General features: G+C 39.7%; 1 protein-coding gene and 1 non-coding gene across 2 annotated transcripts; both read right to left on the bottom strand.

Annotated features, from left to right (window-relative positions):
• Positions 1-40114: 40114 nt before the first annotated feature.
• Positions 40115-107756, bottom strand: Nceh1 (neutral cholesterol ester hydrolase 1). The gene is made up of 5 exons (XM_076867335.2): positions 107470-107756; positions 60939-61167; positions 57777-57846; positions 46077-46248; positions 40115-43934 (listed from the first exon to the last, which is right to left on the bottom strand). The coding sequence occupies exons 1-5, from the start codon at positions 107605-107607 to the stop codon at positions 43317-43319; spliced, it is 1227 nt and encodes a 408-aa protein (XP_076723450.1). The 5' UTR covers positions 107608-107756; the 3' UTR covers positions 40115-43316.
• Positions 91992-92101, bottom strand: LOC143409021 (U6 spliceosomal RNA). Its single transcript, XR_013092540.2, has one exon. It is a non-coding gene; the product is annotated as a U6 spliceosomal RNA (small nuclear RNA).
• Positions 107757-113443: the final 5687 nt, after the last annotated feature.

Below are 113443 nucleotides of genomic sequence, written 5' to 3'. Positions count from 1 at the left end.
CCAACATTATGTATAATTACAATGCACCAATAAAAATTTGGAAAAGAAGACCAAATTTTAAAGCAAAGTTTGCCTTTCCCCCCGCCATATATGGACCAAATTGCTTCCAGTTACACCAATTTAAATTTCGATACCAATACTTCCTACTAGATTAAGTTTCTTTGATATAAATACAAGCAATTGCTTTATTCTTTGCCTTCTGCAAGCTAGGTTTACTCTTAAGACAGAGCTACTTCAGGTTGACATGTTTCAAATTTCCATCTACAGAGATCAAACATTCTGGATATTGAGTTCATTATTTCCAGACTGGGTCTTCATTAAGGGGATTTTAGCCACATGCCTAAGGACTCAATCTTATTATGAGCCAACCTGATGAATAGTATCCTGATAGTTTTGAAGATAGAGAATTAAGAGGCTCAGGAAGATTCAGTGGAGGGAGGTTGTAGGGGATTGAAGGGCAGAGGAGGAGAGACACTTAGTGATCAGATTTATGCCCTGATTAAGGGAGTGTAGGGTGGGGAGAGACCAGGGTAAGTCTTTGGTTCATTTTCCAGAGATATTTTACAGTGGAGGCTATCTGTTAAGTTTTTTTTTTTTCAACGTTCACAATGAAGTCTTGAATATTTGGTAGTAAGCCTCATCTCCCCCAACTATACCAACTGCATGCACACACATAAATCTCTCTCTCTCTCTCTCTCTCTCTCTCTCTCTCTCACACACACACACACACACACGCAAACACACACATACACACATATTTAAGAGAAAAATTTTTGATGGTTTTCTTTAGATGTTTCAAGATCAAAGGAAATTATAACTTGAGTTTATGATTTTTGTATTCCACATTTTTAAATATTTCACAAATTAGTGGCCATAATAGTTCGGCACAAATGAGCTAAGTGGGGTTCCCTGTTAAGTTTTCCCAATATTAAGCTGAGGGAGTACCTTCTGAGCTCAAGATAAATGCTTAGTTTTGAACAATCAAATGGCAGGAGGAATGCTCCTTTGATTGGAACGATCTTGCTGATTAGGTCTTTGCATTATATGTCCTTGCCAACACCCTATAGGGACACAAAGGCAGACATATATGCCACTGCCCCAGAGGATCCCTGGGAGAGAAAAATCCCTTGAATCCAGATGTGACTCTTTTTAAGGAGACAGACTAGGGATGGGATGAGGGTTAGGACCCTTACCAGGGACCAATGGCCTACGCCTGAGTATGGAAGGAGGAAAGTATGATACGCGAATTTTTATGGGTCTTTTGGACACAGGAACTCAGGTCATAATTATCATTCTTGCCCTCTTCTGTGGGCCCAAGATGTCAAGGGACCATGAAAGATTCAGAACCAACCTGATCACACATGGAAGGAAAGTCACGATGCACTGGAGTTTCCTTGGCACAATCAGCATATCAGTGACTGTGGTTGCCACTGCCACTGCTAAGTGCCTGTACACAAGGCACACATCACTGATTTGGGGATAGGTTCCACCAAATGGTTTCCCTGGGGTGATCATCAAGGAATATGTTATCTCTCAAAAACCACGTGAATTGCCCCTGCCGCAGAAAGTGATCCAGATCGACAATGTCACATCTCACATGCAGGAAAGGATAAAACTATTTTGATCTGAGTTAGTGGTGGCTGAGGTCTTTCGTGGCCCACAATTTCCTAACTTTCCTAACTGCAAGCCCTAGTTGGGCCTACAAGGAAAGTGTCCAAGACACAAAAGTTTTGTAACAAACTATTGCCAACTCAGCTGTCTGTGTCACCACTTACTCCAACCTTAATGGCATTATTTCAGAGAGTGCTTGTTCAAATATAGTAGTACTCTGCTGTTGACCTAACCAATGTTTTCTTCTCATTTCCTTGAGGAAGATTGGCCAAGACCATTTCACCTTAATGTGGCTGGGGATGCTGCACATATTTACTGTCTTCCCCCAGAGCTTTCCCGCCATCTGTCACCAGTGAGCATGATTGGACTTACATAAGGCTGAAATCCAGCCAAGGTCCTTTGTCTAAATTACATTTATGATGCTATTTTGGTTGGTTCAGATGAAAACATCTGAGGAAACCCAGGCAATGTGATACCGGAAATGACCTTAAATGTTTTGGTTATGTATTTTGATAAGATCCAGGGATCAGACCAACAAGGAAGGACCAGACCAACAAATCACCTCGTTTCAGACATGATTTGAGCCAGAGTCTTTGGAAATTCCAACCAAGGTTAAGAATAAACTCCTGACAAGAGTGTTCCCAATCTCTAAATAGAAAGCACAATATCTGGTGAGGCTATCTGAATATCGGGGACAATATGATCCATACCTGGGCATTTTCCTTTCTCCCTGTGTCATGGACAGTGCCCTGGCCATAGGGTCAGGAAAATGGAAAACAAAAAAGCAAAAACCAAACTAAACAAAAGACTTGATGTGGGGGACAAGATTTATGGCAAAAAAAAAAAAATTGGTCCAGTGAGGTGGCAAAATATGTGTCACCCAAGTGGATAGACATAATAAAGGCCTTTATCAAACCAAGAACAACTAAAACAAGCAGATTAATGCAGGCTGCTCCAGGCTGTCAGCCACTGTAACTTGTTGGGTTCACCAATGAACAGAGCGTGAAACTGCAGCCCACATGCAGGATTGGACACACACCTGAGGGCTTTCATTTGTGAAAACAAAAGTTACAGTGGTCACAGGGAACTCCTTCCAAGGGAAACAAAGAACCCATAAAAGCACATTGGGACACATCTTACCTGGCCTAGCTCTCACCCAAGTTTGACAAATGAACCACATTAGGCTCATTTCACTCCCATCCCCAGTTGGAAATTAAATGATGTCTTACTGTGGTGAACAGCTATTCCAAATTTGAAAGGTGGTTTGCCCTGTGGATATGGGAACTACCATCTGAGCCATTGTGAAATACCTGTGCCAAGTACTGGAATACCCCATAGCATATAAATGGACCAGGAAATGTTCTTCATAGTAGAGGTACTCAACAATGGACATAAGCCCATGGTATCTGATAGATGATGATACAAGCCCCACATCATCCTCAAGCCAGTGTCATGACAGATGTCCCAAACAGGAGGCTGAAGCAACTAGGGATTACACAGGGTATCCCTGATGGCTTGACAACAAGATTGAAGAAAGTTGTCTGGACCCTAAATACAAGCATGCAGCAGAAGGAAACCACAATTTGAAATTACTTGTTTGAAAATAATAAAAATGGAAGATAAAAGCACCTTGTATACATGTGGATCTTATTGTTGATATTCTATATGTGTCTTCATCACTCTTTTCTCTTTCTTCCAATTGGAATGGAAATCTGAAAAGTAGCAAGTGGTCTGAATGGCTACCCTACATGATGACCAGGCTCCCACCTGGAAGTCATGTTACCCAGTAGAACCTCCCTGACTTGGACCTCTCACTTCTTAAGGAATTCTCCTCCTTCTCCTCCTCCTTCTCCTCCTCCTTCTCCTCCTCCTTCTCCTCCTCCTTCTCCTCCTCCTTCTCCTCCTCCTTCTCCTCCTCCTTCTCCTCCTCTCCCTCCTCCTCTCCCTCCTCCTCTCCCTCCTCCTCTCCCTCCTCCTCTCCCTCCTCTCCCTCCTCCTCTCCTTCCTCTCTTTCCTCCTCCTCCTCCTCCCCCTTCTTTTTTGGTGGTGCTAGGGATTGAACCCAGAGCCTTGTGCATGCCAGGCAAGCACTCTACCAACTGAGCTATATCCCCGGTGACCTCTCATTTCTTAGAAGGGACTTTCAAGGGGTTGTGAAGAGGAGGTTACCTATCACTTATGCAGCCAAAGTGACAGTTGAAGTCATGGGGCATGATGAGGTAGTTACCAATGTCACCTATCTAGTTGGCTTCGGTGACCACACATGACTGGGAAGTAAAAATTGGCAGAATCATAACTCCTGGGTAAGGCCAGACAGATAATATTTGTATTCTTGAGCAGAGAACATCTGAAACCCCAGGAGATCTGTGGGTGAGAGGGGATGAAAGCATTATCTTTTCTTTTTCTCATCCCTACAGAAGCCTCTGATGTGCCTTGCATAATAACACTCTGATAAGAATCAGCCCAGCTCTGACAAGATGAGACAAATTCAGACCTCTCTGAATTTGGGGATTTCAGACTGATGTCCCTTTTATCCAACACACCCATTGTAGTGGCTTGGGCAGTGAAAATAACTTGGAATTTCCTCAACACCAATGAGATGCCCCACACTCACCAGCCAATGTGGTGATGGAAGACCAAATAGCCCTTAATTGGCAGAACAGCGTGACATTTTGTGCTATAGCCAACACCTCTTGTGCATATGTCAGTAATTTAGAGAAGATAAGATTGACTGGAAAAGATGCATGCTCAGATGGAATAGTGATGAGCTGTGTATTCACAGTCCCCCTTTGACTCATTTTTGGGGCCTCTTCATCTGGCTAAAGTCCTCGGCAAGTATCCAGGTACTTGGGGTTTCTGGCTGAAGACCATTCTTCAGGATTGGCCATCCTCCTGGGTCTGCTTTTCCTAGTAACTCTAATGAAATGCTGTCTCAATTGACAGGGAGGCTCTGGGACAAACCAGATCCATACAGGTTACTCATGGATCCCATGGAGCCCAACTCTGCCTCCAAGTTCAGAGCTGGTTGATGATCCTACCACATTTGATATACTTTATCTGCTCTTTCTTCATCTGAGCAAGGGTCAAACTTGGACTGCTGGCAAAAGCAGCTTTGTGCGTGCCATCTTTCAATTTCATTCAGTCACATAATAATGAGCCTTGGGTCTGAAAGTCTTCATCAACAGGAGATAAGGAGCCCACACAACCTCTGCAGGACTTATTGCCAGGTGTGGAAATACCATTCCTTGTTTCAGACTCAATGTGCACTTTGTTGTTCTGTGTCAATGGCCTTTACAGAATTTCAGCCAATAGTTGCTCTTTGCTCTTATGTATATACAGAAGGCCTTAAGATGTACCTTTGCTTGGCCCCCAGATCATTTCCACACTGGATTTTACAACTTGTTATACAGAGGATGCTTGGGTAAGAGCAAAATATGAATGAATAAATGATGTTTGTATAGACTTTCAGTTTTAAGAGATACTTTCCACTATTCCCAATCAGCAATCAGAGCACAGATCCCAATGATTGAAAAACAGTGTTCTTTCTTCCCACTTAGGATCCTGAAGCCCCTAAGTAAACTGCCCCAAGAATACCTATACAGCTCCCTACCAAGTGTCTGAAGGTGGGGAACTAGAACTGAAATTGACTAAAATTAGGTACAATTTACCACCCAAACCTTCTTTTAGAAGTTGAAAACTATCTGTCAGCTTTTCATCAACATGATTGAAATACCTGACATCAATACTTAGAAGAGGAAAGACATTTTGGGTCACGGTTTGAGAGTTTTCAGTCTATGGTGGGATGGCTCTGTTGCTTCGGGCCAAAGAGGAGACAGAACATGGCAGAGGGACATGACAGAGGAAAGCTTCTCGGCTCATGGGAGAGAGAGAGAAAGATAAAAATAAAGAGAGAGTGTAAGAGGCCAGGGACAAGATTTACCCTTCTACCACATGCCCCCTGTGACCTGCTGGCTGCTAGCAGGCCCCATTTCTGATAGTTTCCACTGCCTCTCCATAATGCCACCAAATTACTAGTCCAGCAGAGGATTCGTTCACAGACAAGGTCAGAGTCCTCATGATGCAGTCACTTCCCCAAAGTCCCACCTCCAAACATTGTTGCATTGGGGACTCAGACTTCTACACATAAGCCTTTAGGTACACTTCGTATCTAAACCATACAACCATAACAGAAACTTCCAATCCACTTCAGAGTTTGAAAAAAGTTATGTATGATTCTGGCAATTCAATTGATTCCTATTCCATCATCTTCTCAGAATCTTCTCATAGTTCTGTTTTATTGCATACAAGTAAAAATTACATAATAGCTACACACGATTCTTATTTGAAGAATATTTTAAGAACACATTTGATATAGAAATATAATAACAACTTCTTCCTGTTTGAGTGTCTTCGTATAGTGAAACCACAGAGAAACAAAAGATACCCCTTAACAAAAAAAAAAAAAAAAAAAAAAAAAGTTGAAAAAGAAACTTAGCTTCTGTTTGTTCCTGGAATAGAATTTGAGTTAAATAATTTAGTAAGGAAGTCCGCTTCCTCTTAGAAAGCAATGAAATCAAAACAAGTCTGATGTACAAAAGTCAGATAAATAATTTTGGTTTACAAAGAACCCAATGGAGATGATAGTCATGTAATTAGTTTTACTTGCTATTAAAATTATACTTTTTCTTCTCATAGGAGTCTCAAAGACTTTTAAAGTTAAGGGCTTATATAACTCATTGGCTCAAACACTCAAAGTGTTGCAAGATTGACAATATTAATGAGTTTTACATTCTACAGGAGTAAATCTTTAATTTGTCAACTGTGGTATGGAATGTGAAGCCATCAAATACCATATGTGTCATATCAACTTCTTTTCAAAACTTCCTTATGAATTACCACATGGAATAGATTTTTCCAGAGTCCTTGAGGAACATAAATGAACCTAAAAATGTCTCTCACTTTACAATAGTGGCCAGACTTTTCTGTCTATGAAACACCTTTACCTACATGGAGCAGGTTAAGTCATGGTGGGGTAGGCAATTCAGATTAGACAAAGTTGAAGATGTTCATAAACACACCTGACCACCCTACCTGAAGCTCACTCTAGCTATATAAATCAGATTCCTTAAACTACCTTCTTTACTATTTCAGCATCATCCCAAACAAAAAAGAAATTTGATACACTAGTTGATTTGAGTATACATGCAAATTTACAAGGAATTACATATTGGGCAAGTCTATAATGATATGTATTCACCATTGTTACATCATAAAGAATGTTACTGCCTTAAATATTCACTGTGCTCTGCCTGTTTGTGCCTTTCTCCTCCCAATATCTTCCATTTAACTAAATAAATATTTGCTTACTACCCAATCATCTTATAGAACACCCATGACTTGCAAATGAACTTTGGGAAACAATGGTTGTGATTACCATGGACAAATGGCTAGAGTCATTCTAAAGAGAAAGAAGCAATTTGAATTTTGCTGAGAAAGAATCATTCTTTCTTCTAAGGATGGCCTCACTGGTGGAATGTGATTCTAGAGATGCTGATATTCATGTGATCACTCCATGCAGAGCTAGCCCTCATGAGAATGAGGTCAACACAGATGGGGGAGGGTATAGATGAAGAGAGAGAAAGAGAAAGTGAGGATAAGAATGTGGAGCAAGAGGTGGGGACAGGGAGAAAGAGAGCAGTGGAGAGATGTCTGACTGTATCTTTTGTTTTGGGATTTAGTTAAGCCAGAACCCAGACTTGTCCATAGACTTTTCAGTTACATAAGCCAATATATGTTTGACTAAGCCCCCAGTTGGATTTCTGAATATCTCAAAAGGCCATAGTTAGTCTATGAAAATGAGGATTTATATGAGCCAGACCCTAAATGATGGCTATCCTGGATGAGGAGGAAAGATTCCTGGAAGGTGATAGCAAAGTAACCAACTATTACCTGCTGGGTTTTTTTTTTTTTTTTTTTTTTTTTTTTTTTTGCTGGACTTTACTTTCTAGAGAAATTTTAGGTTCACAATAAAGTTGAGCAGAAAGTAGAGAGAGTTCTCGTGTATTTTCTGCCCCCAATGTTTGTATAACATTTCCCATTGTTATGGTTTGGATATGAGGTGTCCCCCCAAAGCTCCTGTGTTAATGCAGGCATAATCAGAAGTGAAATGATCAGATTATAAAAGCTGTAATCAGTCCATCATAGTTTGAATGGATAAACTGGTTGGTGACTGTAGTCAAGTGGGATGTGGCTAGAGGAGATAGGTCACTGGGGGTATGCCCTGGAAGGGTACATCTTCCCTGGGGCCCCTTCCTTACTCTCTCTGCTTCCTGGCTGCTATGAGCTGAGCATTTCCCTTCACTGTGCCCTTCTGCCATGTTCTGCCTCACCTTGGGCTCAGAGCAATGGAGTTCACTGACCATGGACTAAATCCATGAACCAAAATAAACTTTCCCTCCTCTAACCTGTTCTTGTCAGGTATTCTGATCACAGTGATGCAAAGCCAACACATCTACTATAAACATCCTACACTAGAGTGGCATATTTTTTATAACTGATGAACCTATATTGACATATCATTATCACTCAAAGTCTTTAGTTTTCATTAGGGCTCACTAATTAGGGGCTATCCATTTCTATGGATTTTGACAGGTATGATGACATGGATCAACCATTATAGTATCATACAGAATAGTTTCACTGCCCTAAATGTCATCTGTGCTCTGCCTATTTATCCCTCTCCTTCCATTAATATCTGGTAATCACTGATCTTTTTTACTGTCTCCATAGTTATGCCTTTCCAGAATGTTAGATAATTGAAATCAATAGTATGTAAGCTTTTTCAGATTGTCTTCTTTTACTTGGTAACATGCATTTAAATTTCCTCCATGTCTTTTCACGGATTGATAGCTTATTTCTTTTTAGCACTGAATAATATCCCATTGTCTGCATGTACCACAGTTCATTTATCCACGTACCTACTGAAGTATATCTTGGTTGCCTTTTGGTAAATATGAATTAGGCTGCTCTAAACATCTGTGTTCAGGTTTTTGTATGGGCATAAATTTTCAACTCCTTGGGTTATACCAAGCTTGTGAATACTTAATAAGATGGTAAAAGCATGTTTCATTTTGTAAGAAACAGATGACTATCTTTCTTAGACTTTTTTTACCGCTAAAGCAAAAGACCATAAACTGGGTAGCGTGCACACAACAGAAATTTGTTTCTCACAGTTCTGGAAGCTAGAAAGTCTGACATCAAGGCTCTGGATGATTTTGTATCTGGTAGTCTATGGTCTAGTTCATAGATAGGAGATGCTAACTATGTCCTCACATGGCAGCATGGACTAGTTATCTCTTTCAGGTCTTTTTTTTTTTATATAAGAGCAATAATTCCATTTATGAGTGATCTACGCTCATGAATTTTGGGGAGACATAAACAGTCAGTCCATTGTACTGTCTTCTAAACTGGCTGTACCATTTTGCAATCCCATCAACAATGAATAAAATTTCCTGTTGTTCCACATTAGGGTTCCATGTTAATGCAGTAGTGTTCAGAGGTGAAATGATTAGATTATGAGAGCTGTAACCTAATGGGTGGATTAATCCATTTGATGGGTTAATAATTTGAAAAGACTAGTGGGTGTAAATACAAGAAGGTGGGTCAAGACTAGAGGAGCTGGGTCACTGGGGGTACACCTTGGAGATTATATCTCCTGTCCCCTTGGGTCCTTCCTCTTTCTTTCTGCTTCTGGGTACCATGTGGTGAGTAGCTTTTCTTCATCATGCTGCCTCACCTTAAACCCAGAGAGTAAGTCAGCTGGCCATGGACTGAGACCCTGAAATCATGAACCAATAGAAACTTGAGATCTAGAAAAGTTTGGTTCTTTAGTCCCCAATACATCCTTGTTTCCTGGTACATCCTCTCTTCCTTAGAGTTCTGTCAATTCCTTTGAAGTAGCCATCTCTGATTCATTTTACCACACTCTTAATTTTCAGGGGAAGTCTGGAAATAGAATTCTCCTTTCCCCAGTGTGTATGATTCACGTAGAGTGAGCATTTACAGCTGTTGTCTGCATCAGCAGGTAGGTCCATGCTCTGCCAGTTGTTAGATATTTTGAACATCATGTCTAATTGGGAGGAGGATATTTGTCTAGGTTGTTCTTTGAATATATTTTTTTGGGGTTCTTGGACAATCATCTTAATATATAACTGTATGGCTTCAAGGGTAGTTATACATCTAAACTTTAATCAAATATTGGGAAAATATGGCATTTTATCTAATGTTTAAGCCAGAATAAAGTCATAAATAAACAAACTCTGTGTGGAGCTCAGGAAGGCTTGATTGAGCCACTAGTCCTCATTTTCTGCTTATATAAAATGAGAGGGTTAGAATCTTTAGAGCTCTAAATTTCTATGATCTGTTTGGAATAAGGAAAAGTGAAAGTGAAAGAACTGGTAAAAAGTGATATACTTCTTTAAAGCATGGCCGATTCCTGTAAATCTCAGAAAATAGGCACACCCTTGAAACTTGGCAAGGAAGACAGTTAAGTAAATAACTATTCACCTGCACACACACTCACACACACACGCACTGGTGAAAAGCCCTTTGTTTTCATATGAAGTAGGTCTGATGAACTCAGCGTGAGACAGTGTTATTGGCATCTTCCCTGGAAAATGAACCTTTAGTAACTGAATCTTTTCAGACCAGGCTGACAATATTTAAGGCAGGTTTTGCCTGCCTATCTAGGCATGCCCAAGCTTATGTGTTTATGTATTTGCTTAATCTAGTATACACATATTCTGGAAATTCTTACCAGTGTGGTTAACATGTATCCATGTTATTTCTTCTTCTTTTTTTTTCCCCTTTCTGACTATTTTTAGAGACAGATGAAAATTAAAGAAAGTAGAAAAGAAAAGAGTAGATAAATAAAGAAATAAAAAGACAATATTCAAGGTAAGGATTTAGTTCTGTGTCTAAGAAAAACACCTCTTTAATGTATTTGCTAGGAAATACAAAACATGGCAAGAATATAGTAAATTTTCTTCAGAAAAAAGCAGACATTTCTTCTACTTTTCTTCTTGACATAGAAAAAATATTTACTTATTTATTTTCCCCCAGTACACTTTTTTTCTTTGAAATAATAATTTCTCAGAGAGACCTTTGGGTGTTAAAAATATTAGAACTGAATCCTTTTAATTGTGACATTTTTGTTTTCACAAAGAAGAAGGTGCTAAGTCTTGACAGGAAAGGCAAAGCATTAAAAGAATATAATTTTAGTTTCTATTTGCTTGGGCAGAAACAGAAAACAGTTAATCAATATTTCTACTTTTTCCTACGTGTAGCTACCACTGTCTTGCTCAGCCCTGGAGAAGAAGCAGGGCTTTCTGGCACTCAGAGCTCCTGCTACAGGAAGGCAGAGTAGCCTTAACTAACCCATTTTGTCCCATTGTCACAGATGTGGAATACCTGCAAAAATTTAAATACAGTATATAACATATAATATGTAATACATAATGTAATTATATATAACATGCCATTGTGTAATAGTAAGAAGATAATCATAATAGAGTGATTATACTATAATAATATTAATTAGTGTTAATAAATATAATAATATAGATAAACTTTAAATTGTGGTTTCCAATTTATTTGACTGCACTTGTGACAATTCCATTAGAATATCTGCAGAACTGAAAACTTCGGATTTAAGCAGCAGCAGCTACCTAGGGTATTCTGTCCTGAGGATCTAAAACTGAAATAGAAAGGAAATGTCAAGTTCTGTCTGAACAGTGGTCTACTTTATGCTTTGAATTTTTAGGCCTTGCTGCTCTGCCGCTGCAACTTATTTTTTTTTTGGACATGTTTCTTTTCTCTTCCTGTCTCTCTGCTCCTCCCTGATCTTTCCCCCTCCCTAATCTCAGGGGAAACAGAATTACCTTTCTTCCCCATCCTAGGCAGATTTATCTGTCCTTGAGTACACACTCAAGGAACTAAATAATCCAGACTTTGGGGATGGCACCAGAAAATCTCAGAAATGACTGTCCCCCAAATTCACAAGTGGATTACAACCCCAGACAGAGAACATGTGGAATGTAGTCTTTGAGTTACCTCTTAAGCTCCCTGTTCCTGCTGATGGGCAGAATCACAGCTGTTGGGACAGGAGTTCCCTGTGTTTCTCCTTTGCTAATAAAGCAATAAACCTTCTTTTCCCTTTTCTCAAAACCGTATCCTCATTATTGGATTGGCATTGGGGACAAGGACCGAGCTTTGGCAACATGTCCACTAAATATCCCAGGGGATTTCCTTAAACACTGGAGCCTGAGATGGAGACTCTTCCTAAAGCCCTTACCTTTCCGAGCTTGGAGTGCTCAGCAGAAAGATATACAGGGGTTCAGAAGCCAGAGACTGGTTGCTCCTCTTCCTTTTCCTGCCCAACAAAAGTGAGCATCTGGGTCCATGTGTCTGAGCCACAGAAATGTATATGGTGGTGTGTGCTGTGGAAGGAGCATTCTGGAGCTGGAGCGGAGAAACTATCTAACATATCCCTGGGAATGTGAGGATGGTGCTGGCTTTGCTCTGAGCACAGCAAAGACCAAGCGAAAATTGACCTTAAACTTCTAGAAACTGCAGAATTCCACCCAAGCAAAACACTCTATGTGACTTAAGGTAGCAAAGGTTGTTTACAGTTGCAATTTGTGGTGTTTTTTTATCAGTTTCAAAGTCTAACAGAGGTAGGATTTCCTGTTCAAACTGTTTCAATTCATCAAGAGACTTTAAATGAACTTTTCCCCCATTAGTTTCTTCCTCTTCCTTTTCCAATTTTCCACACCCTCCCAAAGACAATGCAGATAGAAAACACTCTGGGTTCTCCAGATATTTTAGTCCGCTTTTTCACTGCTGTGATTGAAAGACCTGACAAAAATTAATAGAGCAGGAAAAGTTTATTTCGGGCCTCATGGTTTCAGAGATTTTAGTCCATAGTCAGCCGGCTCCATTCCTGGGGGTTCCAAGTAAGGCAGAAGATCATAGCAGAAGAGTGTGTCAGAGGAAAGTGGTTCAAGACATCACACTAAAAAGCAGAAATTGAGCTCTGCTCAACAAAGACAAAATATATACCCCAAAGGCATACCCCACTCCTCCACCACACCCTACATGCCTACAGTTAATCCATTTAAGGGGACTAATTCACTGATAGGATTAAGGCTCTTATAACCTGATCATTTCACTCTAAATCTTCTTGCATTGTCTCACACATGAGCTTTTGGGGGACATATATCTAAACCATAACACTAGAAGAAAGAAATCTTACTTTATCAACTAGACAGCAAAATAAATACCGAGATAACCAGGTACAGTGACCCATGCCTGTAATCCCAGTGACTTGCGAGCCTGAGGCAGGAGGAGTTTGAGGCCAGCCTCATAAATTTAGGGAGATCCTGTCTCAAACTCAAAACATAAAAAGGACTGTGGACAATACTCAGTGGTAAAGTGTCCCTGGGCTCAATTCCTAGTACCAAAAAAAAAAAAAAAAAAAAAAAGATAAACATAAAATGGGCATGTCCTAATTTCAATATTTGGTTTGTTATTGTTTTGCAGTGCTGGAGATGAACCCAGGGTGCTTTGCCGCTGAACTATATCCCAAGCCCTTTTTACTTAGAGATAGGTTCTTGGTAAATTGCCAAGGCCAAGGCTGACCTCAAAATTTATGCTCTTCCTTCCTCATTCTCTGGAGTAGCTGGGATTATAGGCATGTGCTACTGTGCCTAGGACATATTCTTATTTTATTTATTTATTTATTTTTTTAAAATTTAAACCAGAGTGCTTAACCGCTGAGCCACATCCTCACTCGTTTTTAATTTTTTTTAATTTTGAGATAGGGTCTCACTAAGTTACTTAGAGCTTCATTAAATTGGTGAGACTGGCTTTGAACTTGTGATCCTCTAACCTCTGCCTCCCAACGCTCTGGAATTACAGGCATGCACCACCGCACCTGGCCCAGCACAGAGTCTTAAAATACAGAAGTGTTTTTGCTATCTTGCAAAAACATGGCTCTTAAGTAAGAGCCATGTACTCCTTGTCCTCTTCCTTCCTCAGGTGAAGAGACAGTGTGCCAATCCAGGGGGCAGTGAAGCCATTTGAGTTCACCTGTGCAGGTTTGTTAGAAACTGCTCGCTTGAGCGGCCAACAGTGATGAGTGGAAAGTGAAACTGGCAGAAAATTAGTTTGGAATTTCCCAGAAACTGAGTGGAATACATTACAGATGAATTTTGAACTGAGTCCAAGATGACAGGCTAGCTTATTATCATATGCAACTAATTAACTGAACAAAAGCTATTGAAGCCTACAAAGACAAAAAAAAAAAATCTTTACATGCATGGAAAGGATATCTTAATGGATTCATTTGTTAATAGATGAGGGGAAAGAACACAAAAATAAAACAGCCAGCTTGAGATAGAGCTCTAAGTTCAGAATTTCTAGCCAGGGGTTTGAGTACTTTGTTTTTATTTATGGTTACTGCTTTTCCTTATTAGTTGCACAGAAGTAAAGGATTTTGTTGTTTGTTTGTTTGTTTTTCCTTGCCCTGTGATTACTGGGTCCAAATTTTAATCCTGTTGTTTGGGGTTATTATCCGTCCTGTCAGGTGGAGGAGGACACGTGTGCTGGTGAGCTAAGAGGGGCAACGTGAGCAGGAATGAGGTAAATCCAATCATTTTAGGCCTTGTTAGAATAAATCATATAGGTCTGAAGATCCCATGGTTCTGTGAGAACGGTAAAAGGTTTCGGCTGAGTGGTTGCCATGGTCTTAGCCCTCCCGGACACAGAAGGACAATAAAGACTTAATTCCAAGAAATAGAAAGTCAAACTAGCAAAGTCACTCAGGCTAATTTTCACAGAATCTGTTAGTTAACTGCCTTTTATGGCTCTTCCAAATATCACACTCTATGGGACAGAGGATCCTGAGGCATTTTTTTTGTTCCCAATAGAGTTCATACATCAGAAACCTCTCCATAGTGAATACAAGCGTGATCACAAAGCTCTCTCTTGCTGGTGTGGTGAGCGTGACTTTTAGAAGGGAGACACCAAAATACTTCACCTGGAAAATGTCATAATATGAGGACTTATATTCAGACCTTAACTTTGCTAATAAATTTCTTTTCTGATTTCTCCTGCCCTCTTTTCAACCTCAAAAGTCATAAAGGCATAGACCAAAAATCACTGCACCATAATCTAAAGGAGGTAGCCCTAGGCACAGCACTGCTGCTTCTAAACTCTGGGTCCTTGGATAAGCCATTTCTGCTCTCAGAGCTTCAGACCGCTAATTGTTTTCCTGCTACTTCAAACAGTGGTAGTGACAGCCAAATTTGATGTATGTGAAGATGTTTCGCCACCTATGTATGCCCTATGTGGACACAAAGCATGATTATTAATATAGCACTTGCCAACTAAAAGGGCCCAGACATCATTTTCTAATTCAAAGGACTGAGAAGTACAGAGTAAAAGAAATCACAGTGCATTTCTGAATGCAGTTTTGAAGTTGTGGGAGGCAAACTGAACTAAAAAGAATAGACTCTGGGAACAGCCAGACATGAATCCAAACACTACCACTTTGCAGATCTTGTATCTGCTCTGTGCTCTATGATGTTATCTGTAAAGGGAAGAATCTCTTTGCAAAATGCCTGATGAAGAGTGTGGACACAATACATAACTTACACCTCTAAAGTTCTTCACAAAAAAACAGAGCTTGAAGACACTCCTTAGCCATAAGGGCCAAAGTTGTAATAGGAGCACATTTCAAGGTAAACACTGAATATAATTATTTTAAAATTAACAAAATCTTTATAATTAACTTCAACTATGCACTAATTCTTAGTCCAAAGAATGTTGAGGAATTGATTTGTCATGGAGAGGAGATACTTTCTTGAATAAAACTGTAGGACGGCAAATTGCAATATCATTTTAAATCATGTTACCCTTGTGTAACACTATCAACCATGGATTGTATTAACCAAAACATTTTTTTAAATACTCTTTTTTTGTTTAAAGATGTTTATGGACTTTTATTTTATTCATCTATTTATGTGTGGTGCTGAGAATTGAACCCAGTGCCTTGCACATGCTAGGCATGTGGCTCTGCCACTGAGCCCCAGCCCCAGCCCTTTACCAAAACATTTTAAAAAATTAAAATCAATGTTTTAAATTAGTTTCCTCTGCTATTTAACCAGCCTGTTTTGGAAGCATTTGTGTGTCATGATCCTAACCCATTATTCTGTTTAATGATTATTTTTTCTGATTCCTTATCTATTTATTTTTCTTCAATTTTTACTCAGTCTCTTGATACAGGTCAGGAAATTGAAGCAGTTCCACAAGATAAATTTTATTCAATTTCATGAAATTCTGCATATTTTGCAAGAATCCAACTCTGCTATCTATAAGATTGGTGTTTAAAATATCCTGCAGCTTGTAAAAGACAGATTGGAAAAATTTTGACTTGGGCAGAGATGATCATTCAAGCTAAACAGGAAGGTTGTTTCAGAGAGGAAAAATTGTGTGAGTATTTGGTTCATTGATAAATAGTTTCAAGTAATGACAAACTTTTCCTCTCTGTATAACCATGGAATATATTTCTTCATGTTTAATCATGGCATAAAGGAATTTGGGTGATAAAAACTGGATAAGAAGGAAATCTGATAATTCTACTTTTTCTTTTCAAATACTTTTTAGTTGTTGATGGACGTTTATTTTATTTATTTGTATATGGTGCTGAGAATCAAACCCAGTGCCTCATGCATGCTTGGCAAGCATGTTACCACTGAGCCACAACCCCAGTCCCTAATTCTACTTTTTCTAACAAAGAATTTGTTTCTGAATTTCTTGGCCCAGTTGTAGTGGATTTAGTCTGAATCTCATTTACTCTCACCTAAATGAGGAGCACTTGCTTGTAATTCCCCAGTCCGAGTAAAGGGATGTTTACTTTGCCTCTTAAGACCAGTTTCACTAATATGTTCCTCTGTCAAACACCATTCTGTGCTGTTCTTCTTATAAATATGCTGTAAATATATGGAAAATGTGATATTTTTAGTAGTTTAATATTAGACAAAATTGAAAAGTGATGTTTCATTAAATCCATTATTGTATGGGTAAAGAGAATAGTTTATTTCTTGTCATGGTACTTAAATCAAAAGGTAAGACTGAAAACCTGGGTGTCATGGATTGGATGTGGTTTGTCCCCCAAGGGCTCATGTGTTGGAGGCTTGGTCCCCAAGGTGGTGGTGTTGAGGGGTGCTGCAGACCTTAAGAGGTGTTGCCTAATGGGAGATCCATAGGCCATTAAGGGTGCAGCCCTCAGGAAGGTATTACAGTATTTCTCCCGAGACACCTGGCTTAGTTCTTGAGAGAGGGTTGTTATAAAAGGAGCAAGCCTGGAATCTTCTTTTCCCTCTGGCTTCCTGTTTTGTGATACGAACTTTTGCTCACTGTACCCCTGTCATGATGCCATCTGCCATTAGACCCTCACCAGAGGCCAAACCAAAGAGGCCACCTTGTGTTGGACTTTCAGCCTTCAAAACTGTGAGCTGAATAAAACCTTTCTCTTCTCTTTCCATCCCCCACCCTCTCTCTATACTAGGGATTCCACCCAGGGCCTCGTGCATGTCTTGCAAGTGTTTGTTCTATCACTGAGCTACACCCCCAGCTTCTTATGTATGTATGTATGTATGTATTGAGACAGGGCCTCACTAAATTGTTCAGACTGGCCTGGAAATTGCAATCCTCCTGCCTTAGTCTCCTGAGTAGTTGGGATCATAGGCATGCACCCCCACACAAGGCTAAATCTCTTTTTTAAAATAAAGTTAGCCTGCCTCAGGTATGTTATTATAGTAATGCAAAAGGACTAATGCACTGGGGAAAGATATTTGCAATAGATATATCCATTAAAAAACTTGTATCCAGATTTCAATTCAATTTTTTAAAAATGAGCAAGACTTTAACAGGCACTTCGCTAAAGAGGGTATCCAAATGACCATTAGACAAATGGAAAGGTGCTTGACATCATTAATCATCAAGGAAATGCAAATTCAAACTTCAATGAGTTACTGTCATACCTGTGCCAGATGGCTAAAATCAAAAGGACTGAGGATAGCATGTGTTGGTGTATGTATGGTACAACTGGAAGTCTCAGAAATTGCTTATAAGACTATAAATTATAAAACCATTTGGGAAAGCTGTTTGATAGTATCTAAAGATAAATATATGGATATTCAATTACCCAGTAATTCTTTTTTTCCACATTTTAATTGGTGCATTATAGTTGTACATGACAGGATTTGTTGTTACATATTTGTACAGGTACAAATACAACAACATAATTTGGCCAATGTCGTGCCCCAGCACATCCCTGCTCCCTCCCCACCTTCTACCCGCTGGTCTACTGATGTCCCTTTGAATTTTATGAGATCCTCGCCTCTCTACTTTCTTTTCCTTTTACCTCCTTAGCTTCCACATATGAGAGGAAAACAGTCAACCCTTGACTTTCTAAGTTTGATTAATTTTGCTTAACATAATGGTTTCTAGTTCTGTTGGTTTTCCTACACATGACATAATTTCATTTTTCTTTATGGTTAAATAAAACTCAATTGTGTATATCTACCACATTTTCTTTACCCATTCATCCATTGATGAATGACTGGTTTCATAGTTTGGCTGTTTTGAATTATGTTGCTATGAATATGTATTACCTAGGAATTCTACTCCTAAATATATACCTAACAGAAATATAGTTATTCTCCCTTATCTGCAGTTTTGTTTTCCATCATTTCAATCACCCACAGCCAATTGTGGTCTGAAAATATTACTACAGTGTAATGAAGAATTAAGGTATTTTGAGAGACAGGAAGCACATATCCACCTAACTTTATTCCAGGGAATTGTAATAAATATTTTATTATTATTATTATTATTATTATTATTATTATTATTATTAATCTCTTATTGTGACTAATTTATAAATTAAATTTTTATCACAGATATATATATATATATATATATATATATATATATATGAAAACAGTATGTATATAAACATATATAGTATGCATATATGTATACATATACTATAAGGTTATGAATCTGTAACATACTCTAGGTTTCCGTATATACACATACATTGTAGGGTTCAGTACTGTTGGTGGTTTCAGGCAGCCAGTGGGGAAGGGGTGTCTCAGATCATATCCCCTGTGGAAAATGAGGGGACTACTCTAAGGGCCTGTGTCCACCAAAAAAATATAGGTATGAGAATGCCTGGTACTTTATTAATAATAGCTCAAATCTTGAAACAATTCAGTTAATAGAATGGATGGATAGACTTCATGATATTCATATAATTGAATACTACATAGAAGTGAAAATGAACTACTGAGATATCTACCAAAGAAACCAGACATCAAAATATATAATGCATGACCTGTGGGATGTTCAAAAGCAGACAAAACTTCATCAACAGTGGTAGAGAGGAGACCACAGTTTTCCTAGGTGGGAGAGATCTTGACTGGGAGGTCACACATGTGGGCTTTCTGCAGTGTTGAAGATATTCCACGGCTGTACACTCAAGTCCTGTGTACTTTGTATGCAAATTATATATCAATTATATGTTACACAAATATATAATAAAGTGGAAAAAGCTAGCAGTAAGTGAAAATTCTGTTGCGGAAGAACCTTTAACTTTGAATGTAAATGTTTTTTGTTCTTAATAATGTAGCACATTTAACTAGCTTAAAAATACTATGCTTTAATAAAAAAATAACTGGAAAAACATTTAATAAATTGTTAATAGTGGAATTGTGGGATGCTTTTATTGCTATCTTTATGCTATTCAATATTTTTTTCAATTTTCTATGAAATTCATAATCAGAAAAACATGTAAATAATGTTTTAAGATATTTACTAAGAATAACATCTCACTTCAATGTTTTATTAAGCAGTATTGATATTAAACATTTTTCCTTCTTGCACACTTTTTTAATAAAAGAGAATTGCTAGGTGTAGTGGAACATGCTTGTGTTCCCAGAGACTCAGAAGGCTGAGACAAGATCCCCTTGGCAACTTAGTGGGACCATAATCAACTTAGTAGGACCTTGTTTCAAAATTTTTTAAAAATTTGAAAAATGGCTGGGAATATAGTGGTGAAGTGCCTCTGGGTTCATTCCCCAGTACAAAAAGGGGGTTGGGGGAGAGAAATAAATAAAAGTATGTTTCTTTGGGCTAATTCTATTTTGAATAATATACACTGAAAAGCATGTCTCTATATTTCTCGTATTAAAACCATTTGCAAGATTGTATTGTTTTTGCTTTATTGGAAAGCACTTTACCTTGTGTTAAGCATTGAGTGCAAGTCTCACTTCTCGAGTTCCCAACCCAGCTCCACCACTTTCTAATCCGCAATTTCAGGCAACTGCCTTACCCTCTGTAATTCTCAAGTTTTCTTTAAATTAGGGAAAATAATAGTATCTACGTGAAAAGCTCATAAGATATACAGCAATTTTTATCACCATTAACTTGTTTTTGTTAAATCTCTCTATGGGTCTTGCAAAATTGTTTAATGAGAATTTTGACTTTTTTTGAGAGAGAGAGAGAATTTTTTAATATTTATTTTTTAGTTTTTGGTGGACATAACATCTTTATTTTATTTTTATGTGGTGCTGAGGATCGAACCCAGTGCCCCACACATGCCAGGCAAGCGCGCTACCGCTTGAGCCACATCCCCAGCCCAAGAATTTTAATATTTTACATAAAAAAAAAATGTTCTGAATTCTCAAAAGTTGAAGAGCATACCTGTAACCAACTCACCTGCCAAACTAGGTGGGAAATCAGTAATAATCTATACTATCTAATCACCATAACCACTCCCTGAAGGAAGTAGAATAGTACTTCTACTTTACGTACAGGGACACTGAGGCCCAGGGAGGTGAACTGAGCCCCACAAGATGCAGAGAAGGCCAGAGCAGAGCAGAGCCGAGGGCTTGGGCTGATGGACTCCTCAGCACCTGCTCCAGCACATCGCACTGACCAAAGATGCACCAACAATGTCTTTCTTTATTCTATGTGGCCTCTCTGGCCTCTGCTCTGATCTGTGTGAGTCCATCATCCCACTCAGTCTCTGCAGGTCCTTCCATGGACCAAACTTTGCTGTTCCATGACCTTTCCTTTGACAGGCCTGTGCTCATATTGGCCCTTTGACAGAAGGGCAAAAGCATCTTCTTCATCCTTCCTGAAGAATTTCCTCACTTACTCCATGTGGTGCTCTGTTTCACTTTAGCCTCTTTGAATCCTGATAACCTTGTATTTTTCCTCTGAGCACTATAAGGCTCAGTTTTGCTTTTCAGGTTTTTGGATATTGACCCTTCCTCCCCGCACTACAATTACTTGTCTTAAAAATTCTTAAATTACCCAGTCTAAAAAGTGGGAGATACCTAATGGATATGCATTAAATGAATGAGTGAGTTAATGATGTAGCAGGCAAATAAGCATACGTCTTCAAATATTTTAAAACAACCTTGGAAGCTTGTGACAATGTGCAGAAATATTTGCCTTTGCCTGGATATTGTAGCAAATGACTTGCAGATTTTATTTGCATTTCACCAGTGATTTAAAAAAAAAGATTTCTAAAAGCAGGATTCTTATTCCATTGTCTTTGGGTCTGATCTCATTAATGGATCATTCATTACTAGAAATGAATTTGCTCTCCCTTACAGGCACATGCCCTCCTGTAGACCACAGGAATCAGGTGCTCATAGGAAATTTCCTGAATGTCACACAGGTTGAGAGGAAGGTCTGGCATCCACTGGTGTGAGAGATGCAGCCGCCCTCCCATGTGGTTCAGGGTGCTCCTGCCCAGGGCTGCATCATATTCAGATGACTTGTTTCATACTCCTCCATATGATTAAAAGAGATGGGTCAAAAAAGGATATGGCATAGCAGATAACATAAAATATGATTCCAGAACTTGCACAAAGTATGCATTTCAATTTTTTAATGTTCTTACTTAAAAGATGTTTCATATGATTTGAGAAACCTAATGAAGTAGATTTTACCTGTTAAGAAGTCTTGAACAAGCTAAAAATGTAAAATTAAATTTGGATTTTGAATTAAAGAAAACTGTTTTTACAAAATAATTAAAAAATGGGGGTGCAAGAAGTGGGGAGATATACCCAGCAAAGGGTATACAAGTTATTTAGCATGAATAAATCTAGAGATCTCATATTTAACAGGAAGATCATAGGTTAAGAATATTGGGTTGCATATTGATAATTTGCCAAGAGAGTAGATTTTAGGTGCTCTTACAACAACAACAACAAAAACAAAGTACCTATGGAAAAAGATGAATATGTTAAATTTGCTCACTGTAGTAACCATTTCACTATGTAGATGTCTATTAAAATATTTTACACCTAAAATATATGCAATAAAATTAAAGAAATAAATAATTTGAAAAATTATTTATTTTTTATTATTATTAAATTGTTATTAATTTAAAAATTATTATTTTTTATGCTTAAAATGTTTTTTTTTTTTTTTTTTTTTTTTTTTGTCAGTACTGGGGATCGAACTCAGGGCCTGGCACATGTTAAACAAGCACTCTACCGTCGCACTACATTTGCCAGCTCTTTTATCTTATTTTGAGACAGGGTCTCATTAAGTTACTCAGGCTGGCCTCCAGCTTATAATACTCCTGCCTCAGCCTCCCTAATAGCTGGAATTAAAGGTATGTGCCACTGTACCAAGCTATGTTTAAATTTGTTTTTAATTTAAAAAGAAGGTTTTGGGGTTTTTTTTGCATAATGAGCTACCATTTATTTCCTGAAATTCTTAGTAACACCATGGGAAAATGAGTATGAAATGTGCCAACAGGGAAATATAATGGGAATTTCCAGACTATTATCAAAGAGGAGTGTGTCAGAGGCTTGGATTTGGACCAGATGTTACTGAAATAATAACCGATGAATCTGAGATACGTGGTGAGAAGGATTGTTCATCAGGACCTCCCCAGTGCCCAGAGCTCAGTGGAGCTTGACATCAGAAAACCCACCTTCTTTCGGGAAGAACAATGTGATGTGATAAAGACAGGACTTTGGAGTTAAATTTACCTGTGTTCAAAGTCCCCGTCTCAGTCACGTTCTCTAGATATGCTGTGATGGTTAATTTTATGTGTCCAGCTGACTAGGCTATGGGGTGCCTATCTATTTGCTTAAACAAAAATAATTTGTTTATTGTGGGTGGGTAGTGAGGATGTTTTTAGATGGGAGTAACATTTGAGTCTGTAAACTGAGCAAAGCAGTCTGCTCTCCCCAATGTGAGCCAGCCTCAATCTGCTGAAATCCACCACAGAACAAAGTGCTGAGTCAGGGGAAACTCTCTGCATGACCATCTTTGAGCTGGGATGTCAATCTTCTCTGGCCTGCAGACTCAGAGACTCAGACTCACACTGAAACTTACATCATCAGCTCTCTTAGGTCTCCAGCTTTGCCAACTGCAGACCTGGGGATTTCTTACCTCCATAATTACATGAGCCAATTCCTTATCATAAATATTTTTTTAATGAATATTTCTCTTTTCCCCGAGGAACCAAGGCTAAAAACATATGTCATCTTGGATAAGTGAATTAACCTTTCATTTCCTGATTCACAAAGCATGAAATATTGCAGACGGTTAGGGAAGACATTTGTGATGTGCTTGTCACACCCACAAACAGTTGATACATCGTATCTATTATTGTTAGTGTTCCCTTCAGGATTTATGTGGGATTTTCCAAAAAATAATTATTTTCTACTCAGTGTTTCAGGTAACACAGAAATGAGTTCATAAATGGAAAATGAGTCAAAAGAACTTAAATGTAATATTTCTTAAAGGTGTGTTTCGTCTTCTTTTAAAATCACTAAAATGTATCTAAGCCTTTAAATAAAAGTTAAAATGCACTAGGATGTTCGTGCTTTATGTTTGCTGTATTCCTCTATTAGGTGCTTTAATCTTGAGGCATCCTGAATCTTCCTGGGGTTTCTGGTGTATCAAACTTTGCCAGCCCAGCCAAGGAGGAAGTAGGGCATGCCTCTCCACTGATGGACGACAAAGTGTTCCCTCTTGTTTACAGCACTCTATTAGGTCATGCCAATTTAAGGACTAAAAAAAAACCCCATGGTGTGGGGACTAGAGGGCATTTTAATTTGGCTACACAGAACTTCATGTGCTGTTTGGGGCACAAATTTATTACAGCCCCAGTGAAAAGAACAAATGCTAACCATGAGGGCAGATAGAACACTGTTTATTATATTATCCTGTTATTCCGCTCCCTCTCTGTAAAGCTGGAACAAATAAACCAAGCTGGATCATAAATGACCTGGCTATTGATTCAACCCTGGAAACAAATCTTGAGGCTATCAGTCACAGAACCCCTGTAGGAAATGGGGCCAGACCCGAGTCAAGTCGCGGAGCCATGAATGTTGACCTTCATTTCCTATTTTTATACTATTTTCCTCCTTTCCGGGAAAACTTTTATTATATACCTGTTTGTTTTTTCTGTGTTCTCTGAACATGTTCTTTCCCTATCAGGGTTAAAAATGATTTATATTCACAAATTAATAACTTACTATTTTACCCTTCCAGGTATATGTGGTTTTTAAATAAAGATGGCAGTTATAGAGCATTGCCTTGTATAGGAATATATAGCCTATGTGTTGTTTCAATTCCATCTCTACCAATTGTTTCAGTACTTAACTTTTTAAAATTTTTTATTTGTTCTTTTAGAAATACATGACAGTAGAGTGTATTTTGACATGTTATATGTACTCAGAGTATGAATTATTCTGATTACAATCCCATTCTTGTGGTTGTATGTGATGTGGAGTCTCACTAGTGATGTTATTACATATGAACATGGGAAAGTTACGTCCGATTTATTCTACCGTCTTTCCTATTCTCATAGTACTTAAACTTTCTGAGTCTCAGCTATTTATCTGTAAAATCAAGACAACAAAAATTACTTCCTAAATTCACTGCCATAATAACATCTGTAAGAAACGCTCTGGTGGGACTTCCAGTTTCTGGTCTGGTGTGTACCAAGCGATCGCTCCGGTCACTCCATTCTAACAACAAGTAAACAGCTGAACAAAGCTGAAAATCAACAACTCCTCTTAGATCCATAAAAGAAGTAAGGTTACAGGGTAAATTGCTGTCCCCTCCAAACTGAAGAAACCAATGAGCAAATACAGAGAATCACAATTTGCCAGGTTGGCACTCATCAACCTCCATAAGAACTATAACCAGGGTAGGGAAATTGCTGGAGGCTCAGTGTGGACAACTCTGAGAATTAAAATATTGAGGGAGGCCCAGTTATGATGGCCCTTTCACTATGGCTATCAATATAAGAAGGAAATTTAAATGTTATTACTAAGTCAAAGAAGCCAGACTAAAAAGCCTCCAACTATATAATGTTCTGGAAAAAGATGGTGATGTTATGGTAAAAAGATCAGTGATTGCCAAGATTTAGTGGTAAAGGAGGAAAGAATGGGCAAAGAAGGTGCTTTAGGGTAATGAAACTGCTCTGTATAATGCTATAATGGTGGATACCTGGCATTACCCATTTGTGGAAATCCATAGAACATACAACACCAAAGTAAACCCTTGTGTAAACTGTAGATTTGGGATATTAATAAGGTGTTGACATAGGCTCATGAGCTGTAGCAAATGTATCACCCTAGGGTGGGATAACCATATTGGGAGAAGCTGTGTGTTATATTTGGAACTAAAAATGTCCCCCCAAAAGCTCATGTGCTAGTCAACATGGGTGGCAATGTACAGAAGTGAAAAGATTGGATTATGGAAGCTGTAACCTCATCAGTGGATTAATCCATTTGGTGGATTAATCTGTTTGATGAATGAACTACTGGGTGGTAACTAGGCAGGTGAGACATGGCTGAGGTGGATGGGCAACTGGGTGTGTCCTTGAGGATTATATCTTGTCTCTGGCTCCTTGAGCTCTCTCTCTCTCTCTCTCTCTCTCTCTCTCTGTTTTCCCAATTGCCATGAGCTGAGTACCTTTACTCCACCATGACTTTCTGCCATGGTATCCTGCCTCACTTCTGGCCCAGAGCAAAGAAATCTGCTGAGACCACAAGTCCAAAAGAGTAGTTCTTTTCAGGTATTTTGGTCACATTGATGAAAAAGTGACTAACATATTGTGCATATGTAAAATTTTGGAATATCTGTACCTTCTGCTCAAATTTTCTGTAAACCTAAATAAAACTGCTCTAAAGTAAAAAGACTATGTTTTTAAAATACTCCAGTGAACCTTGGATTGTTATAAACACTTTTCACAATTTTTTCATAATTAGATCATTGTCATTAAGTTTTCTGTTTTCCATAGTCCTCGGAGGATTATAATCTCCTTGAGAGCATGGATGTGCCTTGCTTAGCACTGGTTCCTCCAGACACTGGCCCTGGGTCAGGCATTTAGTAGGGACACAACAACACTTATTAAGTGAACAAATGTCTGAATGACAGACCATGGGGGCAATGGGTATTCTGAGAGTCAATACTTTACCCATTGTATCATCCTTGTCTCTCTTCTCTGCCTGGACATATAAGAGAAGTACAATTATCTTCCTTGATTGACCAATAATAGACTCTTAGTTTATGTGAAGTTTTCATCTGTATAAATGTTACAACTATAATTTATGAAGTCCTTTATTGCTCTCCCAAAGTCAAAATTGGTGCTCAGAACTAGGCAGGAAAGATTATTTGAACCTAAAACTCCTACTTAAAGGGGCAAGCTAGCCAGATACAGCGGCCTATGCCTGTGATTCTAGCTATTCAGAAGACTGAGGCAGGAGGATCACGAGTTCAGAAACTTAGCAAGAACCAGTCTCGAAATGAAAAAATACAAAGGGTAAAGAGTGCCCCTGAGTTCCATCCCCTGTACAGAGAAAGAGAGAGAGAGAGAGAGAGAGAGAGAGAGAGAGAGAGAGAGAGAGAGAGAGAAGCTAGTAGTGTATTTTTAGTTACTATGGTTATGAATTTGAACCAGGACAACCACTGGACATAGATGTTATAATAGAACTACACTGATTATTCCTGCTTGGTATCATTTTAAATTAAACATCACTTCTATTATTATTGTGTTTTTTAATGTAAGTACGTCAGAGAGCAGGAAGAGCTACAATTTACCTGTATGAAATGGAAATGAACACCACCTGCCTCCCGTCATTATATGTACTGCTATATCCCAGCCTGCAAAAGCTCTAGGTGTGGGACTCAGTCACCAGACCCTGAGTTCCGGTGTCTTTCTTTTGCCCTCTAGGTACATTTTCCACCCTCTCTACCCTGCTGTGGGCCCAGGGTCTGACCTTACATCCGGCTCAGAAGGATTCTCTCACTTCCAGTTCAGAAGGTGGGAGGCGCAGGCAGGAGAACGAAGGACAGCAGAGAATGGAGTTTGGGGAAATTCTTCCCCTGGCTCCTTCTCTGCTGAACCACCAGAGGATGAAGCTGATGCCAGGCTTGCTTCACAAGGCTCCCTTCTCCTAGTGTGGGAAGCTCCTCTCCTGTCTTAGGAGGCCTAGATGAGCTAACAGCTCCCTGTGGCTACTCTCAGACCCAGGCATTGTTCAGTCTCTTGCTGATTTCTGCAAACCCTGCCCACATGTTTGCATAGAGTTTCTTTGTTAAATGCTCCTCAGACAAACCCCTTTCTCTCCTGTCAGGACCTGACCGACATACTACATGTGCAGAGAGTCCATGTCTAGTACTTTTGCAATCTGGCCTTTGTGTGGTAGATCCTTAAAAATTAGCAAAGGCCAGAATGGAACCCACCTTCTATCCACTTCTCTGAGTAATTCCCCCCATTGCTATGTGGCATTTTTATAGCCCTAAATTATTCCCTGAATATTTACATCCGTTCAAGCCTCTCTGTGAGGTAGGTGATCATCAGTAATAGTGTCACATCAATATAGTGTCACATAACAATTCGCTCAGGAGCAGCAGCAGCACCACCACTTGGGACCCTGTTAAAGTGTGAAGGACTGCTGAACGCACCTCAGATGCAATGATTCTGCAGCTTCAGGAGTAGGCTGACAATCTGTATTTCAAGGAAATTCTAGTACACATTAAAGTCTGACTTTCTTTCAGTGGTTCTTTTTTTTTCAGTTTTCAGTGGACACAACATCTTTATTTTTATATGGTGCTGAGGATCAAACCCAGCGCCCTGTGCATGCCAGGCGAGCATGTTACCGCTTGAGCCACAACCCCAGCCCCTGCCCAGTGGTTCTTAAACAGGAGTGCATCATTGCCCCTGAATGACCAGGGGCCTGTGCAAATTCCCAGTGCCCAGGTCCCACAGTGGACCCTGAATCAGAATCTCTGGGGCAGCATCTAAAAATTGAAAACCTTTGATTACTGCATCAGCTCGAGATAGTGAGAAGTTACACCTGGATAGGAATCTAGGAATCTGGAGGTAGACTGTGCACCTCCTGGAGGAAGCGGGTCTGAGGGAAGCAGGGCTGCCTTTGGACTTGACATTGGAAGGTTGCGTATTTGGAACAGGGAGAGAGAGGTTTCTTCTGTATATAGCTGGATCATGTTTGTGGCAAATTTGGATGCAGATAAGGATAGATGTTTGAACTGTATTTTGAGGTGCTTTCCCACCCGAATGTGCCTCACTTTCTCTCTCATCCCATCCCCCAACCCCATACTGGGGATTGAATCAGGGGCACTTTATCTCTAAGCTGTATCCACAGACCTTTTATTTATTTATTTGATGTAAGAGAGGGACTTGATGAGTTGCCTTGGACTTGCCTCAGCCTCCTGAGTCACTGGGATGACAGGAGGGTGCCGCCACCCCCGCGACATCCGTGGTCATATTTGATCCCACAGTCTTGGTATTCGGCTGAAGTCAGCTATCAGCTGACAGAATTTGGATATTTGGGAAGATAAAAAGAAAGAAGCAGAAAGAATATAAACAGAGAGGAAGTATATTGGGTTCTTGAATTTTCTGAATTAAGCTCTCTGAGGGCAGACTGTCTTTTTTTTTTTTTTGATGTTGGGTATCCAGGAGATTCCTGATTGTACCCTGACAGTTAAACTCCCTCTTTACTAAACAAGTCTGTTTTCGGCAAGAGCTAACCTACAAAGAGACAAACTACATCATGACTAAAATAACAGTGAAAGGATAGTACTTACGGGCTTTTCTTTCCCATTTTAAAAGTATTAAATAATAATACATTGCCATTATCAAAAATTTAAATATTTCAGAGGGGAGCAAAGGTAGGGAAAAAGATTTTCTTTCCCAGGGCTCTGTTCCCTTTCCCCACAGATAACTAGATAACAGTTTCTTAAATAACCTTTAGTAATTTTCCTGTGTACTTAAAGTGTCTGTTAGTACCAATAAAAGAACAGAAAGCAGATCTTGTTATCATGCACCTGGAGGGATTCATTTGATAGCACTTGTAATACTGCCCTTCTCTGTCTTTGTTTTTAATGATCTTTCAGGCAGGCAGATGAGCGCTATTATTTCCATTTGATTTAATGTATGATACATGGAGGTTTAAGGTCAGGTCTTAGTTCTCATTGAAGTTCATCAAATAAGTCGTTATGGGAAAATTCCTGCTGCATTTGCTTTAACATAATTGAAGACGTTATTTATTAAGTGACATGTAGGAATTTTCTTTTAGAATTCAGTGCTAAAGGAAGACCGTCACTCCTGAGAAACTGGAAGATGTCTTCTGAAATACAGGATAGATCAGTGGTGATATTTTTGCTTCTTTTTTTAATATTTTTTTTTTGTAGTTGTAGTTGGACACAATACCTTTACTTTATTTATTTTTATGTGGGGCTGAGGATCGAACCCAGGGCCTCATACTTTCGAGGCAGGCACTCTACCGCTGAGCCATAACCTCAGCCCCGTATCTTTGCTTCTTTTTAATTGAACCCAGTGACACTTTAACACTGAGCTACATCTCCAGCTCTTTGAATCTTCTTTTTTTGAGACAGGGTGTTGTTAAAATGCTTAGGTCCCCACTAAGTTGCTGAGGCTGGCCTCAAACTTGCAATCCTCCTGACTCAGCCTCCCTAGTTGCTGGGATTACAGGCATGCACCACAGTGTCCAGCTTATTTGTTTGCTTTTACTTTATTCCTTGACTGGCAAGTGCTTAGATCCAAACCAGAAGTCTCTCCATAGAAGCTGATTTCTTCAGTTGACAGTTTTTTGTTCTTTCTCTTGGCTACAAGCTTCTGTTTTTATGTCACACCTTCATTGTATATTTTAATTATAAGCTGTTTTAAACATTTCTGTGGTGTAAGGAAGAGATTTTGATAAATGTAACTTTAAAAATAGGGAAAGCAAGGCACTGATGAAGACTTACCTCAATGTACTGAGATATTTGCTGGCAAAGCTGGAATTGGGATTAGTTTGCCAAATTTTAGTTCATGCAGTTGCCTGTATTCCATGTGAGCCAAGTGCCATGAGTTTCTCTCTCAGTCATGGACCATATTGTATCTATTGTTTAAAGCATGGCAGTCTCACAAACGGCCCTGCTGAATATTGTTTAAATTGGACATGTGCTTTGGCTCTTAAAGGCCTTCTAGCCCTACGTTACTCATTGTTTCCAAAGGCAGTTTCTTCATATCTAGCATTGTGCACTGCTGGGTGCATGGGGTTTGCCTGCACACACAATAAAAAGATGAAGGTCCTATATTTCCTGCTGCACTAAATGGTCCTTTAAAATGCGGAACACTGTTTTTCTGTCAGTCTTTCTCCAAATAGGTAACAAATATCTATCTTGAATAAAAACATGTTAAAAAAAAAAAAAAGACAAAACACTAGTGAGCAGCTAGTGATGAGTAATGTTTTAATAAAGATGAGTCATGTTTTAACAAAGGGTCAACAGGAGTTCTGTTTTGTTTGAGAATTCACTTTTCTTTCAGGTCCTCATGAGGATTTTAAATTTTAAATTTTCTCTACTTAAAAAACCAACAAATTTAATTTATTCTGCGTTGAAACAGCACATTCACTTTTTATAGTAAGTATCAGAAAGCTATTGAGAAATCTCTTTTTTTTTAATTGGTTGTTCAAAACATTACAAAGCTCATGTCATATCATCTTTCATAGATTTGACTCAAGTGGGTTATGAATTCCCATTTTTACCCCAAATACAAATTGCAGAATCACATCGGTTACACATTCACATTTTTCCATAATGGCATATTAGTGACTGTTGTATTCTGCTACCTTTCCTATCCCCTACTATCCCCCCTCCCCTCCCCTCCCATCTTCCATCTCTACCTCATCTGTGAGGGGAAAGGGCGGGGTGTGGGGGGGAAACAAGGGAGAGAATTGAACAACAGCAGCTGAGAAATCTTTTCTTTCCTTTTTTTTTTTTTTTTAATTCCAGAGAAAACAGCAGTGTAGGATGTGACTAATGGCATCGACTCTTAAGAGCGCCCTCTAGAGGCAAAAGCTTTGAATTTCAAAACTTTTCTTCTTTCCTTCCTTCCTTCCTTCCTCCCTCCTCCTTTTCTTTTCTTTCCTTTCCTTTCCTTGTGATGGGGATTGAACCCAGGGCTTTGTGCATGTGAGGCAAGCACTCTACCAACTGAGCTAAATCCCCAGCCTGGGATTTCATTCTTTGACCAAATGAGATTTTTCAATGCATTAGTAGAAAGAAAGTATTTGTGAGAAAATTTCCAGAGATTATATCTTAATGAAATAAAAAAATCAAATATATTATAAATATGATATAGCATCAGGTGTAATTTTTTTATTTCATAACTTTTTTATTTGTGGCAACCAAAGAACAAGACAACTAGTTTTTTGCCAAAGACTACAGAGTAAGCTTATTTGGTAAGAGGCACCACATCAGGCACAGGGATCACCTCTGTGATACTGACATAATACCTCATTCAAGGATCCTGTTTTTCCTGGTGCAGTGATGTACACCTGTAATCTCAGTGACTCAGGAGGCTGAGTCGGGAGATTCCAAGTTTGAGGCTAGCCTCAGCAACTTGTAATAAAAACTACAAAGGGATGCAGGTGTAGAAGAACAGTGGAAGAATGCTTCTGAGTTCAATCCCTAGTTAAAAAAAAAAATCCCAGTTTTATGAGGAGTCAGATCCATCAACAGATATATCATACTATGTGTTGAGTGCAATGTGAAACCTAAATCATCCTGAAGAGTTACAAATGGCTCCAGAAAGAAGAGAAAACAAGGGCTGGGGTTGTAGCTCAGCGGTAGAGTCCTCTCCTAGCACATGTGAGGTGCTGGCTTCAATGATCCCCAGCACCACATAAAAATAAATAAAAGCAAGGTATCTAAAAAATTATGAGGAGGAGGAAGGGGGGGGGGAGAAAACATGGTGCATGTGCAGGATGTGTGCAGAACCATGGTAATAAGCTCAGCATTGGCAGGCTAGAGCAGAGCACAATATGCAGGGGTGGCCAAGAGAGGGCGCTGCGGAGTAGCAGCTCTCTACCATTTTAGTATTGGACTTCATAATTGTGAAAATTATTGAGGAGGCTGGAGATGTGGCTCAAGTCGATCCTCAGCACCACAAACAAAGATGTTGTGTCCTCTGAAAACTAAAAACTAAATATTAAAAAAAATTCTCTCTCTCTCTCTCTTAAAAAAATTATTGAGGACTCCTTCTCAAGAGTTTTTGATTATATAAACCTCATTTATTTATGTTTTCATGTTAGAAATAAAAACTGAGAAACATAAAACATAGTTATTTGTTTATTTAAATACATATTACCTTAATTTCTATTTTATGGGGAAAATAATTTTCTTTAATATGACTTAATGAGGTGGTCAACATCTTCCGAGTCTTTTTACTGTACACAGTAGGAGACAGCTGGATTCTCCTATCTGCTCCTGCACTTGACACTGTGTGTCTGCCACTGCTGAAGACTCCACTATATGCTCATGAAAGGAAGATGGTGACAAGGCAATTTTCCAGTAGTAATATGAAAGCAGTTTCGAGTTAGTGGATTCCCAAACCACACTTAAGCTTACTTAACTTACTTAAGCTGCAGTGTCACGAGGGACAGCTGTGTGTGTCATATTAAATGACCTAAACCTTGCCAGTAGACTGAAAGATTTCAGGGTTAGAATTATATGATTAGGGGCTGGGGTTGTATCTCAGTGGTAGAGCATTTGCCTAGGCACTGGGTTCTATCTCTAGCACCCCAAAAACAAAACAAGACACAAATAAATTTTTAAAAAAGAAATAAATGGTTAGGTTTGAGTTTTAATTCATTGTGTATGCAGTTGTGGAGTGGATGAAATTGAGGGACACGAGATGGAGGGAGAGAAGAAAAGCAGTTAGTTATTGCAATTATTTGCGCAAAGAGTGATGAGAGACTCAACTAGAGCAGTGGGTGATGGAAAGAAGAGAATAGATTCAGGAAACAGGAATTAAGTTATGGGACTTTGTGATTAGAGGTTGGAGAACTGGAGGAGATAAAGGCAATTGTCAAATGAAATTGATCAAATTATGTGCAGGCAGGAATATGTTACAAAGAATCCCACTATATAATTATGATACACCATTTTTTAAAAAATGCATCTGCCAGGTGCTGTGGCGGCATACACCTGTAATCCCAGCTGCTCAGGAGATGGGGGGAGAGGGGGATTGTGAGTTCAAAGCCAGTCTCAGCAATTTAGGGAGGCCCTAAGCAACTCAGCAAGGCCATATCTCTAAGTAAATAGTACAAAAAAAAAGGTCTGGGGATGTGGTTCCATGGTTAAGTGTCCCTGGGTTCAATCCCTGGTACAAACAAACAAACAAAAAGGAACTCTGTCATAATTTTAACTTGGGTAACTGGGGAGAAGGTGGACAATCAAATGCTACAGGAACAATATCACTGCCAGCAGCAGGAGAGGGTAGTGCACTTGGTTTGAGTCTTGCTGCACTGGTGGGGCTCTAGGATGCCCACAGGAAGCACAGGAGGCTGAACATATGAATCCGAAGAATTGTGACAGGGACAGACTTACCATAAAACTTGAGTTTAAGGGTCCCTCATTTGCACAGACTTTTATCAAGGAATGGGAGAGACCCCCTTCATAGGTACCCAAGGTTAGTTCTTTTCTTGGGCTGGGAGAGTAGCTCTGTGGGAGCATGCTTACCTAGTATGCATGAGGCACCAAAGATAGAAAGAAAAAAAAATTATTGATTTTTAAAAATATACAAAGATCAGAATAGCTTTTACCTGCAGTGGGCTAATATTGATGACTCTCTCCATCTCAACTTCCTCTCTATCAGGACTCCTCACGTGGCGCCGGCTGAAGGCAGCTGCAGGTATTTTGAAGGGCCTATCAAGGGAAAGTTGAGCTGGAGATACGTTTAGTTTTGATTCAGTAGAAAACATTAATGCAATTTGCAGCTGCTACATCTAAGTTATTGCTGGCTCAGCCAGTGAGGAGTCTCTGGGAAAACCCACATTCTATTCTCTACAGAAGGCAAGGCCGGATGTATTGTAGGATGAACTTCCTCTTTGGCATCCAGCACTGGAAGTTTGAAGGGGATGGAGGAAAAAAAATAAGGTTAGAAATGTACGGGGCCAGAAAAAAATCTGTGGAAAATTCTCCATATCATCAGACACGTAAAAAATATAGCCAGGTACAGGGGCGCACACCTGTAATCCCAGCAATTTAGGAGGCTGAGGCAGGAGGATCACAAATTCAAGACTAGCCTCAGCAACTTAGTGAGCGTAAGGTCCTTGCTTAGCATCTGTATGGCCATCTTAAGTGACAGCCACCATCTTAAGAAAAAAATTTCACTTTCCTGCCCAAGAGCCTTTCTGAGAAAGGCTCACCACTCCCTCATACCAACCCTACCCTTAACCACCCTGCTTGAATCCCTGAACCTGCCACATAAAAGTTACGAACCCCAAGCCTGTGTTGCCTCTCTCTGTCTATGGAGAGATGGCCTTTATTTGTCAGCTCTGACAAATAAACTCTCATGTCTATCTCTGCCTGGTCTCCATCTTTCATTTCTCTCTCGCCCGTCTCCCAGTTCCTCACTTTCCTTTCATTTGTACTGAAACCCAGGATCAGGTTCCATGGTGTGCCCGCTCCCCTCTTCGAGGGTCACTGAGCATCCCCAGCCTCGATCCGAATTCCACTGTGGGACCAGGCCCTCCATTCTGCCAAACGCCCTCTCTGCACCCACCACTGGACATTCCGGGTAAGTCCCCTGTGTCTGATCCTCTGGCATTCCTAGAGTTACCATATGGTCAGGTGGCTGGGGCGCCTCCAGCCACAGCTCTCACAGTTACAGCTGATCCCTACTGTCAACAGGGTCCAGGTTTTGAGAAAAACCACTGAGGGTGATTGGGGGTTGTTCCTGGTGAGACCGCTGGGCCTTGGGTTAATCTCTACTGCTTCTGCTCCTACATAGTCCCGTCTGGGCACCCAAGTGCCTCTACGGGCCCTTCCCCCAATGCTTACCCAGTGGTGTTGACAACCCCCTGAGGGTAACCATCCTCTCAACTGGGTGATACTAGAGACTGGGGGACGCCCCACCTCTAAACTCACCTCCTACGTCTCATCATAGGAGGCTCCTCATCCATTCCCATAGTCCTCTAGGCTGTCTCCTGGCTCATCTATGGTCTCTCTCACCCCAGACCTAAACCCCCCAATACTAATCTGTCCGTGCAATCAGATCTGGCCTCAATATCCTTTGGACTCTCAATGGCCACTTAACGGCACTCTAGGTCACAATATTACCAGGGATCTTTTCAACTATTGTGTTCAGGAAAATGGAAAGAGACATCATACATTCAGGCCTTCTTCTACGTTCTAAGCCCTCTCTGTGCAACTCTTGCTCTCCCGCACAAGTCCTCTTAGCTCTTACCTCCCCTATGCCTGCTTCCAAAGGGACAGAAGATCCTACCCAGGACTCCTCCTCCTTCCACCCAGTGAATGAGCCCCACCACACCACAATTCTCTTTTTAATGAATCCTTGACAGCAACTGTCCCCTCCGCCCCACCACCATTCTGTTCTCCTACCACATGCTCATGGGCTGCCGCTGCCCAACCTGAATCTCTGTATCCTCTATGCAAGGTGGCTGGGGTAGACGGTGTAATCCAGATTCATGTGCATTTCTCTTTGTCAGATCTTTCACAGATAGAAAAGTGGCCTGGGTCCTATACTTCAAGCCCTACCACATATATCAAAGAGTTTCAATATCTGACCCAATCATATGATTTGACCTTCCACGATGTCCATATGATCTATCTAACACCCTCCTGCCTGAGGAGCTCAGGTGAGTTTGGGAGAAGCTAGAAATTATGCTGATGAGGTACATCAGACCTCCCCTGCCCATCCGATTGACAATGAAGCAGTTCCTAATGGGAACCCCAGCTGGGATTATAATTTGCCTGGAGGAGTAACTAGCAGAAACCAATTCATTACCCGCCTCATGGCAGGACTTAGAAAGGCAGCCCATAAGGCTATCAATTATGAAAAGCTCCAGGAAGTCATCCAAGATAAAAGTGAAAACCCTTCAGCATTTAGACCGCCTGACCAAGGCTTTATTACAATATACTAATCTGGACCCTGAGACTCCAGAGGGGAGACAACTATTAATGTCCTATTTTTTTCTCCCAGAGTTTCCCTGATATTAAAGCCAAACTAAGGTGCCTCGAGAGGGGACCCCTAACTCCTCAAGCTGAGGTTCTGGGAGTGGCCTTTAAGGTGCATAACAAGAGAGACGAGAAGGAACAGAAACAGAAATATCAGATGCTCCCTCAAGCCATCCGTCTGGCCTCAGCATCTGTCTCTGGTTCCACTGGCCTGTGGAAGGGTCCCTCAAGACCACCTGGACCCTGTTTTAAATGTGATCAGATGAGTCACTGGGTTCATACATGTCCCAAGCCTTGCTAGCCTCCAGGCCCTTGTCCTAAATGTCATCAGATGGGACACTGGGCCATTGACTGTCCCCAAGTCTATAGTGGCCCCCAGCCACCCGGCCCTTCTGGTTCCCCTTTCAACTCTTAGGACTGGCTGCAGAGGACTGACAAGGCCCAGGTCCCCATCACTGACCACTACCATCACTCCACGGGAACCCAGGGTAACTCGGCATATTTCAGGTAGGCATATCTCCTTCCTCCTAGACACTGGGGCTATATCTTCAGTCCTCAAGGGTTCTGGGGCATACTACTCATTCTATGACCTCTGTTGTCAGGGTAGAAGGTAAACCTTACCAACCCTTACAGACACCTAGCCTTGTTGGTGCTTTTGGCTCTCTGATTTTTACTCACTCCTTTTTGGTCATTTGGTGCCATGATCCCCTTGTGGGAAGAGATGTTCTCACAAAGTTGGGGGCAACACTTTCCTTCTCCCCTCATATACGCTTCCATCCAGACTCGCCTGCTGCTCCCCTGATCCTCACCCTTACCTTAGGGCCATCCCCTATTCTGTTCTGCCAGTGCCTCCCATTACCCCCTTCCGAGGTGGACCCTACTGACTGAGGTGTTTCAAGTCCTTCTATCACCTCACACCATGAGCCCATTCACATCTGTCTCAAAACCCCCTCCATCTTCTGGCCTGCTCCTCCTCCTTGCTCCTCTTCCTCCTTGCTCCTGCTGTCTCTCTCTTTTTGCAGAGCAGCCTTGATCACATTCTCCTCTCAGCTTTGCTCTCTCCTTCAGGGATCTGAGCTGCTTTGGGATCCTGGCCTGGGAGCCCAGGATAATTACCATGCACCTTCTTCCACTCACTTATCCTGCTCTTCTTCTTTATCCACACTCCGGCCTCATTTGGGCCTCAAAGCTTCCCACTGCCATTGGAACTGAGGGATGGCAGCTAAGTGACCCCCTTCTCCAGTGGACACTTCCTTTCCTGGCCTCTCTCCTTGTCATGGGCCTTTTGCTAATGCTTACTCCCTGTATCATTAGATTTATTCAAGACCAGATTCAGAGGATCTCTAACCAAACCATGAACCAGCTTCTGCTACAGGACTTCCAACCCCTCACCAAAATTGGGCCGTCCAGAGTCAGCATTGCCCGGCACCTCCTGACCATCACCATTGCCTCAATGACACCCTGAGTCCCTAACAAGGGCCCGGACCCCCCTCCCCTTCCCAGCAGAAAGAAGCTACAGAAGATTGATCCAAGTCCCTGTCCCTTAAGGGGCTCAATAACAAACAAACAAAAGCGGGGGAATGTAAGGTCTTTGCTTAGCATCTGGATGGCCATCTTAAGAAAAATTTTCACTTTCCCGCTCAAAGGCCTTTCTGAGAAAGGCTCACCACTCCCTCATACCAACCCCATCCTTAACCGCCCATATTAGGACCGGCTCAGCTCTAATTCCCGAGCCTGCTCCATAAAAGTCTTGAACCCCAAGCCTGTGTTGCCTCTCTCTGTCTATGGAGAGATGGCCTTTATTTGTCAGCTCTGACAAACTCTCATGTGTATCTCTGCCTGGTCTCTGTCTTTCATTTCCCTCTCACCTGTCTCCCTCACTTTCCTTTCAGTGAGACCCCGTCTCAAAATTAAAAAATAAAAAGGGTTGGCAGTGTAGTTCAGTGTTCTTATTCAAACCACAACACAAACAAACAAACAAATAACAACAAAAAACAGAGGGAAGGTAGCCTCCTAAAAGGGAGAGAATTTCTTTGATTAAAATTTCTCAAACTCTTTCAGTTGATTTCCGTGAAACACTTGTGAAACATTATATAGATCATTCTTTGGGGGCATTTGAAACAGTTTATTCAACATAGCAGAAATCTCACTGTTAAGAAAAATGCAGAACACACTTGAGTTGTGAAAGGAAGAAAAAGATGTTCATTAAAAAATATTGGAGCTGAGCATGTTGGCACATACCTGTAATCCCAGAACCTGAGGCAGGAGGATTATGAGTTCAAAGCCAGCATCAGCAAAAGTGAGGTGCTAAGCAACTCAGTGAGACCCTGTCTTTAATAAAATACAAAATAGGGTTGGTTATGTGGCTCAGGGGTCTAGTGTCCCTGGGTTAATTCCCCAGTACCAAACAAAACAAAACAAACAATCAAAAAAAATTAGTTTTAAAATTTGGTAGTTAAAAAATATATTGGTAGTTAACAATAAGGCTTATTTCCTTTTGCATAGAAATATTTAGTTTTTTTAAAAAAATTTTTTAGTTGTTGATGGACCTTTATTTAGTTAATTTATTTATATGTGGTACTGAGAATTGAACCCAGTGCCTCACACATACTAGGCAAGTGCTCTATCACTGAGCCACTACCCTAGCCCTAGTTTTAGTCTTAAGTGACGACTTATATTTGACATGTTAAGTTACTTCTAGAAGAAGCACATGAAAAATAATACTATGATTTTATAAGCTGAATTTTTCTTGACAAGGATTAGTGTATTTGAAAACTTCTTTTGAAAGTCTATTATGTGCCCTGTTTTAAGTACTCAGGAAATAGAGATGACAAGATAGACAAGGTTCCTGCTCTCATGAAGCTTAAATTTTAAGTTTAGGGAAAACAGAAAAGGAGCAGAAAATGAAATCAGGGAAGAGGATTTCAGACAGAGACGGGAGATAAAAAACAGAAACAGTAAGTGTAGCTTTCAGATGGAGAGGACCTAGGCTCTGGGAGGTGGGGCCTGAAAGCTGGCCCAGTGCTGAGTTGGGCAGAAAGTCTGGCTGGGAAGGAGGGCTTCTGTGAGGAGGGGGCATCTGGTCTGAAATGTCAACAATGAGCCAGCCAAGAGAAAATCCAGGGAAGAGCATTCTAGACAGACATGTGCACCTGATGTCACCCCCCCCCCCATAATTCTCTAAGGACACAGAGTAATCCACGTATGCCTAAGAGATCATATTTAAATTTTAAAAAAAAAAAAGGACTGGGGGTCCAGCTCAGTGGAAAAAGCCCTTTTGTAATCCCCGGTACCAAAACAAATAAACAAAACAAACAAGAACCTCAAACAACAACAAAAAATATACAACTTATATTTACATGTCCCAAAGGAACACTGAAATACAGCCACATACCAGAAATTTTGTTGGAGAAGATGAAAATAACTAAAATTAAATAGGAAAATCTAATTTACACACTCACGTGTGACCATTTAGTATTAATATAAGTGATTCACTCTAGAAAAAAGTTTTATATATGTCTACGTTATTGATGTAAACTAAGCGTAATAAGCTCAAGTGTCAAATGAGACCATAGGGTCAACTTGAAATGGTTCAAGCCCCATTTACATTATGATCTACCTTTGCTGAAAGATATTTTCAGGTCCCCAACAGTCCCATGCTTTTATGAAAACTCCAGCCAGTTCGAGGCAGGGTCACCATGGGCAGCAAACACATAATGTATCTAGACAGGAGGTGAGTGTCACCACAGAGGCCACCAAACCACCTCCCAGGGACTGAAAGCGAACTGGAGTACTCAAAGGGACAGAGATCTGGCACAGAGAGAGAAAGAGAGGGAGCAGTGTCTCAAACAGGAACCAGAAAATGCAAGGAGTGGAAGTGAAGGAGGCAATTCCCAGATGGAGCCATTTTATTTCCAAACATGATTTCAAACAGATATGCTTTCCATCTCCACACTGGATTTTCATTTTATAAAATATATTTGTTTCTAAAATCCTTCATAAATCTGCCTTTCCCCTTTGCAGTGGGAAGGAGGCAAGAAGTCAAAGGTTAAAAGGTCATGCATAGAATATTATATCCACACCAAGGTAATTACACAATGGTCTTAAATTCTTCACAAATCAATGATAAAACATGAAGATTAATTTACACCTCACTACATTTTGCAGCACTTCAAGGTTTTTCTTCATATATTAATGTTCCTATTTCACAGACAACAATAATATTACTAAAAGATTATCAACTTTTTCATAAAACAGGAAAACAAAACAAAGTTATACTAAGAAAAAGATCAATCTGAAGAGCGTTAACATTTTTTTTTATAAGAATTAACCCAAAAGGACAATGAGACTCAAGTATTTTATCAGAAACAGTGGTTGACCCCTTTTTTCTTACTCCCTTTTCATTTCAGAGAGCTCTTTAAAAATCTGGAATCATTTGTTGTCTGTAATTACTATAGGATTTGGCTCACAATCTGGGGGGAGGAGTGTCATTTTAAGGAACTCTGTGCATGTATTATATTTCTTATTTCTTAGGAGCAGAAAAATTCAAAATAAAGTCTACTTTTAAATGGTAATAAAATAAATAAATTAAATGGGGCTATGGTACAGCTCAGTGGTAGAGTGCTTGCCTAACATGAGCAAGGTCCTGGGATCAATCTTGGCTCACAAAAATAAAAATAAAAATAGCATCATATGAGGACGGTAACTACCATAGGGTAAGAACTAAATTCTCAATTTTTAAGAAAAACAAATCTTTGATGATGCATGTATCTGAGTATATAAAATTATGACCCATCCCCCCAACTCCCCTCCCCCTCCAGAAAAAAAAATCACCATAGGTCAATACAGTTTGTCCAGTTTGACAAATTGGTTGGACTTTTAATCAGAAGACACCTTAAGGATGCAGTAATTCAGCTCTCTGATTTCACAGGAAAGGGAAAAGAGGCCCAGAGATGGTCAGTGACTCACCTAAGTACCTTAGCTAGGTGGCTTGATTATTTTTATACACACACAGGAACACATACAGACACACAGTTTCATTAACTTGTGTTTTGTACATAAAATGCTATGGGCTCTTACAATAAATTAAAAACAAGAATGTGAATTTCCATCTGTTATCTCATTGCTGGAGGTGGGAAATACCCGTCCCCCAGAGTGAGAAGGTTCTACTTTCTTTCCACAGTATGGTGTATCACGACTCAGCTGCTGCTTTCTGCAGTCCCTAAAAGTACCATGGGGCAGAAGCAGGGGTGGCAGGAAGAAGGACAGGTGCTCAATTCAAATCAGATTTGACGTTTCTTACTTTGCCAAAGATGCCCCACTGGCAGTGAAGATTGATGTCAAGATAAACTTGAGTGTTAGAACTTCTAGACCTGGCTAGAAGGAGAAAATGAGGGGTGTAGGTACCAGGTGCCAAAGTGTGCCCTTCACCCAGAAGAATATAAGAGAGGGTTCCTCTGACCATAAAGTGCGGAGAGAGCAGTGCGTGTCTTGTCAAAGCTATGGAACTACATGTTGAGCATCCCTTATCTGAAATACTTGGGACCAGAAGGGTTTCAAAAGGACTATATTTTTTTAGATTTCAGAATATCTGCATCTACCATAAAGAGATATCTTGGGGATGGGACACAAATCTAAAGAAGAAATTAACATACCCCAAAGGTAACCTAATGCATTATTATTTTTAATAAATTTGTGCATGAAAAAAACTTTCAGGGTGTGGAATTTTCTACATGGGGCATCACATCAGGATCCAAATTTGGGATTTTGGAGCATTTCAGATTTCAGATTAGGGAATGCTCAACTGTATAAATTTAGAGGACTTTAGTAAGTGTGGTCAGAATTTCTAATTATTTTAACTTTTATATGTTTATAAATATCAAAATATTTTGTCCTAATATCTAGTACTATTAATTGCTATTTTATCTCTTTTCATAAAATTACATGTGGATAGAACTCTAAAGTAGTATTTTTTTAAAAAATACCATTCCTTTTAATATTTATTACAGATGTCTTTCAGAAAAACCCTATGTCTAGCTATATATATTAACATTAAATAACTTAAAAAAATAAACAATACATTGTATTATATCAAAATAGTCCCATTTTAAAGCCATATAAGTGAAAAAGTTGAATTCTCAAGAATGGACTAGACCTTCTAAAGGTATTTTTCATAATGTTAAACTAGTATTAAATGTACTTTATTTTCTGACTATACCAAATATATATACACGCTGCTCTTAATAATTTATGCCCAAAACAGTTTTTAATGAAACAATAGGTTGTTTCACTTGTCTGTTTTTACTTATTTCATAATAGGAAAGTTATTCTAAATCTAAATAAATTTGTTCCCAAAAGATTTCCCCAAGGAGACAGTGGTGACCAAACAATAAAAGCTTAACAAGGTGTCAATATCCAGTGCATGCAGTCATATTTTCTAAGAATAGTTGTAGAAAGTAACTTTCAAGTATCATTTCAAGCCAGCTGGACTTAGAGATAGCTATCTCATAAAATGAACACGAGAGAGAGAACATCCTTTGAGAAACTTGTCTTGCTAGAAAGCCTTTGTCAAAATTCCCATAGGAAACAAAACCATCTACAGAGAACAGAGGGCACTTGACCCCCAGTAATGACCCAAAAGTGCACACGTGTAACACTGCTCTGAAGCCAAAGTAAACTCTAGCGAGTTGAAGAGGAGCTTACACTTTCTTAACTCATCAAAAGTCATTTTATAATCCACAGCTGATAAATTTCTGAAAAGGACATCTTGAGGAGGGCAGGATCCAAGGCAATTTGCGGCTCCTGGTCCCACTCTCCGCAGCGGTGGATATTAACAGTAGTTGACTAAAATAGAGAACAGAGAGAAAGGTCCACTTTGGGGCACCAAACTCAGATGTTTTTGTACTTAAGTTAGTCAGACTCATTTTAAAAAATTAGATTATCATAGAGTCTGCAGGGACTCAAGATTCTAAAACTCACAGGTATCAAGGAGGGGGCAGGGTTAGGTGACTAAAAAGTCCATGTCTTCCCAAAGCAGGTGCAGGAGGTCAGGAGCGGTTGGGTCTTCCAGAAGTTTGACTCCTTTACAGGTTTTGATCCAGCCACTTGATGTAACTATCCCTAGTCCGGATTCCCACTGAGAAGTTGGTGGGCCAGCTCGTGAAAATCACGCACCCGTGGAAGCCATCCTCAAAGTGGTCGAGGGTCACCTCCACGCCTGCGCTCTCCAAACGCTTGGCGTACATGACCCCGTCGTCTCTCAGGACGTCGTGCTCACAGGTCAGAATGTAGGTCTTCGGCAGGTGCAGAAGCACTTCCTGGTCTGCGATGAGTGGGGAAGAGCGGGCATCCAGCAACTGGGGGATCTCCTGGACGATCCTGGCATTGCCCTTGGTCTGCATGACAGGCTGGTAGTTCTTTGTGATGGATGCAGGCAAGAGGGACATCCAGTCAAGACGTGCCCGGGGGGCAATAGCCTCTTCCGCATCAAGCGAAGTGTGATTGTTCACTATCATGGCCTGCACAAAGTCGTGGTTGCCTTTTAAGTAATCCAGCCAGTACTTCACCATGACATAGCGGGGCAGGATGGGCGTGTTCACGTTTTGCTGATAAGAGGGTGTGTTAAAATCTAAAGCTTGGAGGACCGGGTAGATTAAAGCTTGCAGTTTGAGCTTATTTCTTAGGTTGGCATCTTGAGCAAACTAGAAAAGAGGAAACACATTATTTCATTTTGCGTGGCTCCCTTTGCAGAAGCACACCCTTTAGAGAAGCTTCGTGCACTACTTTAAATCAGTCAAAAGCATGAACATTAAATTTCTACCAAGACCAGTATTAAGTTATGTTTACAAAGAAAGGTATGTTGTTTAGTGACTCAGTTTTGAATGAACCCAAGGTGAACTCTGAATTCTTTAAACCCACATTAATGCTTAACTCATCTCTCTCGTCTGGCATTTAGTGCTGATTGGTAGGTATTGTGGACAAATAATCTGTGAATCTTATTTAATTTTTTATTCATCCCCAAAAGGCAATGAATAGCTTCCTAAGGGGAAAAAAACGAGCCCTACTCTTCCAGGAGAGGTATAGGAGAAGCTAAATGAACAGATGACAGCACTCCAAGGTGTTTTAGTAGAATCCCCTCTGATGAGCATTTAGTCTTCATGCTCCATGAGAGACTGGGATTTAAATAATGCTGGCAATGCACCCTCCATCCTGCTTAATGGGCACATGCCCCAGAGCAAAGCTGAAATGCGAATGGCAGTGCATCCCCATCGCAGCAATCTCAGCTCACCTGCGGCTCTCTGCAGTGTGAGCATGGGACTCCATTTTGTAATTCTACTATCTAAAACTGGGCCTTGGTCATGTTCCATCTAAAAGGAAGCTAACCAAGTCACTGTGTTTCCTGGGTAACTAAAGCATCTCCGGACTTGAGATGTAACTACTCTGTAAAAGCTAGAGAAAATGATCAATAAATAACAGCATCTGCCAAGAACTGTACACATGTCATTTCACCAAATCCTGCAATCAGATGCCTGCCCTCAGTTGTCTTCAAGCTGGGAGAGGTTGAGAGAGTTCTCTAGAGCCCTGTCTCTCTTGGGGGTGGGGCCTGTTTGACACCCCATTCTGTCTGGCTCTATGGCCTGTGGTGCCCTCCTCACTGCACAGGGTTTTCCTCTGCCATCTGTGGACACATGGGCAGCACGCTTGCCCATGCAACATGGAGAATTGAGTTCTTTACTTATTATTAGTTAATAATTATTAAGAAAAAAACAAGGGATATCACAAATAAAATGGCAGATGCTATTATTGGAAGATATGAAAAGAAATCTGGAGGTGAGAAGACTGAGATGCTGTTCTTAAATTATTTAATCCATAAGAGGATGTTGTGTGTATCTTTGTATTTATGCAACTACCAAAGATTTTGAGTGCTATTAGACTCCTAGGGCTAGATGACACAGTTTTTATAGAACTTATTCAGGTAAACCTCAGATCCATTTTATGTTTGTATGTGTGTGTGTGTGTGTGTGTGTGTGGTTGTACGGGGGATTGAGATATTCAAGGGCACTCTACCAATGAGTTATATCCCCAACCCCTTTTTATTTTTTATTTTGACACAGGATCTCACTAAGTTGCCCAGGCTGAACTTGAACTTACAATAAGTTCAACTTGTAATTTAACATCTAAAATAGCTGAACCAAGCTGGGTTCAACAGCGCTCTCCTGTAAATCCCAGGTACTCTCAAGACTGAGGCTGAGGATTGTAAGTTTCAGACCAGCCTGAGCAATTTATCTAGACCCTACTTCAAAATTTAAAAAATAAAAAAGATGGGGGACATTGCTCAATGGTAGAGTGCTTACCTAACATGTGAGAGGTCCTGAGTTCAATCCCCAGTACCACAAAAATAAATACAATAAAACAGCTGAACTATTTCATTTCTTTTCTTTTTCATATTAAAAGAAAACTTTGGGCAACATTTTAAAATTTGTCTCAAAGTTCTAAGAAAATGATCTGACATTTAAGAAAAACATCCCATTTTGCAAGTTAAACATGGAGAAGGTGTGGGGGATACTTAATTTCCAAGCATCGCCCTTTGGAACAAAGAGCCCTCTAAAATGTTAGGCCTTTTCTAACACTGAGTGAAATCGGAGCCTCCCCAAGGACTCAGAATTGCTTCCTTCAGTGACCTGCATTCCTATTTCAAAAAGATCTGTATGTTCTGCAGGTGTGATCATTTGAATAACCTGTTTTTGCAGGAGCAGCCCACCCAACAATGACTTTGCACAGGTAATAGAGAATGTGTTGGCCTATTAGATGTGACCACCAGCACTGCAGGACAGTGGTGTTACCTGTTGTCCAAGGGCAGCGGCCAAATTTCCACCAGCACTGTCCCCAGAAATGCCAATTCTGTCTGGGTCAACCTTGTACTTCTGTAAAACTTCTGGCTGCAGGAAGTACTTTGTGGCACGGACAACATCATGAATTTGCTCAGGAAAATAAACATTTGGGACTAGCCTGTATCTGTGAAGACAGAAGTTGTATTCACTTAAGGACTTCATGAAGTTTTTATAAGCCACTTAAAGTTTAAAAAACAAAAACTGGTTTTTTTTAAACATAAAAATAATTTTTTTGCAAGATACTTAGTTTGTAATGTAATAATTTTGTATTGGCAGTAGCTTTTTTTTTTTTTTTTTTTTTGCTTGTTTGTTTTTAACTACCAGCAATCCAATAAAATAAAACACACTTATCCCCACCACTAACTCAAGAAGTAAACCTTAAAATACAGATGTTGATTATTAAGGATAGACTTACAATAGATTTAGGAAGTTTCAGCCTGGAAGTCAATGTTCCATTCACAATGCTTTCAGCTTAGAAGGCGACTCCACAAAATCATACTTTATTGATCTCACATATAATGAACCCATGTGACATTTTTCATAATTTATTTGATAAGTATTATAAAATGTGCTCCACTGAAGAGGTTCATGCCAGCCTGACATTGAACCCAAGCAAAATCTGTACTCATGGGAGTCTGAACTAAGAGATCAGCTTTAACCAGCAAAAAGAAAGCTAAGTTTGCCATTTAGTCTAGTACAGACCCTCTAGGATATTATGGGGCTTTCAAAGTTGGAGATCTCTGTGATATTACAATTGGTGATACTACAGTTGGTAATAACGAATACCCCAGTTTCATCTTATGCCCCCTCATAATATTACCTTACGTATCCACATTGGTAGTCTTGACATGGAGTGCCTTGCTCAGTGCCACCCTCCTCCCTTGCTTATTAATTCCCACTCATCCTTCAATCCTTAACTGGAAGGTTTCACTGCAACTCCACTTGCATCTGAGGCAAGGTTGGCTTCTCAAGGAATGTCCTGATATTTCTGTGTGCTTAGATATATTCATCATTCTTTTTGCTTCTAATTAAAACTATTTCCTTTTGTGTTTCCTATAAAGGGCTGTGCTCTCTGATATCAGGAACCATGTTTTATTCATCACTGTGTTTTCAGTATCTATGAGTGGTCCAGGGTCATCATCATTTATCCAATAAACCTTTTTTTAGTATAAACAGTTTGCAAATGAAGAAACTGAGGTACAGCCAGGTATGGTGGCATATGCCTGTAATCATAGTGACTCAGGAGGCAGAGGCAGGAGGACTGCAAATTCAAAGCCAGCCTCAGCAACTTAGTAAGACATTAAGCAACTTAGAGAGACCCTGTCTCAAAGTAAAAATTGAAAAGGGATAGGAACATGGCTCAATGGTAAAGCACCTCTGGGTTCAATCCCCAGTACCAAAAAGAAAAAAAAAAAAACAGGTAAAAAAAATTACTTGATTTGTAAAATAAGTCAAATACATACCAAAATAAATTAAGAGAGAAACTAATTACCTAATTAAAGTTGAATAACAGAGGAATAGCTGTGTGGCTGTGATAGAGCACTTGCTTAGTATGCACAAGGTCCTGGGTTTGATCCCCACACATAAACACACAAACAAAATTGAATTAACAGTCATTTAAGATTTAAAGGTTTAGATTTCTATCTTATAATGAGAATGTTTACTTTCAGAAACCAATTTTTTCTAATCTACTCTAAAAAAGACCATTTATTTTCCCCAACTAAAACACAGGTATTTATTTAAACATCTTGATATTCAGTGCAGATGCAATCAAATGGGCAAAAATCTGTGGAATATTTTAATAAGTAGTGAATGCAGAACTATTCATTCAGGAAGTGTTACACTTTGAAACTAAATGCAATAAGAAATTACCTTAGTGACTGCTATGTAGCATATAAAATAAGCTTTTTAATTTTTTTATATCTGTGGTGATCAATTAATCATTCAAAATGCTTTTCCTCCAGTTGATTTTCAGTCTTAAGCTGCCTCTGGCACTGTTCCATTCATAAAAGGCTAGACCAGGATTACACCATTTTGCCACTAGGTGGCAACATCTCACAAGAGTCTGTTTACCCCAATGCCTGGTCACTTCCCCATTCCAAGCTGAATGCTTAATTAAAAAAACAAAACAAAACAAAACAACAACAACAAAAAAAAAACAACAACAACAACAACAACAAAAAAAAAAACAGCCGCACTTCAAGACTCAAGTTGTGAAAATAAAGGCTGTTTTATTTCACTACCATTCTACATATCATGACAAACACTTTTCATGGTTGCCCAGGAGATCAGAACATATTCCTACTAGGATACAACTATGAATTAAATTTGAATTTCAGATGCTGTTTCAGAAAAGGACTCAGTGCCTTGGACCAAGGGAAATTGGTACTCTATAGGCATGCTACTGATTAATCTTGTCAATTAATAACTGACTCAGCTAACAAAGTAAACATGCATAAAAACAACATTATGATGCAAGAGTCTTCCTAGAACCTCTGAAGATCCATATTCTAACCCCTCTTCTTATTTTTGCTCAAATTGGAAACATTCTTTAGGAACACTATTTTTGTAGACTAGAAAATATACTGAAAGTAACTATTTTTTAGGTAACCTGGTGCAAAAGAAAATACACCTGAGAATTATCACTTGAAAATTATCACAAAATTTTATAATATATTCATAAAGACAGAAAACTGAGAATTAGAAGGAAATTCTTGGGTGATATAGCCAGAGAAATCATATATAAATATATCTACTATCTCTACTTGTGTTCAAAGCTATGTCTTTTAAAAAGTACTTTTAAAAGGATTTTTTTTTTTTTTTATTTAAAAATTGCCTTGGCATCTTAGAAAGACCCTGTCTCAAAATAAAAAATGAAAAGGGCTGGGGATGTAACTCAGGAGTAGAGCACCCCTGGGTTCAATCCCTGGAATCCTAAATAAGTAAATAAATAATATAGATATGGAGTAAAAGCACTTAATATTATATATCAAGTACACACACACACACACACACACACACACACACGTGTATGTATATATAAATGTGTAAGTATGTCTCAACGTGCCCAACTCACTGCAGGGAGAGCTGACTATAAGGCCAGCTAGAATTTATCGCTGCACATACTTCCTCCTAGGTGAACAAAAAGTACAAACTCAGGCATGAGGTTTAATTAGTTGAATAAATATGTACACTCTGAAAGCTTATCGTATTCCTCCTAGATGAGACACTTTGCCAAATGTTCTACAGCTATGTTTCACTCAAATGTCAGAACAAACCTGTGGGTTAAGGATAAGAAAACAAGGCTCAAGGGGATGAATAACTTGACCACACCAGGCAGGAAAGGGCAGACCTGGGATCTTAGTTTACCACTGACTTCAAAACTCATTCTCTTCCCTTAAAATATATTTTCCATATTCAAAATCCACAATCTTTAAAAGAATATGCATATATAATCAAAGTACTAAATGCCCTAAACTGTGGATTTTTCACATCTTGGAACATTCTCATGATTTCAAAGGATTTAAAATGTTCTCAAAACACCTAGCATCACACCTGGGCCTATGGTTCATCTTTAACAACATAGTTTTCTTCCTTCCAAACAAAATGTTGAAGATTTATTTTCTACCTTTTAAATGTTAGATATATGTTGCAGAGCTCTGTTTGTGATGGTGAAAGCAATATATTATATGGTTTTAAAAACATATAAAAATGAAAATTCTTCCTAACCCCCTACTCTTCTGGCCCATCTTCAAAGACTCCACTTCTTGGTTTCTGTGCACACATTTAAGGATTCTCAGTTCTTCCCTCCTATTCCCCTCAATCTGAGGGGTATACCCAGGGTCTTGCACATGTATACTAGCCAGAGCTCTGCTACTGAGCTAAATCCCCAACCTGGGTTCTCTCTTCTTTATGTACTTTACTTATCTGCATAATCTTGGCAGTTTCTCAAAAACCCTGCCCCTCTACAAAATATTCCAATTTGATTCGTGTGGAGTAGGGCCCAGCATCCATATTGGAAGAAAATCTGCAAGTAATTCTAATGTGTAGCCAGGGCTTAAAAATCATCAGAGTTCAGTCACATCTCATTCCTCTCTGAACACCATTCCCTCATTCCCATTCCCAATGAAGTGGTCTCTCTAACCCCTGGGCCCTTCTCCAGTCACTTCCCCATCAAATGTTCCCATTCTTTTTAAGTCTCACTTCAAACAACAGTTACTATTATGGTATTATGTAAAAATGTGGATGTGTAACCGATGTGATTCTGAAATCTTTGTAATGTTTTGAATAAAAAAAAAAAAAAAAAAAAACAAATGTCACTTCTCCCATTAAACCTTCTGAGCACTCTCCCTGCAACACACACCCAAAGTAACCCTCCTTCCTTAGAACCGCTCTGACCACACATCATGACATGGGCACCTTGACTTCCTCTGGAAGTCGAAGTCAAGCCATAATTATGTACCAAAGAGTTAAGATGTACCCAACCTGAAGTGAGCAGCACCATTTCTACATTCTAATACTTTCTCTATGACCTACTTTATTAGCAGTGACCAGTGAGATAAAGCAATGCTCAGGAAGACTGACGATTTGTTCTTTAAGTCAAAGGCAGATATTATGCATAAGCTCAGAGTAGAGGGGACATGTGAGTTGCTCCTGGCGTATGCAAGTCAAAGAACATGAGGGTCATTCTGGGCTGAGGGTTGGAACAGCATTATTGCTCAAAATAACCTAACCTGGAAACAATGTGTGCCCCCTTCTGCTGTGGGAAAGGACAGAGTTTGTTTCATGCTGTGCCAGCTAGGTGAAAGGTTCATGTGATGGTCTGCAATGAAATTATATTCCCATTAGGTTTGGCAAGAGAGAGAGAGAGAAGTCTTGGGCTTTTTCAACTTTTTTTTCCCACCTTTCCATCATCTCCCAAGAAGAGCTCAACAGATCCGTCTTGGGAACATGAAAAGGTTGCTATCCCCCCAACCTTGGGAAGCCCATCTTCCAATAGGGAATATTCCAAACAAGTCAGCAATTACAAACACATCAGCTTTCCACTTGAGGGAGAACCTATTTACTCATCTCACAAGTTTCTTTTGCATTCAAAGGACATACAGTAAAACTGCACTGGGGCGCAAGGACTGTGAATGAATGACACATCTCATTCTTAAAATGTGGTTTGTGCATAAAGGATGAAGAAGGGCCTTCCTTGCGGTTTCTACTGTCAAGATCAGCTCCCTGAGATACCTCTGACCACCACTCACTCAGCAAGAGACAGCGGGGGGGTCAGCAAAGCCTTGGCTGCTTGGATTAGAACAACACTCAAGGGGTTGGGGATTTAGCTCAGTGGCAGACAGCTTGCCTAGCACACACAAGACCCTGAGTTTGGTCCTAGACCCTGAAGGAAAAAAAAAAAAAGAATTACACTCAGAGGAATGAATGGGTAATAGGATGCTTCACCAAAATTCGAGGTGGAGAGCGACTGAGCCTAGAATTGTGATCTGATTAAATAACGTGAAGCTTCTGACGATCTGTTTCCAGATTAAGGCTCTGGGTATGTAGCTCAGTGGCAGAGTGCTTGCCTAGCAGGCACGAGGCCCTGGGTTCAATCCCTGGCACCACATAAACAAAAAATTTCATGAGACATATCTATGTGAACAGCAGAGAGCGCCCAGAGCTCTGTGTTTATCTAAACTTCTTCCACCCATTCATAAGCCAAACTTCCCTCCAACCTCACGGGCCACCGAGGACCACCTAGCCTCCTTTCTTGATGAGGTTCAGGTTCAAAAGCTCCCAGTGGTTTTCAAAAGTGTTCTGTAGCTGCAACACAGGCTTTGTGTAAAGCCCCTTCTGTGCCGTCCCCGGCCCCAATATTCTAAGCCACAGGAGAGAAGCTGGGTTTAAAAAAATTTTTTTGAATATTTTTCTTTAGTTGTAGATGGACATAATGACTTTATTTTATTTATTTATTTTTATGTGGCACTGAGGATCAAGCCCAGTGCCTCACACATGCTATGCGAGCACTCTACCACTGAGCCATAGCCCTAGCCTGAGAAGCTGGGTTTTTAATGTTATATAGAGGTCAGAGCCAATAAGACATTAGTTGAATATCTCTAAAAGAGGTAACTTATTTCTTAATGACAATGAAGAATACAAGAAACCTACTTTTTATTTTTCCCAGTATGGGGGATTGAACTAAGAGGTACTTTACCTCTAAAATAAAATAAAAAAGACACCTAAAATAAAAGATAACTCTAGCCTTTTTTATTTTGAGAAAAGGCCTCTCAAAGTTGTTGAGGGTCTCACTAATTTGGAGGTTGGCCTCAAGCCTGCAATACTCCTGACTCAGCCTCCTAAGTCCTTGGGGTTATAGGAGTGCACCATCATACTCGACTCTGGAGGGGATCTCTGAGAATGCAGTCAGCCCACGTTCCAAGGCCTCTCAGGCAAGAGTGACAATCAAGGATTCTCCACTTATGACTCAGAGGAACGGCTGGACAATGAGACAGGAAGTCACAGCTAGGTCACTGTCACTATGTATCTTTCAGAGTACCTTATACCTACAGCTACTTATGGAGATGCACATTGCACTATACCTCATAAAAGCACGGTGATTTTGATAGCACACACTTGTCTAATTTTATGGATGCAAAAACAGAGGTATCAAAGTTCCATTACTTTTAATTCTTAGCAGCAAACTAAGCCCAGAACTCGAGCAATTTATCTTCTACATTCCATTAGTAACACTCATCCTTACAGCTCTCAGTTCGCTTAAATGGCAGGTGTCACCCAACATTTGGTAGAATGTGGATAGTTCTAAGGCACCCACATAAAATGCAAAATTTACAAGTGTAGTAAAAATTTAATTAGAAGCAAAACACAATGTGAAAGAGTTATCCACACTCCAAAGGGCAAGGTAAATCCCTATGTTTTATTATCTTGCATTTTTCTAAAAAGTGACTAAGGGCTGGAGGTAGATCAGTGGTAGAGTGCTTGCCTAACACGTGAGGCCCTGGGTTCAATTCCCAGCATGAAAGGTTTTAACAAAAATGTTATTAAATCTTCCTTGTCCCTTGTATCTTATGGTTCTAGTATTATGTGTTATTGAACAAATTAGAGATGATAAAGCACAGTGTAATAAGTAACTTGCGCTGAAGTTTATGAATATAAAATAAGCATATGGCTATAAAATAAGACTTTCCTACATTTTACAATGAGTACTTTTTATATCCATGTAACTTAATGAACTTTTCACTCACTTGTTGTACAATTATTGTGTAAAAATGGCATAGTGTTGAAGAAGATACTAAGTAGTAGGCACAACTTTTGCCTTTTTTTTTTTTTAATAGCTGAAGGCCTTTATGTACCTCAATAGGTACCTTTATGTACCTGACTAGATTATGTCCCAAGACCCTTGAGCCAGCACAGGTGACATGAATGGAGAGGAGTTCCAACATGATGTGAGCACCCAGCCCTTGCCAATCAACTTTTTCAGACTATAATCTTCATGGAGGCCACAATCCACATGAAGGGAAGCCACGATGCCACTACCCACTCCTGAGAGCCTCCAGGACAAGGAACAAGCGGGAGCAGAGAAGGTGGAATTTCAGGAGAACCAAGGGTTCCCATGCTCCTGAAGACTCTCAAGGTCATCCACCCTTATGCCTGTTTTCCTCTTCACCATCGGAAGCATAAGCCCTCCCAACGTTCTTCTCTCATATTTCATCCCCTTAATACTCTGTCACCCTCCTTCCCTCCCACACGCTCTCATCACAGCACTTTGGACTTCTGTGACCAATGCACTTTGTCTAAGTAGATTATGCTCATCTGTAGGGGCCCTATTCAAGCGTCGCAGTCTTTAAGATGGCTTTTCTGATGGGCCCCATCTTGCCTGCAGAAGCTGTTATTATTCATCCTCTTACCTCACACCGCTTATCACACTGAACATTACTGTTAAAGCCTTCATTTCTCACTTACATTGTGAGGGCAGGAACCAAGTCTTACACTGATATGTCACCAGAATTGAAATGGCCACTGGCACAGAACAGTAATTCAATCAACAATCATGGAACAGAAGAGAGAGGGAAGCTAGCGAGAAGAAATGTCTTCCCAAGTTAGAGCCCTGAACATTCTTTCCGGGAGAAGCATTCTGATCATGTGATGTTGGCTACACCCCAACTAGAGCATAGGTGATAAGACTCTCTGTAGCTGGCGTGAACCCTAACACCTTATCTCATTTCTGAGGAATAAAATGTGCTAAGAGTTCCAAACACACATTGGTAAATAAGTACATTTGCAAGTTGACCTTTTGCTTTAGGCTACAACATTAATCTTGCAGACTGTCTAGTGCTTTTGAACATCTGGAGCCCTTTTATATCAATTGTCTAAACTGACCTGCATGATAGCCCTCTGATATCATTATCCCAACTTGACATACACTCTCTTAGCATCGATGTTCTAATTCTTATACTAGGTACTGGGGACCCAAAAGAAAGATTCCTATTTTCTTTTCCCAGCAGTCACAATCTAAACACACAGGGAAGATTCCTAACCCCATCTGCACATACTTTTGTGACTTACCTATGGATTAGACAGTTATGAGTAACAGTACTTAAACACTGCACTGTGAGGTTTCCCAGTAGATAAACTTCTGGATGCTACATTATATAGATTAGGTACAAGCTAAGTTAAGGTGACAGGAATCCCTCTAAGTTGTAGTCCTTTAAATTTATTTATTTATTATTTTTATCTTTAGTTATAGATGGACAGAATGCCTTTATTTTATTTGTTTATTTTTACGTGGTGCTGAGAGTCAAACCCAGTGCCTTATACATACTAGGAAAGCGCTCTGCCACTGAGCTATAGCCCCAGCCCCTAAATTTCTTTCTTTTTTTCTTTTTTGATGCTACTGGGGATTGAACCCAGGGATGCTTTACCACAGAGCTACACCCCAGCTCTTTTTATTTTCTATTTTGAGGATCTCTCCAAGTTGCCAAGGCTAGCCACCATATCTGACTAAAAAATAAAATAAAATAAAATCCTAAATATATCTTATCATCCAGGTCAGTAGCACACATCTGTGATCCCAGCTACTTGGGAGGCTAAGGCAGAAGGATCACAAGTTCAGAGTCACCCTCAGCAACTCTGCAAGACCCTGTCTTGAAATAAAAAATAAAAAGGGCTGTGGATGTAGCTCAGTGGTAAAGCACTCCTGGGTTCAATTCCCAGTAAACCCCGACCCCCAAATTTTATGTATCCTTCTGTGTTTTAGGATAGGTCTAGACTCAGATGAATACCTGTTTTACTTGAGACAGATGCTGATGGGTGGAGGCGGTCTTGGAAGTTCAGGGAGTGTTGCTAGTTGAACTATATTGAAGCCTAAGGGCAAGTTGTGTGTGATGAAAGGAGAATCCTTGTGGTACCAGGGAAAGCAAGTCAACTTCTCTCCTTTTCTCAGACTTGCAAGGAGCTGGATCTACACAGTTCACCACTGAAGGGTCCCTGCACTTTCTTCCTTAGCAAAGAGCTACAGGGCTTTGTGCCATCGTGGACCTTGGCTCTCCTCTTTCCTCCGGCCAGTTGCCCAGGCCAGAGGCACCATCATTTACTTGAAGTTTTCTGCTTTCCCAAAATGCCCTGAGAACCCATGGGAGATCCGGGAGACCTACTTGAGAGTTCAGAGTTGAGAGTGGTCCCTGGGAATTGTCCTGAGGTATCTGGAGCCAAATCTGCTGAGGAGGAAGCCACAGCACCACTCAGTGTGACTCTGGGCTTTTGCCCACAGGGTCAGAACTGCCTAATGACTCTGACCCAAGACTGCCAAAGAAAGGGTTCTCCTGATCTCAGAGCTGGAGTAGGGGCAACAGCCCTGAATAGCCAGAGAGGCGGAAGGAAGGGGAGATTGGATGACCTCAGGGCATGGGAGTAGATGATATGGTCATAGCCCTGTTGCTCAGCATTATCAGCTTCTTCAGATTTTGGCTTGATACTAGGTCAAGAAAGCATAGGGACTTTGGAAGCAATCTGTCTGGGTTCAATTTCCATCCTGTGCATGTGACTAGTTAGCTATTCAACCCTAGGCAGATGACTTAGTTTCTCAGGTCTCAACTTCCTCATCTATGAAGAAAATATAAGAATATGGGTACTTTATATAAGAATTAAGTACAACTCTCCATGTATTCTGTAAATGTTTATTGAATGCCCATTCTATGCCAGGGGATTTTTCTGAGCAATCGTGATTAAGCAATGAACAAAACAGACAAAAGTCCCTAAAATCCCCACCTTCATTAAGTTCATACCATTTCCAGTTACTACAATAAACAATTAATATTGCTGGTTATCTTTAGAAGTTGTAAACCAGAGGAAGGTGGACTGCTATTTTATGTAAGGTGGTTATAGGCTGTCTGAGAGGATGAAATCTGAACAGAGAACTAAAGATGGAGAGACAGCAGATGCTAAAGCTCCTGCACAATGCCCGGCATGGCATAGGCACAGTGTTTCTTCATGACCATCATCACAATGTCACAATTATTGTTCACACTATTAGTTGCCCAGAAAAATATCTTAAAAAGAACTGATAGAGATAATTCAAAGCATTAAGATCACTACTCCAGCAAGGAATAATAATTATATCCTTAAAATTATGGCATTGGCCAGTAAAAGGACAGAACCGGAAAATATCATGCTAGGTGAAATAAGTCAGTCTCCCAAACCCAAAGGCTGAATGCTCTCTGATTTGTGGATGTTAACCCACAACCAGAGAGGGGAAGGAGGGGAAGAAAAGAAGTTCATTGGATTAGACAAAGGGGAATGAAGGGAAGGGAGGAGATGGGAATAGGAAAGAGAGTAGAATGAATCAGACATAACTTTCCTATGCTCATATATGAATACACAACCAGTGTAATTCTACATCATGTACAACTACAAGAATGGGATCCTAATAAGTTATACTGCATGTATAACTTGACATATTGTAATATGTCAAAATACACTTTACTGTCATGTATATCTAAAAAGAATTTAAATTTTTTTAAAGTATCTTTCTTGAATAAATAGAACTGTAGACCAAAAAAAAAAAGTATCAAATTTTGCAGGTAATTGCAAATTCAAATTTTTTTTTGTGTGTGTGTATGTGTGTGTGTGTGTGTGTGTGTGTGTGTGAGAGAGAGAGAGAGAGAGAGAGAGAGAGAGAGAGAGAGAGAGAAAGAGAGAGATAACTGGGTGTTGAACCCAGGGGCACTTTTCCATTCAGTTACATCCCCAGCCATTTTTATTTTTTTATTTTAAGACAGGGTCTCACTAAATTACTGAGGCTGCTCTCAAACTTATGATCCTCCTGCCTTAGTCTCCCAGGTGGCTGGAATCATAGGTGGGCGCCATTGTGCCCAGCTGAAAAGATATATTTAAAGTATGCACCAGCCTGGCTATCCAAAGTATCCAAAACTAAAATAAGTAGGTAATTCAAGGTGTTATTGAGCAAGTTCAAGAAATTTTAAGCTATATCAGAAGTAATTACTTTTCTAGATTAAGTATGACATTGGATAAATCTCTTACCACTCTAGACCTTCTATTTACCTTCTATTTTATCGCTTGTAGAATAAAGCTACTATTATTTAGAATCTCTTCTTAATAAAAAAAAATTTGTGACCGGCAATAATTACTTACTCAATGGAGACAATGACAGCATTCAGTTCCTCAGCCATCACTGTGCACAGCTCATCATAATACTTGATTTCTAAAAGAGACAAAGGGGTAATCACTATAAAATGGGTCATTTAATACTGTCATAAACTTTGCTAAGCATGGATTATTTTTAGACATGGCGTTCATTTAATAATAAAAACAAATAATAAAAAGTGAATGTGAACAAATGTCTTCTTATTGGAATTATATGTAAAAATGCAGAAATCAAATTTGGTTTCTGACAAAATGCAATTATAATAATAAATAACAGGAAATCCATATTAGATTAATCTTGAATATGTTTTTAACTAACTAAACATTTATTTCATAACAGGCAATAGGAAATAAGCAAATTAATTTTTGCAACTTTTCAAAATATACACCTACCAAAATTTTTTTTAAAAATCACAGTGAATAAGCAGTTTCCTCCTTAGACTTATGAACTTTTGCTCTTTTAACATGCTCATTTGTTGTGATTCAGAAACATTATCAATTTGAACAATGTGTTCTTCTCCTTATACCAACAAGTAAGGAATAAAATTTTAGAAAGTCCTAGCATTTCTTAGAAGGAAGACCCAAAAGTCTTAAGGGACAGAGGCAATTTCAATATGCAAGAATTTAATATTTAATCCCTTTAAATTTAATTGTTCTTGCAATAAATTAAGATCTACATTGTGCAAAAAGAGAGCCTAATATTTCCTATTTCTTTTTTTTTTTTTTGGTCCCAGGGATTGAACCCAGGATTTCTTGATCACTTAGCCATATCCCCAGTCCTTTTAAAATTTTTTTATTTTGAAATAGGGTCTCTCTGTTGCTTAGGGCCTCACTAAGTTGCTGAGGCTGGCTTTGAACTCACCACCCTCCTGACTTAGCCTCCTAAACCACTGGGATTACAAGCGTGTGCCGCTGCGCCTGGCTTAATATTTCTTTATCTACGGCCTTTTCAAGGCAGCCTTAGAACCAGAAGTTTATGAGTGACATATCTGCCTATATACCTCCACCAATCCCACTTCTTTTTTCAGCAGACATGATTAACAAAAATTATACAGAGAAGTTCTGATCAACTCTTGTAATCCATGCCATTCCTGGCACCTACACTTCCTATTCTTCAATGAGATATCTCATCTGGCAAGTGTCCGTGCTACAGACTCAGACTTTTCTAAGGCAGAGATTCTGTCTTATTCATTTTTGTATCCCTACCCCCAGCACACAGACTGACCATTGGTCCACGTTTGCCCAAAACTTTGAGTTTTTGCACTGAAAGTCCTACATGCCAGGAAGCCCTTCAGTCTTGATTAAGTCTTGATTAAGCTCATATACTTGGTGAATAGAAGGATAAAGGATGGGCTGGCATGATAGCACCAGTGACTAGGGAGCTAAGGCAGGAGGATATCAAGTTCAAGGCCGGCCTAGGCAATTTTGTGAGACCTTGTCTCAAAATAAAAAATGAAAGGGCTAGGAATATAGTTCAGTGGTAGAGTGCCTCTGGGTTCAATGCTCAGTACCACAAAATAAAATAATAAAAATAAAGAGTACACAATGCACACACTTGAAATCCCAATTTGGAAGACTGAGGCAGTAGTATTGCAAGTTCAAAGCTAGTCTTGGCAACTTAGTGAAATGCTACCCCCCCCCCCCCCGCAAAAAAAACCCACTATCCCCCAAAAAAGGTCTAGGAATGTGGCTCAGTGGTTAGGCATCCCTGGTTCAATCCTGGTACCAAAACAAGAAAAAGAAAAGAAATAAATGATAAATATAAAGCTAAATAAAATAGGATTTCTAGAGACATTTATAATTTCTGACCTTGTCTTCATTTAAAAATATATATAATAGCAAAATAAAAAAACAAGACAAGTTATCATTGCCTTTTTTTCTTTCTTTCTTTCAGGTACTAGGGATCAAACCCAGGGTCTCATGCATGCTAGGCAAGTGCTCAGCCACTGTGCCACAAACCCAGTCCTGCTACTGCCTTTAAATAGAGGGGAGGCCAAAAGTTCTGTGCTAAAGACGAGGAAGTAGCTCCATAGTCTCCTCAGGCAGAGCAAAGGCCTTGACTTCCTCTGAGACAGGCTTTTTCCTGGTTGCTTTGCCTTGCTGTCTGCCATTTAAACCCACTACATTACTACTCATGAAAGAGATCCAAGTCTATAAAAAATGTTCTTGAACTTGGGGAAATTACTTCTCTTTAATGGTTGCATACTTTTATATTTTAATCTTTGTTTTCCCAAGTGGATAAGATATTGCTAAGATAATAACATGTACATTAAGAAATATCTGCCCTATTTCATAGAAAGACAAAAGTGTTAAGTTGGCAAAAGAGCTATAGATAATTCCCTCATATTCTGGCACAGTGAAACTTCACCTTGTTTTGATATAAAAAGCTATCATTGACACTTCATAAGAAGTTGATTGATGATTTAGATCATAAGAAAAAATGTTTTCAAAACAGCCTGTCTGGGCTGGGGATGTGGCTCAAGCGGTAGCGCGCTCGCCTGGCATGCGTGTGGCCCAGGTTCGATCCTCAGCACCACATACAAACAAAGACGTTGTGTCCGCCGATAACTAAAAAATAAATATTAAAATTCTTTAAAAAAACAAACAAACAAACAAACAAACAAAAAACAGCCTGTCTGCATTAAGAAGCAAACCTACAAGCAAAAAAAAAAACAAAAAACAAACTTTTATATACAATAATCATGTAATTTATCATTCAAACAAAGATCTCCCCCTTTCTTCCTTTCTTTCTATCTTTTTGGTAGAAGGAGGTACTAGGGATTGAAACCAGGGGCTTTACCACTGAGCTACAACCCAGTTCCTTTTATTTTTTTTATTTTGAGACAGGGTCTCACTAAATTGCTAAGGGCTTAGCTAAATTGCTGAGGCTGGCCTTGAGCTTGCAATCCTCCTCCATCAGTTTCCTAATCACTTACAGACATGCACCACCATGCCAATAAACCAGAAAACTTTTAAGTGAAAAAGCAGGCACTACTAATAGTTTTATTTTGCCCAGAGATAAATGGGACAGTCCAGGAGAAGAAGACAAAAGGTTCCCTTCTTCTTACACCTGAAGAAAGACAAACTCAACCACATTACTCCCCAGGGCCAACCACAACTCCAAGCAATCTGTGGGTGACCCACACGTACTTGCACTGGCCAAGGCCCAGCCTCCTCCGTGGATATAAACAACACTGCGTCTCAGCAGCTCCTGTGGCTTTGGAGAGGCTTCAAACACTCTGACTTCCACCCCATCAAAGTCAGTGTCGGTCACATTCACTTGGGCAGACGACCATGCACTTTTCTTTCCGAAAGAAACGATGATAAAATTCAGTGCAATCAAGTGATGGCTCAGTCCCAGGGAGTGTATAAGGTGACTCTGCAGGAGGAAAATAAAGAGAACAGTGTCAACTTTGTCAGCTCCTGAGAGAGCTTCACTCACAACTCAGCTTTTCTTTTTAGTACTGAACATTGAACCAAGGAGCACTATACCTCTGATCTAAATTCCCAAGACTTTTGATTTATTTATTTTTAATAATATTTGTGGACCTGGGGATTAAACCTAGGGATGCTCTACCACTAAACTACATTCTCTAGTCCTTTTACTTGTTTTTATTTTGAGACAGGAGTTTTGCTAAGTTGCAGAGACTGGCCTCAAACTTGTGATCCTCTTGCCTCCGCCTCCAGAATAGCTGGGATCACAGACTAACTCAGCATTTGAGTTCTTACAAGCAACAGGCACTGGATTGGAGGGTTCACTGGACAATTTTGATATAACAACAAATTATATTTATCTTTTACTTTTAGGGCTGACAAAAAAAATTCATTCCTGAGACATTCTTTCATTTTCAAACCACTTCAAGAGGGAAATTGAATGGATATCATCAATCTCAATTTATTGAGAAGACTTAGAAATGACCTGAACTTGTCCATTTAGCTGGACAATGGTTCTTCTGAGACTCAGAACTAGGATTTGTAAATTCTAGGATTCAGGTTTTTTTTTTTTTTTTTTTTTTAATTTTGCTTCCTAAATAAGCATGTCACAATTCCAATAATAAACTAGGAGTGGAAGAATAATATGTTAAATGCAAATAAAAGAGAAGAAAGTTTAATATTTACTTAAAGTATTTTTAAAGTGCTTCAAAGCTTATATACTTAGGTGTGTCTGGTTGTTTTCAGAGCAGGAGAAAGGAATGAGTGTGCTAGAGAAAAGGTACAAGGTTAGCTGAGGCCCTGGATTTAGAAGCAGACCAGCTCAGACATAAGCAGGAGCTTTTCAGAAAAGTGCAAAGAACATACAGACCCCTGAAACCATGGAGGCTGCACTAGTAGTCACAGGAAGTTACCTGGTTGCAGTGATTCAGAGAAACAAGAGGCCTAAGTAACCCACAAAGCAAAGACCCTGCAGGGTTTCTTTCCCTTTTTCCACTTCTTCAAGATCTCAGGAAGGGGCCCAGCTGGAGAGTGACAATGATCATTAGAGAAATTATTAATGCCACTGTAAGATCAAGGGAGCAGTGTTAGCAGTCCTGAGACTACGTGATGCCTGCAACACACCATAACACAGCTTTCCAGTTACACACTGGTGTGTAACACTGGTGTGCCTTGAGGAGAAACAGGTGGGTCTCGATGCACACAGGACAGCCACTACTCCTGAGCCATTTACCCCAGTGTCCCATATAAATATTATCACTGTAGATATATGGATGTCTCGTCATGAAAAGGACTGGAAAACACAGGATTATAAAACATTAGTCAATATTCATGGAAAACAAGAACAAGGCAATTAATCTAAGAAAGAACAGCTATTTCAGGAATCCTGTTATTCATTTGCTGGCAAGTATAAACGGTAGCAGAGCAACCGAGTATTAATAAAATAATCCAATTTCTATATGTGCTTTGACATCAGTTGCTCAATTGACTGAAAAAGTTAGGGTTAATGTCCTTAAACAAACATTTGAGTGTGTGTGTGGCAGGGGGCATGAGTATGTACACAGGCACAGAAGGCACAGAGGATTCTAACAATCAACTTAAGGTCCTTAGCAGATTGGAAAAGGTTAATTGTCATTCGAGTTTTGTGGTAAAATGTCAGTCTGTCCTGGGGAATGTTGAAGTTTGCCAGGGCATAGCTGAAGATCACTGTATTGGCCAAGATTTCTAGTGCAGACACAATAAACCCTTGTCAGCACTGTTATCAACTAAAAGAGATCAGACACCTTCCAATTTTTTTTTTTTTTTGTACTGGGGATTGAACCCAGAGGCATTTTACAACAGAGCAACATCCCCAGTCCTTTTATATTTTAATTTTGAGACAGAGTCTTGCTTAATGGCCCCCCCTAAGTTGCTGAGATGATAGGTGTGTATCACCACACTTGGCTTTCATTGCAATCTTCACAGGACATGTAGCTTGATAGGCATAAAATGATGAAATATGAACAAAGAAATGGCAATCTTGGCTCTGATACTTTCTAGTGTGAATTTTCTTTCTTTCTTTCTTTCTTCTTTTTTTTCCAATTTAAATGAAAACTTCATTAAATATTTCAGACAAAGTTTTGTTTGTTCAGCTGTAGGCAAGCTCTAAAATAAGTGAGTTGTCTTTACAGGACAGGTAAGAGAAGATCACTCATTTCACAAGAAGACCCAGGTGGGTTTCCTTCCTGTGGCATGTGCTCCGAGTGTGCACAGACTTGACTGATTTTGCCCACACCTTTCCAGAAACACCTCTGCTTATTAGCTTATGTTCACTTGCACTAGCAGAACTTCTGAATCACCACCTGTGTTGTTTACAACAGTGATGGGGCAGTGTAGGGACAGACTGTGAATTAGAAGAGGGACAAGTTGTTTATGTAGGGGAAAAAAAAAAGACAGGAGCAAGAAAGGGTAACTAGTGGAAAAGAACCCAGGAGAGTGCTCAGAGAAAAACTATGCTTATGTTTGGAATTATGTTGATAAATTTGAAAATAAGAAAGTTATCCTCCAGCCCATGTCATAATTCTTTCAGACTATGAAAGGGGAGAGAACTAACAGTAACCTGTTGTTAATCCCTTTATTGTTACTATTAATAATAGCTCCTAAGTGCCTACAGTGCTTGCAGAGAAGTTAGCTGAATTTGACTAGATTCCATGAGATAAGTACTCATTCTATTCCTTCCTTAAAGGAGAGAAGTTTAGAGGAGAAAGAACCTGTGCAGAAGTTCGATTCCTAAAATCTTGAAGGCTCTGTGGATCATACAGAATTGCCCTAAAAGTTTTGGTTTAGATCAGTGTGGGCCTGGGAAGCTGCTCTGAGCCCTGTCCAGTAGGGATCACATGTGCATGTTCGTTCACATGATGTTATAGGGCATGACAAAACTGTAAATATCAACAAGCTTTTTTCTCCAGGACCTAGTGTTTCCTTTAGTTTTTCTCACTGTTCTCCTTCCACCCCTCCTGCCCAGCAAATACAACCAGCAGTCAACTGTTTCTATAGTTTGTACTTCAGTGATAGGGTATGAGTACAAATAGCCCAGAAATAGGCAGGAGCATCACAAGTTCAAGGCCAGTCTTAGCAATTTAACAAGACCCCGTCTCAAAATTTAAAAAAATAAAATAAAAAGGAATGGGAATGTGGCTCACTGGCAGAGTGCCCTTGGATTCAAATCCCCAGCTCAAACAAACAACAACAACAACAACAACAAAAAAAAAAAAAAAAAAAAAAAAAAAAAACTAAAAGAGAAGGTCTCATCCTAAAAGTGATAGAATTTATTTGATTAAAATTTCTTAAACTCTTACAGCTAATTTCTGTGAAACACTTGTGAAACATTATATAGAGTACCTTCCTTCTTTTGGATTTGAAAATCTTACATCCTCCAGAGAATTTAAACATACATACGTGTGTGTGCACACACATACACACCGCATGCACACTCTGATTTAGGTTACCTGATAATAAGAAACCTCCAACAATATCAATGATTCCCCAGGCTAGGTGGTGGGGAGGGGAAAAGAGTGTGGGATGAAATGAGAAAAGTATGACATATATCTAAGAGCCAATGATTTAAAACAAAACAAAACAAAAAAAAACCAGAATGCAGAGACTTCCAGCTAGGTCTGTGCAATCTGAAGCAGTTGGCCTGTGCCTCATACTCAGAAAGAAATGTGCAAAGAGGCAAGATGGAAGAGAGAGGTGGATGCAAGGTATTTCAGGAAGATTGTGCCTCAAGTGGCCTTAGGCAGTTCCTGAAGCTCTACTTGGTAAAGGAGAAACAAGATGATTTCATGTACCAAAAAAAGCATAAAAGTAGCAAGGGCTTGCATGATGTCTTCCAGATGGGCCTGAGACAACCTCTTTTTTCCCAGGGTCTAAAATATATTCTGAAGGCTTCAACAGGAACAGAAGTGAGCATTAAGGAGCTTGAAGGGCTCTTACAAATTCAAAAAGGACTATGCCAGGGCAACCTGCTGGGAAAACTCACCAAGGACCAGGTAAAACAATGGTATGGGCGGAGGATGAGTGAAACCCAGATGGCCTCTTCAACCCAAGATGCCTGGGCATCGTATAAGATCCTCCAAAGCCTAAAAGCAAACTGTGACAGGGCAGAATTCCTAAACTCAGTGGACTAAGTGTCTGCCTTAAGAATGAAGAAGGAAGTATTAAAATACAGATCAAGGGCTGGGGATGTGGCTCAAGCGGTAGTGCGCTCGCCTGGCATGCGTGCGGCCCGGGTTCGATCTTCAGTACCACATACAAACAAAGATGTTGTGTCTGCCAATAACTAAAAAATAAATATTAAAATATTTTCTCTCTCTTTGAATTAAAAAATAAAATACAGATCAAGTTACATTTCTTATATCCTTAAGTTTATAAAATGAGATTCAAATTCACTCAAGTAAGATTCTAGAACTAAAAAAGTTTTCCAAAATCTCTCTAGAAGTAGCTGGAAATACACCTATTTCAACAGAAGCTGGTGTAGAATTAGGACTCATGGGTTACAGGTTACCAAGACTTGGCTAACTAAAGTAGTCCGGCGAGGTGCTAGAGGTCTTATAACTTGCCATTACTGGTTCTAGGGGATGAGGGTGTTCACTGCTCTTCAGTGGAATAGCAGCCAGTGAAACCTGGTGGGGAACTGGCTCCCTGCCCAGGTCTGATGGCCAAAGACAAAAGGACAAGCAAGCATCAAAGGAAACCAAGCAGAAACTGCATTTTGCTTATTAATATATAAGTTAGTTGCCATATACATGAATTGGTTTGATCTCTGTTGATGACTTCAACATATAAGTTAAGGATATATTCAATGGGCAGAGAACTTTGAGGGGGAAAAAGCAATAATCTTCTGGAATGTAAGATTAAAACACAGGAAAATCAACACTTTCAAATAAATAGTTAGCTAAACAACAGGGGTGTTAAAAGAAACCTAGGTGAAGGGTGGTATAAGCCCAGAGAAGGAAGGAATTTCTTCCATCTGGGGAGGAAAGTGAGTAAGGTGTCCAGCCTGAATTGGGCCTTAGTGGAATTTGAAGTATGTACAATAAAGAAAAGGGTTGGAACCAGGTACAAAGGTGTTGGGCATGTCTTAATTCAAACATCTATGGGTAGGTAAGGCAAATAAGGGACCTGAAGGAAGGACATACACAGTAACAGAAGGCTCAATCTGAAAGAGGCACACACAGAAATGGACCACAGCACAGACTACAGAACCACCATAAAAACCCTAGCTCCTCCACTCACAGATGCTGGAACCCTAAGTAAATTACTAAACCTTTCCGTGCCTCAATTTCCCATCTGTAAAATGGGAATAATGCTATCAAGTACTTCAAAAGATTGTTGTACAGATTGTAAGCTAAAGTACCTATGGCAGTGCCTGTCAGTGCCTGTCAAACACTGAGCCCTGTATGAGTTGGTTATCATTAACACCACACCCCTACCTAGAAGACCACTGCATGAAGTAAGCCCAGGGACAGACATTCCAAAGTTTCTATGGTGACTGAGAGTATCATTTTCCCCAACATTTGTTATTAGTGCCATATTACCTCGTTCTGAAATTGTTAGAGGTTAAAAAAATGTAGATAATTTTTTTTTTCTTTTTGGTAGTAGGGGTTGAACCCAGGGTGCTTAACCACTGAGCCACATTTTCAGCCCTTTTTATTTTTGTTTCTGAGATAGTTAACTTAGTGAGACCTTAGGGCCTGCTAAGTTGCTAAGGCAGATTTTGAACTAGTGATCCTCCTGCCTTAGCCTCCTGAATTGCTGGGATTACAGGTGTGTGCCACTGTACCCAGAAAATTATCTTTTAAAAACTTATTTATATGCTTGTATCTGAGAGAGGGGAAAGCAGATAAGGAACTAGTAGTATGATACTCCAGCCACATAAATAACTTAGCATGCGGTTAAATTTCAAAAGGGACCAACTGCATTAAATACAGCATAAACTCTAACTCATGACTGTTATATTTCTCATATTCAATGATTGGATTCATTATTTATTCCAGCATGGTCTTTTCATTCTGTCTAATATCTTTTTAATTCTCCTCTCCAGATTCTGCTATAAACTGTGCCAAGTTATAGAAAAAAAATCTATAATCTTGTGGAACATTTATTTTTCTGCATTAAAATCTGTGAACATGGATACACACACACATACACACACATATACACACATGCACATATACATCATTATTAGTAGTAGGAGTAATAATAGTACTGAGGATTGAATCCAGGGGTATTTCCTTTTTATTTTTATTCTGGAAGTTGCTGAGGCTGGCATCAAATTTACAATCCTCTTGCCTTAGCCTCCCAAACCACTGGGATTACAGACATGCACCACTACACTTGCCTATGGTTATATTTTTTAAATACTATACAAGTTTGAGTATACTTTTAAATGCATACTTAATATATTTTTATAGGCAGGCATGGATTTATTAGACAGAATAGGGAGAGGGAGAAAAGGAACATACTCAAGGGAGAATAGGACTCCCTCAGAAAAGAGAGGGACAAGGCACTCTCCTGACCTGTTTTATTGGGAGTATCACGGAAGTTTCCAAAGAGCTCTGCCCAGTTTCACCTCTTGACTTTTGACTAGCAGCAGGACTGCATCAAACTTTGAAGTCCCCACTGATCATGGTCTTACCTTTTTGTGTGTGTGTATGGTGCTGAACATTGAACCCAGGGTCTTACGTCTGGAAGGGGACATTTTACTATTACAATGACATGCTAAAGATCCAAAGCAACTCTGGGTCACTGTGGCCCACATTAGAAGGTTCTAATTGGAGCCTGTTCTTACAGACTTGCTTTGCTTCTAAGGTTCCTGTCTCCCTGAGTCCTGGAATCTGTCTGGGTAAAGGTCACAAAAGTCCCACCTCCACCACTTCAGGGTAACTTGTTTTTTTGTTTTTGTTTTTGTTTTTCATCAGCAGGGAGGGACCTGTTGGGCCTGCATTTCTCCCTCAGATAACAGGCTGTTTGCTGGGCAATGTAGCATATCTTATTGACTTAAGCCAGTGAAGGCCAGAGTAGCCTCAAACAAATTGCATGTGGGGTTCAGTCTATAAAATTATCCCTTTGACCTCCTTTTTCTACTTCTCAGTTCTGTTTGTTACCTATCATTTACCCTGACAACGACTTGGGTCCCTAAATTCTCTTAGGGTATTTGGGTAAAGATTCAGTGCAGTTGCTTCCTGCTGAGAGAGGGTGGTATTCAGAGTAAGGGAACCCAAAGTCCTTGCTGTCTCAGTTAAGGGTGTTTAGCATCAGGGAGATCCAGAGGTCCATGGTGGCAGCTGGCAGGCAACTAAACAAGGTGTAGACAGGGCAGGGATCATGCATTAATTTGATTAGAGTCCCCACACACTTGAGCCTTGAGTGAGGTCCTTCAACATTCTCCTGGTCTGAAGATGGAAATGAGAAGGTGAGAGGAAGAGAAAGTGGTCTTTTTACCCTGGTGGGTACTGGCATTCAGAGACTTATAATCACTGATCTTTGCATTCCACTGGAGTGTTGCTCTAGTTGGGAACATTCAATTTCCAGTGGGCAAGACTTACCCACAAAAACAACTAAAAAAGAAATTCCAGCCTCTTGCCCCTAAGGGCCTAGGGTTAATCAAGAGACCTTTCAGTTTCACTAAAGTGTTGCCTTGAGAAACTAACAGTTGTCTTAAGATGTTCCTCCAATCACCCAGAGCCTGCGATGTGAAAAGTTTAGAAAAGGCAGAATAAAGAAAGTAACCAGAAAAAAAAGTCACCAAAGCAACCAGAGTTCATTGAGTGAAGAACACAGAACAATGAATGGCAAGGCAGTCTGCTGAGCCAGAGCGAGCACGGAGGCCCTCCTCCATCATCTGTTCTTTGCCATCACACTGCAAGGATTTCAGATGAATTGCTTAGGGCAGCAAGCATGAGTTTATTGAAGGGATAGGAAAATGGGACCGCTCTTGAGCGAGAAAGGGAAAGAGTGAACCCTCTCCGAGAAAAGAGGGACCTAAATGCAGTTTTATTTTTTGTTGTAATTGACATATTGACACTCAACTTACACCTTGCACTTGAGACCACCATAGAGATCACCTGAGATTCACTAATGCAGAAAGAACTTTTGTTCTTTCTACACAGAGCCCTAGTCCTTACAGGAAGAAACTACTGGTTTGGATGTGGCTGGTCCCCCAAGGTTCATATGTTAGAGGCTTGAAGCTTGATCAGAGTGGCAATGTGAGAAATGGCGGGGGGGGGGGGGGGTGTTAAGTGGCAGAGTCTTAGGGGGAGGTCTTTAGGGGGTGTGCCCTTGGAAGGAATTAAGGTAGTTCTTATGGGAACCTGAGTTAGTTCTTGGGAGAGAATGAGTTGTTAGAAAAGCCTGAACCTGAACCCTGAACCACTCTCTGGCTTCCGGTTTAGCTACATGATTTTTTCCTTTCACATATACTCTGGCTATTGTGATACCAATCACCTTGAGGCCTTCAGCACAGGTAAGCTATCACTAGCAACATGCCCTTGAACTTCTAGAACAACAAGGCAAACAAACTTCTTACCATTATAAAATAGCCTGCCTTGGGTAATTTGTTACAGTAATAGAAAACAGACATGTACAATATATAACTGTAATTTGGCAAATATTAATTAGACACCTACTGCTACATTTACGAGAATACAAATAAGGGTAAAAATGGACCAAGAACTTCAGTAGGTAAGAATGTGTTTTGTCTAATTTTTTCTCCTTTTCCCCAGATTCCATCTTTCCTTTAAACTTTCACATTTTTTTGAACTTCATCTGAGACTTTAAATTTTAAGGGAAATCCCATGATTTTAAAGTATAAGACTGAATGGGATAGTGTACACCTGTGACTAAGGAGGCTAAGGCAGGAGGATTACAAGTTTGAGGACAGCTTCAGCAACTTAGTGAGACCCTGCCTCAAAATAGAAAAACAAAAAAGGCTGGGGATGTAGTAAAGCACCCTAGGTTCATCTCCAGTACCAAAAAAAAAAAAAACCCAAAAAACAAAAAACAAAAAAGCATTGATTCAGATTAATTGTTTTAAAAGTTGCAGAACAAATAAAACATGTCTACAGGCCAATATGGACTAAAAGGGTCTTTAGTTACAAATCCTAATATAGGGGATAATCGAAATTCTAATATAGAAGATGATCAGTCTGACTAAATAACAGCTGACAAGAGAGTGGCAGATTAAATGCCACTTGCCACTGATGAAACAAAAGTGATTTCTGAATACTTCCCTTTCCTTTTTATTTTAAAACGAGTTTATGTTTGGGGATGAATTACACAGTCAAGGTGACTAGTGACAGAAGAGATTGGAGGCAAGGGCAGCAGCTATGAGAATCTGGTGGAGTCTTGATACTCCCATACTTAGGCATGTAATAAATTTTGTGTTCTTTCTCCAGCTGAGAGAATTTGGCAACTGTCCACTGGAGAGCAATTGAAGGTCTGCCCTGAGGAAATACAGGGCAGGGAACAGATGCAAGAGTGATCACAGAGGCACAGTTCACAGGCCTTGGCAACTGCTCACGGGCGAAGGAACTGGGATCAGGCAGGCTGGCTGGTGACACACACACACAGAAAGGACTCAAAGACACTGAAGGGTCTTTCCTGGGGAATGAGAAAGAGAACACAGGCAGAAGAATAGCAGAATCATTCTATTGAAAGCTAATGGGGCATTGAGGCAGATACATTCCAAATGGCAGTTAGCAGAGATTCCAAGAGGTCAGAGGAGAAAAAGCGCTCAGTGTTAATTATTAACAACTCAAAAACGTTCAGCAGAAGTCACAAGGAGACCTAACATGGGGTCAAGATACAGACTGTGGAGGAAAATATTCTTAGGCTGGAAATAAGACTCTAGAGGAAGAAATCTAGAGAGGTTGAATGGGTGAAAGGAGAATAAAGAGAACACAGCAGCCAAATTTGAAAGAATTTGGAGAAAAACCTGTTCATCCATTCAGGGAAGCTAAGGGTTGAAAAACAGCCATTCACCCAAGGAGGAAGTCCCTACTAGTAGTCAAAGGAAGTTTTAGGCACATCATGGACATAATCTACTTATTTCAATATTCTCATTATCATCACCTGCACTATGTGCAAGATACCCCAGATCCCATTCTAATTTAATGAGAATTCCTACATTTTATGCTTAGGCCATACAGTAAATGTATAATACTTGGGAATAGGAATTACAGCACTATATCCATCTTTCTCTATCACATGGGCAACATCAACCTAATTTCCAAAGTATGCATTTTGGCAAAAACAGAACACTGATTAAGAGCACAGATCAGGAGGCCAGGCTAGCTGGATTTGAAACTCATTTCCACTGCTTACCAGCTGAGTGTCTTAATTAATATTCCGGTGCCTTCATTTCATCATCTGTAAAATGGGAATATATAGTACCTAGCTCAAAGAGTTGTTCTGAAGATCATGTAAGTTAATAGATAAAAGCACTTAGTACCTAGCACATGCTAAGCACTATATGTTTATTATTATGATCCTCAACTAGTATTTAATACTATAAAATAAGTGTTGCTTCAGGTTTTTGGTTTTTTTTTTTTTTTTTTTTTTTTTTTTTGGTATGGGGATTGAACCCATAGGTGCTGTACTGCTGAGCTACATTCCCAGCCCTTTTTATTTTTTGAGACAGGATCTCACTAAACTGCTCAGGCTGGCCTCAAACTTGGGATCCTTCTGCCTCAGCTTTTGGGGTTGCTACGATTACAAGTGTGCTCCACCACATCAAGCTTTGTGTTATTTCAATTTTGTATCCCACAGAATAATATCACAATATTTATGCCTAATTAATTAATTACCTACAGCATTCAGGGATTTTTCTTTAAAAAATTATTAAATTTTACATATTAGCTGTGTGTGGTGGTACACACCTGTAATTCAGGTGACTCCAGAGCCTGAGGCAGGAGAATCACAAGTTCAAGTTCAGCTTTAGCAATTTAGTGAGACCTTCTCTCAAAAGAAAAAATAAAATAAAAAGGGCTGAGGATGTAGCTCAGTGGTAAAGTGTCCCTGAGTTCAATTCTCCTGTACCAAAAAATAAAATAAAATAAAATAAAATTTACAAATTAAATATTTTGAACAACTTGACTTGTCTTTGGCCATCATTAACACTTACTTCTAATTTATAAGATCCCAGAATGCCAGGTGGTGGTGCATGCCTGTAATTCCAGTAGCTCAGAAGGCTGAAGCAGAAGGATTGTGAGTTCAAAGCCAGCCTCAGCAGCTTAACAAGGATCTAAACAACTCATCAATATCCTATCTCTAACTGAAACATAAAAAAGGGCTATGGCTATGGCTCAGTGGTAAAATACTCCTGGGTTCAAAATACAAAAAATACAAAAAAAAAAAAAAAAAAAATCCCAGATACAAAAAAAAAAAAAAAAAAATCCCAGAATGTCTTTTGATGAATCTGGAATGTTATAAAGTTCTCTTAAAAACTCTAAGTAGCTAGGTGTGGTACACACCTATAATCCCAGAAACTTTGGGGTTGAGGCATGAGAATTGCAAATTCAAGGCGAGCTTCCATAACTTAGTGAGATCCTATCTTGAAATAAAATTAATTAATTAATTAAAAGGCTGGGGATGTAGCTCAGTGGTAGAGAACTCCTGGGTTCAATCTTTAGCACCACCAAAAAGAAAAAAAATTAAGTGATTTTGTTGTTGTTGTTGTTCTCCTTAGTAAGCATAAAGCACATAGAACTTGCTGAAGGAGAAACAGCATTACATATATCAAAGACTAGCATCAAAACCTTAAAAAATTATAGGGGAGTTGGAAAGGAAAATTAGGTTTACAGACTAATTTCAGAGACAAGGTGTGAGGTAAGGTGTAAAGGCTTGGTTAGCCAAGAAGCTACTAGAATGGCCATCCTCCAGAAAGAAAAGAAGATTGGGTGTCCAGAGAAGAAGTCTTAAGTGGCCTACAAATGTGGAAGACACTGTGGTGGTAACAGACAGGTTGACTCCGATCCAAGTTCAATATTGGAGGTAGACTAGAGTTAAGGTCCCCTTTCTCCAATTGTTACACAATTGAGACAGTCACACAATTCTCCGGTGTTGAGTAAATCAATGAGACATTGGATGGATTCCCTACCACTGGATGGGAGCTACCTTGGAAGATGGAAAGATAGTAAGGTATCAGAATCTGATCCTAGTTATGCCTCTTGCCAAATTTGTGGTTTATGCAAAGTTACTACAACATTCTGGGCCTCCGTTTTGCTAAAAGCAAGTTCTGCTTCCTTTTCCTAAGTTATTGTAAGGATTTCATTAAAATGTCTGTCATATAACAGGAATAGACATATCTATCTTATTCATTTAGTCTGCTATTTCTCAAAGCTAGCAGCATATTAGAACCAGCTGGAAACTTCTAAAAATCATCAATGCCTGTCCCACCCCACATACCTATTAAACAAAAATCTCTAGGAGTGTGACCTAAGACATGGGATTTGTTTAGGTCCGAGGCAAATTTGTTGCATATCAAGATAAAAAATCACTAAGAAAATTAAGCTGACTAATTCATCCAACTAATATTTATATCTACCTACCTGATCACAACTGTGCTAAGCATTGGGGTACAAGAATAAACAATGACAAGAGCCTGTTTCCAAGGAACAAACAAATGTAAGAATATCCCAGACATGGTAGATGAGTATGGTCTGACATAGAAATGTCAAAAATTGAGATTGGTACCTTGAAAGTACAGAGGTAGGGCTGGGGATATAGCTCCGTTGGTAGAATGCTTGCCTCACATGCACAAGGCCTTGGGTTCAATCCCAGCACCATTAAAAAAAAAAAAAAAAAAAAAAGTACAGAGGTTAAAAAATGAAGCCTGGGAGAAAAAAGAGAGGCTGTCAAAGATGCTGTCAGGATACAGTATCAGGTGAGGTGAACTGAGTGTTAGCAAATGATCAGGTTAGAGAAGAGGAGAGAAGGGTAAGGAAGACACAGAGATGTCTCTGGTGGTGGGAAAGTAGTTACAGGTGACTTCAGTCCTTTGCCCAGCAAGGATGGAGATAGAACATGAAGACATCAAAATCTCATCTCCAATTCTCAACAGAATGCAAGGATAAAAACACAATTTCACTTGTGGAGGGTTGGATCTCTACTCCCTAACTGGACCAAAGGACAGGGCTGTCTGAAGACCATTCCTTTTAAGTATGTCTGTCTGTATGTATGGAGACAGGGGAAAGGACTTACTGCTACCCTGGTGGACCTCCAACTGAAGAACCTAATACCTCACCTAGACTCCAAAGTGGCTGAGACTATGGGCATGCACCAGTATGTCCAGCACAACACCCCATTCCTTTATTTTTGGGGGTGGGGCACTGGGGAATTGAACCCAGGGGTGCTTTACCAGTGAACTACAGCCCCAAGGCCTTTTTATTTGGGGACAGGTTCTAGCTAAGTTTCATAGGGCCTAACTAAATTCCTGAAACTGGCCTTGAACTTGGGATCTTCCTTGCCTCAGCCTCCAGAATCACTGGGATTACAGGAGTGTTACCATACCTGGCCACAGCACCCCATTTCCAGGAGGACTTAGGTATCATGGTAAATTGCAACAGGGAGGGAAAGTTAATCTTCTCAGGGAAAGCAGGAATTGTAAAGTTGGGCTGGGCATGGTGGCATATTCCTATAATCCCAGTGACTATAGAGGCTGCAGCAGGAGGAACACAAATTCAAAGCCAGCCTCAGCAATTTAGCAAAACTCTGTCTCAAATTAAAAAAAAAAAAAAAAAAAAAGGAATTGTAAAATCTGGATAAAATAAAAAAATGAAACCTTAGCGAACCTCATTTAAAGGGCAAGAGACAAAGGCAGACAGACACACACACAGAGAATACGAAATAAGTGTGTTAGATTGCAAATGATTGGCTTCACAGAGGGCAGCCTTTGAAGTCATACTCTTCTCAGAAATAAAGGCAAAACTAACCTCAACAGAATCAAGTTCTATTTAGAAATAAAGGTCACTTTTCCTCACGCCCCCTATGAACTTACTTATTATGAACTTTCCTAGGACCAACCCTTCATTTGCTTTCCAAATCCCAACTCTGCCTTCTTTCTCTAGGGTCTCAATTCATTCTTTTCTGTTTTATAATCCTTTCCTCTCACTCTCTGCAAGCTCTTTCCCTAGAATGATCAAGTCTCTCCCTACTTTAAAAAAAAAAAAAAAAAAGTACTCTTTACTATTTGTCTCTGATTATCATCCTGTGGCTTCCTTATCTTGCAAGCAGTGAAAGTTCACCATGCCTATTGCTTCAACTCCCACTCACTTTGAAACCCATTACAATCTGATTCCCAGCCCATATCTCTGATGAAACCATCTGTATTAGGCTCACCCATGACCTACTTGGCCTCTCTGCAGACATCTGACAACCTGCTCTTTCTTGAAACACTTCCCCTTTAACTTCTCCAGTTTCTTATTTCTCTTTCCACAATGACAATTCACCTCTCCACCCTCTTTCTCTCCTCTCCTTCTTCCTGTGTGTCTTTTATTGATGGGCTTTGTTTCCTGCCTACCAGCCCCTTAAAAGATAATGTTCTCCAAAGTTCTGTTTGTTGTCTTTTTTTTTTATTCAAATTCATAATTTCTGCTTTCCTTGAGCAAGCCATGGTACCACCAAGGCACAATGCATGGCCCACTGGAATTGCTCACTCGCAGCTCATTAAATTGAATGGCAATGACCTCTATTCATATACTGATGGCTTCAGCATCTCTAGGATCTGTCTTTTTCAACCATCTCTAGGATCTAGCCTATAAGCTCCTCAAAATTAACATGGACATGGCTGGAGATATAGCTCAGTGGTAGAGCACAGCCTAGCATGCCTGAGGCCCTGGCTTCTATCCCAGCACTGCCAAATAATAATAGTAATAATAATAAACATATTCTACTCTCACTTCCTTACCCTCAACACAGAAACTCACTGCATTAAACTTTCAATTAATTATCTAACCAAAAATCTAAGTTCCAAGGTAGAAACCTTGATATCTACCTCAGCTTCTTCTTTATCTCACTGATTTCTGATCGATAATTGATTTATCTCAATTCCACCTGCCAACAATTTCTATATCTAATTCAACTCCTAGCTCCCACCCCCAATCTCCACGCTGCCTCAGCTAAGAGGCTCATTATTATTTCCTGCATCCATCTACTAACTGGAATTGTAGACAACACTATCTTTGTCTATAACCTGCTGCACACAGTTCCTACCCTAAAAGTCTGATATATAAGCTGACTGCTTGGAAACTTGATTTCTGTTTCCTGCAGGGGGTAAAAAGTCTGTTCTTGGCATTCAGTCTGGTCCCACTCTACATTTCAAGCTCACTTCTCAGCACTCCACCCTTTGTACTCAAGCAGAACTTGAATAAATTTATTTATTTATTTATTTTTATCAACTATTCTCTTTGGCAGTGCCCTTCAGAGGTGTGTTAGAACCAGCACTTGCTGTGTTCCAAAAGCCAGTTGATAAATTTACAGAAATTTTGTAAGTCTGGTGATATTAGGTCAGTAACTTGAAACTGGTTATGGTGAATGCAGATGCAGTGGTGCACACCTATAATCTCAGTGGCTCAGGAGGCTGAAGCAAGTTCAGAGCTTGAGCTGAAGATTGCAAGCTTGAGGCCAGCTTGGGCAGTTTAGCATTACTCTGTCTCAAAATAAAAATTTAAACAAAGACTGGAGATTATAGCTTGGTAGTAGAATGCTCCTAGGTTCTTTCCCCAATTCAACCAAAAAAAAAAAAAAAGAACGAAAAGAGCTGTGCATGGTGGCACATACACACTGAACCTTATCAATCTAAAAGGTTCTGTCTGTTCTCTCCCTCCCAGCAAACCTGTAGGGCTGCAATTCGATCTCAAAGAGAGCAAAAAGAATAAGCTTGTCTCTTTTCAGTTCCTTAACTTTTTTTTTTTATTGCACAGAACACAAGTCTTTTCCATGGGACCAAAGTACTAGCCTAACTCCCAAAGTCTCCTAAAGGACATGTGAACCTGAGAGCATTGTAGAGGATATGTGAAGGGGGAGAGCGCATGTGCTGACATTTACTCTCGGCTAGTCACAGCTCTCATGGTAAAGAAAGCTCAGGCCAGGAGTGACCAGTGAATCACCGAAGGTCACACAGGCATCAATGGTGAGCTGGGTTCACCCCAAGCGTTCTGGTTCCCGAATGGGCAAAAGCACCACCTTCTACTGCCACTCACAAACCTATCCTCAAAAACCAACAGATGCATTGACCGATTTACGTCATAAAACTAGATCATTTTACATCTGGAAGGAACGTTAAGTTTCTCATATCAACACAAAAGGAAACTGGAGCCCAGAGAGGACACATGACTCACCCAGGCTCAGCACAAAGGGCAGAGCAGCTCCAGCTGGGACTGGCCTGGACAATGGAGCCATGCCCATCATACCCTCTCCTCCAGCTCCTCCTACCCAGGATCTTGTCTCTCCAGCCTTCTCTGTTAGCACCTCTCAGGTCCTAATCACAGCTCAACCTCCTTTACCTACCAAATGCTAGCACATAAAAATGAGACTTTAAAGAAATCAAGTTCCGGCTGGCTGGGGGTGTAATTGAAAGGTAGAGCACATGCTTAGTCTACAATGAGATCCTGGGTTCAATCCAGCACCACTGGGAAAATACCAATTAAGTGTTTTTTCTCTTTCATCTCTGTTACCCATCATATCAGTCAACGTAGATCGATCTTGAACTTCTATGGACAAGGTCTGAGTCTTGGGATCAATCTTTTTTTCCTGGGGATGGAGGTGTAGCTCAGTAGTAGAACACATGCTTAACATGTGGGAGACCCTTCAGCACCAAGATGAATTAAAAAAAAAAGAAAAAAAAAAAATCCTTTCCCCAGTGCTTCATGATCATAAACAAACGTCTTTAGTGAGGCTACCCAAGCTGCTAAAAGGCTCCCTTGACTGCCAGGACAAGTAGCATTTGTTTTCATTTAAGTGTTCCAAATAACAGCTGACTAAAGGCAGCACAAAAGAATTCAACTTCCAAACAAAACCTCCCTCACTCCCTTCTGGGACAGGGCGATTCAGAGCTTGCCCACTCACGCCCTTCCGCCTGACTTCACAAGTGAGTCACACAGGGTACTTAAAAGTTGGGTTCATCTTCAGGTTCTGTGTGAGGTGTAGGAAGCAGCAATTTTTTTTTTTTTTTTTTTTTTTTTTTTTGGTGCTGGGGATTGAACTTAGGGCCTTATGCATGCAGAGACAAGCACTCTACCAACTGAGCTATACCTCCAGCCCCTGGAAGCAGCAAATTTGATAAGACCTTTGAAAAGGAGTTTATTAAGTGGCACACAAACCCCAAACATACAAGGCAAATGATTTTTATTTATTTACTTATTTATCAATATTGGGATTTGAACCCAGGAGTGCTCTACCATAGTACTATATCCATGGTCTTTTTTAAAAATATTTTTTTAGTTATACATGGACACAATATCTTTATTCTGTTTTATTTGTTTTTATGTGGTGCTGAGGATTGAATCCAGTGCCTCACATGTTCAAGGCAAGTGCTATACCACTGAACCACAACCCCAGCCCTCCTGGTCATTTTTAATTTTGAGATTGACCTCAGATTTACTGCGGCTCATCTCAAACTTGCAATCTACCTGCCTCAGCCTCCCAAGTCACGGGGATTACAGGCGTGTGCCACAGTGCCCAAAAATGGTTTTTATAGACATCTAGAGATTCAGATGATTATAATAAACTAATTATCCTTTGTACAGATTCACATGATTGTGATAATATGTACTATATAAAATACATAATAAATTATATTCCTTTTTATTCAGTTTGTGACCATTTGAACTTTCACTGGTTTACTTTATGCTTATTTGAGGCTCAGAGTAGTTAATTGTCTTCCCATGAATCATACAGATCCAAGAGATAAAGTTCATACTGGAACTCGAAAGTTCAACCAATTCTGACTCATCACTCTGAATACTATTACTCAGCTCAAAGACAACCACTAACCAAATCATTATTTGAAGCTGAAGTCTCTCCTATACTGAAAGTTTTGCAGCACTTGAGAGTAAAAGGTTGAAAATCAGGCTGGAGAAGCGAAGTAGGTCATGAAATGTACCCCAAACTCTATCTTACTGGCAGCATATTCTCTCTGCCAGCAGATCTGCTCAGCTGGTTAGCAGGACCAGTCTGCCTACAAAAACAGCACCTGAGAAAATTAGCATCAGTATAAAAGCAGGGAGCCTTTGCAGGAATTAGAATTTCCATAGCCAGCAGTTTCAAGTTAATGCAGCTCAGTAACTGGCCCAAAGCCTAGAGACAGGCTGGTCTGCCAGCCTCAGAGCTTTAAGAAGGCAGAGTCTGGATGATTCTTCAACAATGGAGAAGATGCCTACCAGGAGAAACTTCTCATTTTAAAAGACTTAAGAAACTGAAACAATTCACTGTTCACAAACATTCAGTCTAGATCCAAAGTTACAACAATCTAACTTGTTTAATGTGTAACATATTGAGTCTAAATCAAAATATCTATACAACAGATGGGAAAACTATATTGTCCTCCTTAAGTGAATTTATAGGATGGCTAATTACAAGAAAGTAGGTCCATATTTATTTTTTATCCAGTCTTTCAGCAAACATTTGACACCAAAACTCATACTGAAACAGAGGGAAAACACAAGCAGGGGGTTCCATCCTTAACAAGTTGACAGTGGCAGGACATGGTAGCCCATATCTGTAATCCCAGCAACTCCAGAGGCTGAGGCTGGAGGATTGTATTTGGAGGCCAGTCTTGGTGATTTAGCAAGACTATCTCAAAAAATGAAAAGGCCTGGGATGTGGTTCAATGGTAAAGTGCCCCTGGGTTCAATCCCCAGTACTAAGGTAAAGTGGGGGCACACAAGAGAAGATGGGGGGGGGGGACCAAGGAGAGTAACTCATTTGTTTTTAACCTCTATTATCATTACACTATCGAGTTGTCCTGTCCAGGAATTCTCAAAGGATGGTTTGCAGGTGAATATACACACTGGTTCAACTCTATTGAATTGGACTTTCTGGAGGTGGGGCTTACAAATGTTGCAGGTAATTCTTTTGCATGGCAGAGTTGAGAAACTGACCTAGTCAATTCAAAGTGTGGAAGAGTCATTACATGGTTTTTGTTCTTATTTTCTTTGCAAAGGTAATGAGTTCCTGCCTCAGCTTTTCCAGTTACTGGGTTTACAGGCATGCACCACCATGCCTTGGCCTGGGCAATGCTCTTAAAAGCAGGGCTTGTAATAAAAAGCCATGTAGCCAGTCTGGCTGACCACTGCAGGCCTCCCTCAGGCCTGAATGTCCCCTCCCCTGAACTTCTTATCCTTCAAGATACCTCCTCTGTGAAGGCCCCCAATTGCCCCCTCCCACACAGAACTGATCTCTTCTTGCTCTACAAGATGTCTTGAGAGAATATCCTACACCTCTCCTACCTTCTTTGGGGGTTGGCAGTGGGGATAGAACCCAGGGGTACTTTACCACTTAGCTACATCCCCAGTCCTTTTAATTCTTTTTTAAATTTTGAGACAGGATCTCACTAAGTTGTCCAGGCTGGCCTTGAACTTTTGACCCTCCTGCCTTCCAAATTGCTGGAATTATAGGCCTGTGCCATGACACCCAGCTTCCTCTCGCCATGACACCCAGCTTCCTCTCGTAGGCTTTGTGTAATACTCCCTTGTGAATTCTGATATTACAAACCCAGTTGGAGTCATCTGGATTTGCAAGAGATGGTCACACAGTGTACAGATGAGTGGATGGGGAGGGGCAGGAGATCTACCCTACATCTCAAGAGAATAGAGAAGCCTCTACTTCCTGGTCCCAGGACCTTTTGGGAGCCCTTTTACTGTAGGAAAAGCAGGCCCACAAAGCATTTTGGTCCAATTGGGGTGCCCAGCTTCTGGAGGCCCCATCGTACACTTCACTTCTCTAACCTATCAGGTTCAGGAAATAAGGGACATGCGGGGCCCAGCTAGCTGAAACGAGAATCAGGTGCATTGAATGGAGTGCTGACCTTTTTTTGATTGAACTGAGCACATCACACATGCTAAGCAAATGTTCTACCACTGAGCTACATCCCCAGCCCTTTTTATTTTGAGACAGTGATTTGAGAGTTGCCCAGGCTGGCCTCAAACTTGGATTCTTCTTACTCAGCCTTGGAGTGTGGACTCCTGACAGCACTGGTGGTCAGATGGCAGAGGAACCCCGGATCCTATAGAGAATGCACCAAAGTCTCAAAATGACTTTATTGAGGGCCTGTCAAGATCCATGTAGTGCCAAGTCCTTGCCCTCAAAAAACAAGCAGGGGGTGATGCTGTAAGATAGAAGCCAACTTTGATAAGGCGCTGGAAGAAAAAAAACAAAAATGTAGAATGACCTTACAAGCCCTTAGCCCTTACTTGCCAAGATACATGGCAAAATGAAGTGATATACCTGGACCTTAGAGGCTGAAGACCCTGAAGAGGATGAGGAGGTGATGATGGAGAAGGAGGAGAAGGAAGAGGTGGAAGAGGAGGTAGTGGGTGAATCAAATGATGAACATCCCCACTGATGTGGGGATGAAACAGAAATAAGAGCAGTCAGAGACTAAAGAAGAAGAAGAAAGGGGGAAAAATGCTAAAAATATATATTTAAATACTATGGACTTTAAAAAAACTTAGGGCTGGGGATATGGTCAGTGGTAGAACTCTTGCTTGGCATGTGTGAGGCCCTAGGTTGAATCCCCAGCACAGCAAAAATTAAAATAAGAAGATTTAGGTTTTCTGTTAAAAATGTGAACCTTTTCTTACATTTCTATAACATAGTAAAGTGAGATGATCAAATTCCGGGTAACCCCTCAATTTCAAATTTGAGAACATGGTAAATGTATCCAAAGGTGTTGAAGACAAGAGATGAACTTCACTCTATCTTTCCGTGATTGTTTCTATGAGGACAGCAAATTGAGGATTTACACCTGAAATTTCTTAGTGGAGCAAAGGCAGAACCTAAGGAAATACCATCCTGCGTAACCCAGAGATCAGCTTGATGCTTCAGAAGAGAGTGAGGGAACAGGGAGGTCTGCGATGGAGATCACAGCCTCTAATCAACAAGGCCAAAACTTCAAGTTCATGTTCCAAAGAATGTTCTGAACACTTGAGTTTAGGCAAGCAATATGCTTTAGTGAACATGCTGTGTAATTTCTTCAGTGCCCCTACCCATGTCTTACGATCTAATGCTTAGGTGGCTTATAGTAGTGACTACTTATAAAGAAGGAAAAAAACACCCAAAATGTTTAAGTATTAAATCATTACACCTAGCATTTTAAAGGTATTCATATTCTAGAAGATAAATAGAAAGAGGCAAATTTTCTAAAATATGTGTATCTGGTGTTATAGAGTTAGATCCTTAAGAAGTTTTTTGTTTGTTTGTTTGCTTTATAGCTTTGAAAGTATGTGAAAATCAACAGAACTTTCCATTGAAAATATGTTTGGTTGTAATCCCAGCTACTTGAGAGGCTAAGGGGAAGGAGGATCACAAGTTCAAGGCTAGCCTAGGCAACTCAGAGAGATGCTATCTCAAAATAAAAATATAAAAAGGGCTGGGGATGTAGTTCAGTGGTATAGTACCCCTGGGATCAACCCTTAGTACTTCAAAAGAAAGAAATAAAGTAATGTATTAGGGGAAAATGTGTACTTGCAGACCCAATCCAAGGTGTGTTTCCATCACATATGCTGTCATTATTCTGCTGTGTAAATGTGACAGATTAAACATAAAATGGTACATAATCAAATTTTGCTGTTTAAGAAAAGCCTGGCATACAGCAGTTAAGGATATTCAGGACAAACACATCTAATGTAAAGACTCTTGGATTTTTTGGGGGGGAGTTTCTTTTTTTTCAATTGGCAGGTTGCTCTTTTCTTATCTATGAAAAAAATGTATTTTTTTAAGTTGTAGATGGACACAGTACCTTATTTTTATCATTTTTTTTAATGTGATGCTGAGGATCGAACCTCACGCATACCAGGCAAGCACTCACTGAGCTACAGCCCCATCCCTGAGTGTGGGTTTTGAATTCTGCTCGACCTGGTGATCTAAAAGAAACACAAGCATAGAATTGTTACCACAGTGCTATTAACACTTACTAGTATCAAATATTTTTCTCCTTATATACCACATATTGAGAAATAAGATGACTAAGTATATTTCAAAAAGCTTTTCTGGAAGTTATCACTTTATCATTCTCTTATAACTTAAAATGAAGTAGAATCACTAAGTATACATGAACGAGGCAACAAACATTTGCATAAGCAACAGTTCTTTGAAGTTGGGTACCTATCCTTACAGGGAAATAATAACATATTCTTTCACTGCTTCACCTTAACCCTTAGCAGAGTACCTGACATACAGCATGTGTTCAACAAACACTTGTGGAATGAATAAATGTCCAAAATCACAGTTAGAAGCATAGACTTAATACTTTAAAAAGAAATACATTGATGCTATCCGAAACTATTCACATGCATTACTGTCTTATAATCAAGTGATACTAAAACCCTAGCAAATACCCAAGAAGAAAATCAAATCTAGAAAATGTCACAAAACTGTAAGCAAGCAAACACAAAAAAGTACAAAATTACATTTATCCAGACACTGTAGTAACACCCCCTCTCTTGCCAAATCTAGATAAAAGTTAAACAAGTAAATCAATTTCCTGGAAGAGCTAACGACAACTCAATCTTGCTCAGATGCCCGAGGGTTTTAGTTGGGAAATGAAGTCACTATGATCAGAAAGATAACTAAATGAATGCCACAGTCTACTTGCAATTCTGCAGAAATACAGCATAGCTGGAAATCACAGTTTAGCAGAGTACCATCAATATATATCTTTGAATTCATAAAAGGCCTTTCTTCACCTCATTCTCTCTAATCTGGGTCTTAAACCTCATTTCCTTATACATCTTTCCTTTGGCTTCAATTCTTACTAATTTTAAGTGGATGCAAAAAACATAGTATAATTTTTTTAAATTTTTTTCTTTTAATTTTTTTTTAGTTAAATAGAACTTTATTTTATTTATTTATATGTGGTGCTGAGAATAAAACCCAGGGCCTCACACATGCTAGACAAATGCTCTACCCCTGAGCAGTATAATTTTAAAAGCAAAAAACCCCCACAAAAATAGACTCATGGAAAACAGAAAATTGAGGCCTAGACATATGTGTGACAAGCCCCAAATCACCCAGTAATTGCCATATTGGAACTGGAACCCCATAGGCAGATTCCTAGTTTCAGGTCTTTTGTTACATCTCTATTTAAAAAGTCTCCATCTAAGAAAGTTTCTGCAATCCTAATTTTTCCCTTTCATGGCAAAATTAACTGTATACTTATTTTTGTTGTTTTAATTCTTCCCTCCTATTTTCTATTCCATCCATCTCCCAGAACAAAGGCATCTCTGTCCAACAGTATCATTGACAGTATCAATGACAGTATCATTCCAAATCTTCATTTCCTGTAATCTTTTTAGAGAGCTTTTATATCTTAGTTGGATCTCTGAACTCTCTTTGACATCTGTTATGGTTTGGAAGTCCCCTCCAAGAGTCATGTTGGAAACTTCCATTGTAGAGGTTCCTTAAAAGCCTAGGAATGGAACCACCATAGGACCCAGCTCCTCAGTATTTATCCTAAAGAATGAAAGTCATCACAGTAATACATGCATACTGATGTTTATAGTGTTACAATTCACAATAGCCAAACCATTATGAAACCAGCCTACGTGTCCATCAACAAATAAATGGATAAAGAAAATGTGATATGTATACATGATGAAATTTTATTCAGTCATGAAGAAAAATAAAATTGGAATTTGCAGAAAAAAATGGATGGAATTTGAGAACATTATGTTAAGTGAAATAAGACAAACTCAGAAGGTCAAGGGTCATATATATGTTTTTTTCTCACATGTGGAAGCTAGAGAGGAAAAGGAAAAGAAAGGGAGCAGTCGTCTCATGAAGACTGAAGGGAGACCAATAGAGTAAAGAGCCCAGAGCTAGGGAGTGGGGAGAGGAAGGAGAAATACTGAAGAATGATATTAGTCGATTTATATTGTTGTATTGTGTGCATGCACAAATATGTGACAACAGATCCCATCATTATGTGCAAGTATAATACACCAATTAAAAATGTGGAAAACAAGAGAAAATTGCCATTGTAACAGCATTAAGAGGCAGGATCTGTAAGCGGTAATGAGGTCATGTGGGCAATGCCCTCAGGAATGGATTTTGGCTGTTGTCTCAGGAGTGAGCTCCTGATAAAAGACTTTCATCCATTTTTCCTGTCTTGCCACATGATTACACAGCAAGAAGGCCCTTGCCGGATGCCAGTGTCATGCTCTTGGGCTTCCCAGTCTCCAGAACTGTGTGGAATAAATTTTTTTTTATGAATTACCTCATCTGTGGTACTCTAATGATGGAAAATGAACTGAGATCATATCTATGGTTTTCTAGGCTTTTGCTGTTTTTTTCTTAAATATAGTTAGAATATTAAAATGTTTGTGGCAGGAAGGAAACTTCAGAGAGGTCTTTCCCAAACTGAAGTTTCTAGAACTGTAGATTCTGGCTGAGAACAAAGGGTGAAAGGCTCTGTGATCCTGAGGGCAACTCAGCTTTGGGAAAAACTGCACATCATTCTTTTCAGATTCACAATGTATATCACTTTTTTCCTCCAGTACTGGGTTGAACCTTGGGGCACTCTACCACTGAGTTACGTATCCAGCCATTTTTATTTATTTATTTATTTATTTATTTATTTATTTATTTATTTAATCTTAAGACAGGGTCTCACTATAATTTCCAAGCTGACTGCAATCTCCCTGCCAAATTGCTGGAATTACAGGTATGTGCCATCCCACCATTTTAAAGACATTACCATTTTAAAGACACTGACAAGTCTCAGTAGTAAAAGAGATATTTATTTAACTGTGCTTAATCTTTAATCTTTTCACACCTACTAATTACCCTTAAAACTGGCTTGGACAGGGAGCAGTGACACATGCCTATAATCTCAGCAGTTTGGGAGGCTGAGGTGGGAGGATCACAAGTTCAAAGTCAGTCTCAACAACTTAGTGAGACCCTGTCTCAAAATAAAAAAAAAAAAAAGAGAGAGAGAAGGGTTGGCACAGACAGCAGCCCATGCCCTGCTCTGAATTACTCTATATAGAAAATAGTTTTTAGGATGTGCTTAAACCTCAGTTACTCCATTCTGTAAAGCAGTATTTTGAGTATCCAGGTGGAAAGTAGAATGACTGCATACCCTGTTTGTACAAGTAAACACCACCATCTGCCCGGCACCACCATAAGGCACACACTGATAAATAGCGTCTATGGGCCGACCAATCAAACTAGATCAAGGAGTGCCTGGACACGTGAACATCCCAAATCCTATCAGGAATACCAAACATGGGAGCTTATCAACCTCACCAGATGAGGATCCCTCACTCAAGACCCATAAAAGAAGGAGCCCCCAAGACTGAACACAGTAACACACTGACTCTTTCACCAGGTCATTTATCAGAAAATTTGCCCAAGAAAATTGCCACAGCAATGAACCTTGATTTTATGTCCCCAGAGGGCTTGAGCAAAGTGCAGCTTCTCCTGCCTGTGATGACCACACATGGCCTACCCCAGCTGACACCTTGAGTTGACATTCAAACTGAAATTCCCATCCATCTGGACCCTCTGCTTTGACAACTCTGTGGGAACTGGTGCCTTTAAATCCTTATCTGACCACCCACAGTGACTCTGACTCTGCATTCATTTCTCCCTGTGTCTGTGCCATTGGCACATCATCCTATAACCCTGAAGCAGCTTTAACCTTTCTTAGCGTATTTCATAAATATTTATATTTGTGTAAAGTGTGATGTATGTGACTTGAGTGTTACAGATATTAGAAATTAAATTGGAATAAAAGAACCTGTGATTGCCTGGCTTATGACTACCAGGTGACCCCAAGTATTCATTCAGTAAACTGTCATTGATGAAACTGGTGTAGCCTATGAATTTGTAATTATTCAACAAATTCTGACATTGGTTTGGGAAGGCCTCGCCTTGTCCAGTCTCCTTGTCTTACAAATGACAAGGAAGCCTGAGTCCCATCCTGTGGGCGCCTGAGGGTTCCAAACCAGCTCTGAGCCCCAGGTGGAACTGCTTCTCTGAGGGATCCACTTCCTTCTGGTCTTCAGCACAACTATCCAGTCCCCTTTCCTGGGAAGACAGTGTTGAAAGAGTGGGAACAGGAGAAGAGTGGAAGTTTGCTTTGATTTCAGCTGGATCATATAGGATAAAGGTGTGTGCGTTTATACAACTTCTATGCAATAGTAGGTATTAGGACACAGACACATAAAACTATCCTATGGATCTTTCTCAGAGGCTCCAAGGAATTACAGGAACAAGCATGGAGCAAAGTGTCCTGGTGGAGATCAGTAGGTGAGGTTCTGCAGCTGGGGGACCCAGACGTGGGAAAGGGCAAATGAACCTGGCTCCCCTGGAATTTGGTAGTGCCTGCTAAAATGCCCGCCCTTCCACTCTACCCTTCCTTTTCATTTTCTCCTAACTTCATAACCTACTTCCCTCCTTTTCCTCCTTTTCTCTATTGTTTCTCTTACACCAAGTTTCCCCCATGGATTCTAATGACAGAAATCAAGTTCTCTTCATTTTGTCCTGAAGTAAGCAGAGCTAGGAAGTAAGAGAAGGAGTCTGAAAAAAGTGGAAAGCATACTTTGCATAAAGAAAGGTGGGCCAGTATTGGCACGCACTGCTTGCTGTCTGGGTATTTCCAGAACAACTGTGAAGTGCATGGCCACAGGTGGTGATAGTTGAAGAGTAGATGCCCATCCTCCTTTCCCCATCCCCTGTATTCCAACCAAGCAGGCCCCTCACAGTTCCCCAACATGCTCCTCCCCCACCAACTTGCTTTTGTTGGTGCTTTATATTTTTCTTTCTCCTCTAACATCCAGGTCACCAGTCTCTTGCCTCCTTGAAACTGTTATTCTGACTCATTCGTCAAAGTACAGCTTCAACCTTAATCTTTCCACTGTCAGTTTTCACCCTTCAGGGTTCACAGCCCTTGTTAACTGTACTGCTCCTTTGAAAATTATCCGGGTACTCACTGTTCCTGAGATCGCCAGGCTTATGCTCCTGTATTTTGACATGCTTGCTGTGTAGTCATGTCTCATTTCTCCCAACAGATTCTGAATCCCTTAAGCATAGGAACCATTTGGAGCACTTGTACAAAATGAAAGTTACTCAATAAATATACATGTAATATATAAATATGTTACATGAGACATTAAATGAGTACTTACTGTTGAATATGCTATGAGATCATAAATTCATGCCTTCAGAGGCCAGGACAACTAATGAAAATGACTAAAACAGATGTGAACATTAGGGAGTGGGGAGACTTGTGCAAACTGGAGAACCAATATCTACAGAAGCAGCTACACTCAGCTCCAGGCAACTGTAGGAAGGGAAAATTCTGGCCCAGCGCTGCCAGATAAGGACTTCTGAGAGAAGCAGGAAGTCCAGATGGTTGTGTGAAATAACTGGACCTTTAAGTGTTGACAACAAATTTTTTAAAATGTTTAGCATATAGTGTGGGCCAAAAATAACATGAACAGGTTAGTCTTCAACTGTTAACCTGGTTACTGAAAAGTCTGACCACATTTTCCCAGACAAATATGAATAATTTATTAATTATTGTTTGGTCTATTTTCAAACCTGGGCAATAGTAAGCAAAATAAAAACAAAAGTGTTGAAAAAATTTTTTGGTCTTGTTTATTTTACATCTTAAGTTATGTTAATGCATAGAAGTAGTTTAATTATGGATGAAAATGGACAAAGAGATGATGGAGAATCTAAGGGGTATTTATTGGGTCTTCTCAAAGACTTGCAAAAAGATTTATAGCCTTGTATCTAGGAGGTCGACTCTGAGAATCTCTTGAGGAAAACACAAAAACAAAAAGATTATATGTGCACCTCTGTAACATTCTTTACAGTGGCAAGTAACTAAAGAGTCTAAATTCTTTTATCTTTTTATACTGGGGATTGAACCCAAGGGTGCTTTGCCACTGAACTACATTACCAACCCTAGTTAATTTTTTTTTTTTATTTTGGGACACTATCTCGCTAAATTGCTTAGGACTTCACTAAGTTGCTGAGTTGGCCCCAAACTTATGATCCTCCTGCCTCCACTTCATGAGTTGCATGAGATTAAGGGCCTGCACCACTACACACAGCAGTTTAACTTTTTGCTAATAGGGAAACAGTTTTGAAAATGGCACAAGTTCTTTGATACACTCTCTGCAAAGAGAATGGGGAATGATATGCAGTAATGATGTGCTAAGTCCTTCTGGTAAAATTCTAAGTAAAATAAGTAGTGCCTGAAATTGTATGTATAGTATGGAAGCATCTAGCAAAAGCAAGACAACATATACACAAGGAGACTAAACAGAAATACAGTAAAAACAGGATGGTTGTGTTAAGATGGGATCCTAGATGATTTTTTTTCTATTTTCCAAAATGTCATTGGCATGAATATTAACCTCTTAGAATAAGAGGGGGAAATCAGTTTTATTATACTAAAGGAATTATGCTCCTGTGGGGAAAATTCTAAAGCAGCTGTGACATCCAAGGATTATAGAAGTTAAGCAGTCTGACACCCACCCACTGTCCAACCACACCCTTCATCTTAATACTGCTATAACCTGCTTCCCTGAACCTACTAGCCTGTACAATTTGTCTGTCTTGCCCATGAAATACACACTTTCCTCAAAGAGTCAAAGGGTTTAACTATAGGGTTCCATCTGTTACTGGAATTTCTCTTGCTTCCTCTCATGAACAAACTCCAATTAATCCTGCAGTGTCTACTTCAAGGGTCCCTCCTCTGTATCACCCTGCCCAATACATTGCTTGGATGGTCACTCCTGCCTTTCTGTTCTCCAATACTTGGTTCAAACTTTTGGAATGTGCTGCATTATCATTAGCAGTTTCCAGGTCTCTTGCCTCCTCCTTGTTGCCTTAAATCTAGTATACTACCTAGCACACAATTAATGTTCCCTAGAATCATTGAACGAACGAGTATCCAGCATTGCTATTATGTTTCTTTTCTTTTTTTTATTTAATTGATTAATTTTTTAAATACATGACAGCAAAATGCATTGCAATTCTTATTACCCTTATATACCACAATTTTTCATATCTCTGTTTATAAAGTAGGTTGACACTATTATGTTTCTTTTCACTGTTGCTTCTAAGTTCATGCCTTATGAAGCAGCAGGCAATTTACCCTGTACTGTTTTCCTACTTGGGCTCTTCGTGGAAAGAAAACAGGAGTCTGGGGCAAAACCAAGCAATTGTGCTAATTGATTTTACCATGGATCCTTATTTGAGAAAGGAGATGTAGAGAAACAACTTCCTCTGAGATGTCATCACCAGTACCCTCTCTACTGTGAAAGCTATAACCCAATCAGTCCACCTTAGTTTTAATGGACCAACTAGGTGGTAATGTAGGCAGGTAGGTGTGGCTGGAGGAGGTAGGTCACTTGGGGTGTGCTCTAGAAGAGTGCATCTTCCCTGTGTCCTCTTCCTGCCCCCCTCTCTCTGCTTTCTGGGCACCATAAGTGGGGCAGCTTCCCTGCACTAAGCCCTCCTACCATGATGTGCAGCCTCATCTTGGGACCAGAGCTGTGGAGTCAACCCACCATGGACTGAAACTCTGAAACCATGAGCCAAAGTAAACTTTCTTCCTCTAAGTTGTTCCTGTCAAGTATTTTGGTACAGAAAGGAAAAGCTGACCAACACAGTAGGGAAACCCATAGGCATACCCCTTCCCTTCCAGAGCTACCAGCCAGGCAGTGGGAACAAATTATGTAGAAGTAATTAAACAAGACGATTACCAATGCCAAGATGAAAAAAACAGACAAGAAAGAACAGAGTGGAATGAGAAACACAAACATAGTAAGGGAAACTAGACTTGGTAGTTAACCCAAGAGATCATGTTCTCTAAACCACAGACCCACCCTCTGGTGAATAGGCAAGAAGCTTTTGTTTCAAATGAGGCACTATTGCTGCCAACAACTTAGTGTTTCTTTCCAACTTTAAACAAAGGAAGGCTTTTTTAAGCAATACACTAGAGATGCAACCAGAAGGGCTGACTTAAAGTTTTTGTTGAAGACAAAAAGCTACTGAAGCAAATAACATTAGAAAACCACATTTTCAATCAAATTATATTAGTCACCAAAATTTAAATGCTACTCTATAGGTTTATAACACAGTCTCCCCCCTACCCCCACCCAGTGCTGGGGATAAACCCAGGAAACACTCTACCACAGAGCCACACCTTTGGCCCTGTAATAGAGAATATTTTTCATAAGTAGTTTAAGCTTATTTCACCAAGTGGTACTTACTCTTGAAAATTCATGCAATGATTGTATGCTCTCATAATCCTATTACTAACTTATTGAAAGAGACCACAATGAAGGATATAATTTTTAAAAATGTAGAATGCTTACCACCTAAGTATCACATACTTATAATCCTAGTCACTTGGGAGACTAAGGCAGGAGGTTCAAGGTCCGCCTTGGCAACTTAATGAAACCATGCTTCAAAGTACAAAATGAAAAATAAAAGGGGCTGGGGCTATTGCTCAGTGGTAGAGCACCCCTGGGTTCAATCCCCTGTAATGCAAAAAAAAAAAAAAAAAAAAAAAAAAAATGGCATGTCATCCATGCACAGGAGTCATGCTTGTCTTCTCTGTATTGTTCCAATTTTAGTATGTGAGCAGCTGGAACAAGTTATACAAGATCTTAACAACACAAGACAGGCTAGTCCCACCCCTGGTTCAGTTATGTAAAAAAAGTTTTTTTGTTTTTTTTTTCTGTCAGAAAATTAGTGGAAGTAGCTTCTTGTATGTGGCATGCTCTTCCACTTCAGACTTTGGCCCCTCCTGTTCTCTCTCCCTGGATGCCCTTCCTGTCTGATTGATCAGTGCTGCTTCTCATCTCTTCAGACTCAGATCAGCCAGCACCTCCTCAGCCTGAGTTCCTCAGACATATGGGAGCTTCCTCTATCTGGCTTCCACAGCTCTCACAACACACCACAGCTGGAAGCACCCGTCAGTGTTGTCCGGATTGTCTACTTCTAGAATTTTCATAGTGCAAGAACCTCAAGGCCTCTGTAGTGTCTGGCCATTTTGAGTGATTGATAAATGTCTGCTAAAAATATACTTGCACTTTAGAAAAGGAAAAAGGCATCACTTCCTTCCCTAGCAGAAAGAGGAAGAGCTGTAACACAGTATGACTTCATACATTTAAAAGATCTGAAAGTAACACTGTATCTCCACGTACACATAAAACCACAGGAACCAATCTTTATTGCAGCCACTTTAAAAATCACAAGTGTATAGAGTTTAAAATGCTAACAATGATTGCTCAGTACTCTCTAAAGCTGGAAAAAAGAAAAAAGAGAAAGGGGTGGTTGGAGGTGGTATAAAGATGTAACCTTGGGCTGGGTGGTGGCAGAATCCTGTAATCCCAGCAGCTTTGGAGGCTGAGGCAGGACCATCACGAGTTCAAAGCTAGCCTCAGCAACTTAGCAAGGCCCTAAGCAACTTAGCGAGACCCTGTCTCTGAATAAAATAAAATTTTAAAAAAGGAGGGGGGGAATGTGGCCCAGGGTTAAGCACCCCTGGGTTCAATACTTGGTACCAAAAAAGATATAACTATAGACTACTCCCAAATGAAAGTCCAACTTTTTAAAAATTTTGTTCAGTGTTGAGGATAGAACCCATGTCTAGTGCATGCTAGACAAATGTTCCACCACTGAACAATACCCCAACTCAAAACAACTCAAAACTCCAACTTTCCCCCCACCCCCAGTTCTAGGGATTGAACTCAGGGCCTTATCCGTGCTAAGCAAGCAGTGAGCTACATCCTCAGCCTTTTAAAATTTTAGAAAGGGTCTCACTAAGTCGCCCAGGCTGGTTGTGAACTTGTGATCCTCCTGCCTCTAGCCTCCCAGGTAGCTGGAATTACAGGGGTATGCTACCACACTGGCCTAAAACTCCAACTGTTTTAAAAGCAGTTAAAAAATCTATGATTTGGGGAAAAAAAAACCTATTACAGAGACAGGAAACTGATGTTAATTTTTTAGAATAATTAAAAATCACTACTAAATGGTGTCCTTCTATAGACATAACCAAAAACAATGTTTATCTTTTCATCCAAGACATAGCTTCACTTAATTGAATAACTCAGAATTACACAATATTAATTGGCTATGCAAAGCAAAGTTATTGAGCTTTTAACCTTTGGTCCATAGCAGCATCTGTGGCTAGTAAGACCCAAATCTGGCACATGGAATATTCTGTAAAATACTGCCCCTCTGACCTTCATCAAATTATAGAATGTTTATTTAAATGTTTCAATCATAACTATAGAATTAATAGAATTCAATGCAAAATGGGGTAAGTTAACATTCATCTGAGCCAGATGTGGCGGCACACATCTGTAATCCCAGTGACAATGTGGGAGGCTGAGGCAGAAGGATTGCAAGTTTAAGGCCAGTCTCAGCAACTTGTAAAACCCTAACCAACTAGCAAGACCCTGTCTCAAAATAAAAATAAAAAAGAATGTAGCTCAGTGAAAATGTAGCTCAAAGAAATGATAAATGTTTGAGATGATGAATAACCCAAATAACCTGACTGTTCATACAATATATAGATAGTATTGAAACATTATACCCTACCTTATAAATATGTGCAATTATTATCTGTCAATTAAAAATAATTTAAAAAGAATCCAATTGTAAAATATGTGTCCACAAAGATGAACCAACCAACATAAATTTAATTACTTGAGGAAAGGGAATTTCCGTACTTTCTGTGCTTTGCTATCTAGTATGTAATATCAGTAACCCCCATCTCAGGTTTTAACCAGGACATATAAAATACATTTTGACTATTTCTAGTCAGAAACAACAGCTTAATATCAACATTGCTTCAGCTTGGGTAGACATCTTGAACTCATCTGAGCAAATGGGGTGTAGGTTGAGACACTGAATATGAAAGCCACAAACGCCTGGGAGAATGTGTTGGGGCTGACGCACTGTGGGTCCACCAGAGGCAGAGCTGACTACCTTTCAGCACGAATGTTTCTCAGCCTCTCAGGAGAATTCGACACAGTTGACCATGTCCTCCTGGCAGTGTTCTAGTTGGGTTCTACTGACATTCTCTTTTCCCAGTTTTCCTCCTTGTTGCCTGACTGCTTTGCTGGCTCTCCCTCTTCTCATCCAATGCTGCTTCCTCTAGGAATTTCATGTGTTCCCAGGGTTTCAGTTATCACTGACCTGCCAACAAACCCACCCATATTTTCTAGATTTCCCCTTTTGGCCCTACAGGGTCAGGTTTCCACTCCAGGAGGGTCAGATTCTCTTCTGTCTTGTGTGAGTTGCTATATCCCAGTGCCTAGCACACAGTAATTGTTCCACTAGCAAAATGATAAAGGTCATAGTAAATTTCTTTCACTACAGTGGGAAACTGAAGACACTTGCTTTTGATAATTTTAGAACTCAAACTCATCTTTTCCATACTTGCAGGCCAAATCTCTAGGTCCCATCGATGGCAAATCCAAAGTCCTTCCTGTAGGGCAGGCTTGACATGGCTATAGTTATGCTCCCTTGACAAGACTTCCAATGATCTAGGTTTTTAGTATGTAGCCAAGGCCGAGGACACCATGATTCATCGTATGTTCAAGGTCATAAACACTGGCTAGTGAGTTATGTGCTCACTTATGTAACCTGTTGGCAGTGTACTATCTTTGTTTGGCCTGCATATAAAAAAGGCCTGCGGAAAGACTCGGTGGGCTGAGAGCTAGGGGTTACTGCATCCTCCGAACAAATTATGTCTATTATCCCAACTGCACCTCACATCTTTCTTACCTGCCAGAATAAGAATTCTTCATCCTGAATCTGATTCCCAGGGCCTGAGCCTCAGCCCAACACCTCCACTGAGAAAAATATCAACCTGCTTGTCATTATTTCTTCATCACCTTCACACTGAGGCAAGGTGGCCCACAATTGGGATTAGAATTGTAGTAAAAAGTACTTTCGTTTGTACAACAAAATGTCATGTCAACAATCTGACCTCAGAACCTAAACTCTAAGGAACACTTTACAGGTGACACATAAAATTCTAAAATGGATTGATAGCTTGGCAAAGCCCAGTGGTGATCACTGATATAAGATAGTGCTTGTCTAAAAGACAACGATTTCTCCAATGTTTAGAGCACTGACTCCAGACAGGCTGGATTAGTTCTGGCTCTGCCACTTACAGCGTGTGTCATTTGGGCAGATACATACTTGACCCATCCCTTTGTGCTTCGCATCCTTCACTTACAATGTAAAAGTAACAATAGTATAATGACCTCACAGGGTCATTATAAGTTAATATATGTCAATTATAGAACAATATGAGTTAGCTATGACAGCCACAATGATGGTTGGTATCAGCAGCTAAGCCCATGTTCTCCAGGATTTTAACAATGGAAGAAGTTTTAAGTACTTGCGATGTGCCAAGCACTGTGTTAAGAATTTTCTAAATGCAGTTACATTTAATCTTTATAGCAAGCCTTGAGAGAGGCCCTGTCATTACCCTCACTTTTACTGATAAAGGAACTAATAAGAGCAGGGGGTGTGGCTCAATGGAAGAGCACATGTCTAGCATGCCTGAGGCCTTGGGTTCAGTTCCCAGCACCACAAATAAAAAGAAAGAAGGAATCTAACGGTTTCCTTACAGTTCAAAAACTTGCTCAACTAGTCCCATAACTAGTAGGTGCTAAAGATTGGATTTAGACATAGCCAATAGCAGACCATGTTAAGATCTACACCTGTATAGAAAGCCACAAAGCTGAGAGCAGTAGGAAAGTGGAAACAGTATAACAAAAACCAGGTGCTACTATTGTAGGATACTATGGACAACTGCCAAACTCAGATCTGGACTAAATTAATTCTCATGCTCCAGATACTGGTCCAGGTATTTTATACATTAACTGATGTTTGATGAGGATGGCAGGGATAATGACAATGATGGGGACAATAGAGCTTTATACACATAATCTCATGAAATCTTCACTATAACTTTATAGGTTAAGTATTATGTATGCATTTACTAGATCAGGAAACAAACTAATAGTTAAATACTCTATTCAAGGTCATACTAATATGGCTAATATGACTCAAAGTCAGGATTTAAACAGTTTTTGATACCAGAGTCCACGCTTTAAATCACTATGAAAATGGTCTTCAAAATTTGGTAATATTCATGTCTCATGATGTGCGTAGGACAGACTTATGAACCTTTATTTATTGGCCAAACATCATATTCTACCATGGGTATAAATAAATGTTCTAATAAGTGTTCTTTAAACATCTAAGGGAGAAATCCCAACTTGGAATTGATGGAAAGAAGATCTTAAAAGTCATAAATTTGTATTGTGAATTTAACAGACATTAAAATAAAAATTCAAGTTTTTTTTAAATATTTTTTTTTAAAGAGAGAGAGAGAGAATTTCAATATTTATTTTTCAGTTTTTGGCGTACACAACATCTTTGTTGGTATGTGGTGCCGAGGATCGAACCTGGGCCGCACGCATGCCAGGTGAGCGCGCCACCGCCTGAGCCACATCCCCAGCCCCAAAATTCAAGTTTTAATGCTATGCATTTCCCAAGACAAACAAAATAAAATGATGTTGGTAGGAAAAAAAATTTGGTAATGTTATCAGTTTCATGAAATTTTTTATGAAACAAGAGAACTATAGTCAATTAAACTTGGGGACTAAGTTTATACATGTTTAGTTTTTTATTTGTTTTGTTCTGTAAATTGAACCCAAGGATGCTTTACCACTGAGCTACATCCCCAGCCCCAGCCCTGTTTAATTTTTATTTTGAGATGGGATCTCCCTAAGTTTCTACAGCTGGCTTCAAAATTTAGATCTTTCCATCTCAGCCTCCTGAGTTGCTGGGATTACAGGTATGCACCGCTGCAAGTTTCAAAATATAGCCAGGCATAGCGATGCACAGCGATGCATGCCTGTAATCCCAGCGACCTCGTAGGCTGAGACAGGAAGATCGTAAGTTCAAGGCCAGCCTACGCAACTTAGGAAGACTCTGTTTGAAAATAAAACAGAAAAAAGACTGGGAATGTAGTTTGGGGGTAAAGTGCTCCTGGGTTTAATCACAAGTACCTTAAAAAAGAAAAAAAAAAAAAAGATTCAAAACTCACATTAAATAGTAAGAATCCTAGAATGCTTTATCATTAAGAAAGAAAACCTCATTAACTGTTTAACTCAGCATTGCCAAATTTTATTTAACCAAGGAACCCTTTGTAATGTGTAATATAGATCATTAAGACAAATAAGAAGGAGGCCATTAGCCTGAGGTTGTCTCTGTAACCAGAGCTCCCAGGCAAACGAAAATCCACAAGTCAACATAAACAGTAAAATGAAACTTAAGTTTAACCAATCAGAAACCACCAACTAAACTAAAGAACTTTTCACAGGATCATACCCAAATAAGGCAAATGTCTAGCTGAAGCCAAATAAGTTTTCTACTTTGCTTCCATGTTCGGCCTCCAAAACCTCCTGGCTCACAAGCAGAGTGGAGCTCTCTGAACCTCTTCTGGTTCTGAGTGCTGCCTGATTCATCAATTGTCCTTTGCTTATGTACACTCCATTAAATTTATTTTATCTAAAGTTTTTCTCTTAATAATATTAATAACCTCCGGCACTAAAATCTGTAAATATAAAAGAAGCTCCTTCCTGTGTGATGCATTCTTAGTGTGGACTACACAAGGAGTACAGAAGAGGGTGGAGGAGAGAAGTGAAGTGGGGACAAGGAAGGCTGGACAGGCATGGCTAGGGAGCCCAGCGGACCTCATCCATGCCCAGCCTCACTAAGCAGCCATGTGTCTGTGAACAAGTTACTTAACTTTCTTGGACCTCTATTTCCTTTCTTATAAAATAAAGAACATTACTAATTTTACAGTGTCAATTATCATTCAGTGTTTATGATTCAGTAAATAGATCCATTATTATACAGAAAACTTTGGACAAAGACCCTATTTTAGAATGGATATACATATAAGAAATAGTAAGCTAAATATCTTGCACTTTAGAAAAGTGGACTTGCCATTCATGGTGGCCCACACCTGTTATTCCAGTGACTTGAGAGGCTAAGGCAGAAGGATTAAGTTTGAGGCCAGCCTCAGAAACTTAGTGAGACCCTCAGCAACTTAACAAGACCCTGAAAGAAAGAAAGAAAAAAAGGAATAAGGATGTAGCTCAGTGGTAAAACATCCCTGGATTCAATCCCCAGTACCAAAAACAAGAGGGAGGGAAGGGGGTGGGGGGGGAGAGAGAGAGAGAGAGACTTCAAATTCTTCAAAGAAAAAGTAGTTTAAATCTGATATTTATGGGATAGGAAGCTTAGAAGAGAACCTCTCAATTTCTCATGGAGTAATCATCAGTTATCTATTCTAGCAGAAAAGATATAGAATGATACCAAATAAATGTGGAAATTTGCCAATCATCATTTAAGGAGATGACTTGTAATCATAAGTAATATTTAGCCAGAAACAGGTAGATAATTCCTTACAGAGACAAGCATAAATCTGTAAAATGTCATGAGGAAGTTAAAAACTCATAAATCAGCTAGGCTTGCAAAAAAGAAAAGAAGTTTCAAAGAATAACAAAAATTACTTTGGGCTCTATTCAGAGTCAGAAGCGCGTAGAGGCCCTATGTCTGTCTGTTGGGGCAGATGGAGCAATACAAAGACTAAAAGAAAGCAGAACCATGAAATGCTTATGTTGGTTCTAGTTTTTCTATCATTGATCTTCAAACAAACAAAATTAAAAACAGTAAAAGGGAAATTATACCTACCAAGGTGAGAAAGCTGATGATTTGGCGGGGACCCTGCACATTAAGAAATGTCAACATTAAAGAAATGGGAAAGGGCCATAAGAGAAAAATGAGACACTAGCTGAGTGGATAGAGAGAAATGAAGGCCGATTGGGACTGCTGGAGGGTGGGGAAGTTTCCAAAAAGAGAGGATATTTGAGTTGATGTTGAAAGATGTAGGGATGTTGACCAAAGTATGTGTGTGGGAGGGCATGCAAGTCGGAGGGACAAGAGGAAAGGTGTCCCACGCCAGTCTGTTCAGTCTTCAGGGACACAGAGTGGTGCCAGCTACATCACTTAGTAATTTTATTCTGTAGTATTCTATAGGGGACAAAAAACTGGGGGAGTGGTGGAGTGGAGACTGGAGGATTGAGTCAGATGGGAGGACCCAAAATAGGGCTCATTCTACAACTCAGCTTTATCAGGCCAAAAGTTTGCAAATCATCCAGATTTACCTGGGAATAATTCTGGTTTAAGACTATTGTCCTGGCGTGATTATTAGTAGTAGTTCCTGTCACTCTCAAAAATGTCCTAGTTTGGACAATAAACTTTACATATAACTTTGGGACTATCTATCTGTGCTTAGTAGCAAAAATAATAAGTGTGGAGAGGTGAGCAGTCCAAACAGGAACACTGCAAATATATTCATTTGACCCACAAGATATTGATGTTTAAATGTGTTATAGAGGCAACAAATTAAAAACATTTTCTGTAACTATTACGATTTATCAAGCTGGATAAAGCTTGTGATCCCAGTGAGTTACAAGGCTGAGGCAGAAAGATCTCAAGGTTGAGGTCAGCCTAAGCAGCTTAGCAAGACCCTCAGCAACTTAGTGAGACCCTGTCTCAAAATTAAAAATAAAAATGGTGGAGATGTAGCTCCCTGGAATCATTCCCCAGTACCAAAAATAAAACAAAACACTTTTATCTGAGAACCATTTGTATAATTCCCCTTGCTTTCAGTATCCCTTGGTATACCAAAGAAATTTAATCCTTTAACCATGCAAACTCAAAAAATGTCAGAATATAACCTTTCACTGCCCTGGTGAAAAGTTATTGTGACCATTCCCACTGCATGGTCCAGCAGTGAGAATACCATGAGACTAGGAGCCCAGGAACTTCAATTCCAGTCCCTGCTTCACAGTGTAACTAATCATGTAATCTTGAGGATGTCATTTACTTTTTCTGTGTTTCAAGTTTTCTCAGCAGACAAATGAAAATAATAGTGCCAACCAGTAGTTTATTATAAGAAATTAACTCCATTAAATCCCAAGTTTTCAACTTTACAAATATTTCAATGAAATTGACATAAGTATATAAATTAGGTTGGAAATCATAATCTAGAGCTTATTTATATTATATTAATTTATTATTATTATATTGTTATATAATTATATTACATATCACTTATTACATGTGATACCCTAGATTTAAGTTTTTGTAGGTGTTCCACAACTGGGATGATGTGGCAAAATAGGTTAAATGAAGTGATATAAGTAAAATTCCCCATAAACCCAAGAGTGCTATATAAATGTAAGGTGAAATAAAAGATCATGTTCTTTAAGGCCTCAGAAATTTAATTCCAGCAACTCAAGAGGCTGCGACAGAGGATTGCAAGTCTGAAGCAAGCTTGAGCAACTTAGTAAGACCCTGTTATTAAAAAACAAAAAAAAGGACTATGGGCATAACTCAGTGCTGGAGCTTTTTCCTAGCATATGCTAGGCTGTGGATTTAATCCTCAGTGCAGGGACAGTGAGGTGGGGATGGACACAGTAAGAATGATGGTATTTCGGTATTCAGAGTTCTCTCTGTAGAAATGCTTAAAAAAGAAAAAAAAATGCAACTATAAATTAGGCATTGTCTTTCAAACCTGGTAGCTAAGTCAATCTGACCTTAATGTTTTCTAAGTGCTGTCTGCACAGAAAACTTAAATCTCACCTTTTAGAACTAATACTGATTAAATACTGCCCCTGAAGCTAGTCTTCAAGCCTTTCTTCTGCCATGTGTTTAAAGACAATCCTGGGACAGTGGGGATTGGGGTGTGGGAGCCATGGGGATCTCATGACTAGTAGAATAGAGAAAAGGGACCAAGGGGAAGGAGGAAGGGGAGGAAAGGGGAAATACTGGGGAATGATATTGACCAAATTATATTATTATACCATGTGCCTGTATAAATATGTACCAAAGAATTCTACCATTATGTATAATTGCAATGTACCAATCAAAAATATTGAGTAAAAATAATGTGAGGCAGTTGCTTCAAAGCAACTTAAACCACACATAAAGTCTGTAATTCCTAAATAATTGTTCACATGTAGTCACTAATTTTAAAAATAAATGAAAACAATTCTTTGAAATCATCTAAAAGTTACTGTGGTTAGTGAAATCTCCAGTGTACATGAAGAAATACACACCATTGTAGGTCTGGAAGTCAATAGGCAAAACTTATTATTTACTAAGGTTTGAAAATTAAATTTGCCTGACATTAGTAGAAATTCCAGTTCAAAACTGTTATGAAAAATGTTAGCATATTACATTTCCATAGGGTTTCCATCTGAGCTGTGATCATTTAAATCACACCCACACAGCCCCAAATCACATCACCTCCAGGCAATTCAGGTGAGGTCATATTAAAGCTCAACAGGTTTGGAGGCATTACACAGAATGAAATACTTTACTGGACTAGTCTAAAAGCATTATCATCCATAAGAAACAGGTGAATATCGGAAGAAATGCCAGTTTCAACAACCTTTCTTTTACATTATGTCATTGAAAAGGTTCATAGTATAAGAACTAATAACTCCTCAGGTGCAGTGGTGCACCCTTGTAATTCCAGTTACTGTGGGGGCTGGGACAGGAGGCCAGCCTCAGCACCTTAGCAAGACCCTGTCTTAAAATAAAAAAAAATAAAAAGGGCTGGGGATGTAAGTCAGTGATAAAGTGCATGCTTAACATTCAAGTGGTCCTGGATTCAATTCCCAGCACCCTAAAATAAATAAATAGATAGATAGATTTAAAAAAAATAGAAAAACAGATAGTTACGAGATAGATGATCAAGGTAAGACATGTGAGGTTCCTGATCTGAATTCCCTTGAAATATCATTATTACCTTGGGTCACCCCCTCTTTTTTATCCTCTGAACTGTACAAGGCCTCTCCTACAAGCTTTTGTAACTGTGCCTCTTATATGATGTCTATCAGCTCCGAGCTTTTTTTTTTTTTTTCCTTTTTATGTGATGCTGAGGATGGAACCCAGGGCCTTCCAAAGGCTAGATAAGTGCTCTACTTGGGGCTACATCCCCAGACTTTTTTACTTTTTATTTTTAGATAGAGTCTCACTAAGTTGCCCAGGCTGGCTTCAAACTTGCCATCCTCCTATCTCAGCCTCCCAAGTCACTAAGATTACAGGTGTGCACCATCATGCCCAGCTAACACTGTAGGTTTTCAATCTGTGCTAAGTCTAAGTGACTTTGCATGAGACTATAATAGCTATATCAAAATAGCTTTTTTTAAAAAAAAAATCTGATTTTCTTCATAGAACAATTCTAAGAAATATACATCACATTGATATGCATATACACACAATTCCACTTTAGAAAAAAGAAACATACCCCTAGACCAAAAAAAAAAGGTTTAAAAAAATTTTATTATATCTTCATTGTGAAAAAATACATAAATGTACTTTTGAATATGTAAATAGTGTATGTGCAATATTATAGCCTTTCCTGCTTAATATACAATACAAATCTTCTCAAGTCATTAAACATTATTGTACAACATAAGTTTTTCAACTGCATAGTGTTCCCAAATATGAATACACCATATTCACCATAATTTAATCTTGGTTTTTTGTTGGGGGGGCAGTGTTGGGAATCAAACACAGGGCCTCACACATGCTAAGCAAGTGCTCTACTACCTCTGAGGTCCGTGCCATATCCCCTCCTTCATTGTTTTAAATTTTTTATTCCCTTAAATGATGCTGAAAAATATATGTATTAAATGCTTCTCCACATTTCTTATAAATGGCAGGGCTCTAAAAAGGACTAGTTAAACAAAGTTTTTAATCTTGTAAAAGTTTCCAAGTTTACAACTACAGATTGCTTATGCCAGGCAAACCTCCACCATGAGTTCAACCCCAGCCCAATTCTGCCAATATCCATCATGATTTACAACCAATTCTATCCAGAGGAATAAAATTCAGTCAAAGAACCAACATACTTCTGGTGAATATTGCCAAACTGCCTCAACGAAAGTAGTCCTGATGTATATTTTCTCCAGCAGTTTACACAACTCAGTCCCTTCATCTCATTTCTTCACTTGCATAGCATTTTGAAATCAGCATTCATAACTTCCCTACTCTCTCTCCTCTCTTCTAGTTTCATTTTGCCCCACATTATCTAAAGTGCTCCACTGCCCTTCCCAGACCTGTTTTCACTTGTGTTTTTCCACTGCTCAGGCGATATAATGGCTCTTTTATAACATTGAAATTAGCCTAGTTAGTATTTTATCCCCATAGACTCTTAGTATCAACCAACTAATCTGATAAACTAATCCATGTTAATGTAAAAGGGGTCATTCCCAGCTACACACATGCAATGTAACTTGAACAGATTAAAGAAAATGTATTATCTATCACAGAAATACATTTATTTTATAAAGCAGTTTCTTTCAAGGTTTTCTGCAATTTAAATCACCTGGAGGAAGTTCTAAAAACACTTGTTAAAAATCCTTATCTTCCAGAGATTCCAAATAAATTTGGCATAGGGTATGACCTAGGCATCAGGATTTTTGAATGGTTTCTAGGGGATTCCAATGTAGCATCTGTATTTGAGATGAATTAAGAGATAAATCCTCAGTAGCTATTTATTTATTTATGGTACTGGGGATTGAACCCAGGAGCTCTTGACCTCTGAACTACATCTCCAGCTCTTTTAAGTTTTTATTGTCCCTAAGTAACTTCTTAGGAAATATTGGAGGACTTCAAGGAACAACAGTGCAATGAACATATCTCAATAATGTGGCTCACTGTACAAAATAAAGGTGATAAGAAGTGGTAGTAAAGAGTAAAGCACTTGAAAAAGAATAAAGCAGTACTCTTGACCCTTGATGCCAGCTAGGCAGGTGCTGCTGTGTCAGGAAGTAGGCCAAGCTTAATCTTCTAAATGGCTTCCATTACTTTTGCAATGGAGCCAACCAATGAAAACTAAAATTATTTGAATAACACGGTTTATGCCATGCAATTCCGTGGTAGCTCTCTAGGTTTCAAGGATATAAATGACTTCCAATTTACATTTATTTTATTGTTTCAACAAAATTAGGTAACCCGATAGATTTTCTCCACAATTCATAGTGGATCTTTGGAGACAACTCTTGGAATTACACATACCAGGCATTTAAGTACAGTACTGGGGTGGGAAACAATGGCTGCCACTGGGGAGGCTGAGATAGGACAATCAAAAGTTCAAGTCTAGCCTCTTCAACTTAGCAAGATCTTGTCTCTAAATAAATAAATAAATAAAAAGGGTTGGGGATATAACTCAGGGGTAGAGCTGGGTTCCATCCCAGTACCACAAAAAAACAAATGCATACACTCATACATTCCTGGGCTATGCGTGTAGCTCAGTGGTACAGCACTTGCCTAGCATACACAGGCTCCGGGTTGATTCATATTTTACAGGGAAAACTCAGGAAAATGGCTTTACTGAGTAAGATATGCTTTCATCTGTTCTGAATGATCTTACTTATACTTCACAATGCAGAATAGAAATGACAAGAGTCACTTTTCAGCCAGTCTACTCCAGTCCAGGGTCACAGTGTAAGGTGAAGATTCTTGTCACCTCATCTATTGATAGGCCCCGGCATTACAATCTTTCCATTTCCAAACACTAGCTGAGGGCACATTGGGGAGAACCCTATACAGCCTCACTCTTCATGGTTTGGTCACCTAGGTGGGGAAGATAGTTCTTTCTACAAACCCTGTTTTCCCCACATTACTTATAATAAGGGAGACTTTCTCAAAGACCTGAAAATTAAGAATATTGTCTGCAGACAACAGGTTTCTTTTTTCATATTTTCCTTATTTATATATTTATTTTTGGTACCAGGGATGAACCCAGAGGAGCTTATCCATGGAGCCACATCCCCAGCCTTTTCTTATATTTTGGGACAGGGTCTTGCTGAGTTGCTTAGGGCCTCACTAAGGTGCTGAGGCCAGCATTAAACCTGCAATCCTCCTGAGTCCGTAGGCATGGGCCACCATGTATTTTCAGCACGTGTTTTCCTTATTTTTTTTTTTTTTAAAGAGAGAGTGAGAGAGGGGGAGAGAGAGAGAGAGAGAGAGAGAGAGAGAGAGAGAGAATTTTAATATTTATTTTTTAGTTATCAGTGGACACAACATCTTTGTTTGTATGTGGTGCTAAGGATCAAACCGGGGCCGCACACATGCTAGGCGAGCGCGCTACCGCTTGAGCCACATCCCCAGCCCTGTTTTCCTTATTTCTATTGTAGATGTCCATTTAACCTACGCAGATAAACACCATTATTCTCCAGAATCTTTGGAGGGTGTTACTTTCAAATTACATAATCTCATAAGGGGAGAGAGGGATTGCTGGGTTTCCTACATGAAGACTGATTTTTTGGTTTTGATTGATATCAGTGCTAGAGAATGGAATGGTCATTGTTTTATCATGTCAAATTTTAATAAGCAGTTGGAAAAGAAGGAAGTCTGTAGCTTCATAGACTTTTCCTAATGGAAAAAAGAAGACTTGGAGGTGAAGAATGTGGCTGGATTGGGGAAAAGCAAATCTGTACTAGAAATGTACTACAATGCCCTAGGAAGGGGACTTTTTAAGAGCACAAAGCCACACAGCCTATGTAATTCTACACATAGTGGCTAGAAAAAGGAAATGTAAACCCTCTAGGAAAATCACATTTTTAAAAAATCTCTTTGTCTAGTTGTCATTTCTGAAAAAAAAAAAGAAAAAAAGACTTTACAAAAATAACCTGAGATTAATGTTCAAGGTTGGAGGAGGGAGATCATTTGATTTTGAAGGAGGGTTAAGAGTTTAGATAAGACATATGGCCTGGTGACCAAAGCCTGTAATCCCAGAGACTAGGGAGGTTGAGACAGAAGGTTAGAAAGTTTGAGGCCAGTCTGGGCAACTTAGAGACCCAGTCTCAAATAAATAAATAGGAGCTGGGGTATAATTCAGTGGTGAAGTGCCCCTGGGTTAAATGGCCAGTACCACCACCACCAAAAAAAAAAATACAAATAAAAAGAGTTTAGTTTAAATAAGGCAGGCTGCTCAGAAATACTGCCCAATCATAGGGCTTAGGCTTGGCTGCAGACTGTAGTTCTGACTGTAAAAACAATGCCTCTTCCCATGGAATAAACCAGTTCCCTTTCCCTGTCTGGTGTGGGTAGAGGGCACACACCCACAAAGTAATGGCGAGAAATGTTACCCTTCCAGGTTAAGGCAGAGTATCCTGGCTCAGGCAAAGATAATCTCCTTGACAGCCAAGGTCATAAAATAAATGCTGTGGGACAAGCACGAAACACACAAGGACTGCCCTGTCTCTGCCACCTTTTCAGCCAGCTGGGCCTTCTGGCCTCCTTTCTTGGCCTGAGCTGCGAAGTGCCATGGATGAAATGGGAGATCCGTGCGGTTCCTCAAGTACTATTGGAACTGGAGCCTTGCCCGCTGTCCCCGGGAATGGAGCGCGCCAAGGCCAAGGGGACATTGGGATGATTGTCCTTGCCGGGTTCTGCTTTTAAGGTGGCTATATCCCTTGGAATTACAGCCTGTTTTCCACGAACCTCCCTACAACATTTAACTCATTCTCTGCCGGCTCCTATAGGAGAACGAAAACGAGGGAGGAGCAGTTTATAAAATGCTGAAGGATTTGGCTTTTGACATTGCAAACCAAAAAGAGGGCGATAATTAGAGCAGACGCGAAGTTAAACAACTGTCAAATTCTGTTCAAGAACTTAACCTCTTCCATCAAACACGCAGACCAGGCGACACAGATCGAGCCCTCTGCTAGGAGAAGGAGGCGAAGGCGATGCTCTGAAAATGTCCGGCTGGGCCACCTTAAAAAAGCGATCGCCTCACTGCGTTAGCAAAATGTGTTCTCGTGGAACACGAACGAGAAATTTTGCTTCCCCATCAAATATTTGCTTAAGAGGAAGGAGAGAGAAGCAGCGCCGGGCTGCGCCTCACCACTTGCTGTGCGCCCCGGAAAGTCGCGTCCAGCAGCATCAGCTTCCAGGGATCCGACACTGAGCTGGGCAGCGGGATGTAGACGTAATAGGCGGCCAGCGCCACCAGGGCGGTGAGCAGGACACAGGACGACTTCATCCTCCCCCGGCTCTGCTCGCCCGTGGGTTGACAAGGAGGAGAGAGAGATACCACCTAGAGACCTCCAGCAAGTTTCTGCCAACCGCTGCTGTTCATTCACGTGTTTCTTATAACCCCAGGAGCCAATCACAGACGGCGTCGGGAGGAAGTCGGAGCTCTGACGTGCCCCCCCGCTTCGGTGTCCTTGCAAAGTGTTGCAAACGCTCCAGGTTTGAGGAAGCTCCGGCGCTGCGCTGGACGTAACACAGCGGACTCTGGAGGACACTGCTTTGTATTACATGCCTGTGACGACCGGCCTCCTGAACGTTCTCAAACGGTTGAAAACCGAATACTTTGAATGTGATGAGTTTCTGTCCAAGCACGTGAGTCATTCTGACTCAAAATGGAGATACAACTGAGGAAGATAATAAAAAATTTCTCTCCAATCGGGCGAGGTGTCACATGCTTGCAAACCCAGCAGCTCAGGAGGCTGAGTTAGGAGGGTGGCAATTTCAAGGCCAGCCCCAGCAATTTACGAAGCCCTAAGCTAGTTAACGAGACCGTCTTTCAAAATAAAATAAATGAATAAAAAGGGCTGCAGATATAACAGGCAGGATGTAAGACAGTGGTAAAGTGCTCCTGGGTTCAATCCCCAGTACAAAAAAAAAAAAAAAAAAAAAAAATCCTCTCTAGACCCTCGTAGGGAATGAAAGTTCTAATTGATAAGCGATGAAAAGAAACTAATAAATTCCCATAGCTTAAACAATGACTCACCAGCATTACATCTATCATCTAAGTCTTGGTTTAGAAATCCTATTCTCCAGTGGTGGCTCTTTGCCACAGCTTCTTGGAAAGAAGGCTGATTCCAAAGCTGGGACAGGCAAATTACAAGACAAGGTTGTTGCACTAGAAGAAATTTTGTTAAGAAACAAAAATGATGGGGACTGGTCAGAAAGTCACAGGTGGAAGTTTGAAGGGTTTCCTCATCTCTAAACTATAATAATTTTAGGATCAAAATAAATTATCACAATGATTATAAACCACCGAATAAGATAATCTAAGAGTATATACTAATATAAATGAATAAATACATGGGGATTTCCTTAAAATAGAATGTCAATTATTAACCACAGAAAATCATAAATGAATGCTAAAACTAGCAGATGAAAGTTTGACAAAAAATTTTCTTTTCTCATCAAAATCTCTCTCCATAAATTATTAATTACAAAGGGAAAAGTAATGACTTTATAATGGAGAAACCTGGTGGATAGCCCCTGAAACAATTCTTCCAGTGGGTCAGTGGTACCAAGAGAAGCCCTGGAATCTGCCTTTCCTGGGGTTGGGGACGGGGCAGAGGAGTATGGAATGGAAGAGAGAAAACTTCACTAGCAGAATTACAACCAGAAATCAAGATGGAAAACATTTAGAACTGTTTCAAGGAAGTGGTAGGAGAGCAACTCCAAACCTATTAACCAAGGCCTTAAAACACCTAGCATATATACTTATTCATTTTAACTTACCAATTTAAATTTAATTTAATTAACAGAAGTGAAATAACCATAAATGTGGGAGTGATGATGAGATTATTAGGAGAAAGTTGGTTTTTCTGTTCAAAGTCAGAGGTAAACATTTGTAAGAAGTACATTCTTCAAATGTGTTTCAAGCATAAATTTGAGATAGTTGTTTTCTTTTTTAAAATTGTAGTTACTGGCTAAGCACATAACTTTAGTCAAATAGGTTGTGTATGTTTGTGGGTAAGCATGTATGCATGAATTTAGAAGCTAATTTTTGTGTGTGATTAGAAATAATCCCAAAACTCAGGTGCAGTGGCACATGCCTATAATCTTAGCTACTCAGAAGGCTGAGGCAGAAGGATTGTGCCTTCAAATGGACAATTTAACCCAGACTAAATCTCAAAATAAAATACAGAGGGCTGAGGGATGTAACTCTGGCAGAGTGCTTGCCCTGCATGTTCAAGGCCCTGGGTTCAATCCCCCATACCACCAAAAATCCCAGAGATATAACTTTACTTGTTTTGTGATAATTTGGAAAATAATTAAAAGTTTTACCTTGTAGACTTTAATATTTTTCCTGGATTTGACTACATTCCTAAAAATCATAGATTTTAGAGCTAATGAAAAAACTAAACCAAAAGCCAAAACCCACACCTGATCCAGCCTTTCATCTTCAACCTGTAATAACAAACTCAGTGTTATGGATGAGTCTCATAAGGACCAGTACAGCTGTTCATATCCTCTTGTTTGGAAGTGATGGAACCAATATTTCTTTCTTCTGCTTCCCAGAAAAGGGTAGCTTCCCAGAAGCAGTAGATTAAGAGATACAAACTAAGAAAGAACAAAGAAACTGCACTAATTCTTGGTGGCTTCTCTGCAGATCTGAGTTTTTAAAATGAGACCAGTTAAGATAAATAAACACATTTTTCCTTTGTCACTTCAGTCATTTGACAAATACACTTGGCCTTCACTGGGCAATAAAGGAGTTGGAAGATAGCAATGCCATAAGATCTGTTTTTTTTTTTTTTTTTTTTTTACATTTGGGGTTGGGGTGAACTATAAGGAAAGTACAGAGGGCAAACAATAAACAAATAATAATAGTGAAATTATACTGAGTGTTTACTCTGAGTCAAATTCTGGGGTAAGACTTTGAATGTATTATCATTCGGTTTTCATAATAATTTTGTGAAGTACTATTATTCTGAAACCAGAGGCATTGAAAGGTGAAGTACTTTGCCCTAAGTCATCCAGCTAGTGAGAGGTGAAACTGGGATTTGAGCCCAGAGTCTGGGCCTGGTGCTCACATGCTTTACCATTCAGCTCTACTGCTAAGAGATTAGGTATGCGAAGAAAACAGAACAAGGTGTCGTGACACTCTGTGGCCGGAGGTTGCTTTAAATTAGGTGGGAAGAGGACTCTATGTGAGGATGCCATTTTAGTATCTAAATAAGGAGGAGCAGCCTTGGAGGATACAGATATCAAGGGAGAAGTGTGGAGGCTCTAAGATGCCCACCAAAGAACAGAAAAAGCACAATTGAGATAAGAGAAGTGCTTAAGGGATAATGGTACAGGTCCAGTCAGAGAGGTAGGGAGGTGTGGGAAGGCAAGTTGTATAGTACCAGTGAGCCAGGGTTAAATAGTCTTAATATTCTGGTGCAGTGGGAAATAACTGGAGACTCTGAAGCAGGGAAATAAGGTGATCTGACCTAAATTTGACAAGGTGTGCTCCAGCTGCTCAGTGGAGGATAGAAGGTCTAACAGGTATTTTGTGGAGAAGCCCAGATCAGAGACTATGGTGGCCCAGAGTGGCAGCTTAGCAATGGAATGCAGGTAAAGCAACGAATTTAGGATAGAGTTATAGGAGATAGGACACACTTACATAGATTCTGCCAGATGCAGGGGTGCAATCCCAGCCACTTGGGAGGCTGAGGCAGCGGCTTCACAAGTTCAAGGCCAGCCTCGACAATTTAACAGGAACCTGTCTTAAAAGATTCATAAGTTTGTAAAAAAAAAAAAAAAAAAAAAAAAAAAGCTATAAAAATAAGTATATAAAATTTATAAACATCTTTAAAGAGTTTTTTATTTACTCAGAATTACATTCAGCAACATTTTAAGCAATGTAGTTTAATGCAATGTTAACATTTGATTCAGATCTAAGTTAGTACATGATATGTTCAAAGAAAATTAGTTCGTAAATTATTGCATTTATGGTGTGTCTAATTTGCATGACATCCTCTGCTGATTATGGTTTGAAGCTCATCTTGTCAATCATGACAGTATTACACTCACTAAAGGCAAAAAATCTTGGCTTGGGTTCAAAGAACAAAAGTGTATTTTTCTTTTTCTTACTATCAGTCTCTTACATCATCACCCAAAAGATTCTTAAGTTTGTAAAAACATTCAGCATGGACTAAGCCATAAAAGATCCAGGAAAACAGAAGTGTTTCTCCTTGATGTGGAACATCTCACTGCCTCCTCTTCCATTAAACACACATGATCTGGGGGCTGGGATTATGGTTCAGTGGTAGAACACTTGTCTAACATGTGTGAGGCACTAGGTTCGATGCTCAGCACCACATAAAAATAAATAAAAAAAATAAAGGCATTGTGTTCATCTACAACTTAAAAAAAAAAATCATGACCTGGTAACACTGATAGTGCTCATCTCACAGTTTCAGTGACCTTGCCTTTAGTAAATGCATTAAGTTATTGAAGGCAAGATTCTGGAACCACCAGAACAAAGTACCACAAACTGAGTCACTTAAGGGAACAGAATTGATCCCCTCACTGTTCTGGAGGCTGGAAATCTAAAATTAAAATGTTGGCAGCCGCAAGGGCTGGACCCTTTCTTGCCTCATCCTAGCTTCTATGGTTGCTGGCAATCTTAGCACTTCTTGGCTTGAAAACATTCCCAGTCTCTGGCACTATCTTCACATAGCTCTATTCCCTGTGTGCCAGTCTTTGTGTCTCTTCTCCCTTTCTTATGAAGACATTGATTGTACTGGATTTGCTATACTCCTCTAGTATAAACTTATCTTAAGTAACTACATTCATAATTACCATATTTCTCTCTCTCTCTCTCTCTCTCTCTCTCTCTCTGTGTGTGTGTGTGTGTGTGTGTGTGTGTGTGTGTGTGTTGGGGACTGAACCCAAGGTCTCATGTATGCTAGGCAAGCATTCTAACACTGAACTACATCCCTGGTCCCTCAGGTCTTTATTTTTATTTTTTAAACTTTTTTTTTTTTTTTTTTTTTTTTTTTTTTGCAGTTCTGGTGATTGAACCCAGAGCTGTCTGCAAGCTAGGCAAATGCTTTACCACTGAACTACTTCCTGAGCCTTCCTCTTCTTAATTGAATTACTAATGGAACTAGAATTGATGATTTAACATCAGAATTTATTTCACTAATTGAGCTGGATTATTATAAATTAGTGGTAAAGTTATCCAAATATGATTTTTCATGAATAAATCATTTATATTGAAAAGATAAGCTTTATAGTAATTTATTAAAATATCCAACAGCCTAAATTCTTGGGTCAACCACTCGGGATGACATTTAAATTTTGGTGATTAGATGGGTTGTAAATAAATCAAGTGAGTTATTTATTCATTTTAGTTTTGACTTTTCTTTTTTCTTATTTTTCAAATGTTTGTCTTCAAAAAAAAAAAAAGCATTGATTAGTTCTGTTGAGCATTTACCTTTCTTACGTCCCTAGTATATTGCCAGAATGCTGTTCTTTTTACAAATTTGAATCAAAAGTTGAAGTTATTACCTACTCCAGTGCTTTTCCTAAGCCCTACATTCAGGCCCCAATTCGGTTCTAAGTACAGAGCTGATATTCAATAAATATATATAGCTGATAAAGTCTAATATTTAGATTTGAAAGGTTGAGCATGGAAAAAGAGATAATTTTCTCTCCTCCACAGCTAACTGTAACATGTAAAGAATTGTAAAGAAAAATTAAATATGGCATTTGCAGGAAAATGGATGGAACTAGAGACCATCTTGATAAGTGAAATAAGTCAAACTCAGAAGGTTAAGGGTTGCATGTTTTCTCTCATATATGGAAGCTAGAAATGACAAAAAAAAAAAAAAAAAAAAAAAAAAAGATGGTGTAGGTCTCCTAAAAATCAAAGGGAGAGCTGAAGAGGAAAGGGACCCAGAGGGGGAAAGCAGGAGGGAGGGAGAAATGATGGGAGAAATATTGGCCAAATTATAGTGTGCGCATGTATGAATATGAAACAACAAATACCATCAATATGTACAACTAAAATGCACCAATTAAAATGTGGAAAATAAAATAGAAATATTGCACATAATAATTCAAATTACCTATTTGCTAGT

The sequence above is a fragment of the Callospermophilus lateralis genome, chromosome 10 (genome assembly GCF_048772815.1).
Source record: "Callospermophilus lateralis isolate mCalLat2 chromosome 10, mCalLat2.hap1, whole genome shotgun sequence".
In the NCBI taxonomy this organism is placed as follows: Eukaryota; Metazoa; Chordata; class Mammalia; order Rodentia; family Sciuridae; genus Callospermophilus; species Callospermophilus lateralis.
The sequence above is the reverse complement of the archived record's forward strand: the minus strand, read 5'-3'. Positions and strand labels throughout refer to the sequence as shown.

What these genes read in the sequence shown, in the direction of transcription:
- Nceh1 (XM_076867335.2), bottom strand. Translation starts at nt 107,607, where the DNA reads ATGAAGTCGTCCTGTGTCCTGCTCACCGCCCTGGTGGCGCTGGCCGCC. An exon ending in CTGGGCCTTGGCCAGTGCAA is followed by an intron (nt 57,847 to 60,938) that starts GTACGTGTGGGT and finishes TGTCTCTTTTAG; the next exon opens with AAATCAAGTATTATGATGAG. An exon ending in CCGCTGCCCTTGGACAACAG is followed by an intron (nt 43,935 to 46,076) that starts GTAACACCACTG and finishes CCTCTTTTCTAG; the next exon opens with TTTGCTCAAGATGCCAACCT.